The 144179-nt window shown below is 38.0% G+C and overlaps 2 protein-coding genes, 1 long non-coding RNA gene and 3 other non-coding genes across 12 annotated transcripts; 3 read left to right on the top strand and 3 right to left on the bottom strand.

The window, feature by feature from the left end:
• Positions 1-22558: 22558 nt before the first annotated feature.
• LOC112712812 (small nucleolar RNA R71) lies at positions 22559-22666 on the bottom strand. Its single transcript, XR_003157906.1, has one exon. It is a non-coding gene; the product is annotated as a small nucleolar RNA R71 (small nucleolar RNA).
• Positions 22667-30651: 7985 nt separating this feature from the next.
• On the top strand, positions 30652-30759 carry LOC112716433 (small nucleolar RNA R71). The gene has a single exon (XR_003160355.1). It is a non-coding gene; the product is annotated as a small nucleolar RNA R71 (small nucleolar RNA).
• An 18736-nt stretch (positions 30760-49495) lies between these two features.
• Positions 49496-49599, top strand: LOC112714661 (small nucleolar RNA R71). The gene has a single exon (XR_003159319.1). It is a non-coding gene; the product is annotated as a small nucleolar RNA R71 (small nucleolar RNA).
• Positions 49600-52661: 3062 nt separating this feature from the next.
• LOC112695934 (uncharacterized) lies at positions 52662-62750 on the bottom strand. Of its 7 annotated transcripts, XR_011863994.1 has the most exons (6): positions 62022-62748; positions 61513-61581; positions 61189-61239; positions 54323-60492; positions 53548-53610; positions 52662-53315 (listed from the first exon to the last, which is right to left on the bottom strand). It is a non-coding gene; the product is annotated as an uncharacterized lncRNA (long non-coding RNA). The 7 variants fall into 7 exon arrangements; XR_011863992.1 differs by having other exon boundaries at positions 53548-60492; positions 62022-62750; XR_011863988.1 differs by having other exon boundaries at positions 53416-60492; positions 62022-62750.
• Positions 62751-74408: 11658 nt separating this feature from the next.
• Positions 74409-88947, top strand: LOC112695941 (tryptophan aminotransferase-related protein 2). Its single transcript, XM_025748487.3, has 5 exons — positions 74409-75084; positions 86022-86328; positions 87402-87691; positions 88050-88336; positions 88693-88947. Exons 1-5 carry the CDS (start codon positions 74825-74827, stop codon positions 88875-88877), a joined length of 1329 nt encoding a protein of 442 aa, XP_025604272.1. The 5' UTR covers positions 74409-74824; the 3' UTR covers positions 88878-88947.
• Positions 88948-89332: 385 nt separating this feature from the next.
• Positions 89333-90407, bottom strand: LOC112695951 (oleosin H2). Its single transcript, XM_025748498.2, has one exon. The coding sequence runs from the start codon at positions 90149-90151 to the stop codon at positions 89513-89515; it is 639 nt and encodes a 212-aa protein (XP_025604283.1). The 5' UTR covers positions 90152-90407; the 3' UTR covers positions 89333-89512.
• Between the last annotated feature and the right edge of the window lie 53772 nt (positions 90408-144179).

Raw genomic sequence — 144179 nt, forward strand, 5'->3', positions numbered from 1 at the left:
AGCAATGAAGAAACAAGCCAGACAGATGCTTGAGCACGATATCCCCAAAGAGATCGAAGCTCTGAAAGCACAATCTCACAAAAAGGTCCAAACTCAAGCAGAGGTACTGTTCATACATCGGTTCGAGCTGTAACGAACTGGGTTGGCCGACCTCTTAGAAGGTTAGCCCATGACCGACCTCTTGGAAGGTTGGCCCATTACCGAACTCTTCTCAAAGAGGACGGCCAAATCGCCATAGGAGCCCAAAGCAGGCCCAAATAAAGGAGCACAGCCCAAATCTAAAGGTGGTCAGAGCCCAGAAAGATAAGTCGGCTCCCTAAAGGATAAAATGACTTCACTCAAAGATAAGATAAGATAAGATAATTATCTTATCTCCAGAAAGGTCACTCCTCACCATTATAAATACACTGGAGCACCAGGTATAACTCAAACTCTGATTCTACTAAAAACCTGCTTAATACCCTTGCTAACTTAAGCATCGGAGTCCCTTGCAGGTACCACCACCCTCTGGTGACGAAGGATCAGCACCATCATCAAGTCCAGCAAGTCGGACACATCAGCTCCGACCCGTACAAAAGGTCTCATCCGAGATCGACCTACAGTTTCAGGTAACCATCGGAACACATACCATCTCCATACCCTCACCAAGAAGAACCACTTTCCTACTATGAACCCATTTTCCAAAATAATGAACCATCCTATCAACCCCAAGCCCGAATGGATGAATCTCTATCTTTGATACTTCAAGGACAAGCGGATATACAACGGGATACACTAGAGTTTGTAACTAATTTGACCAGGGTAGTGCATACCTTAGCATACCAATGCTTGAACACTCAGGGTACTTCCGTAGCTACATGTGGAAAACCAAAGGAAGAGCAAAGCATAGAGAAGAGATTGGAAAATCCGGTGAGGAAGGAGGACCCAAAGTTTATAGTGGAACAATTGGAGAAACATATGGTTATTGAAGCAAAGGAAGAAGTGGTTGAAGATCTAGGAGATGCGAAACCACCATGTGGATCTCAACAACCTCTGGGCCATATAAAGATTGAGGAATATGAAAAGGTTGATCAAGAGATGGATTCAATCATCAATGAGTTCTTATCACAAATTGAATCCTCTCCCGTGGGTTGTGAAATTGAAGCTAATGAAGACAACTCAACACCAAAAGAAGTTGGTGATCTCATTGAAGAGTTTTCCATTGAAGGCCAAGTTGATAGTGAAGTAGATTTTACACAACCTCCCAAGTTCGATTTGATTGATAACGAGGAGAAAATGGAAGAAGTCAACAAGCAAGAAGAAGTTGAAAGAAGTTGTCAAGAGGTGGAGATACCTAAAGAAGAGCATAATGAAGTCGACCTTGCATTGTCTAAGTGTGGGGAGGTTTCCCTCCCCAAATCGCCATCCAACACAACATTCAAGTGGGTGAAATTCCTATCCTTAAGCTTTACTTTCTCACTTGAATATGTCTTGATTGAAATGGATGGACAACTTAGAGCTCTTTGTAGAACTAAGGGAAAAATGGAGTTGTGTAGCGGTTGGAAGTTTGGTATTAGGCTCGTTAAGGTCAAAGTTCCAAGGCATAGGGACCACGATTGGACAAACACCACTTTGCATGGGTCTTTGAAGAAGACTTGGTGTACTAAAGAGAATTCAAGGTTTCAACCACTTAGAGGGAAAAATCATGAAGATCAACTAGAAGACGGGTGTGAGAATAAGATATGGGATCTCGGATCGAAGCATGATGACCGACTATGGGAACTCATATTTTGGGTGGAACTCCATCCAAACTTGGTGAAGATGGCTGGAACTTCTGTCAACCATTTGAGGAACAAAGATCCTTGGAGGTTCAAGGATGAGGACAAGCATAAGCCACCATGACAAAGAGCTTCCAAAGGTCCAACTTAAGGACTCAAACTAAAAGTGCTAGGTGGGAGACACCCCACCATGGTAAACTCTTTCCACTCTCTTGTAGTTTTGATTAATAAGTGATTTGAGTTACCATTGTAGGTAGTTTTCTCTCCATGTCCTTATTTCAATAAAGTGGTTGTAGGTTTATTGTAGACCATGTTTCTCTTGCTTGAATTTTAAAATTCTTAAAAAAACCAAAATATTTTTGAAAATTCTGTATTTTTGGTCAACTTTGAGTCGTTGGTAGTGTTAGGAGGATTTTGAGCTGTTTTCGTCGGTAGTGTTAGGGACGCGAGAGCACGCTGTACGCGCCCGCGCCCATAGCGAGGATGCAGGCCCATACATTTTTCCAGAGAGTTGGGCCACCCCTGCGCCAACATTAAGCTCCTAGCACAACCTCACTCGCGCAGATGCGCACTACGCGCATGCACGCCGAAGGCATCATACTGCATTGTGCGCGTCCGCACCAATGCCGCATACGCGTAGGTCCGCCGACATAATTTCCATAATCCAACCCGAGAGTTATGCTAACTCTAGGCTCACATCAAGCCCCTGCCCTAACTCACTAGATGCGGACGCACATTATACGCGTCTGAGCCCATGCCTACACCCTTCATCTATGCGAAGGCACACCTGGCGCTTCCGCACACCCTTTTCTGTCGACCAACTGCGCGAACCTGCTCTGTGCGCAGCTGTATAGATTTGAATTCCCTAACACCCCAGGGACGCAATAACCCCTCATTCGTGCACCCTAACTCTTACCCCTTCTAACGTTCTCTCTTCCTCTTTCCCCTTCATAACCATCACTCTCAAGTGCTGCCGGACTACCCACCACCGCCGCCGGTGACGCCATTGCCACCGCCACCATTCTTTTTCCCTACTTCCCTCCTCTCATTTCACTCACTTCTCTCACCACCCCTCTCTCTACTCTCTCTCCGCCGCAACTACCAGCTGTTGCCGGCGAACCCTCTGCTGCCATTTCGTCTTCCCCTTTTCTCACATTCTACCAAATTCTCCTCTTCTCACTCTTTCCTCTGCCCTGTATTCATCCCACTACTCCGCGCTGCCTTACTGCTTCAACGCTGATTTCTACTTTTGCCCGTTGCAAGCTACCGTGAGCTCCACTAGTCACCATCATCTTTGAACTGCGGCAACCCTTCTTTCCCTAGTTCCATTTCTACTTCCATTCTATCTCTGACTCCCAGATTCACCACGCATCTGTCATTGCTCTGTTTGTTTACTGTTTTCATTAATTTTGATTAGTTGGTTTTAAATTAGTTAGTTGGTTAATCCTGCATGTTAGGCTAGATAGAAATAACTGCGGTTAGATAGTTAGGTTGTGGTTAGAGGATTCTAGGCTTGATAAGTGCTCCGTTTGTGCTTACTTTTTTGAGTGTTACATGCTGAATATTAAGTGGTGTACCCTGTTTTATGTGTTCTGTCTCACTACTGCCTTGCTCGATAATGCTGCCCGAGTCCTATGTATTCCTTAATTGCTTTGCCTTTTGATATGTGAACTCATATGACTGTTTATACTGCTAATTGCCATCCGGGAACACCCGATTTACTGCCGGAATGCTGCCCAATTTTCTAGAAATTATTTTGGTTTTAGACATACTACCTATAATTGAACTTGTTGCTTTTAGAATTGAGTATTGACCTGAATACCACAAGTTCAACTCTTAGGTGACCTTGGGTTGGCTTTTCCGTGTTTCTTATGTTCTCGGTGATATGCTTTGAACCCTTGCATGCTTTCACTTTTCAAGTTAATCAAATGCCTTTGAATTGCGCTACATTTACCAATTGATTTAACTTGACAATCTTTTCGAACATGCTTCATTCTTTTAAAAATAATTGTTGCATTTCCATTGTGTAACCCAGTTGCTCCAATTTGATTTTCTAACTTTGGGTCATGTTACACAAAGCGCATATTGTAACACCAATTATTACAATCTTTATGACCATGACATTGATTGATGACGTACTTTCAATTTATTGCTCTTTTCGCAATTTCAAATTTCATCGTCAATGACTGCATTCCCCTCATGAACGTGAGCATGCTTAGGCCAACAATGCCAAGAACCCACTTAACAAAGTCAATAAGGATAATCAACAGCTACCGGCCACTGATACGGCCAAGTTTTCCAATCTATACTGTGAGCTCCGCTTCCCTACCTTTCGAAAGAAGAACCTGAATATTGAGAAGAAATTGGCTCTTCCCGATGACCTGAGGCAGTCTATGGAGGCCCGTATTCAGGGATTGGGCTTAGGCTTTATTGATAGGAATTTGAGATGGATAAACACCTCATGGGTCCAGGAGTTTTATTGCAATTTCTTTCGAGAGGCTCTTGATTCAGTACATTTACGGGGCGAGCAGATCTTGATTACTGAGGGAGACAATGGGGATGTATTGCATTGCCTACCTCGGACTGGTGATACTTGTGCATACCAGCATGCAGAGATAGCAATTAATGCTATGACCATTGATTATGAAGCTCTAAAGAGCGTTATTGCCACCCCGGACGCCCCTTGGGTGATGGATGCTAACAACAAGAGGCCCAAGGGGATGTTATTTGCCTATCTGTGTAGAGAGGCCAGGACTTGGTAGTAGATATTTGCCCACTACGTCATGGATACTACCTATTTTTCTGAGATTCTGATGGATATGCTTCTCCTGATTGGCTGTGTTATGGAGGGAAAGGAGGTATACATCCCCCGGCTGATAAGGAGATGCATGTGGTGAGCACACATCCGTGGCCTACTACCATTTCCCACCTTGGTCACTAGGATTATTGAGTTAGCTGGTGCCCCATGGAGGGATGATGACGCGATACCACCACCCTCAGACGACGACGATAAGGAGGTTACTACTCCGTGGGTACATGGGTGCACGAGAAGCCCCCATCCATGGACCCTCTACTTTAGCAGCAGTACCTTTACCATCACCAGCACCCGAGCTGACCTACCTTCTGGTTCAGTGTTTATTCCGATTCATGGAGCGCAGTGAGCGCCGGATTATGCGACGCTTAGACCGATTGGACCTGGCATTCGCAGCACATGGCGTTGAGCTACCACCTCTTCCTGACTCTTCAGCATCCGATGAGGAGGAGCATGTGGAGGAGCCGGTTTAGTAAGAGATTTGGAATGAAAATGCATAACTTCTTTAGATCAAGCTACCACCATTAAATTGATGCTAACTCATGAGGTTTAAGCTGATTTTAATTGAATTTTAATTGATTTATAAGCCTTGTGAATTTAGTGATACTTTGAGTAGTTGTTTTGGTCTATTATAGGTGAAGAAAAGAAGAAAAGAGGAAGCGTGGCTTAAGGAAGCGTGGCCCAAGGAGAAAAAGGCGTGGCGCATAAAGGAGGAGTGCAAGCATTGCCCTCCACAAGGGCACACTGCCCTCTAGGAGGGCAACATGAGCAAGCAAGCCTTGAGAGGCAACCCTGCCCTGCCCACGACAAGGGCAGAGCACAAATTGGTGCCATGGAACAAGGGAGACAAAAACACTGCCCTGCCCTCCTCAAGGGCAATATCGGGCTCACCAAAGGGAGAAATTCAAAGAAAAAGCTCACTAATGCTTGCCACAAGGATCGAACACGGCACCATGAGGAAACAAGAAACTAGGCCTTAGTTTGGTGCCAGGAAAACCAAGAAAAAAGAATAGCGTGCGCGTCACTCAAGGATCGAACACGGAGCTTCAATTTGGAAACATTGCCCTGCCCTCCGCAAGGGCAGGGCAGCATGTTGTGGTGCACGGCCAGCGCACCATTCTGGCGCACCAAGGCATCACTCGGCAGCACCAGCAGCACGCACAGGCACCATTCTGGCGCACCAAAAGGTTCTGCCCTGCCCTCCGCGAGGGCAGGGCAGCATCCTGCACACACCAACGCACCACACGCATGCACCATGGGCCAGATGCAAAATTTTCTGCCCTGCCCTCCACAAGGGCAGGGCAGCCTCCTGGGAGCTACTTTCTTCATGGGCTAAAATTGGATTAAAAATCCAATAAAATTCATTTCTTCATCAAATCAAAAGCCCATCCAAATTCCAAAATCCAAGAATAGAAAGTGTATAAATAGGAGATAGTTTGATGTAATGAGGACCTTTTTCCTTTACTTTTGAACTTTGAATTTTCCTTTGAACTTTTGCTTTTATTTTGAGCTTTTGAACTTTCTCTTGGGGACTTCACTGAGATTTCAGAGAATTAGGGAGGAGAATTGATCTCTCTTCTTCCTCGTTCTTGTGTGGGCATTTTTATTTTTCTTGTTTGAGTTTTGGGTGTGAAGAATTGAGGAAATTCTGTCTCAATCTCCATTCAAAATCTCTTTAATTCCTCTTCTGCATAATTAAGTTGAATTTCAATTCCTTTACTGCTTCTTCTGCAATTTCTTGTTAATTGCTTTGTAGGCTTGGATCTGGGAAGGTAATTGAGATCTAGACTTTGCTATCTAGTCTCTTGAGTCCTGAGATCCTATTTTCCTTGTTGGTTCTTCTGTGAACCTCTGCTTCAAGTTAATTCCCATTTCTGTTTGAATTCTAGTTGTTTCTAATTCAATTTCTGCTTATTTAATTGTTGCAATTTACTTTCCTTTGCTGAAATTCTGAATTCCCAATCCTCAACTCCCTTTTCCATTCAAGCAATTTATATTTCTTGCACTTTAAGTTACTGCAATTTACATTTCTTGCACTTTAAGTTTCAGTCATTTAATTTCTTGTTCTTTAAGATTCAGCATCTTTTACTTTCCTGTTCTTTTATTTACTCCAATTCTCCCCTCTCCCTTTACATTCCAAGCAATTTAGCTTCTGTTAAAGATAAACCACTCAACCAATATTTGATTCGCTTGACTAAATCAACCACTAAACTAAAATTGCTCAATCCTTCAATCCCTGTGGGATCGACCTCACTCATGTGAGTTATTATTACTTGATGCGACCCGGTACACTTGCCGGTGAGTTTTGTGTCGGATCGTTTTCCGCACATCAAGTTTTTGGCGCCGTTGCCGGGGATTGAAATAGATTGACAATGATTAGGTGAAGTAGAGATCTAGATCAAGCACTTTTTCTTTTCTGTTGTTTTAATTTTGGCTAACACACTAACTGTTTGAATTTTTGCTTAAACTAACTAAAACTTCATTCTAGCTATAGATTGAAGTTTCATTGGTTTTCTGGATCTGTGTGTTTATTGTTGTGTGTTTGTATGTCAGGTACAGGAAGATCTTCCCCTGTCCTCTCTGAAATTGACCAAAGAACTCTTCGAAGAATAAGAAGAGCTGAAAGAGGAAAGAACGTTATTGAAGAGGAAGAATCTGAGGAGGAATTCCAAGAGATGGAAGGAGATCCATCAAATCTAAATAAACCAGGAGGAGGGGCCAACAATAGCCCACAACAAAGAAGAGTCCTGGCTTCATACACATTTGCAAATGTTAGACACTGTGGAAGTAGCATTCTTACTCCTAATGTCAATGCAAACAATTTTGAACTAAAGCCACAACTCATCACTTTGGTTCAAAACAACTGTTCTTTTGGAGGAGGGCCATTGGAGGACCCAAATTAACACTTATCTACCTTCTTGAGGATTTGTGATACTGTGAAAACCAATGGTGTGCCTCCTGACAGCTACAAGTTGTTGCTCTTTCCATTTTCTCTCAGAGACAAAGCCACTCAATGGCTAGAGACATTTCTAAAAGAGAGCATCAACACTTGGGATGACTTGGTGAGCAAGTTCCTTGCCAAATTTTATCCCCCTCAAAGGATCATAAGATTGAAGACTGAGGTGCAGACATTCACTCAAATGGAGGCTGAAAATTTATATGAAGCATGGGAAAAATATAAGGCACTATTGAGGAAATGTCCACCAGAGATGTTTACTGAGTGGGATAAGCTGCAGAACTTCTATGAGGGACTCACTCTGAAGGCTCAAGAGGCACTTGATCATTCAGCTGGAGGCTCATTACAACTCATGAAAACTACAGAGGAAGCTCAAAATCTCATTGATTTGGTGGCTAAAAACCAATATTTCTTTGCTCACCAAAGGCAATGCCAACCATCACAAAGGAGAGGAGTAATGGAGTTGGAAGGAGTGGATTCAATCTTAGCTCAAAACAAAATGATGCAGCAGCAGATTCAGCAACAATTTGAGCAAATGGCCAAAAGGATTGATGGACTGCAAGTTGCATCAGTAAGTGCCACAAGCCAACCATCAACTACTTGGGGTCAGAATGAAGAAATCCAAGAGGAGCAACAGCAAGAGCAAGTCCAATACATGCACAACCAAAATCCTGGAACTAATGAAGTCTATGGAGATACTTACAATCCTTCTTGGAAGAACCATCCCAACCTCAGATGGGGAGACAACCACAATCAAATTCAGCAGCCATGGCAAAGGAATTCAACTCAAAACAATTGGAAAAACACAAACAACAACCAGCCAAACACTAACCAAAACACATACAGAAAACCACAAAACACTTATCCCAACTCTAACCATTATCCACCCAATAACCACCCAACTAACCAAAACACCTATCATCATCCATCAACACCCCAAAACCAACCAATCTCACAAGACTCTCAGAGGATCACTAATCTAGAGATGCTCATGGAGAAGATGATGAAGAACCAAGAATTGACAACAAAGAACCAAGAAGCTTCCATGAAGAACTTAGAGAGGCAGATTGGGCAAATCTCCAAACAAATTTCTGTTGAAAAACCGTCAAGCTCACTACCAAGTGACACCATTCCTAATCCAAAAGAGGAATGCAAGGCAATACAGTTGAGGAGTGGAAAAATACTGCTAAAAGATGAAGAAGCCACCAAGAAGCCCAAGGAAAGTGACAAGAAACAAGTTGAAAAAGAGGCAGCCAATGATGAAGATGCAACAGTAAGTAAGTACTCTCAGAATCAACCTCAAGAGAAAGAAAATAGACCACAAGACGTGAAGAAGGGAAAGCAGATCATGGAAGAACCGATTCCAAGACAACTTCAAGGGGAGAAAAGCTTGACACCTCCATTGCCTTATCCCCAAAGATTCCACAAAGAGACAAATGATCAACATTTCCACATATTCCTTGAGACTTTCAAGAAACTGGAAATCAACATACCTTTGGCTGAGGCATTGGAGCACATGCCTCTGTATGCCAAGTTTTTGAAGGAGCTCATCAATAAGAAAAGGAGTTGGAGTGAGAAGGAGACTGTAATGCTCAGTGAAGAATGCAGTGCATTAATCAGAAAAGGACTTCCTCCCAAGCTTGAAGATCCTGGAGGCTTCTTCCTATCGTGCACTATTGGAAGCCTATTCATCAACAAGGGGATGTGTGACTTAGGAGTAAGTATAAATCTAATTCCATCTTCTTTAGTGAAAAAGCTTGGCATAGGAGAGGTGAAACCAATACAGATGTCCTTGGAATTGGTAGACCAATCAGTGGTATACCCTAAAGGGTTGATTGAAAACCTTTTAGTTAAGGTTGACAAGTTCATCTTTCCAGCAGACTTTGTGATCCTAGAATCAGCAGAAAATGAGAGTGACTCCATAATACTTGGTCGACCATTTTTGGCCACTGCTAGAGCCATTGTAGATATAGAGCAGGGAGAGCTAACTCTCAGGATGCATGAGGAGAGCATCACCTTGAAAGTCTTTCCAGAATCACAAAGTAATGAAGAAGCAAGCAAGACAAATAGCGACTTCCTTCCAAAGCAAGCAACCAACAAGGCAGTAGAACAGAAAAATAAGCAGGTGCAAGAAGAAAAAGAAATTCAAAAAGAAGCTGGGATGATAAACAAGAAGGAAGGTATCACAACCCAAGTCACTATCAAGGAAGAAAGATCAACAAGAAAGAATAAGATGAAGAGCAAGAAGAAGGCTTACAAAGGGTGGAAGAATAAGAAAATCCTAACTGAAGGATTTTCTAAAGGTGATAAGGTGCAACTAGTGTATCAACAGCTGAGAACAGAAGATTATTACACTGTCAACCAAATACTTTCTCTTGAGCATATTGAAATTGAGCATCAAGGCACACATAGAAAGCTTACAGTGAGAGGTGACAAGTTGAGACATCACCAGCATCAACCACTCTAAAGGGAGTTCAATGTCAAGCTAGTGACAATAAAAGAGCGCTTGTTGGGAGGCAACCCAACCTGAGGTAGTTTTCTTTCATAACTTTTTCAATAAAAATGTTGAATAATTGGTATGGATTGCAAGGAGCTAAGTTTGGTGTTGCACACCAAAACAATTTGAGGGAAGAATGAAAGATTCTAAGTTTGGTGTTCCACCAAAAATATTATTTAAAAACACATTCTCACCTCCTGCATGATGCTAGCTCCAAGCAACCAAACACATTATTCAACTGTTTAATTGCTGTCTATATTTAATTTCATTAACCTTTAGCAAGGACACAAGGTTTCACATATGGTTAACTGTTGCATCAGAAGCAGTGGCAAACAATTAAGTTTGGTGTTCCCACACCAAAATAAATCCAGGAACCACACCTGATTTATGCATACTAACCATACAATTAAGGGCTTGAGAAGCAAGCAACTTTGAGAATTATGCAGGACATGAGTCAACAATTGAAGATATTATGCATCTTAACTCAAAGAGAACACAACAGAAGGAAGAATCAAAGGGCTGCAACGTCAAAGGTTGTATCTAGACTTAATCCTGGCTGCTGTGAAGTGTTTTGAATCTGGAAACCATTGTATGTTTTGCTAAAGTGTTTATCTAGTTGCAAGTGAAATTGTTTGTTAAGAATGCTAAATCTGCATAATGCTTGTTATCCATCACTTAGCTAAATTTTGTTTTGTTTCCCACATGCTTAAATAAAAGAGAATTATTTGAATTGAAAAGTAAATATCCAATGTTGCATAAGTAAGAATGGAAGTTAATGGTGGTATATGTGTTTGATTAAATGCATAACTCATGAAATAATTATTGCATAATATCATTTTCATTTAAGTGTGAGTTAGCTTGCTGTTATAAAGATCCTTATCAATAAAGAAAAAGCCCTTGAGAACAAAAACAGAAAGAAAAGGGAGAAGAAAAAGCCAAAGTGGCAAGAAAAACAAAGAATAAAGGTTGGACACCAATAGCTTGGACCCTAGGACATATGCCTGTGGTGTTCTTGTACTAAGATATGCTTGGATAAGTAAATTCTAAGGGGTATTTTAAAACCCGGTCACTTAGATCAACTGATTTGGGATGGCCAATTGAAAATCCACAATAAAGAGCAACTTAGATACAGAACATTTAGTTATCCAAAGAGATGCTGGGCATCAATGATCCTAGGAAGAAATAGTGAGCCATGTGTCTGTGGTGGAAAGATGTTGAGTACAAGAAAAGAAAAAAATAAAGTCAAAGGCTACTACTGCAACATTAGACACCAAACCTCCAAAAGAATAATAAGCTTGTTAAGCATTATAAGAAAGAAAAGTTAGCAAGGGAGTAATTAAAAAGTAAGTCTTATAACAGCAAGTTTAGCAAGCCTTTGAGGAAAGATGTATATTATGTAACAGCAACAATAATTGAGTTATCATTGTCTGCATAAAGACTCCATAAATCAAGTTCTGCTATATGCCTAATAAGGATATGTGTTCTTTTCTTGTTCATTTCATTTTCTCTTAGTTTTGATGCTTGCTTGGGGACAAGCAAGATTTAAGTTTGGTGTTGTGATGACAAGTCATCATATACCCATTTTTCAAGCTAATTTCACTTGTTTTATTAGTCTTTATGCACTTTCTTGCATCATAAGTAAGAGATTTGGAATAAAAATGCATAACTTCTTTAGATCAAGCAACCACCATTAAATTGATGCTAACTCATGAGGTTTAAGCTGATTTTAATTGAATTTTAATTGATTTATAAGCCTTGTGAATTTAGTGATACTTTGAGTAGTTGTTTTGGTCTATTATAGGTGAAGAAAAGAAGAAAAGAGGAAGCGTGGCTTAAGGAAGCGTGGCCCAAGGAGAAAAAGGCGTGGCGCATAAAGGAGGAATGCAAGCATTGCCCTCCACAAGGGCACGCTGTCCTCTAGGAGGGCAACATGAGCAAGCAAGCCTTGAGAGGCAACCCTGCCCTGCCCACGACAAGGGCAGAGCACAAATTGGTGCCATGGAACAAGGGAGACAAAAACACTGCCCTGCCCTCCTCAAGGGCAATATCGGGCTCACCAAAGGGAGAAATTCAAAGAAAAAGCTCACTAATGCTTGCCACAAGGATCGAACACGGCACCATGAGGAAACAAGAAACTAGGCCTTAGTTTGGTGCCAGGAAAACCAAGAAAAAAGAATAGCGAGCGCGTCACTCAAGGATCGAACACGGAGCTTCAATTTGGAAACATTGCCCTGCCCTCTGCAATGGCAGGGTAGCATCTTGTGGTGCACGGCCAGCGCACCATTCTGGCGCACCAAGGCATCACTCGGCAGCACCAGCAGCACGCACAGGCACCATTCTGGCGCACCAAAAAGTTCTGCCCTGCCCTCCGCGAGGGCAGGGCAGCATCCTGCACACACCAACGCACCACACGCATGCACCATGGGCCAGATGCAAAATTTTCTGCTCTGCCCTCCACAAGGGCAGGGCAGCCTCCTGGGAGCTACTTTCTTCATGGGCTAAAATTGGATTAAAAATCCAATAAAATTCATTTCTTCATCAAATCAAAAGCCCATCCAAATTCCAAAATCCAAGAATAGAAAGTGTATAAATAGGAGATAGTTTGATGTAATGAGGACCTTTTTCCTTTACTTTTGAACTTTGAATTTTCCTTTGAACTTTTACTTTTATTTTGAGCTTTTGAACTTTCTCTTGGGGACTTCACTGAGATTTCAGAGAATTAGGGAGGAGAATTGATCTCTCTTCTTCCTCGTTCTTGTGTGGGCATTTTTATTTTTCTTGTTTGAGTTTTGGGTGTGAAGAATTGAGGAAATTCTGTCTCAATCTCCATTCAAAATCTCTTTAATTCCTCTTCTGCATAATTAAGTTGAATTTCAATTCCTTTACTGCTTCTTCTGCAATTTCTTGTTAATTGCTTTGTGGGCTTGGATCTGGGAAGGTAATTGAGATCTAGACTTTGCTATCTAGTCTCTTGAGTCCTGAGATCCCATTTTCCTTGTTGGTTCTTCTGTGAACCTCTGCTTCAAGTTAATTCCCATTTCTGTTTGAATTCTAGTTGTTTCTAATTCAATTTCTGCTTATTTAATTGTTGCAATTTACTTTCCTTTGCTGAAATTCTGAATTCCCAATCCTCAACTCCCTTTTCCATTCAAGCAATTTATATTTCTTGCACTTTAAGTTACTGCAATTTACATTTCTTGCACTTTAAGTTTCAGTCATTTAATTTCTTGTTCTTTAAGATTCAGCATCTTTTACTTTCCTGTTCTTTAATTTACTGCAATTCTCCCCTCTCCCTTTACATTCCAAGCAATTTAGCTTCTGTTAAAGATAAACCACTCAACCAATATTTGATTCGCTTGACTAAATCAACCACTAAACTAAAATTGCTCAATCCTTCAATCCCTGTTGGATCGACCTCACTCATGTGAGTTATTATTACTTGATGCGACCCGGTACACTTGCCGGTGAGTTTTGTGTCGGATAGTTTTCCGCACATCAAGGATCAGCACTACCACCAAGTCCAACAAGTCGGACACAACCGCTCCAACCAGCACAGAAGATCTCGTCCGACATCGACCTCCAGTTTCAGGTAACCCTCGGAACATTGGCGCCGTTGCCGGGGAACCCTGGAAGTCATCCCATCACCATGGCGGACGACCATGACAACGACCACGACTCAGATCTAGAGGATAGAACACCGCACAAAAACACGGACACTACACTAAAGGATACTCCTCAACTTAACAACGAAAAGGATTCTCCAAACGCATGAGCCATAGAGGTGCTTCAAGATCGATTAAAGCAACTCGAGAAAGAAGCCCAACATCAACGCGAAAAAGATGAGGATCTACATCGGGAGATAAGGCGACGTCGGGAATTAGAAGATAGGCTTCTAAAACTCGAGGCCGATCTTAAAACCAAAGCTACTCGATCCACTCCAGAGGATAGCTCTCGCAAGGATCAAGATCCATTCACTAGGGAAATCATGAAGACCAAAATTCCAAAGGACTTCAAACTTCTGGATATGACTCTGTATGACAGCACTTCAGACCCCAACCATCACCTCAGCAATTTCAAAAGTAGAATGTACCTCACTGACGCCTCAGATGCAGTTCGCTGCAAAGCCTTTCCAACAACTCTTACCAAGACAGCCATTAGATGGTTCGACAGCCTACCTCCAAAGTCCATCTCGGGCTTCGATGACCTGGCCAGATTTTCCATACAAAAAGATAAGGCTAAACACGCCCCCAGCCTACTAGGGATCAAGCAAGGAGATCGGGAAAGTTTTCGTAACTACATGGAAAGATTCAACAAAACATGCATTGACATACAAAATCTACCAACAGAAGCTGCCATTATGGGCCTCATAAATGGCCTATGAGAAGGACCTTTTAGCCAATCTATATCTAAGAAATATCCTGCATCCCTGGATGAAGTACAAGAACGGGCGCAGCAGTACATCAACGTGGAGGAGAATTCACGACTTGGGGAAGCCTCGAGGTTCGGTTCCGCCTCCCGAGACAAAGATAAAGAATCCAAGAAAAAGGAAGATTGTTCTGGGGAGAAAATAAAAAAATATCATAACTACACCCCTCTTAGGGTATCCTTGGTAGATATTTACAAAGAAGTCTGCCATACGGAAAAAATACCCCCAGCTCGGCCACTCAAAGGCAAAAGAGGATGATGAAATCGGAACGAATACTGTGAGTATCATCGAGTCCGAGGACATTCCACTAATGAATGCTTCGACTTGAAAAATATCATAGAAAAATTAGTAAGAGAAGGAAAACTAGATCGGTTTTTGGCCAACCGGGATAAAGAGCCAAGAAAAAGAAGAAGGGATGAAGATGTCGGACGGTCTGAGCGATCACCTCACACACCGGAAAGACACGTCCACATGATACACGGCGGATTTACGGGAGGAGGAATCTCCAAATCATCCCGCAAGCGACACCTCAAAGAAGTATACCATGGCGAAGGAAAGAAGGAGGCGCCAGACATACCAGCAATTACGTTTACCAAAGAAGACGCATCTGGAATTATCTCAGGACACGACGATCCCATGGTCATCACTATCATACTGGCAAACGCCAACCTCCATCGTACATTAATTGACCAAGAAAGCTCCGCCGACATCTTATTCAAAACTTCCTTCGACAAGCTCAACTTAGAAGAAAAAGAGCTAAGAGCATACCCAAACAGCCTGTTCGGACTTGGGGATACCCCAGTACAACCACTGGGATATGTATCGCTACACATAACCTTTGGAAAGGGGAACCAATCCAGAACACTCAAGATAGAATACATCGTGGTCAACATAAGCTCAGCCTACAATGCCTTAATAGGTCGGACAACGTTAAACCAACTCGGCGCAATAGTTCAACTCCACATCTATGTATGAAATTCCCAACTGCAGAAGGGATAGATACAATAAATGCAGATCAAAGGATGGCGCATCGCTGTTATAACGAAAGTCTAAACCTCAGAGGCGAAGGAGAAGAGTTCCACACAATCGAACTTGGTGGAGTTCAGAGGCAAGAAGAACTCCGTCTACAGTCTGAAGGTGAAGTAGAGAAAGTTTAGATCGGAGACACCTCGGATAAGACAACTAATATTGGCACAATCCTGAAAGGAGACGTAAAGGAATCACTCATACAGTTCCTACGAGATAATGTTGATCTCTTCGCATGGAAATCCGCCGACATGCCAGGCATAGATCCCGAACTGATGAGCCACAAGTTGGCAGTCTATCCGGGATCCCGGCTGGTACAACAAATACGAAGAAAACTCGGACCAGAACGGTTTCAGGCTGTGGCAGAACAGGTGCAAGAACTGCTAGAGGCATGATTCATAAGAGAAGTTAAGTACCCACTATGGCTAGCAAATGTCGTCTTGGTGAAAAAGTCAAATGGGAAGTGGCAAATGTGCACCGACTACACCGACCTCAACAAAGCCTGTCCAAAAGATCCTTATCCACTCCCAAGCATCGACGCTCTAGTAGACGCCTCATCGGGATATAAGTATCTCTCGTTTATGGACGCATACTCGGGGTACAACCAGATCCCAATGTATCCACCGAATCAAGAAAAAACCTCGTTTCTAACACCCAAAGAAAACTATTGCTACATCGCAATGCCTTTTGGCCTTAAGAACGTGGGAGCTACTTATCAAAGGCTAATGAATAAGGTCTTCTCAGACCACATCGGAAAAAACATGGAGGTCTACGTGGATGACATGTTGATAAAGACACAAAGTAAAGAGACATTACTGACCGACTTGGTTCAAGTGTTCGACACCATACGGAAGCATGGCATGCGACTTAACCCGGCTAAATGCACCTTCGCAGTGGAAGCAGGTAAGTTCTTGGGCTTTATGCTCACACAAAGAGGAATCGAGGCAAATCTAGATAAATGCCAGGCCATAATCAACATGAAGAGCCTAACCTGCGTCAAAGAGGTACAACAACTCAATGGGAGATTGGCGGCTTTGTCCAGATTCCTAGCAGGGTCAGCGATAAGATCCCTCACTTTCTACACTACTTTAAGGAAGGGAAAAAATTTCAAGTGGACAACGGAATGCGAGCAAGCCTTCCGAGACTTCAAAGAATTCTTGGGACGGCCACCTATCCTAACTCGACCACGAGAAGGAGAATCACTCATATTATACCTCACAGTAGGAAGTCGGGCAATAGCCTCAGCACTAATTGAAGAAGACGAGGGTGGGCAACAACTCGTCTACTTCATTAGTAAAGCACTACAGGGTCAGAGCTAAACTACCAGAAAATAGAGAAGTTTGCCTACGCTCTCATACTAACATCCCAACGACTTCGCTCGTACTTCCAAGCTCATACCATTAAGGTTTGGACCAACCAACCCATAAGGGGGATATTGCAGAAAACAGATCTAGTAGGAAGAATCCTACAATGGGCAATCGAATTGTCTGAGTTCAACCTCCAATACGAGGCGCGGAGAGCCATTAAGTCACAATACCTAGCCGACTTCATTGCAGAATTCACAGACACCCCGGAGATCCCCATAGAGTGGAATATATACGTCGACGGTTCCTCGAATAAAACCGGAAGCGGTGCAGGTGTGATAACCGAAAGCAACCAAGAAACCCAACTTGAGCTTTCCCTCAAATTTGGATTCTCGGCCTCAAATAACCAGGCAGAATACGAAGCGTTATTAGCTGGTTTAAAGCTGGCTAGGGAGGTTGGAGCTCAGAAACTCAACATCTACAGCGATTCATAAGTCGTTACCTCACAAATAACAGGGAGCTATCAAGCCGAAGACCCTACCATGAAAACATATTTGGATAAAACTAAGGAACAGCTCAGACAACTCGGGGAATATAGGATCTACCATATACTCCGCGAGCAAAACGCCCGAGCTGACGAACTCTCAAAACTAGCCAGCACCAAACCAGGGGGCAACAATAGAAGCCTCATCTAGGAAATACTGCAGAACCCGTCAATATCAGAAGAAGAAAAAGTCCTAGCCATAATAGGTCGGGATCAAGGATGGATGACTCCCATAATTAACTACCTCAAAACAGAAGCGCTCCCCACAGATGAAAAAGAGGCAAAGAGGTTAAAAAGGGAGGCACAGTACTACACTATCATAAACAACACCCTATACAAAAGAGGGATCTCATACCATTGTTAAAATGCGTACCGACCTCCAATACAAAGGGAATCTTGGAGGAAGTACACAGCGGAATTTGTGGCAATCATCTCGGAACGCAAGCTCTCACAAAAAAGGTACTCCGAGCGGGATTCTATTGGCCAACTCTACGAAAGCAAGCTATAGAATTTGTAAAGACATGTCCACCATGTCAGAAGCATGCCAACTTTCACATCGCCCCGCCGCAAAAGCTCATCAGTGTGACCTCACCCTGGCCATTTGCAAAGTGGGGACTTGATCTTCTCGGACCCTTTCCCCAGGGATCGGGAAAAGTCAAATTCCTCATAGTAGGGGTAGACTATTTCACAAAATGGATCGAGACAGAACCCCTAGCCAACGCCACTGCTCAAAGAAGCCGGAAATTCCTATATAGGAACATCATTACAAGGTTCGGGGTCCCATACTCCATCACCACAGATAATGGCACCCAATTCACAGATGCGGGCTTCAGAAAACTAGTGGCCGACTTGAATATAAAACACCAGTTCACCTCCGTCGAACATCCCCAAGCCAATGGACAAGCCGAAGCAGCCAACAAAGTCATATTGGCCGGGCTGAAACAGAGACTGCAAGAAGCAAAGGGAGCTTGGGCCGAGGAACTTCCAAAAGTCCTATGGGCGTATCGAACAACCCCCCATTCTACTACGAACGAATCACCATTTCGATTAGCATACGGAGTGGAGGCAATGATTCCAATAGAAGTCGAGGAAGGGTCTCCCCGAGTAGTCCACTACAATGAACAAACCAACTCTCAACTTCAAAGAGAAGAGCTCGGCCTACTTCCGGAAATCCAAGAAAGAGCTCGGATCAGAGAAGAAGCACTAAAGCGGCGAATGGCTTCCAGGTATAATCAAAAGGTAGTGCCAAGAAGTTTCCCTGAGAACGATCTCATCTTATTCCGAAATGATATTGGAACAACTCGACCCGGAGAAGGAAAGCTGACAGCCAACTGGAAAGGACCCTACCGAGTCAAAGAAGTACTTAGGAATGTGATGAGCGGATAATTTGTACGCTTTTTGGCATTGTTTTTAGTATGTTTTTAGTATGATCTAGTTAGTTTTTAGTATATTTTTATTAGTTTTTAGTTAAAATTCACTTTTCTGGACTTTACTATGAGTTTGTGTGTTTTTCTGTGATTTCAGGTATTTTCTGGCTGAAATTGAGGGACCTGAGCAAAAATCTGATTCAGAGACTAAAAAGGACTGCAGATGCTGTTGGATTCTGACCTCTCTGCACTCGAAGCGGATTTTCTGGAGCTACAGAAGCCCAATTGGCGCGCTCTCAACGGAGTTGGAAAGTAGACATCCTGAGCTTTTCAGCAATATATGATAGTCCATACGTTGCCCAAGATTTGATGGCCCAAACCGGCGTTCAAAGTCACCCTCAGAATTCCCAGTGTTAAACGCCGGAACTGGCACAAGAATGGGAGTTAAACGCCCAAACTAGTACCAAAGCTGGCGTTTAACTCCAAGAGGAGTCTCTACACGAAAATGCTTCAATGCTCAGCCCAAGCACACACCAAGTGGGCCCGGAAGTGGATTTTTGTGTCATTTACTCATCTCTGTACACCCTAGGCTACTAGTTCTCTATAAGTAGGACCTTTTACTATTGTATTGAGATATCTAGGTAGTTATCCTTGTTTTGATGCTATCTTAGATCATTGGGAGGCTGGCCATTCGGCCATGCCTAGACCTTGTTCTTATGTATTTTCAACGGTGGAGTTTCTACACACCATAGATTAAGGTGTGGAGCTCTGCTGTACCTCGAGTATTAATGCAATTACTATTGTTCTTCTATTCAATTCCGCTTGTTCTTGTTCTAAGATATCACTTGTTCTTCAACTTGATGAATGTGATGATCCGTGACACTCATCATCATTCTCACCTATGAACGTGTGACTGACAACCACCTCTGTTCTACCTTCGATTGGGTGAATATCTCTTGGATTCCTGATACACGATGCATGGTTGATCGCCTGACAACCGAGTGCTCGCCTGACAACCGAGCCAGCCATTCCGTGAGATCAGAGTCTTCGTGGTATAGGCAAGAACTGATGGCGGCATTCAATAGAATCCGGAAGGTCTAACCTTGTCTGTGGTATTCTGAGTAGGATTCAATGATTGAATGACTGTGACGTGCTTCAAACTCCTGAGGGCGTGGCGTTAGTGACAGACGCAAAAGAATCACTGGATTCTATTCCGGCCTGATCGAGAACCGACGGATGGATAGCCGTGCCGTGACAGGGTGCGTTGAACATTTCCACTGAGAGGATGGGAGGTAGCCACTGACAATGGTGAAACCCTTGCTTAAGCTTGCCATGGAAAGGAGTAAGAAGGATTGGATGAAGACAGTAGGAAAGCAGAGAGACGGAAGGGAAGGCATCTTCATACGCTTATCTGAAATTCCTACCAATGAATTACATAAGTATCTCTATCTTTATCTTTATGTTTTATTCGCATATCACCATACCCATTTGAGTTTGCCTGACTAAGATTTACAAGGTGACCATAGCTTGCTTCATACCAACAATCTCTGTGGGATCGACCCTTACTCGCGTAAGGTTTATTACTTGGACGACCCAGTACACTTGCTGGTTAGTTGTGCGAAATTGTGTTTATGCCATGGTGTTGAATACCAAGTTTTTGGATTCATTACCGGGGATTATTTGAGTTGTGAAAAGTATTGATCACAATTTCGTGCACCAAGTTTTTGGCGCCGTTGCCGGGGATTGTTCGAGTATGGACAACTGACGGTTCATCTTGTTGCTTAGATTAGGTATTTTTTTTTCGGAATTCTTGAAGATGAATTCTAGAGTTTCATGATGATTTGTTGAAGTCTGGCTGGCTGTGAAGCCATGTCTAATTTCATTGCAAAAGCTTGTTGATTTCTATCAATCTTGCTTTTGGAGCAGTGATCTGCTAAGGCTTGGCTGGCCATTGGCCATGTCTAGTGTTTTGGACCGAAGCTTTCTTTAAAAGCTTGGCTGGCTGTGAAGCCATGTCTAATTCCTGGACCGGAGTCTTAGACTAAACATTGCATGATTCCTGGAACTCTCATTAAGAATTTTGATATCTTTATTTTCTTTTTCCACTTAATTTTCGAAAATCCAAAAAAATTACAAAATCATAAAATCCAAAAATATTTCTTGTTTGAGTCTAGAGTCTCATATTAAGTTTGGTGTCAATTGCATGCATTCATTCATGTGTCTTAAGGATCTTCAAATAATTCTTGATGATTTCTTACTCTAATCTTTGAATTCTCTTGACTTGAGTATTTATGTGTCTCATATGCATTCCCATTAGTGTCAGTAGTATACAAACTGCTAAGTTTGGTGTCCTGCATGCATTGATATTTGATTTTAGTTGCATTTTGATTTTTCCTTATTATTAAAAATCCAAAAATATTTTTAATTTGTGTCTTCTCAAGTCAATAATACAGAGAATTGAAGATTCAGAACATACAGCAGAGGAATTACAGAAAAAGCTGGGCGTTCAAAACGCCCAGTGAAGAAGTACAGACTGGCGTTTAAACGCCAGCCAGGGTACCTGGTTGGGCGTTTAACGCCCAAAAGGGTATAGTTTTGGGCGTTAAACGCCAGAATGTGCACCATTCTGGGCGTTTAACGCCAGGATGGCACAAGAGGGAAGATTTTGTTTTCAATGCAAATTTTTTTCAAGTTTTCAAAATCTTTTCAAAATCAAATCTTTTTCAAATCATATCTTTTCAATCATATGTTTTAAAAATCAATTTCTTTCTATTTTTAAAAATACTTGCTATCAATTAATGATTTGATTCAACATTTCAAATATGTTGCCTTTTCTGTTGAGAAAGGTTTAATGTTTGAATCATATCTTTTCTTGTTAGCAAAGTTTTTAATTTTCAAAATCAAATCTTTTTAAAATGTTTTTCAAATCATATCTTCTCAATCACATCTTTTTAAAACTAATCATATCTTCTTAACCACATCTTTTTCAAAATAGTTTTCAATCAAATCTTTTTATTTCTAATTTCAAAATCTTTTTCAAAAATCACTTGATTTCTTTTCCACTTTCATTTTCGAAAATCAATTAGTATTTTTCAAAAATGTTTTCAAAATCTTTTACTTAATTTTCGAAAATTACTTCCCTTCTTCTCACATCCTTCTATTTATGGACTAACACTATTCCTTAATGCAAAATTCGAACTCCATCTTCTTTGATAAGTTCGAATTTTCTACTTCTGTCTTCTACTTTTCTTTTCCTCTGACACCTAAAGGAATCTCTATACTGTGACATAGAGGATTCCACATTTTCTTGTTCCCTTCTCTTTCTTATGAGCAGGAGCAAAGACAAAAGCATTCTTGTTGAGGCTGATCCTGAACCTAAAAGGACCTTGAAGAGAAAGCTAAGAGAAGCCAAAGCACAACTCTCTGTAGAGGACCTAACAGAAATCTTCAAGGAAGAAGAACCCATGGCAGCCGAAAACAACAACAATGCCAACAATGCAAGGAAGGTGCTGGGTGACTTTACTGCACCTACTCCCGACTTTTATGGGAGAAGCATCTCTATCCCTGCCATTGGAGCAAACAACTTTGAGCTTAAGCCTCAATTAGTTTCTCTAATGCAACAGAATTGCAAGTTCCATGGACATCCATTGGAAGATCCTCATCAGTTTTTAGCTGAGTTCTTGCAAATCTGTGACACTGTCAAGACTAATGGGGTTGACCCTGAGGTCTACAGACTGATGCTATTCCCTTTTGCTGTAAGAGACAGAGCTAGGACATGGTTGGACTCTCAACCTAAAGAAAGCCTGGACTCTTGGGAAAAGCTAGTCAATGCCTTCTTGGCAAAGTTCTTTCCACCTCAAAAATTGAGTAAGCTTAGAGTGGAAGTCCAAACCTTCAGACAGAAGGAAGGAGAATCCCTCTATGAAGCTTAGGAAAGATACAAACAATTAATCAGAAAGTGTCCTTCTGATATGCTTTCTGAATGGAGCATCATAGGTATTTTCTATGATGGTCTCTCTGAACTATCCAAAATGTCTTTGGATAGCTCTGCTGGAGGCTCTCTTCATCTGAAGAAGACGCCTACAGAAGCTCAAGAGCTGATTGAAATGGTTACAAATAACCAATTCATGTACACTTCTGAAAGAAATCCTGTGAACAATGGGACTAGTCAGAAGAAAGGAGTTCTTGAGATTGACACTCTGAATGCCATATTGGCTCAGAACAAAATATTGACTCAACAAGTCAATATGATTTCTCAAAGTCTGTCTGGAATGCAAAATGCACCAAGCAGTACTAAGGAAGCTTCATCTGAGGAAGAAGCTTATGATTCTGAGAACCCTTCAATGGAAGAGGTGAATTACATGGGAGAACCCTATGGAAACACCTATAATCCTTCATGGAGAAATCATCCAAATTTCTCATGGAAGGATCAACAGAGACCTCAACAAGGTTTCAACAATAATAATGGTGGAAGAAACAGGTTTAGCAATGGCAAGCCTTTTCCATCATCCTCTCAGCAACAGACAGAGAGTTCTAAGCAGAATACCTCTGACTTAGCAACCATGGTCTCTGATCTAATCAAAACCACTCAAAGTTTCATGACTGAGACAAGGTCCTCCATTAGAAACTTGGAGGCACAAGTGGGTCAGCTGAGCAAGAAAATTACTGAACTCCCTCCTAGTACTCTTCCAAGCAACACAGAAGAAAATCCAAAAGGAGAGTGCAAGGCCATCAACATGGCCGAATTTTGGGAGGAAGGAGAGGCAGTGAATGCCACTGAGGAAGACCTCAATGGACGTCCACTGGCCTCCACTGAGTTCCCCAATGAGGAACCATGGGAATCTGAGGCTCAAAATGAGACCATAGAGATTCCATTGGACTTACTTCTGCCATTCATGAGCTCTGATGAGTATTCTTCCTCTGAAGAGGATGAGTATGTCACTGAAGAGCAAGTTGCTAAATACCTTGGAGCAATCATGAAGCTAAATGACAAGTTATTTGGAAATGAGACTTGGGAGGATGAATCCCCTTTGTTCACCAAAGAACTGGATGACTTGTCTAGGCAGAAACTGCCTCAAAAGAGACAGGATCCTGGGAAGTTTTCAATACCTTGTACCATAGGCACCATGACCTTCAAGAAGTCCTTGTGTGACTTAGGGTCAAGTGTAAACCTCATGCCTCTCTCTGTAATGGAGAAATTAAGAATCTTTGAGGTGCAAGCTGCAAAAATCTCACTAGAGATGGCAGACAATTCAAGAAAACAAGCCTCTGGACTTGTAGAGGATGTTCTGGTAAAAGTTGAAGACCATTACATCCCTACTGATTTCATAATCCTAGAGACTGGGAAGTGCATGGATGAATCCATCATCCTTGGCAGACCCTTCCTAGCCACAGCAAAGGCTGTGATTGATGTTGATAGAGGAGAGTTGATCATTCAAGTGAATGAAGAATCCTTTGTGTTTGAGGCTCAAGGATATCCCTCTGTCACCATGGAGAGGAAGCATGAAGAGCTTCTCTCAAAACAGAGCCAAACAGAGCCCCCACAGTCAAACTCTAAGTTTGGTGTTGGGAGGCCACAACCAAACTCTAAGTTTGGTGTTGAACCCCCACATTCAAACTCTAAGTTTGGTGTTGGGAGGTTCCAACATGGCTCTGAGCATTTCTGAGGCTCCATGAGAGTCCTCTGTCAAGCTACTGACATTAAAGAAGCGCTTGTTGGGAGGTGGTGCACGAAATTGCAATCACACTTTTGCAATTCCGCACAACTAACCAGCAAGTGTACTGGGTCGTCCAAGTAATAAACCTTACGCGAGTAAGGGTCGATCCCACAGAGATTGTTGGTATGAAGCAAGCTATGGTCACCTTGTAAATCTTAGTCAGGCAGACTCAAATGGGTATGATGATAAACGCATAAAACATAAAGATAAAGATAGAGATACTTGTGTAATTCATTGGTAGGAATTTCAGATAAGCGTATGAAGATGCCTTCCCTTCCGTCTCTCTGCTTTCCTACTGTCTTTATCCAATCCTTCTTACTCCTTTCCATGGCAAGCTTAAGCAAGGGTTTCACCGTTGTCAGTGGCTACCTCCCATCCTCTCAGTGGAAATGTTCAACACACCCTGTCACGGCACGGCTATCCATCTGTCGGTTCTCAATCAGGCCGGAATAGAATCCAATGATTCTTTTGCGTCTGTCACTAACGCCCCGCCCTCAGGAGTTTGAAGCACGTCACAGTCATTCAATCATTGAATCCTACTCAGAATACCACAGACAAGGTTAGACCTTCCGGATTCTCTTGAATGCCGCCATCAGTTCTAGCCTATACCACGAAGACTCTGATCTCACGGAATGGCTGGCTCGTTTGTCAGGCGAGCACTCGGTTGTCAGGCGATCAACCATGCATCGTGTATCAGGAATCCAAGAGATATTCACCCAATCGAAGGTAGAACGGAGGTGGTTGTCAGTCACACGTTCATAGGTGAGAATGATGATGAGTGTCACGGATCATCACATTCATCAAGTTGAAGAACAAGTGATATCTTAGAACAAGAACAAGCGGAATTGAATAGAAGAACAATAGTAATTGCATTAATACTCGAGGTACAGCAGAGCTCCACACCTTAATCTATGGTGTGTAGAAACTCCACCGTTGAAAATACATAAGACCAAGGTCTAGGCATGGCCGAATGGCCAGCCTCCCAATGATCTAAGAACTAGATGTCCAAAGATGATCCTAAGATCGAAAAATGATCCAAAGATCTCTAAATACAATAGTAAAAGGTCCTACTTATAGAGAACTAGTAGCCTAGGGTGTACAGAGATGAGTAAATGACATAAAAATCCACTTCCGGGCCCACTTGGTGTGTGCTTGGGCTGAGCATTGATGCATTTTCGTGTAGAGACTCTCCTTGGAGTTAAACGCCAGCTTTTATGCCAGTTTGGGCGTTTAACCCCCATTTTGGTGCCAGTTCCGGCGTTTAACGCTGGAAATCTTGAGGGTGACTTTGAACGCAGGTTAGGGCCATCAAATCTTGGACAAAGTATAGACTATCATATATTGCTGGAAAGCCCAGGATGTCTACTTTCCAACGCCGTTGAGAGCGCGCCAATCGGGCTTCTGAAGCTCCAGAAAATCCACTTCGAGTGCAGGGAGGTCAGAATCCAACAGCATCTGCAGTCCTTTTCAGTCTCTGAATCAGATTTTTGCTCAGGTCCCTCAATTTCAGCCAGAAAATACCTGAAATCACAGAAAAACACACAAACTCATAGTAAAGTCCAGAAAAGTGAATTTTAACTAAAAACTAATAAAAATATACTAAAAACTAACTAGATCATACCAAAAACATACTAAAAACAATGCCAAAAAGCGTACAAATTATCCGCTCATCACAACACCAAACTTAAATTGTTGCTTGTCCTCAAGCAACTGAAAATCAAATAAGATAAAAAGAAGAGAATATGCAATGAATTCCAAAAACATCTATGAAGATCAGTATTAATTAGATGAGCGGGGCTTTTAGCTTTTTGCCTCTGAACAGTTTTGGCATCTCACTCTATCCTTTGAAATTCAGAATGGTTGGCTTCTTTAGGAACTCAGAATCCAGATAGTGTTATTGATTCTCCTAGTTAAGTATGATGATTCTTGAACAAAGCTACTTATTGAGTCTTGGCCGTGGCCCAAAGCACTCTGTCTTCCAGTATTACCACCGGATACATACATGCCACAGACACATAATTGGGTGAACCTTTTTCAGATTGTGACTCAACTTTGCTAGAGTCCCCAATTAGAGGTGTCCAGGGTTCTTAAGCACACTCTTTTTGCCTTGGATCACAACTTTATTTCTTTTATTTTTCTTTCTTTTTCGAAAATTGTTTTTTGTATTCTTTGCTTTTTCTTGCTTCAAGAATCATTTTTATGATTTTTCAGATCCTCAGTAACATGTCTCCTTTTTCATCATTCTTTCAAGAGCCAACATTCATGAACCACAAATTCAAAAGACATATGCACTGTTTAAGCATACATTCAGAAGACAAAAGTAATGCCACCACATCAAAATAATTAAACTGTTATAAAATTCAAAATTCATGCAATTCTTCTCTTTTTCAATTAAGAACATTTTTTATTTAAGAGAGGTGATGGATTCATAGGACATTCATAACTTTAAGGCATAGACACTAAGACACTAATGATCACAAGACACAAACATGGACAAACATAAGCATTAATTTTCGAAAAACAGGAAAATAAAGAACAAGGAAATTAAAGAACGGGTCCACCTTAGTGATGGCGGCTCTTTCTTTCTCTTGAAGATCCTATGGAGTGCTTGAGCTCCTCAATATCTCTTCCTTGTCTTTGTTGCTCCTCTCTCATGATTCTTTGATCTTCTCTAATTTCATGGAGGATGATGGAGTGTTCTTGATGCTCCACCCTTAGTTGTCCCATGTTGGAACTCAATTCTCCTAGGGAGGTGTTTAGTTGCTCCCAATAGTTTTGTGGAGGAAAGTGCATCCCTTGAGGTATCTCAGGGATCTCATGATGAGTGGGGTCTCTTGTGTGCTCCATCCTCTTCTTAGTGATGGGCTTGTCCTCATCAATAGGGGTGTCTCCCTCTATGTCAACTCCAACTGAATAATAGAGGTGACAAATGAGATGAGGGAAGGCTAACCTTGCCAAGGTAGAGGGTTTGTCCGCCACCTTATAAAGCTCTTGAGCTATAACCTCATGAACTTCTATTCTTTCTCCAATCATGATGCTATGAATCATGATAGCCCGGTCTATGGTAACTTCGGACCGGTTGCTAGTGGGGATGATTGAGCGTTGGATAAACTCCAACCATCCTCTAGCCACGGGTTTGAGGTCATGCCTTCTCAATTGAACCGGCTTCCCTCTTGAATCTCTCTTCCATTGGGCGCCCTCTTCACATATGACTGGGAGGACTTGGTCCAACCTTTGATCAAAGTTGACCCTTCTAGTGTAAGGGTGTTCATCTCCTTGCATCATGGGCAAATTAAATGCTAACCTTACACTTTCTGGACTAAAATCCAAGTATTTCCCCCGAACCATAGTAAGATAATTCTTTGGATCCGGGTTCATACTTTGATCATGGTTCTTGGTGATCCATGCATTGGCATAGAACTCTTGAACCATCAAGATTCCGACTTGTTGAATGGGGTTAGTAAGAACTTCCCAACCTCTTCTTCGGATCTCATGTTGGATCTCCGGATATTCACTCTTTTTGAGTGAAAAAGGGACCTCGGGGATCACCTTCTTCAAGGCCACAACTTCATAGAAGTGGTCTTGATGCTCCCTTGAGATGAATCTCTCCATCTCCCATGACTCGGAGGTGGAAGCTTTTGCCTTCCCTTTCCTCTTTCTAGAGGTTTCCCCGGCCTTGGATGCCATAAATGGTTATGGAAAAACAAAAAGCAATGCTTTTACCACACCAAACTTAAAAGGTTTGCTCGTCCTCGAGCAAATTAAGAAAGAAGAGAGTAGAAGAAGAAGAAATGAAGGAGATGGAAATGGCTTTTGTTTTCGGCCAAGAAGGGGTGAAGTGGTGTGTATGTTGTGTGAAAATGAAGGAGTGAAGGAGGGTTTATATAGGAGTGGGGGAAGGGTAGGGTTCGGTCATGTATGGGTGGGTTTGGGTGGGAAAGTGGTTTGAATTTGAATGGTGAGGTAGGTGGGGTTTTATGAAGGATGGATGTGAGTGGTGAAGAGAAAGATGGGATTTGATAGGTGAAGGGTTTTTGGGGAAGAGGTGTTGAGGTGATTGGTGAAGAAGAGAGAGGGTGGTGGGGTAGGTGGGGATCCTGTGGGGTCCACAGATCCTGAGGTGTCAAGGAAAAGTCATCCCTGCACCAAATGGCAAGCAAAATTGCGTTTTTAGCCATTTCTGGCGTTAAACGCCGGGCTGGTGCCCATTTCTGGCATTTAACACCAGCCTCTTGCCCTTTTCTGGCGTTTAACACCAGTCTGGTGCCCTTTTCTTGCGTTAAACGCCCAGAATGGTGCCAGACTGGGTGTTAAACGCCCATCTGCTAACCTTACTGGCGTTTAAACGCCAGTAGGTGCGTCCTCCAGGGTGTGCTGTTTTTCTTCCTGTTTTTCATTCTGTTTTTGCTCTTTTCATTGATTTTGTGACTTCTCATGATCATCAACCTAAAAAATATAAAATAACAAAAGAAAATAGTTAATTATAAAACATTGGGTTGCCTCCCAACAAGCGCTTCTTTAATGTCATTAGCTTGACAGTGGGCTCTCATGGAGCCTCAGAAATGCTCAGAGCTATGTTGGAACCTCCTAACACCATACTTAGAGTTTGAATGTGGGGGTTCAACACCAAACTTAGAAGTTGGTTATGGCCTCCCAACACCAAACTTAGAGTTTGACTGTGGGGGCTCTGTTTGGCTCTGTTTTGAGAGAAGCTCTTCATGCTTCCTCTCCATGATGACAGAGGGATGTCCTTGAGCCTTAAACACCAAGGATTCTTCATTTACTTGAATGATCAACTCTCCTCTATCCACATCAATCACAGCCCTTGCTGTGGCTAGGAAAGGTCTGCCAAGGATGATGGATTCATCCATGCACTTCCCAGTTTCTAGGACTATGAAATCAGTAGGGATGTAATGGTCTTTAACTTTAAACAGAACATCCTCTATAAGTCCATAGGCTTGTTTTCTTGAATTGTCTGCCATCTCTAGTGAGATTTTTGCAGCTTGCACCTCAGAGATCCCTAACTTCTCCATTACAGAGAGAGGCATGAGGTTTACACTTGACCCTAAGTCACACAAGGCCTTCTTGAAGGTCATGGTGCCTATGGTACAAGGTATTGAAAACTTCCCAGGATCCTGTCTCTTTTGAGGCAGTTTCTGCCTAGACAAGTCATCCAGTTCTTTGGTGAGCAAAGGAGGTTCATCCTCCCAAGTCTCATTTCCAAATAACTTGTCATTTAGCTTCATGATAGCTCCAAGGTATTTAGCAACTTGCTCTTCAGTGACATACTCATCCTCTTCAGAGGAAGAATACTCATCAGAGCTCATGAATGGCAGAAGTAAGTCCAATGGAATCTCTATGGTCTCGTTTTGAGCCTCAGATTCCCATGGTTCCTCATTGGGGAATTCATTGGAGGCCAGTGGACGTCCATTGAGGTCTTCCTCAGTGGTGTTCACTGCCTTTCCTTCCTCCCAAAATTCGGCCATGTTGATGGCCTTGCACTCTCCTTTTGGATTTTCTTCTGTATTGCTTGGAAGAGTACTAGGAGGGAGTTCAGTAATTTTCTTGCTCAGCTGACCCACTTTTCCCTCCAAATTTCTAATGGAGGACCTTGTTTCAGTCATGAAACTTTGAGTGGTTTTGATTAGATCAGAGACCATGGTTGCTAAGTCAGAGTTATCCTGCTTAGAATTCTCTGTCTGTTGCTGAGAAGATGATGGAAAAGGCTTGCTATTGCTAAACCTGTTTCTTCCACCATTATTGTTGTTGAAACCTTATTGAGGTCTCTGTTGATCCTTCCATGAGAGATTTAGATGATTTCTCCATGAAGGGTTATAGGTGTTTCCATAGGGTTCTCCCATGTAATTCACCTCTTCCATTGAAGGGTTCTCAGGATCATAAGCTTCTTCCTCAGATGAAGCGTCCTTAGTACTGCTTGGTGCATTTTGCATTCCAGACAGACTTTGAGAAATTATATTGACTTGTTGAGTCAATATTTTGTTCTGAGCCAATATGGCATTCAGAGTGTCAATCTCAAGAACTCCCTTCTTCTGACTAGTCCCATTGTTCACAGGATTCCTTTCAGAAGTGTACATGAATTGGTTATTTGCAACCATTTCAATTAGCTCTTGAGCTTCTGTAGGCGTCTTCTTCAGATGAAGAGATCCTCCAGCAGAGCTATCCAAAGACATTTTGGATAGTTCAGAGAGACCATCATAGAAAATACCTATGATGCTCCATTCAGAAAGCATATCAGAAGGACACTTTCTGATTAATTGTTTGTATCTTTCCCAAGCTTCATAGAGGGATTCTCCTTCCTTCTGTCTGAAGGTTTGGACTTCCACTCTAAGCTTACTCAATTTTTGAGGTGGAAAGAACTTTGCCAAGAAGGCATTGACTAGCTTTTCCCAAGAGTCCAGGCTTTCTTTAGGTTGAGAGTCCAACCATGTCCTAACTCTGTCTCTTACAGCAAAAGGGAATAGCATAAGTCTGTAGACCTCAGGGTCAACCCCATTAGTCTTGACAGTGTCACAGATTTGCAAGAATTCAGCTAAAAACTGATGAGGATCTTCCAATGGAAGTCCATGGAACTTGCAATTCTGTTGCATTAGAGAAACTAATTGAGGCTTAAGCTCAAAGTTGTTTGCTCCAATGGCAGGGATAGAGATGCTTCTCCAATAGAAGTCGGGAGTAGGTGCAGTAAAGTCACCCAGCACCTTCCTTGCATTGTTGGCATTGTTGTTTTCGGCTGCCATGAGTTCTTCTTCTTTGAAGAATTCGCTTAGGTCCTCTATAGAGAGTTGTGCCTTAGCTTCTCTCAGTTTTCGCTTCAAGGTCCTTTCAGGTTCAGGATCAGCCTCAACAAGAATGCTTTTGTCTTTGCTCCTGCTCATAAGAAAGAGAAGAGAACAAGAAAATGTGGAATCCTCTATGTCACAGTATAGAGATTCCTTGAGGTGTCAGAAGAAAAAGAAAAATAGAAGGCAGAAGTAGAAAATTCGAACTTATCAAAGAAGATGAAGTTCGAATTTTGCATTAAGGAATAGTATTAGTCCATAAATAGAAGGATGTGAGAAGAGGGGAAGTAATTTTCGAAAATTAAGTAAGAAATTTTGAAAACATTTTGAAAAACACTAATTAATTTTCGAAAATGAAAGTGGGAAAGAAGTAAAGTGATTTTTGAAAAAGATTTTGAAATTAGAAATTAAAAAGATTTGATTGAAAACTATTTTGAAAAAGATGTGGTTAAGAAGATATGATTGGTTTTAAAAAAATGTGATTGAGAAGATATGATTTGAAAAACATTTTAAAAAGATTTGATTTTGAAAATTAAAAACTTGGCTAACAAGGAAAGATATGATTCAAACATTAAACCTTTCTCAACAGAAAAGGCAGCATACTTGAAATGTTGAATCAAATCATTAATTGATAGCAAGTATTTTTAAAAATAGAAAGAAATTGATTTTGAAAACATATGATTGAAAAGATATGATTTGAAAAAGATTTGATTTTGAAAAACTTTGAAAACTTGGAAAAAAATTGATTTGAAAACAGAATCTTCCCTCTTGTGCCATCCTGGCGTTAAACGCCCAGAATGGTGCACATTCTGGTGTTTAACGCCCAAAATACTACCCTTTTGGGCGTTAAACGCCCAACCAGGTACCCTGGCTAGCGTTTAAACGCCAGTCTGTCCTTCTTCACTGGGCGTTTTGAACGCCCAGCTTTTTCTGTGCAATTCCTCTGCAGTATGTTCTGAATCTTCAATTCTCTGTATTATTGACTTGAAAGGACACAAATAAAAATATTTTTGGATTTTTAATAATAAGGAAAAATCAAAATGCAACAAGAATCAAATAACAATGCATGCAAGACACCAAACTTAGCAGTTTGTATACTACTGACACTAATGAAAATGCATATGAGACACACAAAACACTCAAGTCAAGAGAATTTAAAGATTAGAGTAAGAAATCATCAAGAACATCTTGAAGATCATTAAGACACATGAATGAATGCATGCAATTGACACCAAACTTAAAATGAAACACTAGACTCAAACAAGAAATTTTTTTGGATTTTATGACTTTGTAAATTTTTTTTTTTGTGCTTTTTCGAAAATTAAGTAGAAAAAGATATCAAAGTTCTTAATGAGAATTCCAGGAATCAGTGCAATGCTAGGCTAAGACTCCGGTCCAGGAATTAGACATGGCTTCACAGCCAGCCAAGCTTTCAAAGAAAGCTTCGGTCCAAAACACTAGACATGGCCAATGGCCAGCCAAGCCTCAGCAGATCATTGCTCCAATAGCAAGTTTGATAGGAATCAACAAGCTCTTGTGATGATAAGTTGAAACCTCGGTCCAATAAGATTAGACATGGCTTCTCAGCCAGCCAGATTTCAACAGGTCATCATGAAACTCTAGAATTCATTCTTAAGAACTCTGAAAAAAAAATACCTAATCTAAGCAACAAGATGAACCGTCAGTTGTCCAAACTCAACAATCCCCGGCAACGGCGCCAAAAACTTGGTGCACGAAATTGCAATCACACTTTTGCAATTCCGCACAACTAACCAGCAAGTGTACTGGGTCGTCCAAGTAATAAACCTTACGCGAGTAAGGGTCGATCCCACAGAGATTGTTGGTATGAAGCAAGCTATGGTCACCTTGTAAATCTTAGTCAGGCAGACTCAAATGGGTATGATGATAAACGCATAAAACATAAAGATAAAGATAGATATACTTATGTAATTCATTGGTAGGAATTTCAGATAAGCGTATGAAGATGCCTTCCCTTCCGTCTCTCTACTTTCCTACTGTCTTCATCCAATCCTTCTTACTCCTTTCCATGGCAAGCTTAAGCAAGGGTTTCACCGTTGTCAGTGGCTACCTCCCATCCTCTCAGTGGAAATGTTCAACGCACCCTGTCACGGCACGGCTATCCATCTGTCGGTTCTCAATCAGGCCGGAATAGAATCCAGTGATTCTTTTGCGTCTATCACTAACGCCCCGCCCTCAGGAGTTTGAAGCACGTCACAGTCATTCAATCATTGAATCCTACTCAGAATACCACAGACAAGGTTAGACCTTCCGGATTCTCTTGAATGCCGCCATCAGTTCTAGCCTATACCACGAAGACTCTGATCTCACAGAATGGCTGGCTCGTTTGTCAGGCGAGCACTCGGTTGTCAGGCGATCAACCATGCATCGTGTATCAGGAATCCAAGAGATATTCACCCAATCGAAGGTAGAACGGAGGTGGTTGTCAGTCACACGTTCATAGGTGAGAATGATGATGAGTGTCACGGATCATCACATTCATCAAGTTGAAGAACAAGTGATATCTTAGAACAAGAACAAGCGGAATTGAATAGAAGAACAATAGTAATTGCATTAATACTCGAGGTACAGCAGAGCTCCACACCTTAATCTATGGTGTGTAGAAACTCCACCGTTGAAAATACATAAGAACAAGGTCTAGGCATGGCGGAATGGCCAGCCTCCCAATGATCTAAGAACTAGATGTCCAAAGATGATCCTAAGATCGAAAAATGATCCAAAGATCTCTAAATACAATAGTAAAAGGTCCTACTTATAGAGAACTAGTAGCCTAGGGTGTACAGAGATGAGTAAATGACATAAAAATCCACTTTCGGGCCCACTTGGTGTGTGCTTGGGCTGAGCATTAATGCATTTTCGTGTAGAGACTCTTCTTGGAGTTAAACGCCAGCTTTTATGCCAGTTTGGGCGTTTAACTCCCATTTTGGTGCCAGTTCCGGCGTTTAACGCTGGAAATCTTGAGGGTGACTTTGAATGCCGGTTTGGGCCATCAAATCTTGGGCAAAGTATGGACTATCATATATTGCTGGAAAGCCCAGGATGTCTACTTTCCAACGCCGTTGAGAGCGCGCCAATGGGGCTTCTGCAGCTCCAGAAAATCCACTTCGAGTGCAGGGAGGTCAGAATCCAACAGCATCTGCAGTCCTTTTCAGTCTCTGAATCAGATTTTTGCTCAGGTCCCTCAATTTCAGCCAGAAAATACCTGAAATCACAGAAAAACACACAAACTCATAGTAAAGTCCAGAAAAGTGAATTTTAACTAAAAACTAATAAAAATATACTAAAAACTAACTAGATCATACCAAAAACATACTAAAAACAATGCCAAAAAGCGTACAAATTATCCGCTCATCAGGAGGCAACCCAATGTTATATTTTATCAATTTTCTTTTGTTATTTTATATTTTTTGTAGGTTGATGATCATGAGAAGTCACAAAATCAGTGAAAAAAGCAAAAACAGAATGAAAAACAGCACACCCTGGAGGAGAGCGTGCTGGCGTTTAAACGCCAGTGAGGCTAGCTGTTGGGCGTTTAACACCCAAGTCTGGCACCATTCTGGGCGTTTAACGCCAGAAAGGGGCACCATACTGGCGTTAAACGCCAGAAAATGGCAAGAAGCTGGCGTTAAACGCCAGAAATGGGCACCAGCCCGGCGTTTAACGCCAGAATTAGCACAAAACGCAATTTTGCTTGCCATTTGGTGCAGGGATGACTTTTCCTTGACACCTCAGGATCTGTGGACCCCACAGGATCCCCACCTACCCCACCACTCTCTCTCTTCTTCACCTATTCACCAATCTCCTCAACACCTCTTTCCCAAAAACCCTTCACCTATCAAATCCCATCTTTCTCTTCACCACTCACATCCATCCTTCATAAAACCCCACCTACCTCACCATTCAAATTCAAACCACTTTCCCTCCCAAACCCACCCATACATAACTGAACCCTACCCTTCCCCCACTCCTATATAAACCCTCCTTCACTCCTTCATTTCCCACAACATACACACCACTTCTACCCCTTTTTGGCCGAACACAAAGCCATTCCCTTCTTCCTCATTTCTTCTTCTTCTACTCTCTTCTTTCTTCTTTTGCTCGAGGACGAGCAAACCTTTTAAGTTTGGTGTGGTAAAAGCATTGCTTTTTGTTTTTCCATAACCATTTATGGCATCCAAGGGCGGAGAAACCTCTAGAAAGAGGAAAGGGAAGGCAAAAGCTTCCACCTCCGAGTCATGGGAGATGGAAAGATTCATCTCAAGGGTGCATCAAGACCACTTCTATGAAGTTGTGGCCTTGAAGAAGGTGATCCCCGAGGTCCCTTTTTCACTCAAAAAGAGTGAATATCCGGAGATCCGACATGAGATCCGAAGAAGAGGGTGGGAAGTTCTTACCAACCCCATTCAACACGTCGGAATCTTAATGGTTCAAGAGTTCTATGCCAATGCATGGATCACCAAGAACCATGATCAAAGTGTGAACCTGGATCCAAAGAATTATCTTACTATGGTTCGGGGGAAATACTTGGATTTTAGTCCGGAAAATGTAAGGTTGGCATTCAACTTGCCCATGATGCAAGGAGATGAACATCCTTACACTAGAAGGGTCAACTTTGATCAAAGGTTGGACCAAGTCCTCACAGTCATATGTGAAGAGGGCGCCCAATGGAAGAGAGATTCAAGAGGGAAGCCGGTTCAATTGAGAAGGCATGACCTCAAACCCGTGGCTAGAGGATGGTTGGAGTTTATCCAACGCTCAATCATTCCCACTAGCAACCGGTCCGAAGTTACCATAGACCGGGCTATCATGATTCATAGCATCATGATTGGAGAAGAAATAGAAGTTCATGAGGTTATATCTCAAGAACTTTATAAGGTGGCGGACAAGTCTTCTACCTTGGCAAGGTTAGCCTTCCCTCATCTCATTTGTCACCTCTGTTATTCGGTTGGAGTTGACATAGAGGGAGACATCCCTATTGATGAGGACAAGCCCATCACTAAGAAGAGGATGGAGCACACAAGAGACCCCACTCATCATGAGATCCCTGAGATACCTCAAGGGATGCACTTTCCTCCACAAAACTATTGGGAGCAACTAAACACCTCCCTAGGAGAATTGAGTTCCAACATGGGACAACTAAGGGTGGAGCATCAAGAACACTCCATCATCCTCCATGAAATTAGAGAAGATCAAAGAATCATGAGAGAGGAGCAACAAAGACAAGGAAGAGACATTGAGGAGCTCAAGCACTCCATAGGATCTTCAAGAGGAAGAAAGAGCCGCCATCACTAAGGTGGACCCGTTCCTTAATTTCCTTGTTCTTTATTTTCCTGTTTTTCGAATTTTAGTGCTTATGTTTATCTATGTTTGTGTCTTGTGATCATTAGTGTCTTAGTGTCTATGCCTTAAAGTTATGAATGTCCTATGAATCCATCACCTTTCTTGAATGAAAAATGTTCTTAATTGAAAAAGAAAAGAATTGCATGAATTTTGAATTTTATAACAGTTTGATTATTTTGATGTGGTGGCAATACTTTTGTTTTCTGAATGTATGCTTAAACAGTGCATATGTCTTTTGAATTTGTGGTTCATGAATGTTGGCTCTTGAAAGAATGATGAAAAAGGAGACATGTTACTGAGGATCTGAAAAATCATAAAAATGATTCTTGAAGCAAGAAAAAGCAGTGAATACAAAAAAAAACGAAAAAAGAAAGAGAGAAAGAAAAAGAAAAAAAGAAAAAAAAAGAAATAAAGTTGTGATCCAAGGCAAAAAGAGTGTGCCTAAGAACCCTGGACACCTCTAATTGGGGACTCTAGCAAAGCTGAGTCACAATCTGAAAAGGTTCACCCAATTATGTGTCTGTGGCATGTATGTATCCGTTGGTAATACTGGAAGACAGAGTGCTTTGGGCCACGGCCAAGACTCAATAAGTAGCTTTGTTCAAGAATCATCATACTTAACTAGGAGAATCAATGACACTATCTGGATTCTGAGTTCCTAAAGAAGCCAATCATTCTGAATTTCAAAGGATAGAGTGAGATGCCAAAACTGTTCAGAGGCAAAAAGCTAAAAGCCCCGCTCATCTAATTAATACTGATCTTCATAGATGTTTTTGGAATTCATTGCATACTCTCTTCTTTTTATCTTATTTGATTTTCAGTTGCTTGGAGACAAGCAACAATTTAAGTTTGGTGTTGTGATGAGCGGATAATTTGTACGCTTTTTGGCATTGTTTTTAGTATGTTTTTAGTATGATCTAGTTAGTTTTTAGTATATTTTTATTAGTTTTTAGTTAAAATTCACTTTTCTGGACTTTACTATGAGTTTGTGTGTTTTTCTGTGATTTCAGGTATTTTCTGGCTGAAATTGAGGGACCTGAGCAAAAATCTGATTCAGAGACTAAAAAGGACTGCAGATGCTGTTGGATTCTGACCTCCCTGCACTCGAAGCGGATTTTCTGGAGCTATAGAAGCCCAATTGGCGCGCTCTCAATGGCGTTGGAAAGTAGACATCCTGGGCTTTCCAGCAATATATGATAGTCCATACTTTGCCCAGGATTTGATGGCCCAAACCGGCGTTCAAAGTCACCCTCAGAATTCCCAGCGTTAAACGCCGGAACTGGCACAAGAATGGGAGTTAAACGCCCAAACTGGTACCAAAGCTGGCGTTAAACTCCAAGAGGAGTCTCTACACGAAAATGCTTCAATGCTCAGCCCAAACACACACCAAGTGGGCCCGGAAGTGGATTTTTATGTCATTTACTCATCTCTGTACACCATAGGCTACTAGTTCTCTATAAGTAGGACCTTTTACTATTGTATTGAGATATCTGGGTAGTTATCCTTGTTTTGATGCTATCTTAGATCATTGGGAGGCTGGCCATTCGGCCATGCCTAGACCTTGTTCTTATGTATTTTCAACGGTGGAGTTTCTACACACCATAGATTAAGGTGTAGAGCTCTGCTGTACCTCGAGTATTAATGCAATTACTATTGTTCTTCTATTCAATTCCGCTTGTTCTTGTTCTAAGATATCACTTGTTCTTCAACTTGATGAATGTGATGATCCGTGACACTCATCATCATTCTCACCTATGAACGTGTGACTGACAACCACCTCCGTTCTACCTTCGATTGGGTGAATATCTCTTGGATTCCTGATACACGATGCATGGTTGATCGCCTGACAACCGAGTGCTCGCCTGACAACCGAGCCAGCCATTCCGTGAGATCAGAGTCTTCGTGGTATAGGCAAGAACTAATGGCGGCATTCAAGAGAATCCGGAAGGTCTAACCTTGTCTGTGGTATTCTGAGTAGGATTCAATGATTGAATGAATGTGACGTGCTTCAAACTCCTGAGGGCGGGGCGTTAGTGACAGACGCACAAGAATCACTGGATTCTATTCCGACCTGATCGAGAACCGACAGATGGATAGCCGTGCCGTGACAGGGTGCGTTGAACATTTCCACTGAGAGGATGGTAGGTAGCCACTGACAACGGTGAAACCCTTGCTTAAGCTTGCCATGGAAAGGAGTAAGAAGGATTGGATGAAGACAGTAGGAAAGCAGAGAGACCGAAGGGAAGGCATCTTCATACGCTTATCTGAAATTCCTACCAATGAATTACATAAGTATCTCTATCTTTATCTTTATGTTTTATTCGCATATCACCATACCCATTTGAGTTTGCCTGACTAAGATTTACAAGGTGACCATAGCTTGCTTCATACCAACAATCTCTGTGGGATCGACCCTTACTCGCGTAAGGTTTATTACTTGGACGACCCAGTACACTTGCTGGTTAGTTGTGCGAAATTGTGTTTATGCCATGGTGTTGAATACCAAGTTTTTGGATTCATTACCGGGGATTATTTGAGTTGTGAAAAGTATTGATCACAATTTCGTGCACCAGAAGGGCTGCTACAGACTGTCCGAACTCGAGGGACGAGAACTCCCAGATCATGGCACGCCTGTAACCTAAGAAGGTACTATAGCTAGGAAAGGTAAAATATCTCATCACAAGATGCACTCTTTTTCCTGAAAAGATTTTTTAATGAGGCATTAAGACTGAGATTTAATCCGACTTAAGGGTAGGAAAAACTCCCGCATGTATATATTTGCACTTTCTTTGAATAAAATACATTTCAGATATTTTAAAAATTCCCAAGACGCATTAATCTGAAGCATTCATCATCTGATTATAAAGCAACAGATCGACAGAAAGTGAAGAACAGATTCACTGTACGATCTCGATAGGAATGATCATCCGACAAAGGTGAAAACGCGATTCACCTAAAGGACGATCAAACCAGGACAGAAACTACCATCTACAAATCGGCAAAGATGAACACAGAATAATGCAAGAAGTTATCGAAAGTGATCTCAAAAAGAACCTGACGAGGTCTTATGGATTGCTATATAATAACTTAAAAAGACTGGCTGACACTAAAAAATCGGACCAAGTCAACCCAAGTTATCAGCAAATCCCTGGAAAGAGGTCTGGCCAACCCTGTTAAAGAGGAATTGCTATAACTTAGAAGAGATCGACCTAACGAAGTCGGTCTCCTACAAGACAAGTTATAAAAGTAATCCCTGGAAGAGACCTGACAAAGGTCCAAGAAAGAGGATTACAAAAATAACTTAGAAGAGATCGACCTAACGAAGTCGGTCTCCTACAAGACAAGTTACAAAAGTAATCCCTGAAAGAGACCTGACAAAGGTCCAAGAAAGAGGATTATAAAAATAACTTAGAAGAGATCGACCTAACGAAGTCGGTCTCCTACAAGACAAGTTATAAAAGTAATCCCTGAAAGAGACCTAACAAAGGTCCAAGAAAGTGGATTACAAAAATAACTTAGAAGGGATCGACCTAACGAAGTCGGTCTCCTACAAGACAAGTTATAAAAGTAATCCATGAAAGAGACCTGACAAGGTCCAAGAAAGAGGATTACAAAAATAACTTAGAAGAGATCGACCTAACGAAGTCGGTCTCCTACAAGACAAGTTATAAAGGTAATCCTTGAAAGAGACCTAACAAAGGTCCAAGAAAGAGGATTACAAAAATAACTTAGAAGGGATCGACCTAACGAAGTCGGTCTCCTACAAGACAAGTTATAAAAGTAATCCCTGAAAGAGACCTAACAAAGGTCCAAGAAAGAGGATTACAAAAATAACTTAGAAGAGATCGACCTAACGAAGTCGGTCTCCTACAAGACAAGTTATAAAAGTAATCCCTGAAAGAGACCTAACAAAGGTCCAAGAAAGAGGATTACAAAAATAACTTAGAAGAGATCGACCTAACGAATTCGGTCTCCTACAATACAAGTAATAAAAGTAATCCCTGAAAGAGACCTGACAAAAGTCCAAGAAAGAGGATTACAAAAATAACTTAGAAGGGGACCAACACAAAGAAATCGGTTATGGGGCGCTAAAAATACAAGCAAAAGCGAGAAAACCGAGAAACAAGTCGGACCCATACAGTCACGGCCTCAAAGGATCCAAGTTACAAATAATAAGTACAAAAGCAATCCAAAGAAGCCAAGCAACAAGATTCCAACACTCTCAGAAACCAAAAGAGATACCATGTTAAAGCGCAATAAAAGCATAGTATAATAAAGCTTCAAGAGGCCACCAAAATCTACCTCAGAAAGCTACTTTTGTTTTTCAAAGTAAAAGTTGCCAGGCAGGCAACTAAAAAACGTCAGCAGTTAAACAAAATAATAAAACAGTTCAAAAGCCCACAAATCGGGCTATTTACACAAATACTTAAAAAGAAGATCAGCAAAGATCGGGAGCCTTCCCGGCAGCATCAGTACAGGGAGAAGGAGGGCGAGTCTGAATAGGCACAGCATCTACAGTTCCATCATCCCGGTTCAAAATCTGACAATCCGGATCAGACATAACTAGAGGAACCGAGGAGGTCGACACCTTGATAGAAGGCACTAGGGGAGGTTCAACATCATCATCATCCTGGTCATCAGGGACAATCTTACTATCCCTCACAATATTGTCCAGGATGAAGAGAGTAAGATCGGCCTCAGGAGCAATAACCCGAACCTGCTCCTTCAGGTTCTCATAGGCAGTAGTTACACTGCCAACAAGATAACCCTGGAGCTCGGAGTAATCAGCTCGGACGTTCTCCAACTCCTCCTTCAGATGCATTCCCTCCCGATAAGATGTGACATAGCTATCCTTATGCCTCAGTGCCGTGTCTTCAGCCAGCCTCACAGAGGCAGCCAAAGAGAGGGAACTCGCCTTCTCATTCTCCATATCTTTTTCCAACTTGGCCACCTTCACTTCAAGCTCCTTCTTCAAGCCTTTTATCCAATCAAACTCCCGTTTGGCCTCCTCCATAAAAGCTTTGGTGGCATGGAGAGGAAGACTTTGAGCAGTTCGATACAGGGCCGCTCCCATGTGTGCCATCTTGATACTACTTCGAGTTATATAATCAAAATGATGAAGAAGTGACACGTCATCCATAGGGAGGACACCATAAGGACCGATTTGTTAATCTACAAACTCGACCGCATCAAAGTCAGGAGCATCAAGGTTGAAAGGCTCAATTGTTTTTTGCTTCTTACTAGGAGGAGCACCAGAAGCAGTGGCAGAAGTTTGTGGAGGATCAACCAGACGAACCCGAGGAATAGGAATTGCTTTCCTCGGCCTGGGAGAACTCGGCACAGGAGGTTTCACTGGAACCTGAGAAGATCCCTCTCCGGCCATCTTAGCCGAGATATTTTGAGCAGCAGTTGCCTTCTTTGCCTTTTTGAAGGCCTTCATGGAGTCATTGTTTTTTGACGTCTCTGCAAATACAAAATCAGCAATAGTAAAGGGTTACAATCACAAGAAAAGGAAGCAAAACTAAGAAAACAAGTACAGAAACAAGTCAGACAAGTACCCAAAATAGTCCGAACCAAGGACGGGTCATTCAAAAACCTTTTTGTATCAAGATGGGGTGGTTCCCCCCATAAATCCTCAAGAACAACAACAAAAGCACGCTCAACCTCGTCAAGCATCTCCCATGTATACCGAGACACTCTCACATCCTTCTGCCACTCTAGAGGGAAAGAATGCTCATCATTTTCATCAAGAAAAAAGGGGCGGGCCCCCTCAACAGCACGAACTCTAAAGAAGTAATTCTTAAAATCCTTATAGGACTCGTTATACATGGCAAAAACTTTATGGCCCTGGGCAGACCTGAAAGAAACCCAGGAAGCTTTATTTTAGGAAGAACCACCAGGCTTGGCAGAAACAAACAGATAAAGGAAATGAGTCTGAGAAGGTGTTACGCCTAACTCTTGGCAAAGTAGCTGAAAGATCTTGACAAAACCCTAGGAATTCGGGTGAAGCTGAGATGGGGCAATGTTACACGACCACAACAGGTCGGTCTCAAAAGCAGTAAAAGGAAAAGGAATGTCCAACTGACTGAAAAAATATTCATAGGCATAGAAGAAGGGACACTCTCCCTCGATGGAGGTAGGAAAACAAACCCTTTCATCAGAATCAGGAGCGACAAGCTCATAATCCCTCTCCCGGGCACTATTACCATAGATCCTATGATGCTTCCTGGTGGACGAAATTGTGATCACTTGTATGTATTTATAAAAGATGTATACTCTGAGGGCATTGTTTATTTTCTTCACAATCTCGTTCAACTAACCAGCAAGTGTACTGGGTCGTCCAAGTAATAACCTTACGTGAGTAAGGGTCGAATCCACAGAGATTGTTGGTATGAAGCAAGCTATGGTCACCTTGCAAATCTCAGTCAGGCAGAAAAAAGAGGAATTGTAATTATAATAAATAAAAAGGAATAATAAAAGGGATAGAAGACTTATGCAGATTCATTGGTAGGAATTTCAGATAAGCGGATGGAGATGCTGTAGAGCTCTTGGACGCCTGCTCTCCTACTCCTTCTACTCAATCCTTCTTACTCCTTTCCATGGCAAGCTTTGTATAGGGGTTCACCATCAACTGTGGCTACTTTCATTCCTCACGGGGAAATAACCTGTGCGGCTGTCACTCGCACAGCTAACCAGTCTGGAGGCATCACCCGTGGCTGATGGCTACATCCCATCCTCGCAGTGAAAACTATGCAACGCACTCTGTCACAGTACGGCTAATCACCGGTTGGTTCCCGCTCCTACTGGAATAGAATCCCTCTTTTGCGTCTGTCACCAACGCCCAGCAGGTTAAAGTTTGAAGCACGTCACGGTCATTCATGATCGGAATCCTACTCGGAACACCACAGACAAGGTTGGACTTTTCGGACTCCCAGGATCCTACTCGGAACACCACAGACAAGGTTGGACTTTCCGGATCCAGATGAATGCCGCCAACTATCTAACTTATACCACGAAGATTCTGTTGGGGAATCTAAGAGATACGCATTCAAGCTCTGTTGCATGTAGAACGGACATGGTTGTCAATCACGCGCATTCATAAGTGAGAATGATAATGAGGGTAATCTGACTCATCACATTCATCATGTTCTTGGGTACGAATGAATATCTTGGAATAAGAATAAGAGAGAATTGAATAAAAGATAATAGAATTGCATTAATACTTGAGGTACAGCAGAGCTCCACACCCTTAATCTATGGTGTGCAGAAACTCCACCGTTGAAAATACATAAGCAAAGAGTCCAGGCATGGCCGAATGGCCAGCCCTCTCTAACGTGATCACAGGATTCAATTTACAATCCAGGATGTCTAATACAATAGATAAATGTCCTATATATACTAGACTAGCTACTAGGGTTTACATGAGTAAGTAATTGATGCATAAATCCACTTCCGGGGCCCACTTGGTGTGTGCTTGGGCTGAGCTTGATGAATTCACGTGCTAAGGCATATCTTGGCGTTGAACTCTGAGTTATGACGTGTTTTGGGCGTTCAACTCCGGATCATGACGTTTTTCTGTCGTTTAACTCCAGACAGCAGCGTGTACTTGGCGTTCAACGCCAAGTTACGTCGTCATTCTTCGAATAAAGTATGGACTATTATATATTGCTGGAAAGCTCTGGATGTCTACTTTCCAACGCCGTTGAGAGCGCGCCAATTGGAGTTCTGTAGCTCCAGAAAATCCATTTCGAGTGCAGGGAGGTCAGAATCCAACAGCATCAGCAGTCCTTTTGTTAGCCTTCTTCAGAGTTTTGCTCAAATCCCTCAATTTCAGTCAGAATTTACCTGAAATCACAGAAAAACACACAAACTCATAGTAAAGTCCAGAAATGTGAATTTAACATAAAAACTAATGAAAACATCCCTAAAAGTAGCTCAAACTTACTAAAAACTATATGAAAACAATGCCAAAAAGCGTATAAATTATCCGCTCATCACAACACCAAACTTAAATTGTTGCTTGTCCCCAAGCAACTGAAAATCAAATAGGATAAAAAGAAGAGAATATACTATAAAGTCCAAAATATCAATGAATATTAATTTAATTAGATGAGCGGGACTTGTAGCTTTTTGCTTCTGAACAGTTTTGGCATCTCACTTTTTCCTTTGAAGTTTAGAGTGATTGGCTTCTCTAGGAACTTAGAATTTCAGATAGTGTTATTGACTTTCCTAGTTAGGCATGTTGATTCTTGAACACAGCTACTTTATGAGTCTTGGCTGTGGCCCTAAGCACTTTGTCTTCCAGTATTACCACCGGATACACAAATGCCACAGACACATAACTGGGTGAACCTTTTCAGATTGTGACTCAGCTTTGCTAAAGTCCCCAGTTAGTGGTGTCCAGAGCTCTTAAGCACACGCTTTTGCTTTGGATCACGACTTTAACAACTCAGTCTCAAGCTTTTCACTTGGACCTTCATGACACAAGCACATGGTTAGGGACAGCTTGATTTAGCCGCTTAGGCCTGGATTTTATTTCCTTGGGCCCTCCTATCCATTGATGCTCAAAGCCTTGGATCCTTGCTACCCTTGCCTTTTGGTTTTAAGGGCTATTGGCTTTTTCTGCTTGCTTTTTCTTTCTATTTTTTTTTTCGCCACTTTTTTTTTTCACTGCTTTTTCTTGCTTCAAGAATCAATTCATGAATTTTTCAGTTCATCAATAACATTTCTCTTTGTTCATCATTCTTTCAAGAGCCAACAATTTTAACACTCATAAACAACAAGATCAAAAATATGCACTGTTCATTCATTCATTCAGAAAACAAAAATTATTGCCACCACATCAATATAATTAAATCAAATTCACTAATAATTTCGAAAATTATGTACTTCTTGTTCTTTTGAATTAAAACATTTTTCTTTTAAGAGAGGTGAAAGACTAATGGATTTTATTCATAGCTTTAAGGCATGGTTACACACTAATGATCATGAAGTAGAGACACAAAAACATAGATAAACATAACACTTAAAAACCGAAAACAGAAAGAAAATAAAGAACAAGGAATGAATCCACCTCTAGTGGCGTCTTCTTCTTGAAGGACCAATGATGTTCTTCAACTCTTCTATGTCCCTTCCTTGCCTTTGTTGCTCCTCTCTCATAGCTCTTTGATCTTCTCTTATTTCTTGGAGAGTGAGGGCGTGTTCATGGTGTTCCACCTTTAGTTGTTCCACGTTTTGGCTCAAGTCTTCTAAGGAGGTACTGAGTTGCTCCCAATAGTTGTTGGGAGGAAAGTGCATTCCATGAGGCATTTGTTGATGAACTTCCTCATGTTCTCCTTGGGGGCCGTGAAGGACTTCCCTTGTTTGCTCCATCCTTTTCTTGGTGATGGGCTTGTCTTCTTCAATGGAGACATCTCCATCTATGATAACTCCAGCTGAATAACATAGATGGCATATGAGGTGGGGGAAGGCTAGCCGTGCCATGTATGAAGGCTTGTCAGCTATTTTGTAGAGTTCATTGGCTATGACTTCATGAACCTCTACTTCCTCTCCAATCATGATGCTATGAATCATGATTGCCCGATCCACAGTAACTTCAGATCGGTTGCTTTTAGGGATGATGGATCTTTGGATGAACTCCAGCCATCCTCTAGCTACAGGCTTGAGGTCCAGTCTTCTTAGTTGGACTGGTTTGCCTTTGGAGTCTACTCTCCATTGGGCGCCTTCCACACAAATGTCCATTAGGACTTGGTCCAACCTTTGATTGAAGTTGACCCTCCTTGTGTAGGGGCGTTCATCACCTTGCATCATGGGTAGATGAAACGCCAACCTCACATTTTCCGGACTGAAATCTAAGTATTTCCCCCGAACCATTGTGAGATAGTTCTTTGGATTCGGGTTCATACTTTGATCATGGTTCCTAGTGATCCATGCATTAGCATAGAACTCTTGAACCATCAATAATCCGACTTGTTGCATGGGGTTGGTTATGACTTCCCACCCTCTTCTTTGGATCTCATGTCGGATTTCCGGATACTCATTCTTTTTGAGCTTGAAGGGGACCTCAGGGATCACCCTCTTCTTTGCCACAACATCATAGAAGTGGTCTTGGTGGCTCTTGGAGATGAATCTCTCCTTTTCCCATGATTCGGAAGTGGAAGCTTTTACCTTCCCTTTTCCTTTTCTTGAGGAAACTCCGGTCTTGGGTGCCATTGATGGTGAAAAAAAAAATAAAAAGCTAGGCTTTTTACCACACCAAACTTAAAATTTGCTCGTCCTCGAGCAAAAAGAAAAGAAGAGTAGAAGAAGAAGAAGAAGAAAATGTGAGTAGAGAGGGAGAAGGGGGGTTCGGCTATGTAGAGAAGAAGGGGTTATGTTGTGTGAAAATGAAGAAGAAAAGGGAGGTATTTATAGGGAGGGGGAGGGTTAGGTTTCGGCCATTTTGGGTGGGAATGGGTGGGAAATTGAATTTGAATGTAATGGGGGTAGGTGGGGTTTATGGGGAAGAGGAGGTTGATGTGAATGGTGCATGGGGTAATTGGGAAGAGAAATTGATGTGATTGGTGAAGGTTTTTGGGAAGGGTGACATTGAGAATGAGATTTGGATTAGGAGAGTGTGAATAGGATTAAAAGAAAAGGTAGGTGGGGATCCTGTGGGGTCCACAGGTCCTGAGGTGGGGATCCTGTGGGGTCCACAGGTCCTGAGGTGAAAAGAAATACCATTCCTTCACCCTATAGGCGTGTAAATTGCCTTCATGCACCATTCTGGCGTTCAAACGCCCATTGGTGCATGTTCTGGGCGTTAAACGCCCATGTGATGCTTGATTCTGGCGTTGAACGCCAGCTTCAAGCTTGTTTCTGGCGTTCAGCGCCAGATTGTCCTCTGCGTGCGCATCCTGGCGTTAAACGCCAGGATGTTGCTTGTTTTGGGCGTTCAGCGCCAGGAAGATGCTCTGTTCTGGCGTTGAACGCCCGCCAGATGCATCTTCTGGGCGCTGAACGCCGGCCCGTGCGTCCTCCAGGGTGAAAAATTTTTTTCTTCTGTTTTTGACTCTGTTTTTAATTTTTTTGATTTTTTCGTGACTTCTCATGATCATGTACCTAATTAAACACAAAAATAACAAAGAAACAAAATAAAATAAAATTAGATAAATAAAATTGGGTTGCCTCCCAACAAGCGCTTCTTTAATGTCAATAGCTTGACAGTGGCTCTCATGGAGCCACAGAGCAATCAAGTCAATGTTGTCTAGTCCCAACACCAAACTTAGAGTTTGGATATGGGGCTTGAACACCAAACTTAGAGTTTGGTTGTGGCTTCACAACACCAAACTTAGAGTTTGACTGTGTGGGCTCTTCTTGACTTTGAACTGAGAGAAGCTCTTCATGCTTACTCTCTTTTGTCACAGAGGGATTGCCATGTGCTTGAAACACAAGGTATTCTCCATTCAATTGAAGGACTAACTCTCCTCTGTTGACATCTATCACAGCTTCTGCTGTGGCTAGGAAAGGTCTTCCTAGGATGATGCATTCATCATCTTCCTTCCTAGTATCTAGGATTAGGAAATCAGCAGGGATGTAAAAGTCTTCAACTTTTATAAGCACGTCCTCTACTATCCCATGAGCTTGTCTCACTGACTTATCTGCCAATTGCAGTGAGAACAAAGCAGGTTGCACCTCAATGATCCCTAGCTTCTCCATTACAGAGAGTGGCATAAGGTTTATCCCTGACCCAAGATCACATAGAGCTTTCTCAAAGCTCATGGTGCCAATGGTGCAAGGTATCAAGAACTTGCCAGGATCTTGTCTCTTTTGAGGTAGAGTTTCCTGAATCCAAGTATCCAGATCACTAATGAGCAAAGGAGGTTCACTTACCCAAGTCTCATTACCAAATAACTTGGCATTCAGCTTCATGATAGCTCCTAGATATTGAGCAACTTGCTCTCCAGTCACATCTTTATCCTCTTCAGAGGATGAATAATAGTCAGAGATCATGAATGGCAGAAGGAGATTTAGTGGAATCTCTATGGTCTCTGTGTGAGCCTCAGATTCCTCAGGATCCTTATTAGGAAGCTCCTTCTTGCTTGGAGGACGTCCCAGGAGTTCTTTCTCACTAGGATTTTCGTCCTCCTCCTCCTTTGTGCTTTCGGCCATGTTGACTAAGTCAATGGCTTTGCACTCTCCTTTTGGATTCTCTTCTGTATTACTTGGGAGAATACTGGGAGGAGTTTTAATAACTTTCTTACTCAGCTGGCCTACTTGTGCCTCCAAATTTCTAATGGAGGATCTTGTTTCATTCATGAAACTGAAGGTGGCCTTTGACAGATCAGAGACTATATTAGCTAAATTAGAATTATTTTGTTCAGAGTTCTCTGTCTGTTGCTGAGAAGATGATGGATATGGCTTACTATTATTCAGCCTATTGCGTCCACCATTGTTAAAACCTTGTTGAGGTTTTTGTTGATCCTTCCAGGAGAAATTTGGATGATTTCTCCATGATGGGTTATAGGTATTTCCATATGGTTCACCCAGATAATTAACCTCTGCCATGGCAGGGTTCTCAGGATCATAAGCTTCTTCAGAAGCTACCTCTCTAGTACTGTTGGATGCATGTTGCAATCCATTCAGATTTTGAGAGATCATGTTGACCTGTTGAGTCAACACTTTGTTCTGAGCCAGTATGGCATTCAGAGCATCAATTTCAAGAACTCCCTTCTCCTGAGGGACCCCAGTATTCACGGAATTCCTCTCAGAGGTATACATGAACTGGTTGTTTGCAACCATGTCAATGAGTTCTTGAGCCTCTTCAGGCGTTTTCTTCAGGTGAATAGATCCACCTGCAGAATGGTCCAGTGACATTTTCGAAAATTCAGAGAGACCATAATAGAATATATCTAATAGGGTCCATTCTGAAAACATGTCAGATGGACATCTCTTGGTCAGCTGCTTGTATCTTTCCCAAGCTTCATAGAGGGATTCACCATCTTTTTGTTTGAAAGTTTGAACATCCACTCTCAGCTTGCTCAGCTTTTGAGGAGGAAAGAATTTATCTAAGAAGGCAGTAACCAGCTTATCCCAGGAGTCCAGGCTATCCTTAGGTTGTGAATCCAACCATATTCTAGCTCTGTCTCTTACAGCAAAAGGGAAAAGCATGAGTCTGTAGACTTCAGGATTAACTCCATTCGTCTTTACAGTATCACAGACTTGCAAGAATTCAGTTAAAAACTGATAAGGATCTTCAGATGGAAGTCCATAAAACTTGCAGTTTTGTTGCATTAATGCAACTAGTTGAGGCTTAAGCTCAAAGTTATTGGCTCCAATGGCAGGAATGGAGATGCTTCTTCCATCAAACTTGGATGTTGGCTTTGTGAAGTCACCAAGCATTCTCCCTGCATTATTATTATTATTATTTTCGGCTGCCATCTCCTTCTCTTGTTCGAAAATTTCTGAAAGGTTGTTTCTGGATTGTTGTAATTTAGCTTCTCTTAATTTTCTCTTCAGAGTCCTTTCAGGTTCTGGATCAACTTCAACAAGAGTGCCCTTTTCCTTGTTCCTGCTCATAAGAAAGAGAAGAAAACAAGAAAAGAAAGAGGAATACTCTATGTCACAGTATAGAGATTCCTTTATGTTAGTAGAAGAAGAAAGGGGTAGAGTGGAAAAGAAACACAACTGTGAGGATGGCAGAGATGTGAGGATGTGAATGAAGAGAGGTGAAGAGAAGTGTTAGTAATTAAATAATTAAATAGAAGAAGAAAAGAGAAAGGAATTTTCGAAAATAATTTTGAAAAAATGGTTAGTGATTTTCGAAAATTAAAGATGAGATGAGATTAAAATTAGAATTTAAAACAATTAAAAAGAATTTTTGAAAAAGAGGGGGAGAATTTTCGAAAATTTAGAGAGGGAAAAGTAGTTAGGTGGTTTTGAAAAAGATAAGAAACAAACAAGGAGTTAGTTAGTTGATTGAAAAAGATTTGAAATCAAATTTTGAAAAAGATAAGAAGATAGGAGGTTAGATAAGATATTTTGAAATCAAATTTTGAAAAAGATAAAATTTTTGAAAAAGATAAGATAAAAGATAAAAAGATATATTTGAAAAAGATATTTGAAAAAAAAAGATTTAATTTTTAAAAATTACTTAACTAACAAGAAACTACAAGATAAGATTCTAGAATTTAAAGATTGAACCTTTCTTAACAAGAAAGTAACAAACTTCAAATTTTTGAACCAATCACATTAATTGTTAGCTAATTTTCGAAAATTTGATAAAAAGATAAGAAAAAGATTTTGAAAATATTTTGAAAAATATTTTTGAAATTTTCGAAAATGCTAAAAAATGAAAAAGATATGATTTTTGAAAAAGATTTTGAAAAGATAAGATTTTTAAAATTGAAATTTTGACTTGACTTGTAAGAAACAACTAATTTTTAAAAAATTTTTGACCAAGTCAACCCAAAATTTCGAAATTTTAGAGGAAAATAAGGAAAAGATATTTTTGATTTTTAAATATTGAATGAAAAACACAAAAATGACCCAAAACATGAAAATTTTGGATCAAGACACAAGATGCATGCAAGAATGCTATGAATGTCAAGATGAACACCAAGAACACTATGAAGATCATGATGAACATCAAGAACATAATTTTGAAAAATTTTTGATGCAAAGAAAACATGCAAGACACCAAACTTAGAAATCTTTAATGCATGAAAATTATGAATGCAAAAATGCACATGAAAAACAACAAAAGACACAAAACAAGAAATCATCAAGATCAAACAAGAGGACTTGTCAAGAACAACTTGAAGATCATGAAGAACACTATGAATGCATGGATTTTCGAAAACAATGCAAGAAAAATTTTAAAAGCATGCAATTGACACCAAACTTAAAAATTAACACAAGACTCAAACAAGAAACACAAAATATTTTTGATTTTTATGATTTTCTAATTTTTTTGTATTTTTTTAAAAAAAATTTTCGAAAAACATTTTTGGGAAAACGAAAAATAAAAGAAAAATTTTGAAAAAGATTTTTGAAAAGAAAATTACCTAATCTGAGCAACAAGATGAACCGTCAGTTGTCCATACTCGAACAATCCCCGGCAACGGCGCCAAAAACTTGGTGGACGAAATTGTGATCACTTGTATGTATTTATAAAAGATGTATACTCTGAGGGCATTGTTTATTTTCTTCACAATCTCGTTCAACTAACCAGCAAGTGTACTGGGTCGTCCAAGTAATAACCTTACGTGAGTAAGGGTCGAATCCACAGAGATTGTTGGTATGAAGCAAGCTATGGTCACCTTGCAAATCTCAGTCAGGCAGAAAAAAGAGGAATTGTAATTATAATAAATAAAAAGGAATAATAAAAGGGATAGAAGACTTATGCAGATTCATTGGTAGGAATTTCAGATAAGCGGATGGAGATGCTGTAGAGCTCTTGGACGCCTGCTCTCCTACTCCTTCTACTCAATCCTTCTTACTCCTTTCCATGGCAAGCTTTGTATAGGGGTTCACCATCAACTGTGGCTACTTTCATTCCTCACGGGGAAATAACCTGTGCGGCTGTCACTCGCACAGCTAACCAGTCTGGAGGCATCACCCGTGGCTGATGGCTACATCCCATCCTCGCAGTGAAAACTATGCAACGCACTCTGTCACAGTACGGCTAATCACCGGTTGGTTCCCGCTCCTACTGGAATAGAATCCCTCTTTTGCGTCTGTCACCAACGCCCAGCAGGTTAAAGTTTGAAGCACGTCACGGTCATTCATGATCGGAATCCTACTCGGAACACCACAGACAAGGTTGGACTTTTCGGACTCCCAGGATCCTACTCGGAACACCACAGACAAGGTTGGACTTTCCGGATCCAGATGAATGCCGCCAACTATCTAACTTATACCACGAAGATTCTGTTGGGGAATCTAAGAGATACGCATTCAAGCTCTGTTGCATGTAGAACGGACATGGTTGTCAATCACGCGCATTCATAAGTGAGAATGATAATGAGGGTAATCTGACTCATCACATTCATCATGTTCTTGGGTACGAATGAATATCTTGGAATAAGAATAAGAGAGAATTGAATAAAAGATAATAGAATTGCATTAATACTTGAGGTACAGCAGAGCTCCACACCCTTAATCTATGGTGTGCAGAAACTCCACCGTTGAAAATACATAAGCAAAGAGTCCAGGCATGGCCGAATGGCCAGCCCTCTCTAACGTGATCACAGGATTCAATTTACAATCCAGGATGTCTAATACAATAGATAAATGTCCTATATATACTAGACTAGCTACTAGGGTTTACATGAGTAAGTAATTGATGCATAAATCCACTTCCGGGGCCCACTTGGTGTGTGCTTGGGCTGAGCTTGATGAATTCACGTGCTAAGGCATATCTTGGCGTTGAACTCTGAGTTATGACGTGTTTTGGGCGTTCAACTCCGGATCATGACGTTTTTCTGGCGTTTAACTCCAGACAGCAGCGTGTACTTGGCGTTCAACGCCAAGTTACGTCGTCATTCTTCGAATAAAGTATGGACTATTATATATTGCTGGAAAGCTCTGGATGTCTACTTTCCAACGCCGTTGAGAGCGCGCCTATTGGAGTTCTGTAGCTCCAGAAAATCCATTTCGAGTGCAGGGAGGTCAGAATCCAACAGCATCAGCAGTCCTTTTGTTAGCCTTCTTCAGAGTTTTGCTCAAATCCCTCAATTTCAGTCAGAATTTACCTGAAATCACAGAAAAACACACAAACTCATAGTAAAGTCCAGAAATGTGAATTTAACATAAAAACTAATGAAAACATCCCTAAAAGTAGCTCAAACTTACTAAAAACTATATGAAAACAATGCCAAAAAGCGTATAAATTATCCGCTCATCACTTCCTCAGCTCTACACAAAATTCAGCATCCACAACAGAGACACACATCAAGACAAGGGAGTCCAGCCAATCGGACATACCCTCGGAAACTCTGGAAGACATCTCTACAATGTTATTGCGAGAAGACATGAGGCCAACTAATCCTACAATAAGAAAAGAAGATGGGATTACTAAAAACATCTCAGACGAAGGACAAAACAACTCGATTAATACGACACAGGCGAACAAACAAAAAAGGAAAACCCCAAGACTCAAACCAAAGTCCTGGGGCATCCTTTGGAAGCAGTAACAAAGCAAGGTTTTCAGGAAAAATCTACAGCTCGCATCCCAGCATCTCTCAAACAAGAAAAGAAGACTTCAAATAAACAAAGCATTTCGAAAAAGGAAAGTAGAAACACAAAAATCATCAAAGCCACTATCTTTCTATAGTCTACCAGCAAAGAGCATTGTCAACAACACCAAGCAGAAAATCGTCAAAAACACAACCTTTTGCAGACTCAAGCAAAAACCCTAAAAAGTATTAAGAGGAAGTCAAGAAGATGCACTCCAAACAAAAAGCAAACTATAGGTATCATTATCTCCCACAAAGGTACATCAACAAGGATCTTTTGAAATTAAGGAGCAAGAGATAGTTTTTCCAAAAATAACAGCCAGAAGCAACAATGGAACATGCAAACCCCCTGGGAAACCGCAAAGAAGAAACACCAAGAATACACGAAGAAGAAAAAACACATTACAGCGACAAGAAAACACAAGATCATAAGAAAGGTTCAAACTTTTTCGACATTCAAGCAAATATCAACAATTTACCAGAGAATTAAAGACAAAGCAAAAGGAAAAGAAAATGGAACCAACCTGGAAAAAAGCAGGAAGCTTCAGAAAAGTTGGAGATGGAGAGACGGAATCACCGATCACTGAACGACGCCGCAACGCAAGAAAAGCAAAATGTGGGTGAAAGACAGAGAGCGAGAGAACGAAGGGAGAAGTTACTAAAAGGAGCGAAGAAGGGAAACCATTTTCTAATCGCAAATTCAAAATAAAAGGCCACAAGGAAAAACGGGGCAATTAAATACCAATTAATGAAGGTATTAAACCCTCGCACGTTCCCAAAGCGCTGATATAAAAGCACGCGCTTTTAGAGAAAAACGTTCCACATTCAAAAAGCTTCTACAAAGGAATCGACAAAATGCTTGAGTTTGGCTTCACTAGAGAAGGACCGAAGTCAAGAACTCGACCTCAAAAAGAAGACCGAGCTCAAGCAGGGGCACTGTTCATACCCTGGGTCCAGCTGACCGAGCCGGGATGTTCAGTAGCAAAGCGACCAACTTTTTTGGGTCAAGTGGACCGACTTCTTCATAAAGAACTCGGCCAAATTGACAGGAAAGCCCAAAGAAGGGCCCAACTCAAGGAATACGACCCCGATCCAAAGGCAGCCCAAGCCTATAGAGATAAGGGCGGTTCCATGGAAGATAAGCTGACCTCGACAAAAGATAAGATAAGATAAGATAACTAACTTATCTTATCCAAAGAAGGTCACATCTCATCATTATAAATACACTAGAGCACCCAGGTATAACTCATACTCTGATTCTATTCAATACCTGCTTAATACCCTTGCTAACTTAAGCATCGGAGTCCCTTGCAGGTACCCCCCACCCTCTGGGGACGAAGGATCAACACTACCACCAAGTCCAACAAGTCGAACACAACCGCTCCAACCAGCACAGAAGATCTCGTCCGAGATCGACCTCCAGTTTTAGGTAACCCTCAGAACACTTTACTTTTATGCTTTCCAAGTGTTTGATGAAATGCTTGGAAGGATTTTAGAGTAGAGTTTTATGTTCTTGGCTTGGGAAGGTAACTTAGGAATTCTTGAATTACTAATGTCCAAGTGATTGATGATTAATAGCCATTAAGTCTAGTCCTCACTAATTCAATTAGTGAAAAGCTAGGACTTATGAACTTGAATTGATATAGCTCACCTGACTTTCCTTTACTACTAGCTAGAGGATAACTTAGTGGCATTGATCCTTGCAATTATCATGTTGTGGTTGGTAATAAGGATAGAGATCCTTGATCACCAATCCTTGCCAAGACCGTTTTATCATTTGAATTCCGTGTCATTTACTTTTCTTGTTTCTTACTCCAAAACCCCAAAATATACAAATCCATAACCAATAACAAGAACACTACCCTGCAATTCCTTTGAGAGATGACCCGAGGTTTCAATACTTCGGTTTATAGATTTTAGGGGTTTGTACTTGTGACAAACAATTTTTTGTATGAAAGGATTATTGTTAGCTTTGGAAACTATACTTTACAACGAGATTTCATTAGTGAAATTCTAAACCATCAGAAATCCAATAATCAAAATGGCACCGTTGCCAGGGATTTGCAATGGTGTTATGTTATTGGTTATTGTATATATGTGAATATTGTGAATAGGTTTGTCTTTTTGCTTGTTTTCTAGTTTTGTTATTTTATTTTGTTTTTCCACTATGAATTCTCACTTTGGCTATGAGTTTGGCTCAAATTGTGTTGTAGGAAATGTGGACTTTAATGGCAATGATGGTTCCTTTTGTGGCAATCAACCACCACCATATGCCTGTGATGCTTATCCTCAACATGACCATCAACCATGCTCACAAGCCCATTCCTACCAAGTTCCTTTATGTAACCCATATCCAATGTATGACCAATCACCCATACCACATCCTTGTGACCATTATGAGTTAGAACCACCATAATTCCATCATGATTACTATCAAGAACCACCTCAATACATACTGTTCATACATCGGTTCGAGCTGTAATGAACTAGGTGATGCACGGAAAATTTGTCTCGTAACAAATTTCCTTCGGCAAGTGTACCGAGTTGTCGTCAAGTAAAAACTCACTATAGAGTGAGGTCGAATCCCACAGAGATTGATTGATCAAGCAACTTTAATTAGAGGAATGTTCTAGTTGAGCATATCAGAATTTGATTTGAGATTTGCAGAAAATTAAATAGCAGAAAAGTAAATAGCAGAAAAAGTAAATGCTAGAAATAAAGAGCTGAATGTAAATGGCATAAAGTAAATTGCAGAATCTTAAATAGGAATGGGCGAAATGCTCATAAAAGTAAATGGCAGAAATTAAAGAGAATGGATAAGATCAGAAATGGGGAGTTCATTAGGCTTAGGAGATGTTGCATTCTCCGGATCAAATTCATTTTCATCTCTTCCTCAATCAATGCATTCATTGATCTCCTTGGCAATCTTAAGTGATCGAATTCCAATTCCTTGGTAATCCAATCTCTCAAATCTTGATCAATAGCCAATTCCTTGGTCAATTGCTCATGAGAAGAGATGAAGTATGGTCACTGATTATACCACATGCATTCCCAAATCAAGTATTGGTAGGATTATAGTCACATATCCATCCAAACCCAATTTGGTCCAGCATGAGAAAGCATTTCTAGCATGATCTCTTCATTCCTCTTCCAAGGTTCCGAAGAGATCCAAGTATGAATAGCTTCTTTTCCAATATAACTACCCAATTGGATGAAGATTGAAAGCTTTCTAGTAAAATCAAGAGAAAAGATAGAAGAAGAAGAATGAAAACTAATATTGATCCATCAAATTGCAGCAGAGCTCCCTAACCCAATGAAAGGGGTTTAGTTGTTCATAGCTCTGGAAAATGAAAACAAAGATGGAGAATACATCCTGAAAGTAAAACTAGAAGTTGCAGAGAAAGTAAAATATAGAGAGTAGTTCTATGCCCAAGGCTCCTAAAGTTTCCCCAAAAACCCCCTCATCTAATTCAAAGCTACTCCTATATATACTACTCTTCTGATCTTCTAATTGGCTCTTCAAATCTTGGGTGTGGGCCTCTGGATCTTGAGTTTGAAGCAGTTATCCTCTTTATTGGGCTTAGCTTTGCTTTCAGAGAGAAAATGTGAAGTAGGCAGGGACTTTGGCTTAGGACGTTAGTGGTGTCAATGTTAAGTGAAAGTGTGGGTTCGAGAACGTTAGTGACAATCACCTTTTTCACTAACATTCCTAACCCAAATATGATCACGTTGACTTCAACGTTAGTGGCACTAACGTGACCACTAACGTTGCCTCTTGGTCCTTCGCATACGTTATTGGGACTTACCTTTCCCAATAACGTGGTGAGTCACCCCTTCTCCTTACGTTAGAGTCCACGTTAACTAGGTTAACGTGGCTTCTAACGTAGCAATGCCAATCCTTCGAGAACGTTAGTGACACTTACCTTTGTCACTAACGTTCCAATGCGCCCCTACTTCCCACGTTAGAGTCCACGTTAACTAGGTTAATGTGGCTTCTAACGTAGTAATGCTAGCCATCTCCAACGTTAGTGACAAAGGTGAGTGTCACTAACGTTGGCTCATTATCTCTTTATCCACGTTAACTAAGTTAACGTGGGAGTTAATGTTGCTCATGGTGGCTCTTGGTGGTTCACCCTAACGTTAGTGACAAAGGTAAGTGTCACTAATGTTGGCGATCAATTACTCTCTCCACATTAGCTTCCACGTTAACTAAGTTAATGTGGGAGTTAACGTGGCTCATGGAGGCTTGGCCAACGTTAGTGACAAAGGTGAATGTCACTAACGTTGGCTTCTCTTTTGCTCCTTTAACGTTAGAGTCCATGTTAACTAAGTTAACGTGGCAACTAACGTGGCCAATTATGAGCTTGGTCCAACGTTAGTGACAAAAGAGAGTGTCACTAACGTTGGCCTTGTTTCTTCTTCCACGTTAGAGTTCACGTTAACGTGACTCTCAACGTGGGCTATGATGGCTTCGAGGGCGTTATTGGCGATTACCTTTCTCATTAACGTTGCAAGCTAGCTCCCATTCCACGTTAGAGGTCACATTAGTTAGACTAACGTGGCTGCTAACGTGGTTCTTCTTTGCTTCCTTTGTCCTGAAATCAAGCAACAAAGTGCATCAAAGTTCTAGTCCAAGTCATGAGTCATGCATCATCCAATTTGTCATATAATTCATGCAAAATTCTCATGAAATCATGTAAAGTGCACAATGTAAGCTTGAATCAAGATGTAAGTAAATATCCACCCTAAACTAGTTTATTTCTTAAGAAAATGCATGAAACTACCCTAAAAACAGTAAAGAAAGGTCAGTGAAACTGGCCAAAATGCCCTGGCATCACAACACCAAACTTAAAGCTTGCTTGTCCCTAAGCAAGTACTGGAACAAGAGAATGATGAATGGAATTCCAAGAGAAATGAGTCATTCTTGTGGAAGTCATGTCCCTGGTTTTATGGTGATTTCATGCATAGCAACTTAGGTTCATTTCTTCACTAGCTTCCAGACCTTTATCATGTCCTAGAATACTCACTTGATTGCATCTCATGAGACTTTTATTCATTGATCCTTTTGTTGTCATTTCAGGGCTTATTTGTGTTCTTAGGCTAAGTGCTCTGTAAGGGGGCAACTCTTTAGAATAAGCTTTCAGCCAACACTCCCGAACCAGTTGGTTCAAGGTGCTAGGTGTTGAAACACCCCTAAGGACTTACTTCCTCAAGTCTCTCCCCCATACATACACACAACAGGCACATGGTTTGTTTATTTTCTTTCCTTGAGGTCTTGGTGTCCAACACCTCTTTGGGCTACTAAATGTTCTGTAGCAAAGATTGCTCTTGATAGTGGACTTTCAGCTGATAATCCCGGGTTAGTTAACCCAAGTTACCAGGTGATAAAGCACCCCTGAGAGCTTAGTAATCCAAGCAGATCCTTGGTACAAAAACACCACAGACACATCCCTCATGACTCAACCCCTTGGTGCCTAGCCTCTTTTCTTGCTATTTTTCTTTTATTCTTCATTTTCCTTTTTCTTTCCCTTTTTCTTATTAGGATCTTGTTATTTAGTTAGTCTCATGGGGTGTGTTCAAAGCATAGGATTCAGGACAGATAGTTGTCTTCCCACCTTGTTGGTGAACCAACTTAGCTAACTTATGATTACACCACAAACTTAGGAACTTACTCCATAATATGAACTCCACTCTGGTCCTTTATAAAACATTCATTCTCTTTTTATTTGATTAAAAAGGACAAGCATACAATTAAGTAAGGAAAAGATGCAGTGACATTCAGACTAGCAAACATAGACCTAAGCTGTGAGAAACTTAAAAACAGAATTGAAAAGGTTCCAACTAATGAGTAACTATTAATCAAAGGTGCATTTGGACTTCCAATTTTAACATTCTCAGTACATGGAATTAAGTAACAATACAACCTTCGGGTGATGGTTTCTAGTTGTCCTCCTCTTTGTCATCATCCATAGTCTTTTCTACTTCACTTCCTTGGATGAAGGTGCACCATTTCCTCATAAGGTTCCTGCAAAGTTATTAGAAGTTGCTTGTTCCCGAAACACTTGAGAAATAGTTAGCTTGCATGTATGCTTGTGAACTTCTGAACTGAATTTGGTGTGTGAACACCAAACTTAGTTCCTTGCCCAGTACAAAAGTTTGCATACATGCAGAGAACCTCATATCATGTTGTTAATAAAACCATTATTAACTAAAGACTAAACTACGCTAATTGGTTCCCCAGATTGGTTGGAGCTAGCAATGTGTTTTGGGGGTGTAGTGTGATTCTAACTAATATCTTTGGTGGAACACCAAACTTAGAATTACACTTTCACTCTTGGATTGTTTTGGTGTGGAACACCAAACTTAGCTCCTCACAATACTAGGGAAATAACTTGTGATCTTTATTGAAATGAAAATGAAAACGAAACTACCTCAGGTTGGGTTGCCTCCCAACAGAGCGCTCTTTTAGCATTGCTAGCTCGACGATTCCTCCATTACTTGAGATGATACTATATATATATATATATATATATATATATATATATATATATATATATATATATATATATATAATTAATAAGATTAAGACTGGTGCTCTTGGAGCTAGTTCTGGACTATATTCACATTGCTCAGAACCACCATAACCATTAACTCTTATTTCATTGCTCAATGCCAGCAGCAACACCAATGCCATCTAAAACAGTATATCAATTACAGATTCATTGAATTTCTCCTAGATTAAGAATTTTCTCTAATATGAAAACAACAAAATCAATTTTTAACCATATCACCAAATCAAATGTGTTGCATTAGCATCAATTTTTAACCATAGATAAGAAATTGAAATTAGATGAAAAGAAATTCTCAATGAAGATAACATCCAAAGGAAATATCATAATAAGGCTTCCTATAATTGTGTGCTTCGCAAGTTTAGGAGAACTATCAATTTTGATTACCCTTTATCAAGAATCTAAAATAGTTTTCTTTCATTTTCTAGAAAGCATTATGCTTCACCTAAAAATATATACTCAAGTTTAGGGGAGCTATTGAGCTTACCTTGGTAGCAAGAACTAAATAGTTTTTCTTCTTTTTACGAATAAAGATTCTGTCTAAAAACTTTTAAGGCTAGCAAATGGTTAAAATAACAGGTCATTTGATATCTCATTTTATTATTAACTTTAAAAATCATGGTCTGATGTTCATGATAATCTCAATGATTTTTTTGTTTTGGGATTAAAGAGAAAATTAGATACCAGAGGAGGAATACAAAGGACAACAGATTCTCTTTACAAAAATGAGCAATCAGAAAAAAGGGTCATCTAAGAAATAAACAGCAAAGAGCAAAAATCAAAATTGAACAAGTGAACATCAGATCTAGAAAAGCAAGGACCTTTTTAAGTCTTCCAACTTCTTCAAGGGTCTGTGAATTCACAATGGGAGCCTGCACACAACACAAAAGCAGTATATTCATAATGTTTATAATTTATTTTTAAGCAGTATATTCACAATGTTTATTACACAGTGAATAGAATGGGCCCTTCAATGTGGTTGTTGCTAAGATCACTACACAAGAAACAGAAAGTTTAATTTCTAGTTCAAATAATTACACAATTGGTGCTTAAGAGGTACTAAATTCTATTGATTAATCAAACAAAACAATGTTTAACATGTCACTCATCAGTAAACACAATAATGAAATTGAAATAACACTTACATTTCTAAGATGGATGGAAAATTCAAATTCCTACCAAGCTCTCCACCCAAATTCAGGCCATCAAGTCTTCTGTCAACCCAAATTACAAGTTTTATGTAGCCTTATTGCACTTAATTAAGCTCTATCAATCAAACAACTAATGAAATATTGAAAATAATAACATTATCATTTCCAACCAATTATATAGAGCATGCAAACAATAACTCAATATTAACCAAAAATAGTTTAAGAAGAGGAGAACTTATCGGTATCATTTGATAATTGATACCATACAATCACCCGAAATATTAAATATCCAACTTCAGATAAGGATGAATCTACAATTTTACCATTTCAAAGCATTTTATATTCAATAACCATCTATAGTTTAGGAGCATTATTTTCCTTTAACTATTTTCTCAATTAAATTGCTGCTCGTCACTTTTAAAAGTTTCTTCCGAACCCTAAAAGTTGAAATCGGACAAAACGTCCAAATTATGTATTGCGATACAGTAAGAGGAGGAACGAACCTCTACACTGGTTTTGGCTTGGAAGTTGACAAAGGAATTCCTCTCCTGTGAAACGCAATCCCTAGCGGCGGATCTGAATGGTAAGGAAGGAAAGGAGAGACTCATCAAAAAGGAAGGAAAGGAGAAGAAAGGAAGGAAAGAAAGCTAACCTGGATCGTCGTAGAGGAAGGCATTGACGATTTTGGTAGAGAAGACACAGAGGACAACAAGGAGAGAGCTGGAGGAGACGTCACCGAAGAAAATCGCCGCTGTAGGAGATGTCATCGATGGAGATCGATGTCGGAGGAGATTTCACCGGAGAAGATCGTCGAAGAACGCAAGAGGATCGGAGATCGACGCAGAGGCCATCTAAGAGAACAACGTCATGGTGTAGTGTTTCAACGAAGTAAGGGTTTCTGAAATTAGGGATTGATAATTCTTGTTTTATACTTAGGGGATAATGGCGGTTCAAAATTGCCCTAATTATAAAAACCGCCACAAATCCAAAAATAAATTATGACATCAATGAAAAATGCCGGAATATCCAAATATTATGGCGGTTCTTCAAAATCGCCATAATATAAATGCCATAAGACAACGTGGTAAGGTACTCAAATGGTGAAGCAGATCAGAAAAGTGGGTTAGCGGCGCCGACTAAGAGGACAAAACACTGGAAATCACAATGCAAAAGACGATGTGGTAAGATACTCAAACTGTAATATACGATAAGGAAGGGTGAGATGCTTTAAAGGACCCTAAAAAAATGGTGGGAGACTATTTTAAAAATAAGACAGAGATATGATTTTTTTCAATTAATAAAAATATTTAAGTAATTTTATTTAATTTTTAAATTTATTTTAAATTAAATAAAATATTAAAATATAATTTATTCTAAATATTTAACATAATATAAAATTTAATTTAATTTATGTCTCTCGCTAATTTTTATTTTATAGTCTTTGTCTTTCAGTTTTTTTTTTTTTTTTTCAAACGCAGCCTTATAGTTAGGCCTAATCAGTTAGAAGATAGTTTGAAGTATTAAAAGATGCCAAGAGCACTGCTGGCATCAAAATTCAAAGTCAATGAGACAAATATAGAGTCCTAATTAATAAGGCCCCAATCACACCTAGATACGAGTACATTGAAATGTTGACTCATTGGTCTTTTATTAGTTGCTATATGCTACTTCTATGCCCTATCTATTAGGGCGTCTTAACGCATTCCTAATATAACTACTTATTAGTGTTCATGCGTATACAGCTGTCATGCTTACCATAAAATACGGGTATATTAGGTTACGACGACTATATACATGAACAACGTCAGGTAAATTAAATAGTTTTTCTAACTTTGTATTGATTATTGCAATTAATCTTAACACCTAGCTAGACATTATTGAATTAAAGCCTACTAACATAACATTATTGTTGTTAGTGGATACAGAAATTAAAGACCCCGATTATTGCAGTTGTACTATGGTGTCTCAACATAAACGTAACCACTAACACAAACACCTAATTAAGTGGATGGACACACATTTGGTTTTCAATTTTAATCAAAATCATGTAATGTGTATGCATGTGTGCATGTTATTATTGGGAAATATATATGGTCCATTCAAAGGCTATCTGGGAATTGAATTTGGATCGCTGATTGCCGCAACATGTCATCTGTTTTTACATTGATATCATGGGGTCCACAATTAGGCACTTGTAAATTCCAAGTGATATCAGCTACTATCTGCTATTTGCCGGTGGAAATGACCCACACACATGATTATTTTGATTTATTATGCCTAGAATGTGGTTTCTATCGAAATCGCCACTTAATATATAATTACTATATTTTGTAATACCTGCACGCACAGAGACACACATAAAACGCGACATGACATGAGATATACGAATATATAAATTTTAAATTTTTATAAAATATAAAAATACGATATATATATATATATATATAATATTTTTAAATAAATTATAATAATATTTATTAATATTAAAATATAAATTAATTTTTTATTATTTTTTAATTTTTTAATTATATAAAATATTTAAAATATTTTTTATTTTAATAAATAATAATACATATTATTTTTAAATTTATTTTAAAAATATATATTAAAAAAAACTTGATATGTTAATACGTAATAGTATTTAGATGTGTTTAAATAAAAAAATAATTTTATTAAGATACATTTGAACACAAAATGTACATATTGGACGAATGTATGTCGATGCATATTGTATTCAAAATATATCTGATATACAAACACACTAACTCAACAAAATATTCATACTTTATAAGATAGTACTCATCACCTATTCATTATGGTTGTCCTTTTCATCCAAATATATAATCTCTAACTTTTGTTTTTAATTATGATTTATAATATAATTAAAAAAAATATTATTTTATTTTTTAATATATTTAAAAAAATAATTTTTTTATTTTTAATATATTTTATTCATTCTATTTTAATTCTCTAGTTAATATTAATTTTTTGAAAAACAATACTCTTTTTTCATTATCATAATCTTCTAAGTAAGGACAATAATTGTAATTGGGGTGGGTATAATGATAATAATAGTTATTTGAAGAAAAATTAATAAAAGATTAAAATAGATAAAAATAGTAGTAATAGAATAAATATATATTTTAAAAAAATAATTTTGATTAAAAAATTAAAATAAAATAAAATATTTCAAATATTTAAAATAAAATTGAGACCTAACGTAAATATTAAAAACTAAACAATACTTTATCGTAATAATAAATACTATAACTTTGGCAGTGGGACTTTAATTTAATTTACATTTTAGATTTAGAATAATCTTGTAGGGAAAATAAGAAAATAAAAGTGTAATATCAAAGTCTCTTTGAAACTTGAATATACTTTATTTTCGGATTGGCCGCTTTCTTTCAAGTTTCAACCTGGCATAGTAGCTTATCTTTTTTTTTCTGAGACAAATGATGAACTAAAAGATTTTGAAGTACGAACATTTTGCTGAGTTATTGTGTTCGCGTGTCGGATATATTTTGGACACGATATTTACCGACGCGTTCGACACTCACGTCTGCTGTGTCCAACCGTGTCTTAATACAAAATAAAAAATTTTTCTCCCGACACACCTAAACACACCTAAAAACCATCACGCAAGGTTCTGAGAACCGGACCGATCATCAAACTGCTCTAATCATTGGTTCACTAGTTTATTGGTTCAACCAGTCTAACCGATGGTTCAACCGGAAAAACTGTTTTAGGATAGAATAATAAATAAATTATAAATAAACATCCTAAAATATAATTATAGTGTAATAAACATCCTAAAATATAATTATAGTGTAATATAAATTTTAAAATATCTTCAAAATTTAAAACAATGCATAAAATATCATCAACCATATCCATATCTTATCAAATACAAACTCAAAAGTTAAATAGTAAAAAAATATATCTAAATATTAAATCCTACCATCTTGATTTATCAATCATCAAAATCTGCAAGAGCTTGTTGTAAATTTGCTTCGGCCTACAGCATTTCGCAACAAACAAACCAAAACATTAACCAATAATCACAAAATACTAAACCTTCATCCAACAGTTACAAACAAAGCCAGCAATTACAAACATTAGCACATTATAAAACATTTCAAAACACTAAACCTTCACCCAGCAAAACCAGCAATTACAAAACAAAGCCATCAGTAAATTTGAACAAAAAAATTAAGAGCCATAAGCAACTAGTAATTGCAAAACAGAGCCATTAATAAATTTGGACAAAAATTTCAGACTAAATCAATAAATTTAAAACAAAAGAGTTGAAAGAAGATGCTGATAAAATAAGTCAGCAAAGTGGTCAGCTTAGAATCATGTTTCCTCATAGTTAGCTCTTGTAGTGAGATGAAAAGCACAAACTGATGAACTTAATGCTCTTATTAAAGTTCTTGAATGTGATAACAGTAAAACAAGTTAATGCTCTTATTAAAGTTTTCAAAAAAAATTTCAGCCTAAATCCAACAATTACAAATCAGTAAAACACTAAATCAGACTATCAGAGCTAGCCATCCGTAAATTTGAAAAAAAAATTTACAGCCATCACCAACTAGAAAATACAAGACAAATCCATCAGCAACAGGCAGTTACAGAAGATTATAAGAAAAATGGAACCACCATAATTGAACAACAATTTCAGAACTTCAAAAGAAGAAGCCGAGGCCACTAACCTTCGACGGACGGCAACCAGCAACAAACAAAGCCAGCAAAACCAGCAACATTCAGCAACAAACAAAGCCAGCAAAACTAGCAATAATTAGGAGCCAACAAGTACAAATCAAAGCAAAACCAACAACTACAATCAAAGCCATTAGCAAATGTGAACAAAAAAATTAGGAGCCATCAACAACTAGTAAACCAGTAAAAGTGTAAAACACTAGCCAAAGAGCAATTAGAAAACACTAAACAGAGTAACAATAAATTTGAAAACAGAGAAAACACTAAAACACTAACCTGGGTAATTAGTTAATTACAGATCCATCAACAAATACATTCAGCAACAAACTTCAAGCCAAGACCCAAGAAGAAGAATTGAAGAAAAAGGAAACAAAAATTGAAGAAGAAGGCCGAAGAAGAAGATCGAAGAACAACAACTTCAGAGCTTCAAAGTTCAAACCAAGAACAAGAGTAAACATTCAGTGAAGAACTGAAGATGAAGATGAAAAGCCACTAACCTGGGTTCCGTACCAAGAAGCCAGCGAAGATGAAGACGACGTGCCGATCTACTGGGTTCCGAACACAGAGAAGACGAAGAAGCGGTGGTGCTGAGAATCTGGGAATGGCGATGGCGATGAAGGGCTCGAATGTTGGGGGAATAAGAGAGGGTTTGGATCTCGAATGCATTATTTCATTTGCTTCTGTTTTCCTTTTTTTGTCAAATAAAAAACAGCGTCGTGTTATCCGAACCGGCCGGTTACCGATCCGGTCCTATCGTCCGGTTCTCAGCCAGTTCACCGGTTTTTGAGAGATTTTTCTTCCAGCGATTTTGGGTAGTAAACCGGATCGTTTTTGTTGCCGGTTCACGATTGAAATGGTCGGTCCGGTCCGGCTTTCAGAACCATGCCATCACGTGTCAGCGCGTCCAGTTTTATTCTTAACATATATTCTTAAAATAAATTTAGATATAGTATATATTATTATTTATTAAAACAAAAAATATTTTAAATACCTAATATAATTAAAATAAGACACTAAAAATAGTTAAAAATTTTAATTTATATTTTAATATCAATAAAATATCAAAATATCATTACAATTTATCTAAAAAATACTTTATATTTTATATGTATACGTGTCCGCGTGTCATGTAAAATTTTAAAATTCGCGTGTCTGCGTGTCCCGTGTCGTGTCGTATCCTGTGTCCGTGTTAGTGTCCGTGTATCATAGACTAAAAGTAATACCGTTTCGAGGATTTGATAGAAACTATATTGCAAAGAGATTTCATTTGTGAATTTTAGACCGTCAAAAATCTCTTCATCACTAGCGCAAGATACAAGCGACGCATATGCGTGGGACGACGCGTACGCGTGACAAAATTTTTTATTCAGTGACATGTACGCGTGACAAGCGTCACGTGCTGCAGATATCAGAAAATGTTGGGGGCAATTTCTGGGCTGATTTTGGCCCAGTTTCAAGCCCAAAAATACAAATTAGAGGCTGCAAAGTGGGAGAATCATGGAGACACTTCTCATCCACACAATTTTAGGTTTTAGATGTAGTTTTCTAGAGAGAGAGAGGCTCTCTCCTCTCTCTAGATTTTAGGGTTTAGTTTTAGTTATTCTCAAATTCAGATTTCTACATTGCTTTAATTTAGTTTCTCTTCTACATTCTATTCTTCTAGTATCTTAGTTTATTTTCTCTTATTGATGTCTTTATTTTTCCAATTTAGTTTATGAACTCTCCATGTTAGATTCAATTTCCTATTTAATGCAATTTGAGGTATTTCATGTTTATTGCTTCTCTCTTCATTTATGTTATTGATTCCATGCAATTGTTGATTTTAGATTTTATCATCTCTTATTAATTCTCTATGCTTTTATTTTGTGCCTTCCAAGTGTTTGATAAAATGCTTGGTTGTGTTTTAATTTAGATTTTCATGCTCTTGTCTTGGATTGATCATTTAGAGACTCTTGAGTTATCAAAAGTCTTTTGTTGATTGGTAATTGAGACTTGCTAGTTGGCTTAGACTTCACTAAATCTAGTCTTTGATTAGGACTTGCGAACTTAAGTTGATTTTACTCACTTGGCTTTCCTTCATTATTAGAGGTTAACTAAGTGAGAGCAAAAGGCAATTACCATCACAATTGATTATGATAATTAGCATAGGACTTCTAATTCTCTTTCCTTGTTAAGAGCTTTATCATTTATTAGTTTATCTTCTTGCCATTTTTACTTTCTTGTTTCCCATTACAAAACCCAAAAAGATACAATCTCATAACCAATAATAAACTACACTTCCCTGTAATTCCTTGAGAGACGATCCGAGGTTTAAATACTTTGGTTAATTTTATTGGGTTTGCTTAAGTGAAAAACAAATTAAATTGATAGTGGAATTATCGTCGGTTAAGAACTGTACTTGCAACGCTACTTTTACCAGAAAATCTTAACCAGCATTTTTCCGCGCATCACTTCCTCAGCCTTCAAGCAAACACTTTAGTAATCACCTTGCAAGACACGATGCATAGGCTAATGGGCCTCATTTGCTTTAGATTGGTTGCATACTCCACTTTTGGAATGAGGGCTTGGAGGATATCATTAATATATTTGACAACAGTTAGGTTTTCATAGATTTTTTTCACCAAATAGCAAATTCCATTTGCTTTGATAAAAAGTGGCTTACAAACCATCTTTTCCTGGTGCTTTTAAGCAGACCCATGCTAAAGAGAGATTCATTGCTCTCTAAATTTGATATATCTATACCAATAAAATTCAAATCGTTTATGTCAAGAGGAGGAAAGACCTTATTCAGAATAAAGGGAGTGTTTGGTAACTCATTAATGTCCAACTTAGAATAAAACTTAGTGGCCATCTTTTCTAAATCAGCTTGGGAGGACACCCAATTTCCATCATCATCCTATAGGGACTCAGTCTTTTTTTCCTTCTATTAACAATAATGGACCTATGAAAGTACTTGGTATTGTGGTTTCTGTATTCAATCCAATTCATACGCAACTTTTAGAACCAAAGGAGCTCCTCTTGGGCCAAAATCTTCCTATACTCTTTTCATAGATTCCCTTACAGCTCTTCAAGAAAATAGTTCCCACTTTGACTGAGGCTATTATTGATGCCTTGATGTCTCTAAAGGATCTACGGTTTCATTTCTGAATGTTGCCAAAAATATTATAGTTTCAATACTTTACTGAAATCTGAAAATCATGAACAACATTATTCTATAAATTTTAATGGTTCCAACTATTGTTCAACAGATTTGTCGAAGTTTGGGTGACTCATCCGTCGCCAAAACGCGAAAAGGCCGCCTTTTTCTATTTGGAGATACAACAATTGATGGGCGGAGATATAAAGGGGAATGATCAGACTTATACATAGGAGATTTTAGACAACTCACTTAGGAAAAGCAATTTGCCAATCAATATTTCCAAGTTCTTTGTCTAGCCTCTTCACTAAGTTATCTCTTCTCCAAGTGAAGGGCCACATAGAGTAGCCTAAGTCTGTCAAACAACAATCAGAGACACAAGCCATGAACTTTCGGCAGGCAGTTGTACTCTGTGAACCAGTACCCCTCTTCTCTTAAAATTATGGATAAGCGCATTAAAATCCCTAATAACACACCAAAGGAAAGTGGTATTTGATTTAGGTCTCTGAGACTATCCTAAAGCATCTTACTCAAAGTTTTTATAGACTCCCATACATAGCTGTAAGTAATCAATTTGCAGACTCCATCCCAACAATCCTCATATGGATGAATCGATAGTCATGTTGCAGACTCCATAGCACTTATGTGAGTCTCGAGAAGAATAAGGAAACCGACATCATAATTTTTCTTCAAGTCTCTAATAAAAGTAGAGAAACATTTTCCTGCAATTTCACGATAGTTTCAAGCAACTAAATTCATGGTAACTTAAACAAGAAAAAGATGTCATACCAGACAAAATCATAGGCAGAACCTGACCTCCATTGGACCAACAAAATCTAGAAGCTCCTCTTTGAGGCTCCCTTCAAACTTAATACACTTTCATTTCTCAACTTGGCAGGGACTCCTTGATAGACCTTAGAGAAGTGGCACAAATCTTCAAGCTTGCATGTGTACTCTGTAATTGACATAGTTTCCTATCTTAGTTGCAGCAGCTTAAGCTCTTTCGCAGTACGAGTTGATTGAAAAAAATACTTCTTATAGAATTTTGTCATAAAGTTGGCCTAGGTAATCTCAGCATTCTCCTGCCTGTACCTTGTCACCAATACTGCGTGTCACCTTTCAGCATGTATGTTGCAAACTCCACATATTGCCCTTTGGGATCTTGTAATGCTCACAAGGACCTCTTTATTACTACTTTCATTGTCGTTATCATTCACATTCTGTCGTTCCAGACGCTCTACTTCCCGATTTATTGTGGCTACCAAGTCATGCATGGCCGCAGCCATAGTGTTCTTAGTTTCTAGCAAAGGTGTCGTGTCTTGCACTGACTCGTTATTTGGATTAGCTTTCTGCATGTTAAGTTTATTGTAGTCATTAGGGTCCTATTAACACCAAACAATCAACATTAAGATTTAAGAGTTGAGAGATGAAAAACTGTAACTTAGGACTATATTTTGGCCTTTTAGAAAATTAGGATTGAGAGATGAGAGACTGGGGAATGGAAAAATCAGGGAATGGCTCGATGGAGAATGAGCAAGTGAGAAGGAGAATTTTTGTCCTAAACATAAAATGATGACGTTTTAAGAGAATTGGCCGATTTTTGGCTGGTTCAACATTTTATAAGCAGTTTCGAGTTGAATGGTTTTTAACATTAAACTGAACTGTATTGACATCCAATTTACGATTAGACCGGTTCGATCGACCAGTACGGTCTAATTTTTAGAATTACGATAATAACAGAAAAAAGTATATACAAAAATTTATGCAAAACTTAAAAAAATCTCTTGTGTGAAGATATATATTAGATATATAATTATTTGTCTCTATTCATATCAATATAATTTTTTGGAAGTAGTGATTTAAGACAAGTTTTTGTTGTTTTTGGAATGCATTATTTAAAAACTTTTATAGACTCAATATATTAAGAAATTATTGAAACACTATTTTCATTCCTAAAATAAAGTTTTCAGGCCTCCATAGAGTGGAAGAAGTAACATTAACGGCATGCTGGATTCCAACGCGAACATGGGATCTGAAAAGGCTTAATGAAGGCATGTGCAACTTGAGAAAGGACCATACCGTATGATCAAAAGCTTAAAAAGAAAGAAAAAAAGGAGAGGAAAAAGAAAAGGGGGGGGGGGGACTAATAAATCAAAGCACTTCTAAATTATTATATTTAAATCTAAGTTTGTTTCTATCGTCTGAGATACAATAATTAATGGAGCAGTTAGATGGTGATGTACTAATGTGGATCGAAGATAATGTATACATATACTTTAGGTTTTTTATTTTTTTATTTCTTAATATACATTATCTATCAGAAACTAAGGATTAATTTCAAACTTTACCAAAATTCATCTTTCCGTAATTGGAAGACTGACTACAAAATTAAATCTACTATATATATGCTTTATAAAGATTGAATTCAGAAGATGACGTTCAAACAAATTAATTCAATTATTGATAGTAAAATAAAATAGAAATAAATAAAGATGGTGACGCGTGTTAAATGCAGCAAATTAAAGGTGAGGCTCAAATTAATCAATCAAGGTTGGAATTAACAAGAACGGGATGTGTTAGCTTGAAATTAAAACCGAAACTTTGTCCGAAAGAGATTAGCATGATGGATAATAAAAAGAGTTGGTCCCGGGAAGGTGAGTATGAGGGTTCAATGCAATGGAGATTTGGTGGACCCTAAATCTGGAAGAGGTCCAGGCCCTTTGTTCTCTAGGAATGTACCTGTCTTATCTCTTTCATCATAATTCCATTTGAGAGTGAAAGAAAGAATGCATGGAATTTAAAGTTGTGGATCCATTACACACCAACAAAAGCATCAACCTTAATTTCATTTCCTACCCAAACCTGCTATTTGGGAGTGGGACCTCACTACTATTCTCTATGGGCCAACACTATATTTCCTCACAACTTTTCTCAACATTCTAAATTTTCATTTCTCTCTTAGTAAAATAATAATATTGTATTAAATAATAATAAGGTTATGGTTACAAAGGAAAAAGAAATTTTATCATTTTCATTTTTTTATTTCTTAGTCAATATCTTTGTAGAGTATTAACTAACAAAATCCAATAATAATAATAATAATAATAATAATAATAATAATAATAATAATAATAATAATAATAATAATAGTAGAAGTAGTAGTAGTAGTAGTAGTAGTAGTAGTAGTAGTGACATAGGTCTTTCTATTTTATAATGTTATATGTATCGTTTCTCATTAGTGTTTATATAGATAGATCTATAAATAATTAGACATTATAATTTGAGTATTTGCAATGGATGTCTATATATCTGTCTATATTTAGAGGTGAAGTCTATGTCTATGATTTTTTTAATTAAAAATTATTGTTAAATAATGTTACTTTAATTTTAATAACATTTTTTAAAGTCTTGTAGCCACCAAAGCATTTACTATATTTAAATTAGGTTTGACACATTAATTAATGGGAGGGGAAGAAAGTGAGACTACAAAAGCATTAATTCTAGGAGCCTTCTTCGAACATGTAAGAAGAATTAAAGGATTAAAACTAATTGATCCTAATATAATTACAATAAAATAGTGAGAAATTAAAGGAAGGAAGAATCTCAATGGTTATTAAAGTAGATAATTAATACTACAGAGAATGCAGTGTTTGAAGGAATGGAATATAATGGAACTAATGACGTAGTCTCGAATATGCAACATGATGCTGACCAAACCATATATAGCTACCGTCCCAGAGGAGATGAATGCAGAAAATTATTGTTACATATTAAATTGCTTAGTTACCTCTCTTGTATCACAAATTAAATCACTCAAGGCAAGGATTTCAAACTTCAGCATGCATGATTACAACATAATCAATTTTATTTTTTGGAAGTATGATAACCAATTTTTGTCGAAACTATAATAAAATCTTTAGAAATGTAAAACTTTTTAGATAAAAAATGAATTTTATGAGTTTCATCACAAATTATGTTAGATATAGAAATAATCATATATATATATATATATATATATATATATATATATATATTGCTAAATTTATTTTGGGGTTTAAATAATGAACAATACTAAGGTCAGTAATTTTTGTGATTGGAAGAGTTATGGAATTAAAATTGCAATTTCTTGAGATTTGGTACAAATCTTTGATTTCTAAAATGACAAACTTCTGTTTTCATGTGAATTGAATTTTTCTTATTTAAATATGAATCATATAACAAGTTGAGAAATTTGTACTAGAAGTAAGGGGAAAAAAAATTTGTTGTCTATGCTAAAAGAAATGGCAAATTACGTTGTGGTCCTAGTGCGATGCTAATATTATTCAGCAGTACGGAGAGTTGAAGACTTTGCTAAGTTGTTGTGTTTGTTTTATCGAGATATTTAATAAAAATCTTTTTTAAATATATTTAAATACATTTAATTATTATTATGTATTAGTGTATTTAACTTTATTTTTTATTTATATTTTTAAAATAAATTTAAAAATAATATATTCTTATTTATTAAAATAAAAAATTATTTTATATACTTTATATTGTAATTACAAATAATTAAAATTCATACTTCTACATATTTTATAGTATCAATGTCTATATATTTTTGATAGCTACATACTAGAGGATAAATTTATTTTTGGTTATGAAGTATATAAAGACTATTTTGTCTTTATATTTAAAATTTTATTTGAGACAGAAAATGAGACACATAGGTAAGAGAAAAAAATTTATTAATAATATCTCAAAGAAGAAAATATATCAATATTAATTTCATGTCTTTAACTATATTTTTAATATATCTATTTATAATAAATTAATAACTAATATAACTTTTTCCTATCTTAATTAAAAATAGGACTTATTTTCTACTCATATAACATATTATAATAAGATTAATTTTATAGTATCTATAAATTTTTGCTTAAATTTTATCTAACTTAAATTTTAATTTTTTAAAAATTATTTATTCTCGTATCTTTTAAATTAAATAATAACTTTTAATATTTTTTAATAAATAGACACTACTCTTTAGTACTATAGCATTTATTTAATAATAAATTGAAAAGTTGGAAACATGGAATAAAACAAACATTTCTGTCGCCTAGATGGGCGAGTGAAGCAGTGGTAGTAGTTAAGCGTGATTGAGAGAATGTAAGCACTGAGCAGAGATCAGAGCAGCTTTTTGAAGGAAACGAGAAAAAAAAAAAAAAGAATAGGAAGGCTTTATTGCGCTGATGAGCTTCATTGATAACTGCAGCCTTAGTTTACCGTTTTCAAGATCTATCTTCTATCTATTTCTCTAGCATCGAAAATTATTTGAATACCCTTTGCAAATCTAAGTGGCCATTTTTTTTGTGTGTTAGATGGAATAATCAGCTACCTACTCTTTTATTTATCTACTTCTTCTTCTTTACCAAAGCTGTGTGTGTGTGTGTTTGTTAATAGTGGCCGTACATGGCAAGTGGCAATCAGAGAATGAAGAAGAAGATGGAAAATCCACCAAGAAGCATGTTGAGGCATGTTCTTGTGGTTTCTCTGGCTTTGAATGTCAGCTTCATACTCAGAATAATGCTTTACCAAACTCAACAAACTCACCACAAATCTCCTTTTTCTATCTCTTCATCATCATCAACAGCAGCAAGAAGAAGGTCATTGGTTAATTCAACTCGTTCGGATCGTCCCCCAGACAAAGAGAGACTCATTAATCTCGACCAGTAAGTCTAAATTAAAGCTTTTTCTTCTTTTTTAATTAATATATATATGCTGTGATGATGTCAAAATAAATGCTATCTTCATGCTTTACAATTTTATTTTTAAATGTATGTGTGGCTTCAGAAGCCATCAGGTAGGGGCGACTTCATTCAATTAATATTTCCCGCTAACTAGTAACAAAAACGCACACTAACAATATCAGAAAACTATTCAACTATCTTCGTGTTGTTCCTGCAAAATATTATAATCGGTTTTACTTGTAAAACAATCACATGAATTCCTTCTTACTATTTTGCTAGTTTTTTTAGGGAATCTATTTTTGAGGGTCAATTATTCGAACTCTTGCCAGCTAATAGTAAAAACTAACACCAAAACATAAAATTTAAAAAAGAATTGCAGAAATCTAAGGTAAAGGTAACGACTCAGTTGAAAAAAAAGAACTTGGAGCTTAAAAGTTAAAATATTATTTTGACAGTTTTGACCTTTATTTATTGCCTTTTAGATGACCAACCATACATATTTATTTTTAAATGAGTGCATGATTTGCGTTTATTATTTTTAATAAAGAAATACTAGAGAGTTAGTTATTAGAAATTATTTTTAATATAGAAGTAGAGATAATGTTTTGTTTGAACATTAATATTTAAAGTGTATTATAATATTATAAAAATATTCAATACATTTTTTAAGTGTTTTCACATGTCCCACGTGTAGTTAAGATATGACTGTATTCAACACGTCTCTATATGTTGTAACACGCTATTTACGTGTTGACTTTTCACCTTCAAAATTCACTCATTTAAAATTACATCAAATAATTTTATTTTTAACAAAAATAATATAAATTAAATTAACCGAAAATTATTATAATTTATTTTTTATCATTAATTAATTATTTATATTTAAAGTATAAAATAAAATATGTTATTAAATTAATAACTAAATAATAAAAAAAATAAATTCTTATAGTCTATAAAAATTTTTTTTGGAAAAGTCTAAGGGACCAGTAATTTTATTGATTTTTGGCCAATATGTAACCAGCAGAAAAAAGTGAGCCATTAGATGAAATCTCACACCAATTTCACACCATTAAATTAACATTGATGGCTATTTGATGACTACCAATCACAAAAATTGCTAGCTCCTAGCATTGCTATTTTTTTTTGACATGACTCCGCCTCATGTTTCAGTTTGACTGTATCTGTGTATGGGTGTGTAGAAATCGTTTGACATTTTGTATTTGGTGATATTATATGGGTAAGTTATTTTGCTAAGTTTAATTTAGTATAATAGTTTATTGGTATAATAAAAAATTAACTAAAAAAAGCATAAAAATAACAAAAAAAGTTTAATTAAATTTAATTATAAAAGTAACTTATTCATTTAACATTTTTCTATTAAATTGTTATTTTTAATGAAATCATTATTCACCATTTCAATCTTTAAAATTTAGTAAAATTAAATTATATTAATCGTTACTCATAATTTGTTTTGTTTTAAGTTTTAAAATTGAGGTAAATGAAACTGCCATCAACAATTTTTTTTATTTAAAAGAAATTTACAAATTGTTACTCACATTTTAATTTTTTTGTAACCGCTCTCATATTAACAAAATTTAACAAGAAGCCGCTATATTTTAACAAAACACATATTAACCCATCATTTGATTAAGAATTTATAGAATTAGCTTTTTAAAAGTTGTAAACTTGTAATATTTATTTTTAGTAAATTAAAAATAATTTTAAATAAACACAAATAACCATAGTCATCAAAATTTTGGATTATCTAGTTTGAATCTAAATCCTCTTTGTTGTTATATACTCCATTTGCTACTATGTTACGATGTTCGTTGCTTCTTTATATACTAATTATTAATTATATAACAAAAACGTATAATAATTTTGTTAGATATTATTTTAATTTTATATTTACTTATATTTAAATTAATTATATTTTTTATTATACATAATTATTAATATAAATATTATTAAATATGTATAAATAAAAATATTAAAATTTTATATAATTATTTAATAATAATTAAATTATAACTTGTTAATTATAATTTGTTGAGTTTTTATTATTTTTAAAATATTAATGAATATATGTATTTTAAATTTTAATTTTAAAATTTTTATTATTAGTAAAATATTTTTTATTTATTAAATATAAAATAAAAAACTTGTGCTTTTGAAAAACATAAAAACTCTTCAAAAAATTTTTCTAAACAAACCTTATTGAAAAAAATTAGTTACTAATAACTTTTTTATATTTTGCAAAACTAATTAGAACAACTTTTTTTTGAAAATTATATATTGATGATGAACGACTTATAAAATTTAAGTAATACTATATTTAATATTTGAATAATACATATTTAAATTTTTTTATTAATCAAGTTCAATATGTAGTATTACTTTTAATATTTTTATATTTAAAAAAATAGTTATAATTAACTTTATTCCAAGTTTTATTACTTAATTTAATTAGACTTGATTTATAAAAAAATTTGAATGTATAATATTATTTCTAATAATTTTATATTTCAAAAAAAAAATTCCTCAAATCTTCTGGGAAGAACTGAAAGTAGTCAAAGAATTTTATTTTATTTTTGGTGCTTTTGTGTTTGTTTCTGATAAGAGACCTAGGGCTTACGTCTTTCATAACGTGCTTTGCTTCCTGCTCTTGTTCCTGGGAAGACAGAGACAACTCGTCTTCTATAACGTGATTTTATGGCAAGAATATATATACAACACACACACTTATTCTATTATTACTGTATTGTTATTAGTGATGCTAACATTTTGAAATTCTTGTTTTGACTTTTATCTTTAAATTGAATTAGAAGTTGATAGGCAGGGTAATTTTAGTTGTCAAAATAGTATACCTTTTTCTATTTTTTGAAAAAATGACAGAGATAGTAATATAAGAGAAGAAAAAGCGTGTTTGTAATTTTCTTTTAAATGTATGCATGATTGATGAGTTTATGGGTTAAATGCGTTGATTTTACAATTTTTTAGGGTTCAAATATAGTTTGTTAAAACCAGTATATTTTCCCTTTTTTTTAATAAAAGACGAATATTGAAAATGAGATTGTTGCTTATTATATATATATATATATATATAGCTGTCATTTGAACATTTTGAAATTGATTTAATACTATTATTATCTGGTCACATTTTTTAATCGTAAAACATTTAAACTAATGACAACTAGTTATGTTAAATACGATGCACATATTTTAAAATTAAAACTTTGTTACCGGAAATGAAAATAGCAAACGTGTTGTGGTAGTATTAGCATTGCATGTTGATAAGTTTATTCCAATATATGTAAAAAGAAATATTGCATATTGGGACTTGGTCATTTGTGAAAATTGATGAGATAATTGCAACTTTGGCGCACTATTACGCATATGTTGTGTCTATTGTGATGATATTTTGTGTGCAGTTGACATCATATCAAACAATCATTTATTTCAAAGTATAAACTATACGCTAGATAAAAATATTAAATAATTATACATATAACTAGTAAGTTTTTGCCAATTAAAATTATTCGATATCCCACTAACATTGCCGGGCCACGGACACGGCCGGAACTGGCGTATGGTCTTGACGAATCCTAACTAATTATTCGAATTTAAATATTTTTATATTTTAATTTATAAAATAAAAAAATAACAGTACAAATTATATAAATTGAGTCAAAGATTTTCTTTAATACAATACATATTTTTAATTCTGTTTATCTCATAAATTCATTTTGACTTAAGTATCAGAATGTCTTTGTAAGTATCACTCTTTTTTTTCATTCTAAAAATTCAGCCTCCTCACTGTCTCGACTAGTAAATCTCTGATCCATCTCACAACTCGTACTAGTGACTTCGCATATATTAGCGCTGTTTGTGGGGATTCGCCCAGTCCTGGTGGCATGATGGAGAATATTAAAGAGCAATTTTCAAGCCACCACCATGAGTTAGACCCAAACAACCCAACGTCCGAACCACGGAACAACGTCCCCTTGACCCTCAGGAGGATAACCAGTGTCGTGCACTGCCAGCCAACCCCTGACAGGCAATATCCAAAAGAAGACGTTCACCACCTCAATAATGCTCGAAGGCTTGATGGGCTATGAGAGAAAGCAATCTAGATAATCCAAAAACTCTACCAAAGAGCACAAATCCTTGAAGGTCGGGTCGCGACCAAAGAGCGATATTAGCCAGAAAACGCAAGCTAGGCAACTTCAAGGAGCTGATCACGATGAGAAACCAAGAACAAAAGGTCACCCGAATGGCGGCACGGGAAACGACGAGACCGCAACATCTTCTGAGACCCAGAGTGTCAACGCAACGACGATGACAGAAGACACCGGCGGGATTCCAAGCGAACAAGAAGGAAGCACGTGATAATGGGAGCCACCTTGTTCATTGAAAGAATCCTGAAGGCCAAGCTACCAAAGGGTTTCGACAAGCCGACTAACATGAAGTACGACGGGACAAAGGACTCGCAAGAACATCTCACGGCCTTCGAGGCCAGGATGAACTTAGAAGTAGTAGTCGATGTGGTTCGATGCAGGGCCTTCCCAGTAATCCTAGCCGGCCCCCCAATTAAGTGGTTCAACACCCTCCCCAATGGCTCGATAGCCAATTTCGACGACGTCTCCAGAAATTTTGTCACAGTTCACTACCAAAATCACAAAAGTGAAGCACCCGATTAATATGCTCGAAATCACACAAAAGCAAGATGAACCCACAAAAAAATATCACGACAGGTTCAACGATTAGTGCCTAACGATTGACGAGCTGATGGACTCAGTAGCCAGCCTCTGTCTCACCAATAGTCTCATGAGTGAAGATTTTCGAAAGCACCTCACCACTAAACCAGTCTAGACCATGCGTGAAATCCAAAACATTGCAAGGGAGTACATAAATGACGAAGAGGTAAGCTAAGTCGTAGCATCCATAAATGGCAGCATGACAGCTCGAAATAATCCACCACCCAAAGGTGCACTACAAGTCCACCGCCCTTAGCAGACCACCTAGGATAGAGAAATTCATGAACTACACCCCCTACCGGCTCGATCATGGAGATCTACTACTAGATAGCAGAACAGGACATTCTCCCAAAGGACCGACAACTGAAAGAATAGACAGACGACAATAAAAGCTTGTACTACGACTATTACCAATGATACGAACATAAGACTCAATATTGCTTTGACTTAAAAGATGCTCTCGAACAAGTCGTTCGAGACAGCAAACTCTCTGAGTTTGCCAAAATCATTCGAGAACCCAGAAAAACCGAAAGGGAGAGATCTTAGGAACGAGAAGGATGCAATCCCAGGATGTTAAGGCAGGCCCAGCAAGAGAGTCCGAAAATAGACCTGACAATCATAGTGAACGTCATCACTGGAAAAGATGCACCAGAAAAATCCAAGTCAGCACTATAGAAGGACTTCCGGGTACTAACATTGAAAGATGAAAAAAGAACCCCTCCCCTCCCTACGACGATAACATTCTCCCCCGATGACTGCTAGGGTTGGAACTGGTCTGGTTAAGCGGATACTCGTGGACACCGAAGCTGACTCCAAAATCTTTTTTCGAGGAGCTTTTGACAATCTAGGCCTCCGAAGCGAAAACTTACAAAGCCAAAAGGGATGACAACCCTCGAGGGGACGAACTTTGAAATGCTCCGATTTAAAACCATGAAATGAATATTCGAATAAGTCGAAGAGTCGGCGGTTCGTCCGAGCTCAGAAAGAGATGTATCCTTTCTTATGCTTTTCTCCTTATGTAGAATGGTCAACAAGAAAAAAAGACAAGAAGACTTCGACCCGAGCTGGTAACTCTAAAAAGTCATAAACCAGCTCAAAGATCCAAATAGCCACCTAGCTGTTTGAATGCAGTTGAGATGGCACTGCAGAAACCGGTTCAGGAGAGAAATTTGAAATTCAAAAAAGGGTATCCGAACCTTTAACTTAGTAAACAGAAGTTCATGCACCCAAATTCAGTTTGGGACACGAGGGAAATGCAAGTTGAGATTACAAACCCTCTCATTTTCGTCAACAAACACCAACTCATGCTGCCCGCCACCTCACCACCCAACATGGCCCCTTCATCATGGAGCCTCTGAAGGTCCCCTTCATTCAAACGAGATGGCATCCCGAAACGTCAGACGTTATCCAATGGTAACGATTTGGCATACCCCCGCTAGGAAGATAGGACTCAACTTCCGGTGAACTCCCCTCCGTTACCATACCTATATCCAAATAAGATTTTTCAGTCTCAGCCTACTACCTAGAAACACAAACATATAAAGAATTCCTAAACCATGCTAAAGACCATAATCGAAACATCCTACCCAAAATCCCTAAAACTACACCAAAACCAATACCCAAATCAAATATTTCCCCATTGATAAACACAAAAGCATGCAAAAACACGAATAATGGACAAAAAAATGGGCAGAAGTAAAATAAAACGATCAGAGTGACAGAATGTACCAACTTAGTTCTAAAAAAAAGCGAAGAAAGGAAACGAAGCAGCAATGAGCAAAGAAGCGCCACACCTAAAAACACCACCGAACGTTCGGACGGAGCATAACACCAAAGAAGTTGCAGAGAGCGTTTTCTAGAAAGTGAAAGAACGAGGAAGAAGAAGAAGCAGTTTCGAATGAAAATAAATAAAAACCCCCTATATTCCAAAAAAAAAGGTGGGGGGCAAAAAGAGGAAAACAAAGAAACTTCTCTCCCCCTACTAGGCATCGTTATGACGCTTTAGGAACCGCAATGGACGAAAATCCCTTAGAAGAAACGTAAAGACCGAGCCACTCGGACATGCACAAATCCCTGATCTTATCCACGGACCCACTCCGTTTGTGATAGACACAAACAACTGTTCCGGACCAGAAGAGCGGTCCTTAAAGCAGTTAAAAACTCGGCCCGATTCCCCGAACTCGGCCAGATATAACTTGGATGGCACTCCATGCTAGGCTCACGACAAGACGAGTCCTTCCAAGCAACGAGAATGAGTAAGCACACTTTCTCACTTTAGGGGGCAACTGTTCTGGACTTGACCTTCTGGTCCTAAATCGGAGCCGTTACAATTCAGGTATATGAGCCAGACTACCGACAAGGCCCGAATCTGTCTAGTGACCACGAATCTCTAACTAAACATTCGAATTCAAATACTTCCTTATCTTAATCTACAAGAAAAAAGATAAGATAACAGTATAAATTATGTAAATGGAGACAAAAGCTCTCTCAGGCATGTCACTTATTCCTAACCCTCTCTATTTCTTAGATCCATTTTAATTTAAATGTCAGAGTGTTTTTACAGTATCATTTCTACTGTTTCAAAAATCAAGCCTCGTAACTATCTCAACTGATGAATATCCAATATATCTCACAACCCGTTCTAGCAATTTTGCGTATATCCACTAATGTGCATAGTACCGAAATCGTGTTGATATTGATATTTTATTATAGGAAAAGTATATGAAACCAACTCCAAATGAGCTAAGAATGGAACAACTTAATTAATTATAAATATAATAATTAGTTTTATTTATTTATGATTTAAAATATTGGTTATTAAATGTTTCACCACATTCAAATTAGGAGGAGATACGTTCAGTATCATTTCAACGTGAATCACGAAAACTGATTCAATTAGCTTCCGTTTCTTCATTCTCATTCTCTCTCCAAATGCCTAAAATATGATAAATCAAAAGATTCAGAATTGTCTAATTTAAAAAAAAAAAGAAATATCCTAATATCTAATATAAACATTATTCACATAAAAATTTTGAATTCATCCAATGATATTTTGGCTGATTTTTAGCTGGACCATATTGGTTCCAACATTATTGTTTATTATATTATTAGTAGCACCGAGGGTGGTTCTTATTATTCACATAGACTAATAGGGTACTCGTTGACCACAGTCTTTATTTGCTAAAGACTTATTATATATATGGAGGAGGTACGGTTCTTGAGACCAGAGGGCAAGGCATAGCAGAGCATATAAAAGTTGATATTTAATATAGATTTTATAATTATTTTTGTGTAATTTTATTTTATTATTGGATATTGAATTAAAAGATTAGATTTTGATATATTATAAAAATATTTTTTTATTTAAAGTGTACTCAAATAAATAAATTATATTTTTATACAAAATATTTTTATAAAAAATATTTTTAACATTTTTATTTGAATAATTTTCTAATATAAAAGGTGATAATGTGATATAGCTAGTGCATATTTTTTTTTTTTGTAATGCATGAGATAGTAGTGATTTGGTACTTAATAAGATTATGAAATAGATTATGAAAATCACTTAAATAAAGATGTCAAAAATATCTTTTTTAAAATTATGAAAATCACTTAAATAAAGATGTCAAAATATCTTTTTTAAGATATTTTTTAAAAATTAAAATTTAATATATATAATTAATTAAATTATATTATTTTTTATTAAAATTAGATTGGACAAATTAGTTTAACAAAAAAAAATTAATAAATTAAATTTTGAAAGGATATAAATTAATATTTTTTATAAAAAATACTACAATATCCTTATTAATATTCTTTATATATATAAATATATGAAGAAGGTATCTGATAACATTTATAAAGAAATTATTTTTTTTCTATATTTTTATTACAAATCTTTTCTGTAAACTAAAGTTTTATTGTTACAACTTAGAAGTAGCAGTGAGAACTGTTAATACGTTGGTCAGCCCAGATCGTAGTCCCGGTTGTAAGTCCTAGTAAGGCAGTGAATTCGTTGGTTAACGAGGGTGGTCCCGTAACTCACAAAGTTCTAACCATAAAATGACTAGTTTATTAAGAACGATGAGTAGTTTAAATTTAGGAAAAAATAATTCTTTAGTGATAAAAACAGATAATTTTGAAGCATCCACTTCTGAAACTAAAAATGAATTAGAAATAGCTAAATTAGAAGAAAATTTTCATAATTGGAATATACCTATAATAGATAAAGATAAAGTATATAAAAAGAGGAACTTCTGGGAAGGAAGAAATTATGAAATTCATATGTTAGAATATTGTAAACTGGGAACGAGTAATAATAAGATTATTACCATCTTAGAAGAGGATAAATTGAAAGAACATAGCAGTAAATGATATAACTTCATCCATATAGGATTAATACAAGTAGCCATAAAATCTAATTTTAGAATAGGAATTAATCTTCCTATATTATTAACCTTAAGAGATACCAAATTCCAAAATTTTAGTGACTCATTAATAGGAATATTAGAAAGTAACTATTATGATGGACCAGTTTTTTTTAATTGTTACCCAAATTATGCTATGAATTTAAAAAAATGAATACACATGGCAAGCCTTAAAATTGCAAATAAGATCTGATGAGACAATTATAAATAAAAAATATGATCCATTCGAAATAATCTATAGAATATATTATAAAATTACTAAGGTTAATTATGACTTTAAAGCATTAAGACAATCCTCAAAAGAAGAAACGATTACAAACACCTAGAAGATTAAGACATGAAGAATTAAAAAGTAGAATGCCTGAAGAATGGATAATACCTGATGGTATTGAAGAACCACAAATATAAAATACTAGAATAAAATGAATAATAAGAGAATGACCTGATATTATAATTAAGATGAATAGATCTCAATCATTAAGAATTTCTGATAATATTGAAACTATTAGTCATAGAAATTCTATAGATAACTCATCAATAGGAAATATGGATAATATTGTAGGAATTGACAACAGAAGGCCAAATATAGCTACTGCTGTATATAAATCACCTTTAGAATTTGATCCAATAGAATCACAAGTTTTATCAGTAATTATAAAGGAAGAACCATTTGAAATTGATAAAGAATGGATAAAATAAGATTTTAATGCTGATTATAATAAACTACTAAGAGATTGGTATTTTACCAACCACTCAGAAAACGAAGTTATTAGACTAAGAGAACTATTCTATGATTTTATGAAAGAAAATAGAATTAGTTTATACTTCTTTGATTGGTACGTTAATTATTACTCTAAATCTGATAAGAAATTAAGATTAGAATTTAAGATTCTCAAAATTAATATATATAATAAGAGTATTTTAGTCATTTTATATAATAGGGGTATTATAATCATTTAAAAAATATATAATATTAATTTAGACCGATTCAAAATTTGATTCACTATTTTTTGGCAAATTAATTTGTCTGACTTAATTTTGATAAAAATAACACAATTTAAGTGATTATATATGTTAAATTTTAATTATTAAAAAATATCTTTAAAAAAAGACGTTTTATGCGCCTTTATGGGAGCATCTCCCATAGATTATAGGTAGAACCAATTACAAAAAATTGAGGGAAAATAATAACCCACATACATGCATAACCTTTTTGGATTGGTGTATGTGTTTAACTATCATTTTATGAAAAATTTCATTTGCAATAATGATTTATAAAAATTTAATTTGAATGCATTGACAGTGTAAAAAAATTTTACACAAATATTTAATTACGTATTATTATATCAGTAAAAATAACCATTTTTAATAATTAATACATGAATAATCAATACATGAGCAATCATCTAAATGAATAGACCTAATTGAACACGGTGTAATATTCTATATCAAAATTATACTGAGTTATAATATATGTAACATCTAAGATGATTTGTACGAAGAAATTAATCACCCTTAGTGAAAACATGATAGATACATTTGTTGCAAACAAGAATATCCCGTTACATGTGAAAAAGAATATCCAATTGATATTACAATGAAAAATTGAAAAAGAATATCACAGTTTCACTTTACCCTGTTCCATGACGTTATTATTTCATACTTTTCATGTTTCTAGCATGTGTAATTATGATTGTTAATTAAGTAATTTGAAAGTAATGATGATGGAATGCAGTGGAGATCCTAGAATGTATGAAAGATATTGGAGAAAGAGAGGTGAGAAAACAAGTATCACAATTGCAGGGTGGGAGTCAATGAGCTATTTCTCGCAAGGAGAAAACATTTGTTGGTTCATGGAACCCGAGCTTGCTGAAGAGGTTGTGAGACTTCACAATTTGGTTGGAAATGCAGTGACACAAGGGCGCCATATTGTTGTTGGCACAGGCTCCTCTCAGCTCTTTCTTGCTGCTCTCTATGCTTTGTCTCCCACTCATCATTCTCATCAACCCATTACTATTGTCTCAGCACTACCCTATTACTCGGTTAGTCATATCTTTTTTAAATGGCAAATACTCACGTACACATTAATAATATACATAGAATACAGTGTCGACCTGTTTGGTGGTGCGACTATATTTTATTTACACAAAAAATGAAAGACCGACAGACCGTCATAACTTGCCATTTACTCTTACTCTTTTGTACTCTGCATCAGAGTAGGCACTTTTTTAAATTGGTAGCAGAGTTTTGTGTAGGTGTAATAATAGTAAAGTCGGTTGGTTCATTGCATATAACATAGGGACGAACACACTCGTATACTTGGGTGACAATTGCTCACACTAAAATTTGGAAATGTCTTGAGCAGAAAAAAAAATTATGTATAATTATTTTTATTATATTATTAAATTTGATTTCATTACTTAGGTACATATCCATGCTATAATTTGTGCGGATAAATGCTCCACTAATATTTTGAAAAACTATATATATATATATATATGCGCGCGCGTGTTCCGTCCTATTAAAAAATTATATTTATTTTTATATTAAAAAAGTAAATAATTATTTTTGGGGTTCACCAAGATCAAACTCTTGACCTTTCGGATTTAGAACTCTAATACCATGTCATGAATCTACTCATCCCAAAAGCATAATCTGATAGGATAATGTAACACTAATAGTCATATCTCTAATACTGCCTAAACCTCTATTGTACACATTGTACGCTTAGACCATTGACTCCCTATATTTTCCCTTATTTTTAATCACAAAAAATTTAACCGTTGACAAATTTATTCATAAAAAAAACAACACTGTAAATATGTAATCATAAATATATTTAATTTATTTATTTTTATATATTTAATTTATAAAAAAGTGAATTAATAACTACAGTGTAATTTATTAGTATAATAAAAAATATTTAATATTTAATATTTTTATATATTTTGATGTTTATAAGATTGTGTTTGTTATATTTATATACTACATGTTTTGCCCTCACTGCCTAAAATTTTGGATTTGTCACTGCCACTACTCGAACTTTTTCATTTTGTTTCATGTTATGCATAATTTGCTCTGGTTATCAAAATTTTCTGATCCGCCGTTGCGGCAGTCGTACCCATCAATGACAGATTACCAGAAATCGGGGCTATACAAATGGGGTGGAGATGCAGAGACTTATGATGATGAGAAAGATGGTCCCTACATAGAGCTGGTAACTTCACCAAATAACCCTGATGGATACACAAGGGAATCAGTGGTCAAGAACAAGAGGCAGGGATTGTTTATTCATGACCTTGCTTATTATTGGCCTCAGTACACTCCCATTTCATACCCTTCAGATCATGACCTCACCCTTTTCACTCTCTCAAAAGCCACTGGTCATTCTGGCACTCGCATAGGGTAACTAACTTCCAACTACTCTCACTTTTATTTCTTATCAGGCACAAGTCCGCTTTAGTTCACTTTTTTCATAACAGTCTATTTCACAGTTAATTGGATGAGACATAAAGAGAGATAAAAAAAATTATATCATTTATGTACTTTGTCTTTATATCTTACCAGTAATCGTAACAATGATTTTCACATCATTTTTATGAATGTAGTATCTAATATCTAAATAAAGATTCGAGTTTTCCATTAGCTTTATTTCTTAGATAATTAACCATATAAGGTTCACAATTTACTACACATGTATGCAGATAGAATAGTTTTAGGCAATCATTCAATGATAAATTAAATAATTGTAGTTACATTGTAGATGGGCGCTGGTTAAAGACTCTGTGGTGGCGAAGAAGATGACGAAATTTATAGAGCTAAATACAATAGGTGTGTCTAAGGATTCTCAACTGAGAGCTGCTAAGATTTTGGAGGCAGTGTCTGACAGCTGTGAAGAAGAAGAATCATTCTTCAAGTATAGCTATGAAATCATGGCTCATAGATGGAGGAAATTGAGAGCAGCAGTTGAGGGTAATGCCTTATTCACTCTGCCTAACTTTTCTCCTGCTTTCTGCAACTTCTTCAATCACTACACTCAACCTCAACCAGGTAACTCTCTTTTCAAATTTCTACAAAGACATCTTAATGTAAAGATAGTATTGTAAATTGTTAGATAATTCAGTCAAATATATTTATTAAAATATATCAATTCATTTAAGGGTTAATAGTATCATCTTTATGTGAAGAAGTCTTTGTAGGAGTAATCACTGTTCAACTCATACAATTTATTATGCATTTTAAGACGAGACACAAAAAGGACTAAAATGCTTATTCAAAATATGAAATGTTTTTACATGATAATCCATATTAAATTAATTTGATAATGAAATCGATAAATTTGAGTAGCTAGGAACTCATTTGAAACTATTGATGAGGTGATCGTTGTACCTGTGATATGGTTGCAGCTTTTTTGTGGTTGAAGTGCGAGGGGTTAATAGAGGATTGCGCAAGCTTCCTTAGACAACACAAGATCTTATCAAGAAGTGGGGAGCGTTTTGGGGTTAGCCCAAAATACGTTAGAATTAGCATGCTTGATACAGATGAAAATTTCATGGAGTTTATAGAAAGGTTATCTTCTATACATCTGTAAGAATTATGCAAAATTCCTTCCTCATCGTGTTAAATATAAAATACAAATGCATTGACAACTTTTCAAAGCACTTGGAAATTGACTTTCACTTTATGGGAGGGAGACACAGAACTAAAATTTCTATTCTGTGTAGTGCATACCCTTCTCAGACATCTATTGACCAGAATCTACCTTTTCAAAACTCAAAAGCAGTGTAGGGTCTCTTTTTGTCGTTCGGAGAGTTATAATGAATTAATGATTGTAGTGAAACAGATATTTTAACTCTGTTTAGTTAGTTAATTCAGTTAATATAGATGAGTTAGTCTATCAGGTAGTTTTAGTTTCCTTCTGGAATTGGTCACTTAGTATCCGTATTGATTAATTAATAGCCTAATCTAGTCGTTTTCTAAAGCATGCTATATGAATACTAATTTATGCAGTAAAAATAAATTATTTAAAATGTGGACATGTACTCGTGTATGAAATGAAATAAAATTATTTAAGCAAGATAAGCATACAGTAGAATTTAAACTCTAGGAGACGAACAAAAACACAGGCTTCTGAATTCAACAACAGCAGCGATAATGAAATACAGGTGGAACTAAATATATCCATAACGCATAATATATAATATAAAATATAAAATATAAAATAGCTCAGGACGATGTTTTCTTTCGATCTTTGCTCTTTCCCCCTCCTCCTCCCTCATCCTTAGTCTCGGTGGTAGAGGCGGTGTCTCTCGTTTGGGTCCCACCCCCACTCCCACTTCCACTCCCACTCTGTGTATCACTCGTCTGGGACTCAGACGGGGTCACGGATACGGTACTGTCGGTGTCAGTCGGTGCATCGTGGGCTTGTTGGGCCGTGTCTTGGGCCTCACTAACGACAGTGGCACCAGCCTCTTTGGCTCGTTGGGCCATGTTGGACATAATCTGCTGAGCCCGGTCCTTGGCATGCAGCAGACTTTCTTGAAGGCGAGATCGGCGGAGATAACTGGCCATCCACGCGAACGAAGAGACTGAGGTTACGCCGAAGGCACCCGATGTCAAGAATCCCGAGACGGAGAAGGCGATGACGAGAGCTGCGGGGATCAAGATTGGGCTGAAGATTATAAAGAGGGGGGTTGCGAGGGCGACGCCGATGAGGGTGGCGAGGAGAGTGACTCCGGCGAGGAAGAGGAGTGAGGCACCGAAAGGAAGGAGGGTGGCGAGGGCAAGGATGTGGGAAGAAGAGCGTTCCTTGGTGGCTGAGACATCTTGGTGGTCTTGCTGGTAGTACTGTTGAATGTCAGCCATAATGAAGGTGGGTGTATGTGTTGCAGAGAAAGATAGATTGATAGATAAAGAGAGTTAATTTAAGGAGTGGAGAGTGACGACACGTGGAATGGTGGAATACAGATGGTTAGGGGTTGCATGGGATGGGTGTATATGTCGGGTTACGGTGCGGGGAAAGTGTTGGCGTTACAGTGGTCACTTGCTTGCCTTCTCACTCTCCATCGGTGCTCATTCAGAGTTTTGTCGTATTTCTTGGAGGGAATTCCAAGATTTACATTTAATTGATATTTAAATTATTTTATTAATATTTAAATGAATAAAAAATAATATATATATATCATTTCTCTGAAGATATAAAAATTAAAAATAATTATTTAAAAATTTAAAAAATAAGTTAATATTTTTTTATTTATTTTCAAAAATGTTATTTTTAAATTAAAATTAACCACTAAAATTAGTCATCAAATATATTTATGTATAAATATATAATATAATTTAATTTATTTTTAATATATTTTTATATTTTAATATATTGGTGACTATTTTTTTTTTTTTCAGTATACTGGTGGTTGGCTGATTTTAGTATACACATAGTATTACATTTTTTTTTTAACCTTTGGGATAATTGGATGTGTCTTAGAAACTGTGGATAGACATTTGGATTTGGATAGAGATGGTGCAGGTAGAGGCCGATTTTGCTTTATCCATCTTGCCGACTGGGCTTCGTTTTTGTGTCCTTCTTCTACTTTTCTTCTCATTTATATGGGCCACGCCCCGTCTTCTTTGTGGCAAAGATTTTGTAACGATGGTCTATTTGTTAGTCTCGCGTAGTCATATCCCAAGTTCGATTTTCAGCTACAGTTGGAGGTGATAAAATCTGTATTTTGTGTGTAAATGTGGTGTACATGAATGAGTAATGTCCAAAATTAAAAGCTGTCTAATTTATCAACAAAAAAATAAAACGAGATAAACTAGTTTATTTTTACAAAAATAATAGGTGAATGTTATGGTGATGATGCTATTTTTTGTTCTCATGTGATGAAGTAAGTTGGCATATAAGAAATGGCTACACATTATGTTTTTTTTTTTTCCTTCGAACTCTTCTATTCTTATAAAGGATGAGTCACGTTTGAGTTCAGGTAAGACTTCCATCTCACCCGCAAGTAATTGATACCAATCACTCAATCTGTATAATTAGGACTTTTCTAAATTTTTTTTTACCACACATTCATTATGGGCTATCAAAACTCTTTTTCGTTAAATTTTTATGATATTAGTTTAGGTTTTAAGCAATAATCGGAGATTAATACCCAAAAGACAAAATTAACCCAAAAGAAGATAATAATAATAATAATAATAATAATAATAATAATAATAATAATAATAATAATAATAATGATGATGATGAGTCAACTTAACTTTTTATATATAAATGTAATACATGTTTTATTTATCAAATGCCACTAAAGTGTCATCTTCGAGGGATCAACTTTTAAAGCCAAACTTGGCGTTTGAAGGGCCAATCCAGGATGAAGTTTATGAAGCGTTGGAGTTATCAAGCGCCGTCGAATGTAACATTCAAGTTTGTCATGCAAACCGTGCTACAAAGTGAGCCACGTTTCTCAAGGAACACACTTTCTTATTCATGCATTCTGGCTCTAAATTGATTTTGGAGCCCAAGTCAACAAGCCCACAAGAAGTCTGGTGCACGAAATTGTGATTCACAATGGCGCCAACAACTTGGTACGCACAATTGTAATCTCAACTCTTGTTCACAAATTCGCACAACTAACCAGCAAGTGCACTGGGTCGTCCAAGTAATAAACCTTACGTGAGTAAGGGTTGATCCCACGGAGATTGTCAGCTTGAAGCAAGCTATGGTCATCTTGTAAATCTTAGTCAGGCGGATTCAAATGGTTATGGAGTTTTAATAATTAAAAGATAAATAAACAGAAAATAAAGATAGAGATAATTTTGTAAATCATTGGTGGGAATTTCAGATTAGCGTATGGAGAAGCTTCATCCCTCTTGAATCTCTGCTTTCCTACTGCATTCATCCAATCCTTCATACTCCTTTCCATGGAAAGCTGTATGTTGGGGGATCACCGTTGTCAATGGCTATCGTCCGTCCTCTCAGTGAAAATGGTGCAAATGCGCTGTCATCGCACGGCTAATCATCTGTCAGTTCTCACTCATGTTGGAATAGGATCCATTGAACCTTTTGCGTCTGTCACTACGCCCAACACTTACGAGTTTGAAACTCGTCACAGTCATCCCATCCCAGATCCTACTCGGAAAACCACAGACAAGGTTTAGACTTTTCGGATCTCAAGAATGCTGCCAATTAATTCTAGCTTATACCACGAAGACTCTGATCGTGAACCAGAAGGCTAAGAGATATGTATTCAAGCTTGTTTGCATGTAGAACGGGAGTATTTGTCAGGCACGCGTTCATAAGTGAGAATGGTGATGAGCGTCACATAATCATCACATTCATCATGTTCTTGTGTGCGAATGGATATCTTAGAACAGGAATAAGTATGAATTGAATAGAAAATAGTAGTAATTGCATTAATACTCGAGGAACAGCAGAGCTCCACACCTTAATCTATGGTGTGTAGAAACTCCACCGTTGAAAATACATAAGTGATAAAGGTCCAGGCATGGCCGAGAGGCCAGCCCCCAATGTCTAAGATCGCCTAAACTGATCAAAGATAGATGCCAGGATGAAAATACAATAGTAAAAAGTTCTATTTATACTAAACTAGTTACTAGGGTTTACAGAAATAAGTAAGTGATGCAGAAATCCACTTTCGAGCCCACTTGGTGTGTGCTTGGGCTGAGCATTGAAGCTTTCACGTGTAGAGGTCTTCCTTGGAGTCAAACACCAGCTTTGGTACCAGTTTGGGCGTTTAACTCCAACTTTTATGCCAGTTCTAGTGTTTTGACGCCAGAAAAGGGCAGAGAGCTGGCATTTTGACGCCATTTTACGTTGTCAAAACTCGGGCAAAGTATGGACTATTATATATTGCTGGAAAGCCCTAGATGTCTACTTTCCAACGCAATTAAGATCTTGCCATTTGGAGGTCTGTAGCTCTAGAAAATCTACTTTGAATGCAGGGAGGTCAAAATCCAGCAACATCTGCAGTCCTTTGTCAGCCTCTGAATCAAATTTTTGCTCAGGTCCCTCAATTTCAGCCAGAAAATACCTAAAATCACAGAAAAACACACAAACTCATAGTAAAGTCCAGAAATGTGAATTTTGCTTAAAAACTAGTAGAAATATATTAAAAACTAACTAAATCTTACTAAAAACTATATAAAAACAATGCCAAAAAGCGTATAAATTATCCGCTCATCACAACACCAAACTTAAATTATTGCTTGTCCCCAAGAAACTGAAAACAAAATAGGATAAAAAGAAGAGAATATACAATGAATCCCACAATATCAATGAAACTTAGTTCTAATTAGATGAGCAGGGCTTGTAGCCTTTTGCTTCTGAACAGTTTTGGCATCTGACTTTTTCTTTTGAAATTCAGAATGATTGGCATCTATAGGAACTTATAATTTTAGATAGTGTTATTGATTCTCTAGTTCAATATGTTGATTATTGAACATAGCTCCTTTATGAGTCTTGGCCGTGACCCTAAGCACTTTGTTTTCCAGTATTACCACCGGATACATAAATGCCACAGACACATAACTGGGTGAACCTTTTCAGATTGTGACTCAGCTTTGCTAAAGTCCCCAGTTAGAGGTGTCCAGGGTTCTTAAGCACACTCTTTTGCTTTGGATCATGACTTTAACCATTCAATCTCAAGCTTTTCACTTGGACCTGCATGCCACAAGCAGATGGTTAGGGACAGCTTGATTTAGCCGCTTAGGCCTGGATTTTATTTCCTTGGGCTCTCCTATCCATTAATGCTCAAAGCCTTGGATCCTTTTTACCCTTGCCTTTTGGTTTAAAGGGCTATTGGCTTTTTCTGCTTGCTTTTTCTTTTTCTTTTCTTTTTTTTTCACCATATATTTTTTTGCCCCCCTTTTTTTCACTACTTTTTCTTGTTTCAAGAATCAATTTCATGATTTTTCAAATTATCAATAACATTTCTCTCTGTTCATCATTCTTTCAAGAGCCAACAACTTTAACATTCATAGACCACAAGATAAAAAAATATGCACTGTTCAAGCATTCATTCAGAGAACAAAAAGTATTGCCACCACATCAAAATAATTAAACTAGTTTCAAGATAAAATTTGAAATCCAAGTACTTCTTGTTCTTTTGTAATTATGCACATTTTTCATTTAAGAAAGGTGAATGATTCATGGAGTTATTCATAGCTTTATGACATAGACACTAAACACTAATGATCATGTAGTGAAGACACAAACATAGATAGAACCTACAGCATAAAGCCGAAAAATAGAAAAATAAATAGACAAGGAGATTAAGGAATGAGTCCACCTTAGTGAGGGTGGCGTCTTCCTCCTCTTGAAGAACCAATGGTGCTCTCTAGCTCCTCTATGTCTCTTTTTTGCATTTGTTGCTCCTCCCTCATAGCTCTTTGATCTTCTCTAATCTCATGGAGAATGATGGATTGCTCTTGGTGTTCCATCCTTAATTGGTCCATGTTGTAACTCAAGCTTTCCAAAGAAGTTTTGAGTTGCTCCCAATAATTGTGTGGAGGAAATTGCATCCCTTGAGGCATCTCAGGGATTTCTTAATGAGGGACTTCCTCATGCTCTTATTGAGTGCCATGAATGGGCTCTCTAGTTTGCTCCATCCTCTTCTTAGTGATGGGCTTGTCCTCTTCAATGAGGATGTCTCCCTCTATGACAATCCCAGCTGAATAGCAAAGGTGACATATGAGATGAGAAAAGGCTAATCTTGCCAAAGGTGAGGACTTGTTAGCCACCTTGTAGAGTTCTAGAGGTATGATTTCATGAACTTCTACTTCCTCTCCAATCATGATACTATGGATCATGATGGCCCAATCCATAGTTATCTCAGATCGGTTGCTAGTGGAAATGATAGAGCGTTGGATAAACTCTAACCATTCTCTAGCCACAGACTTAAGATCCGGTCTTCTCAATTGAATCGTGTTGCCTCTTGAGTCTCTTTTCTATTGAGCTCGTTCTACACATATGTCGATGGGAACTTGGTCCAACCTTTGATCAAAGTTGACCCTTCTAGTGTAGGGGCGTGCGTTTTCTTCCATCATTGGCAAGTTGAATGCTAGCCTCACATTTTCCGGACTGAAATCTAAGTATTTCCCCCGAACCATTGTAAGCCAATTCTTTGGGTTTGGGTTCATACTATCATGGTTCCTAGTGATCCATGCATTTGCATAGAACTCTTGAACTATTAAGATTCTGACTTGTTGAATGGGGTTGGCAAAAACTTCCCAACCTCTTCTTTGGATCTCTTGTCGGATCTCTAGATATTCGCCCTTTTTGAGCCTAAAAGGGACCTCAGGGATCACCTTCTTCTTGTCCATAACTTCATAGAAGTGGTCTTGATGGACCTTTGAGATGAATCTTTTCATCTCCCATGACTCAAAGGTGGAGGCAGTTGCCTTCCCTTTCCTTTTTCTAGAGGCTTCTCTGGTCTTAGGTACCATAAATGGTTATGAAAAACAAATAGCAATGCTTTTACCACACCAAACTTTAAATATTTGCTCGTCCCCGAGCAAAAGAAGAAAGGAAGAAGAAGAAAATGGAGGAGATGGAAGGTGTATGTGTTTCGGCCAAGGGGAAGGGAATGTGTGTATGATGTGCGAAAATGAAGGAGTGGAGAGGGGTATTTATAGGAAAAGGGAAGGAGAGTGGCCGAAAGGTTTGGTTGGGTTTGGGAGGGAAATGGTTTTGAATTTTGAAGGTGGGTGGGGGTTTTTGGGGAAGAGTTAAGGAAGTGATTGGTGAATGGTATTTAGGGAAGAGATATGGAGGTGATTGGTGAAGGGTATTTGGGGAAGAGTGTTGTAGAAAAGTGTGAAGAGGAAAGAGAGTGAATTGAGGTTGGTGGGGATTCTGTGGGGTCCACAGATCCTGAGGGGTCAAGGAATTCTCATTCGTGCTCCAATTGGGCGTTCAAAATGCCTTAGAGTGCAATTCTGACGTTTAAACACCAGTTTGCTGCCCTTTTCTGGCATTTAAACGCCAGCTTTCCTTCCTGTTCTGGCGTCTAAATGCTAGTTTATTATCTTATTTTGGCATTTAAACGCTAGTCTGGTGCCCTATTCTGGCGTTTAAACGCCCAGAAAGGTGCCAGATTGGGCGTTTAAACGCCCATTTTGCTACACTTACTGGCGTTTAAACGCCAGTAAGTCCTTCCTCCAGGGTGTGCTATTTTCAATGCTGTTTTTGATTTTTTTTCTTTATTTTTGTAATTGTCTTTGTGACTTCACATGATCATCAACCTAAAAGGAAACAAAATAACATAGATAAAATTAAAATAAAATTGGGTTGCCTCCCAATAAGCGCTTCTTTAATGTCAATAGCTTGACAGTGAGCTCTCTTGGAGCCTCACAAATGATCAGAGTATGGTTGAGATCTCTCAACACCAAACTTAGAGTTTGGCTGTGGCCTCCCCACACCAAACTTAGAGTTTAAATGTGGGAGCTCTGTTTGACTCTGTATAGGGAGAAGCTCTTTATGCTTACTCTCCATGGTTACAGATGGAGAACCTTGAGTCTTTACTACAAGGCATTCTTCATTCACATGAAGGATCAACTCTCCTCTGTCAACATCAATCACAACTCTTGCTGTGGCTAGGAAGGGTCTTCCAAGGATGATGGATTCATCCTTATCCCTCCTAGTGTCTAGGATTATGAAATCAGCAGGGAAGTAAAGGCCTTCAACCTTCACTAGCACATCCTCTACTAATCCATAAGCCTTTTTTATAGATTTATCTGCCATCTCCAATGAGAATTTGGCAGCCTGTACCTCATAGATTCTCAGTCTTTCCATTATAGAGAAGGGCATCATGTTTATCCCTGACCCCAGGTCACACAGAGCATTTTCAAAGGTCATGGTGCCTATGGTACAGGGTATTAAGAATTTACCAGGATCCTATTTCTTTTGAGGTAAATTTTGCTGAACCAATGTATTCAGTTCATTGGTGAGCAAGGGAGGCTCTTCCTCCCAAGTCTCATTACCAAACAGCTTGGCATTCAGCTTCATGATTGCTCCTAAATATTGGGCAACTTGCCCTTCAACAATGTCTTCATCCTCTTCAGAAGATGAATAGTTATCAGAGCTTATGAATGGTAAAAGGAGGTCCAAGGGAATCTCTATGGTCTCTGTATGAGCTTCAGATTCCTTCGGTTCCTCATTAGGGTATTCCGTACTGACCATTGGACGTCCCCTGAGGTTTTCCTCATTGGGATTCAAGTCCTCCTCCTCCTCTAAGGTTTCGACCATGTTGATTATATCAATGGCCTTGCACTCTCCTTTGGGAATATCTTCTGTATTGCTTGGGAGAGTGTTAGGAGGAGTTTCAGTAACCCTTTTACTCAGCTGGCTCCCTTGTGCCTCCAAATTTCTAATGGAGGATCTTGTTTCAGTCATGAAACTAAGAGTGGCCTTAGATAGATCAGAGACTATGTTTGCTAAGCTAGAAGGATTCTGCTCAGAATGCTCTGTCTGTTGCTGAGATGATGATGGGAAAGGTTTGCTATTGCTAAACCTGTTTCTTCCACCATTGTTATTATCGAAGCCTTGCTTCTGTTGATCCTTCCATGAAAAATTTGGATGATTTTTCCATGTAGGATTATAGGTGTTGCCAAAGGCTTCACCCATGTAATTCGCCTCTGCCATTGCAGGGTTCTCAAGATCATAAGCTTTTTCTTCAGAAGATGCTTCTTTAGTACTGTTGGATGCATTTTGCAATCCATTCAGACTATGAGAGATCATATTGACTTGTTGGGTCTATATTTTGTTCTGAGCCCATATGGCATTCAGAGCATCAATTTCAAGAACTCCTCTCTTTTGAGGTGTCTCATTACTCACAGGATTCCTCTCAGAGGTATACATGAACTGGTTATTTGCAACCATTTCAATAAGTTCCTGAGCTTCTACAGGCGTTTTCTTTAGGTGAATGGATCCACTTGCAGAGTGGTCCAATGACATCTTGGAAAATTCAGACAGAGCATCATAGAATATATCTAATGTGGTCGATTCTGAAAGCATGTCAGAAGGACACTTTTTGGTCAGCTGCTTGTATCTTTCCCAAGCTTCATAGAGGGACTCACCATCTTTTTGTCTGAAGGTCTGAACATCCACTCTAAGCTTGCTCAGCTTTTGAGGAGGAATGAACTTGGCTAAGAAAGCCGTGACCAGCTTATCCCAAGAGTCCAGGCTATCTCTAGGTTGTGAGTCCAACCATGTTCTAGCTCTGTCTCTTACAGCAAAAGGGAAAAGCATAAGCTTGTAGACTTCAGGATCAACTCCATTGGTCTTAACAGTATCACAGATCTGCAAGAACTTAGTTAAGAACTAATAAGGGTCTTCTGATGGAAGTCCATGAAACTTGCAGTTTTGTTATAGTAGAGAAACTAATTGAGGCTTTAGCTCAAAATTGTTTGCTCCTATGGCAGGGATTGAGATGCTTCTTCCATAAAAGTTGGAAGTTGGTGTAGTAAAATCACCAAGCATCTTCCTTGCATTGTTGTTTGCTTCGGCCATAATTGTTTCTTTTGTTGCTTCCTTTTCGAAAATTTCAGTGAGGTTCTCTTCAGAGTTTTGTGCTTTAGCTGCTCTTAGCTTCCTCTTCAGAGTCCTCTCAGGTTCAGGATAAGCTTCAACAAGTATGCCTTTGTCTTTGTTCCTGCTTATATGAAAGCGAAGAAAACAAAGAAAATATGGAATCCTCTATGTCACAGTATAGAGATTCCTTGAGGTGTCAGGGGAAAACAAGAATGGAAGGATGAGGTAGGTAAGGAAGAATTCAAACACACAAAGAGAGATGGAGTTCGAATTGACAATGGAGGAGGAATGTTAGTGTTTAAATAGAAAAAGATAAGAGAGGGGGGAGAATTTTCGAAAATAAAAAGAATAAAATTTAAAATAAAATTTTGAAAGATTGGTTGTGGTTTTGAAAAAGATAAGAAATAAAGTTGAAAAAGATAAGAAGTTATAAAAAGATTTTGAAATTAGAATTAAAAAAAATGTGATTTGAAAAAGATATGATTTAAAAAGATATAGTTGAAAAGATAAAATTAACAAGATTTGACTTTTAAAAAGTTAATGACTTGATTAACAAGAAACTAAAAGATATGATTCTAAATTTTAAATATTGAATGTCTCTTAACAAGAAAGTAACAAACTTGAAATTTTTGAATCAAGATTTTTGAAAATATGAGGAAAAGATTTGATTTTTGAAAAAGATATGTTTGAAAAGATATGATTTTGAAAAAGATATGACTGAAAATATTTGATTTGATAAAGATTTAATTTTGAAAAAATATGAAGATTTGAAAAAGATTTGATTTGAAAACAAAATTCCTCTCCTTGTGTCATCCTGGCGTTAAACGCCCAAGAGCTGCATGTTTTGGGCATTTAACGCCCAATTGCTGCATGGTTTGGACGTTTAAACACCCAGCGAGGTATCCTGGCTAGCGTTTAAACGCTAGGTTTCCTTCTTCACTGGGCGTTTTGAACGCCCAGCTTTTTCTCTGTAATTCCTCTGCTTTATGTTCTTGGATCTTCATTTTGCTAAATCCTTTATTCAAGAAGATATGTTTTCAATTTTGAAAACCAACAAAATGAGTCAAAACATATAATTCTTGGATCAAAACACAAGATATATGCAAGAATATTATGAACGTCAAGATGAACACCAAGAACAATCTTGAAGATCAAGATGAACATCAAGAACTCAGTTTTCTTAATGAAAGAAAACATGGAGGACACCAAACTTAGAACTTTCTCATGTTTGGTCCATATGAATGCAAGAATGCATATGTAGAACATCATGCAGTGCAAATCAATAAATCATGAAGATCAAACAAGGCAATTCGTCAAGAACGACTTGAAGATCATCAAGAACACAATGCATGTGTTTCGAAAATTACAAGACAATTAAAATCATGCAATTGACACCAAACTTAAAATTTGGCCCTAGATTCAAACAAGAACCATGAAATATTTTTGAGTTTTTATGATTTTATGAATTTTTTTGGGTTTTTCGAAAACAATTTTTAGAAAAACGAAAAAGAAGAAAAAATTTTTTTGAAAACTTTTTGAAAAGAAAATAAAAATTACCTAATCTGAGCAACAAGATGAACCATCAGTTGTCCAAATCGAACAATCCCCGGCAACGGCGCCAAAAACTTGGTGCACGAAATTGTGATACACAATGGCACCAACAACTTGGTACGCACAATTGTAATATCAACTCTTTTTCACAACTTCGCACAACTAACCAGCAAGTGCCCTGGGTCGTCCAAGTAATAAACCTTACATGAGTAAGGGTCGATCTCATAGAGATTGTCGGCTTGAAGCAAGCTATGGTCATCTTCTAAATCTCAGTCAGGCGGATTCAAATGGTTATGGAGTTTTAATAATTAAAAGATAAATAAACAAAAAATAAAGATAGAGATACTTATGTAAATCATTGGTGGGAATTTTAGATTAGCGTATGGAGATGCTTCATCCCTCTTGAATCTCTGCTTTCCTACTGCATTCATCCAATCCTTCATACTCCTTTCCATGGCAAGCTGTTTGTTGGGGGATCACTGTTGTCAATGGCTACCTTCCGTCCTCTCAGTGAAAATGGTCCAACTGCGCTGTCACCGCACGACTAATCATCTGTCGGTTCTCAAGAATGCTGCCAATTAATTCTAGCTTATACCATGAAGACTCTGATCGTGAACCAGAAGGCGAAGAGATATGCATTCAAGCTTGTTTGCATGTAGAACGGGAGTGTTTGTTAGGCACGCGTTCATCAGTGAGAATGGTGATAAGCGTCACATAATCATCACATTCATTATGTTCTTGTGTGTGAATGGATATCTTAGAACAGGAATAAGCATGAATTGAATAGAAAATAGTAGTAATTGCATTAATATTCGAAGAATAGCAGAGCTCCACACCATAATCTATGGTGTGTAGAAACTCCACCGTTGAAAATACATGTGATAAAGGTCCAGGCATGGCCGAGAGGCCAGCCCCCAATGTCTAAGATCGCATAAACTGATCAAAGATAGATGCCAAGATGAAAATACAATAGTAAAAAGTTCTATTTATACTAAATAGTTACTAGGGTTTACAGAAATAAGTAAGTGATGCAGAAATCCACTTCTGGGCCCACTTGGTGTGTGCTTGGGCTGAGCATTGAATCTTTCACATGTAGAGGTCTTCCTTGGAGTCAAACACCAGCTTTGGTGCCAATTTGGGCGTTTAACTCAACTTTTATGCCAGTTCTGGCATTTTAACGCCAGAAAAGGGCAGAGAGCTGGCATTTTGACACCATTTTACATTGTGAAAACTCGCATAAAGTATGGACTATTATAAATTTCTGGAAAGCCCTGGATGTCTACTTTCCAACGCAATTGAGATCACACTATTTGGATTTCTGTAGCTCCAGAAAATCCACTTCGAATGCAGGGAGGTCAGAATCCAACAGCATCTGCAGTTCTTTGTCAGCCTCTGAATCAGATTTTTGTTCAGGTCCCTCAATTTCAGCCAAAAAATACCTGAAATCATAGAAAAACATACAAACTCATAGTAAAGTCCAGAAATATAAATTTTGCTTAAAAACTAATAAAAATATACTAAAAACTAACTAAATCATACTAAAAGGAGTGAATTGTAAACTTAATTAAAGGGAGTGAATGCTATAAAAAGGTGTCTGCGTAGCTAGTTAAAACGGGTTGGACACTTGAGATTACACACTTACTTGTCCTTTTCCTACTTTCCTTCCTTTTTGTAATTCAAAGAGCAATGAGTCACTGAACCACTATTCATTAGGAAAGGGGAGCTCTGTTTGAATCCAATGAATTGATGTTATTACTCTTCTTCTCAATTCAAGTCTTGTTCATCTAAGAGCTAGAGAGTCTTTGTTCTTCAAAGACCTAATTCTATCGAGAGAGGGATTAGATCTATTCGAATTCTATGATGAGCTTAAGAAAGGATTTATAGAATTTAGTTTAAGACTCTACTCTCACAATTCTCTTGGTTGATAATTCAGAGCTTGATATGTGACATGTAATCACTTTGAATTAAGATCTTGAGGATTGTGTGGCTTGGGATTAGCAATTGTTCTTTACCTCTTCTCATGAGTAATATATCAAGAGATTGGCAATTGACAATTGATGAGTCTATATTTGATGAGATATTTTGACTTGATTTGGATGTATTTCATCACATAAACTCACATATAAGCACCAAAATAGCATACTTTTGTGTTAGATCCCTAAATTGTGCCTAAATATGAAAACATGCAATTTTGTGCTTGAAATGAGCAATTTAATTCCACTTTTATTCCATTCGATGTCGTGATATATTTGTTGAGTGATTTCAGGCCTTAGAGGTAAGAAGGGATGGCGAAAAATGGAAGAAAGCATGTACAAGGGAGAACACATGAAGAAAACAAGGAAAAGCACACACGGCAATGTGTGCGTGCGCACAAGTACCTGTGCGTCCGCACAAGTCCTTGCACTTGATTTTATTAATGAAACATGTGCTTCGTGATTTCTGAGGCCTTTTGGCCCATTTTGGAAGGCTTGAAGGCTGAATTGGAGTGCTATATCAAGGGAAATGCAACGCTTAACAAGAGAGCTCACTTGTAGGGTAAAAATACATAGTAGGAGTAGGAGTAGTGTAGATTAGAAAATTCTCTCTTAGAGTTCTTAATTAGGGTTTTGTAAGGTTTTATACTTCAAGTCTTGCTTTTGGATTTTGCAATTTATATTGTAAGTATTTCTTTAATTGTCTCTTTTTATTATATTACTTTGCCTTTGTTAATTTACATAGTCTTGCAATTTTGGAATTCTAGTTGTTGAATTTGATGATTGATGCTTATTTTATGTTTGTTTGAGTTGCTTTTATGGATTTTGATCATTTGTAGTTCATAGTTTTCATCATTTTCCCAATTTTGCTATGTTTTATGTTTATGCCCACTATGTGTTCGATAAAATGCCAATCTTAGTTATGGGGTAGATTTCCACCCCTTGACTTGGGGAAAATGAGTTTATGGATTACTAGAGCCATAATGTCCAACATTTAGTGATAATTCTTGGGTTGTTAATTGTTATTGTTTCCACTAACGCTAGCTTTTTACCAATTAATTTGGTAAGTTAACTAGGATTTGGGGATTAATAACAATTATACTCACTTGACTTATTCTTCGATGTTAAGGGTTGACTTAGTGAGATTAATCCATCACAATTATCATAGTTGTGGTTATGGCAAGGAAGGTATTCTATAACTCATCCCAAGTCAAGGGTTCATTTATGTTTTAAGCCACATTTCAATTACTTTATAGCATTACTTGTTTATATTACATACATAGTTCTTTTGTTCTTTTATTAGTTTATTAATTGCAATTTTGTCTTGTTCTTTTATCTCTTTATTTGTTTATTTCAATCATTGAGAACCCTCTTGCTTCCTCACAACCAAAATTTGCACGCTCATTATCGCTAGTTCCTAGGGAAGACGACCCGGGAGTCTAAATACTATCGATTAAATTTAGTTTGAATTGTGACATTATCTTGAATTGGATTTTTGATTGAGAGGATCCATTGCCAGTTTGGACTATACTCACAACGGAATTATTTTATCTAGTTTTTCGAATTGGCATAAATTCTCTCTTATAAAAAGTTGGCACCGTTGCCGGGGAGCTAGCGTCATGAGTGCTATATTTTTTGTTGTTGTAAATATGTCCATAATGTGAATAGATACTTTTTGGGTTGTTTGGGATTTTTGCTTCTTTTGTTAATTGATGTCTTTAGCTTTTATTTTCTATTTTCTCTATGAGTTATCACCCTCTTGGTTTGGAGTTTGGTTGTGATCATTTTGTAGGGCTTGATAACCTCAATTTTGGATTGCATCATGGGTTTCGAGCACCAATTTTGGAAGGAGCAACCTCCTCCATATTACAATGAACCATACCGTCCCCAATATGCATACCCAAACCAAGGATATGGTGGATTCCACTATGACTATACACCTCCACCACCATATACCTATGACCCCTACCTTCAACACAACTTTCAATCACCATATTTTCAAACAACACACCAATACTAACATCCACCTTCTTACATACCACCTCTAAACACTTGCCAACATGGACCACCTCCTACATGTACAATCTTCTTCCTAGCCAATGAACCTCAATTTCCACCCCAAGGTGAAACTTTCCCACCCTTGGCCCAAGAACCACATGACCTTCAAGTCTTTCTCCAAGAGGAAGAAGGATTCCGATGGACACAAGGGCAATTTATGGCAACCATAGCCGAAGCGGTGAACCGCTTAGTCCTCTTATGCTCATCCGATCAAGACACTTCTCTTAAAGAATGTGAAGGATCAACTAAAGAATATGGTGAAGAGGAGAGCATGGAGCCACAAGGGAAGGAAGAAGAGTTAGATCATGACATGCAACAAGCGGGAGAGAGGGAAGTATGCGAACCGGAGGAGAAAAAGGGAGAATTGAGGGAGATCGATCAAGATGAGGATTTCATCATTAATGATTTTTTGTCCTCTTTGGTCAATCCCCTCAATGAGCCTCATGAGCCTCTTCCCCTTGAGTTGGAGAGAGACATGGAGGTAGATTTCTCACAACCTCCTTGTTATGATTTGAGTGATGGGGAAGAGGAAGTTGGTGAGGAAGCAGTTCCGTTCCAAGAACATATTGAGTGGGTGGCAATTTCACCTTTGAGCTTCATTGGCCCCCATCAATATGCTATCTTGGAGACAGATTACCAACTCAATGTCCTTCTTGGGTTGGTACATGGTAGAGAAAGGTGTATTGGTTGTCAAAAGAGTCCAAGGTTCTTCAAGAAAATCAATTCAAGACTTGGGGTTCAAGTGGTGTGTAGAGCACAATTAGGTGATTTTCGGAGAATGTGGGGTACTTCAAGGGTAGAATGAGAGCTTGTTCATCCGGTTTGGAGCATAGAAATCAACAAGAAGGAGAACGGGAAACTAGAATATGGGATCCCGAAGGAGAGTCAGAGACCAAGCATGGATAGAGGTTCAAAAAGGAGTGGAAACACAAGCCACCCTAGCTAGAGTCTCTTCAATAAGTCCAACTTGAGGACTATAAACCAAAGTGCTAGGTGGGAGACACCCCACCATGGTAACATCTTTCTTACCCATTCTCTTTGCTTGTAGTCATAGTTTCTTGCATGTTTGCTTGTCTTAGCTTAGGATTAGTTAATTTTGCATTTAGTAGGTTAATTTTCATATGGATCATGATTTTGTGATGTTTTGAATGTTTTGGGGTTGAAATGTTGATTGAGCTAAGGCATAACACCTTAGAAATGAAAGAAAATTTTTTTGCAAAACAGAGCATCTGTGTGTACGCATGCTGCTGTGCGTGTGCACACAACTGTGAGTTCTGCGACCTGTGCGAGCGCACAAGCCTGTGCGCCCGCACACTCTTTGCAGCGCCCTCTGGTGGGAGCGCTGGCTCAGCCTGTGCGCACGCACACATGATCCTAAAAAAAAGTAACCTATGCGTACACCCCCTTCTGTCCAGAGCGTTTGCATGACTTGGGCGAGCGCATACCTTCCATTTTTCGCCTGGTGTGCATACGCACAAGTTCTGTTTTGGGAAAAATTTTTATTGTACTTTTCTTTGAGCCTTAACACATTTCCACCCCTCCACCCCTCCCCTACCTTACTTTTTTCATGTTTTTCTACTTTCTTTGCATTTCATTTTTTATCTTAGTAATTAAATAAATTGCAAGTTTTTGATGATTGATTGGGTTGTTTCTTGATTGAATTACACTAATGCACTTTTACTATGCTTCAAGTTACGAGTGTCTAGTGGGTTTGAATGCCCATGCTTTGATTGTACCACTAGGACAAATTATGTAAGTGCATTGAATTAGTGAATTGAGTTAAAATTACTTGTTCATCATGATTTTTCATGTTAAATTCATCACATGACCGATACTTGTTCCTTGTTAATGCTTTGTATTTGTTTGAGTGACTTAACTTGATCCTTATCAAATGTGTGATAAACCCTGTTTTTAGGGTTTATCTTGTGTTGAATTTAGAGCATTTTGATAACCTTTCCTTACATTTATTCATGAAATAGCATGATTTTGTGATTGTCTCCTTATTTGTGCTTAGATGTGAAAACAAGCTTTTTAGGCCTTTAACTTGATGATTTTAATCTCTCTTTGATTCCACTAGATGCCTTGATGTGTTTGTTAGTGATTTCAGATTGAAAGGGCTAGGAATGGATCAAAGGAGTGAAGAGAAAAGCATACAAAGTAGAGAAATAATGAAAAGCCAAAGATTTGGAAAATGCCCATGGACGCGCGCGGGCACTGGACGCCTCCGCGTAGATTGCGAAATGCTCCATGGATGCGTACGCGCACTGTGCGCATACGCGCCGAGAGCCGCACGTGACCCTTTTAGTAAAACTCATGCCTGGCGATTTTGGAGGGTTTCTAACCCCATTTGGAGCTGACTTTTTGGCGGGAAAAGGTAAAAGAGCCAAGGATTAGAGGGGAAGGCATCTTGGATAATTAGATCTAGTTTTAGTTCAGTTTTTAGGGAGAGAAGCTCTCACTTCTCTCTAAAATTAGGATTTGGATTATGTTTAATTCCACCCTAGATCTAGGCTTAATTCTTACTTTGATTTACTTCTTCTTTATCAATTCTTGCTCCTCTACTCTTCCTCTATCTAGTCTTGTGCTTTAATTCTTGTAATTCTCATACTTTGTTGTGGATTTACTTTTGTTCTTTTATTTTTCTTTTAATTCAATTTGAGGTAATTCATGTCAATTGTGATTTCCTTGATTGTTGTTGTTAATTCCTTGCATTCAATTGTTGTTAGAATTCATTCTTGTTGTTGAATTACTATGCTTTTCTTTTGTACCTTCAAAGTGTTTGATGAAATGCTTGGAAGGATTTTAGAGTAGAATTTTATGCTCTTGTCTTGGAAAGGTAACTTAGGAATTCTTGAGTTACTAATGTCCAAATGATTGATGATTGATAGCCATTAACTCTAGTTCTCACTAATTCAATTAGTAGAAAGCTAGGACTTATGGACTTGGATTGATATAGCTCACTTGACTTTCCTCTACCACTAGTAGGGGATGATTTAGTGGGATTGATCCTTACAATTACCATGTTATGGTTAGTAATAAGGATAGAGACCCTTGATCACCATCCCTTGCCAAGATCGCTTTGATATTAGAATTTCATTGTCATTTACTTTCCTTGTTTCTCACCTCAAAACCCCATAATATACAAATTCATAACCAATAACAAGAACACTACCCTGTAATTCCTTTGAGAGATGACCCGAGGTTTAAATACTTCGGTTTATAGATTTTAGGGGTTTGTACTTGTGACAAACATATTTTTGTATGAAAGGATTATTGTTGGTTTGGAAACTATACTTTACAACGAGATTTCATTAGTGAAATTCTAAACCGTAAAAAATCTTCTCAACAAAATGGCACTGTTGCCGGGGAATTGCAATGGTGTTATGTTATTAGTTATTGTACATATGTGAATAGTGTGAATAGGCTTGTCTTTTGCTTGTTTTCTAATTTTTGTTAGTTTTATTTTGTTTTTTTCCACTATGAATTCTCACTTTGGCTATGAGTTTGGTTCAAATTGTGTTATAGGAAATGTGGACTTTAATGACAACATGTATCAAGGATGGAACCATCAGAGATGGGAGGAGCCTCAAGGAATTGACCACTCCTATTGGCAACAACCCCCGGACAATTATAGGTATAATTCACATCCTAATGCATGTCAACTCAATAGCTATGGTGATTCTCGTTGTGACAATCAACCACCACCACATGCTTATGAATTTTACCCTCATCATGACCATCAACCATGCTCACAAGCCCATTCTTATCAAGCACCTTCATGTGACCCATATCCATTGTATGACCAATCACCAATACCACATCCTTGTGACCATTATGGGCAAGAACCTTTAGAGCCACCACAATTCCATTATGATTATCACCAAGAACCACTTCAATACATACCATCTCCATGCCCTTACAAAGAAGAACCACCTTCCAACTATGAACTTTTTCTCCAAAATAATGAACCTTCCTATTCACCCCAAGCCCCAGTAGATGACTCTCTAGTTTTGATACTTCAAGGACAAACGGATATGCAACGGGATAAACTAGAGTTTGTAACTAATTTGACTAAGGTAGTGCATACCTTAGCTTACCAATGCTTGAACACTCAAGGTACTTCCGTAGCTACATGTGGAGAACTAAAGGAAGAGCAAAGCATAGAGAAGAGATTGGAAAATCCGGTGAGGAAGGAGGAATCAAAGTTTGTAGTGGAACAATTGGAGAAACCTATGATTATTGAAGCAAAGGAAGAAGTGGTTGAAGATTTAGGAGATGCGGAACCATCATGTGGATCTCAACAACCTCCGGAGCATATCAAGATTGAAGAATATGAAAATGTTGATCAAGAGATGGACTCAATCATCAATGATTTCTTATCACAAATTGAATCCCCTCCCATGGGTTATGAAATTGAAGCTAGTGAAGACAACTCAACACCAAAAGAAGTTGGTGATCTCATTGAAGACTCCTCCGTTGAATGTGGAGTTGATATTGAAGTAGATTTCACACAACCTCCCAAGTTTGATTTGATTGATGATGAGGAGGAATTGGAAGAAGTCAACAAGCAAGAAGAAGTTGAAAGAAGCTATCAAGAGGTGGAGATACCCAAAGAAGAGCATAAGGAGATTGACCTTGCATTGTCTAAGTGTGGGGAGGCTTCCCCCCCAAGTCACCATCCAACACAACATTCAAGTGGCTAAAAGGCCTATCCTTAAACTTTACTTTCTCACTTGAATACGGCTTGATTGAAATGGATGGACAATTTAGAGCTCTTTGTAGAATTAAGGGTAAAAAGGAGTGTTGTAGTGGTTGGAAGTTTGGAATTAGGTTCATTGCAGTCAAGTTCTCAGGGTGCAGGAACTATGATTGGAAGAATGCTACTTTACATGGGTCTAGGAAGAAGACTTGGTGTGCTAAAGAGAATTCAAATTGTCAACCGCACGGTAAAAAAAATCATGAAGATCAATTTGAAGACGGGTGTGAAAATAAGATATGGGATCCTGGATCGAAGCATGAAGACCAACTATGGGAGCTCATATCTTGGGTGGAACTCCATCCAAACTTGGTGAAGATGGTTGGAATTTCTGTCAACCGTTTGAGGAACAAAGATTCTTGGAGATTCAAGGATGAGTACAAGCATAAGCCACTATGACAAAGAGCTTCCCTAAGGTCCAACTTAAGGACTTAAACCAAAAGTGCTAGGTGGGAGACACCCCACCATGGTAAACTCTTTCCACTCTCTTGTAGCTTTGATTAATAAGTGAATTGAGTTACCATTGTAGGTAGTTTTCTTTTCATATACTTGTTTTAAGAAATAGGTTGTAGGTTGCTTGTGGAGCAAGTATTCTTTGCTTGTATTTGAAAATTCTCAAAAAGCCAAAAGATTTTTGCTAATTCGGTATTTTTGGTTAATTTTGAGCCGTAGGTAGTGTTAGGAGGGTTCTGAGCTGTTTTTGTCATTTCTAAAAAAAAAACAAAAGGGGTAGGGACGCGAGCGCACACAGTACGCGCACGCGTCCATTCGCGGATGCAGGCCCATACATCTTCTAGAGAGTTAGGCCACCCCTGTGCCAAAATTAAGCTCCTTGCACAACCTTACTCGCGCGGGTGCGCACTGCGCGCATGCGCGCCGACGGCATAATCCGCAATGTGTGCGGATCCGCTGACGCAATTTCCAGGCCAATAACCCGAGTGTTACGCTAACTCTGGGCTAGCGTTAAGCCTCAGGCCCAACTCACTAGACGCGGACGCGCACTATGCGCAAGCGCGCTCATGTCTGCACCTCCACCTACGTGAAGGCGCACCTAGCGCTCCCGCGCAAATCGCTCTTATCGCCCATCCACGTGGACGCGCATGGTGCACGAATGCATGGATTCGAAAAATTATAACCCTAATCACGCGAGGAACCCAGCGCAGTCGTGCACCCTCCATCCCCAACGTCTCTCCTTCTTCTCCTTCCACCTCCATAATCACCACCCTCAAGGCTCACCACCACCGCGACCACTGTTCGGCACCAGACTCGTCATCGCCGGTCGCCCAGTACTCCCCTTGCTCTTTTCCTTTCTCCATTTCTCTTTTTCTCACCCCCTCTCTCACCACCGTCTCTCTGCGACCAAGCGACGCCGCGGCCACTAGCTACCGCCGGCAAGCATTTTCACCTCACTCTCCCCTTTTCTTCTCCCTCTTCGTCTCTCTCTCCTTGCCACTCACACCCACTACTCTGCCACTGACCTGCATCTCTGCCCTTCTGTCTCCTGTGCCGCTGCTGCAAGTCATCACTGCCACCAGTCCTGGGTAGTGATACGTGTGTTCATTTTCCCCTTTCCATTCCCCTTTTTGTTCTGCTACATTCCAGGTTTACCATACCTTTTCCCTGTTTCCCTAATGTTCATTTAGTTTTGTTAATTCATTTTAGTTAGTTAGTTGATTACTTTTGATTGCTAGGATAGATAGAAATAACTGCGGTTAGATAGTTAAGTTGTAGTTAGAGGATTCTAGGCCTGATAAGTGCTCCGTTTGCGTTTATTTGTTTGAGTGTTACATGCTGAATATTGAGTGATGTGCTCTGTTTCATATGTTCTCTTTCACCGCTGCCTTGCTTGATTGATGCTGCCCGAGTCGTATGCTTTCCTTAATTATTTTGCCTATTGATATGTGAACTCATATGATAGATTTTGCTGCTATTTGCTATCCGGAAACATTTTATTTACTGCCGGAATGCTGCCTGAATTTCTGAAAATTCCCGTTCTTCAACTTGTACTTAGGATTGAACTTGGTACCTTTCAAAGTGAGACTTGATTGAGTTCACCAAGTTCAACCCTTAGGATGCTTCGGCTAGCATTTCCATATCTATTTGTTCCTCGTGACATGCATTGAACCTATTTCTGTCCTCACTTTTTGAGTTAGGTCCAATGCGCTATGACTTCTTGGTCAAAACTTATTTGACTTCAACTTGCTCTTTCATGAATGTGGTTCATCCATTTGTGATAATTGGTGCATTTCACTTGTGTAACTCCTCTTTTAATCAAATTGGTTTTCGACTTAATTTAGTTACACCAAGTGTATTTCAATGTTTTCACCACCAATTGCCATGAACCTAGTGACCATGACATTGATTGATGACTTACTTTCAATTAATTGCTCTTTTTGCAATTTCATATTTCATCGTCAATGACTGCATTTTCCTCATGAATGTGAGCATGCTTGTTTTCTATACTTCGTGAACTTCTCTTGATTGAGACAATGACCATCATACCCCTAACCTTTGCACTAGATTTTGTAACTTCTGACTTACTTACCTTACTAACCTTTCTTTTGGTTTTAAGCTAACCCATTGACTATTCTTTTAGTTATAATGCTCATTGAGCTTAATAAACATGCATGATGTGATTGTTGTCTGCATTCTTGGTTTGTGACTTTATTTTCTTCTCCATCTTGTGATTACTTGCATTCCAAGCATTGTCTTTTCTTACCTCACTTCATGAACATGCCTTACCTTGCTTGCTATTCCTCTACTTGGCTAATTGCTTATATCATATCATATATGCTTTTCAGGATGTCAGATAAAGGCAAAGCCAAGGGGACTACCTCTAGAAAGAGGAAGGCACCTCAAGCCCCTACCCTCTCTCCTTATGCTAACTATGCTAGGAACCCACTAAATGAAGTGGATAAGGAGAATCAGCAGCTACCGCCCACTGACACAAACAAGTTTCCCTACCTATTAATAAATGAATCTAAATATTGAGAAGAAGTTGGCCCTTCCAGATGACCTGAGAGGCCCCATTGAGGCCCGTATTCAGGGATTGGGCCTAGGATTTCTTGATAGGGATGTGCGAAGGATAAACACCTCATAGGTCAAGGAGTTTTACTGCAACTTCTTTCGAGCGATTCTTGATTCAATTTTCCTATGAGGCAGGCAGATTTTAGTTACTGAGACTGCCATTAAGGATGCATTGCACTGTCTACCTAAGACTGGTGACACATGTGCCTATCAGTAGGCAGAGATAGTGATTAATGCTATAACTTTTGACTATGAGGCGCTGGAGTACGTTATTGCCACCCCGGACGTCCCTTGGGTGATGGATTCTAACAACAAGAGGCCCAAGGGGATGTTATTTGCTTATCTGTCTAAAGAGGCTAAGACTTGGCAACAGATATTTGCCCATTATGTCATGCCCACTACCCACTTTTCTGAGATTTTGATGGATATACTTCTCCTGATCGACTGTGTCATGGAGGGAAAGGAGGTCTACTTCCCTCGCTTGATCAGGAGATGCATATGGAGAGCACATATCAGGGGCCTACTACCATTTCCCACCTTGGTCACTCAGATGATTGAGTTAGCAGGAGCCCTATGGAAGGACGATGATGTGTTACCACCACCCACAGACAAGGACGATAAGGAGGATACTATTCCGTTGGGTATGTGGGTGCACGAGAAACCCCCATCCAGGCGCCGCTCTCGAGCTAGAGCAGCAGTAAAGGCAGCTAGACCTCCTTCTACAGTAGCCGCCGCAGGACCCTCTTCTTCAGCAGTGGCAGTAGCACCTTTACCACTACTACCACCACCAGCACCCGAGCCGACCTATCTTCTGATTCAGCATCTATTTCGTTTCATGGAGCGCAGTGAGCGTCGTATTATGCGATGCTTGGTCTGAGTGGACCAGGCATTCGCAGCATAGGGCATTAGATAGCCACCTCTTCCCGACTCTTCCACATCCGATGAGGAGGAATCGGCTTAGTAGGAAGCACCCTTACAGACACTGGCTACCCAAGAGACACAGCAGCCTCCCGAGGAGCCAGTGACCCAGCATGAGCCCCAGCCGCAGCCAGATGCGACCGTTGACCCCCATTCCGAGCCTGAGCACTAGCATCGAGGACGATGCTTGATCTTAAGTGTGGGGTGGTCACCATCATCACCATCGGTGGATTTGGTGAACATTTCCGGACACTATCACTTAGTTATCTTATTTTGCACTCTTCGGGATTATTATATATATTTGCTATTGTGGATACTTTCATACTTTAATCTTAGTTGTTGCACTCTTTTACTTTAGTTATCGCATTTTGCACCTTAGATTGGATACATTGCATATTTCAGTTGGATTTTCTCGATATAGTTGTTTTAGCTTGTTTGAGCTTGTGGTTGTGATTAGAAAAATATTTTGGATTTTTGAGACCTAGTTAACCCTTTTTGCACAAGAAATTGGCTTTGATTGAAAAAAAGGTGATAAATTAGGAAATTTGTAGAATTTCTCAATCACAACATTGCATTAATAAGCTTAGTCAAAATGATGAAATTTCCCAAGGAATTTATCTATAGGGCACCACCCCAATTGGTTGGAAAAATTCTTTATGGAACTTGCTTGAATTTATACTTTGTGAAGCATGTTTTGAGCTAAGAACACAAGCAAGTGAGATTTGAGCCTATTGATGTGGTTACATCTTACAACCACTTATTTCCCTTCTTGTGTGTTATTGTTCTCTTCCTATGATTGTGATCCTTGATTTGCCTAATTCTATATGTCCACTTATTCCTTGTATTCATGCATTTATATGATTGAGGCCATTATTTCATTAGCTCACTTACCCAAATAGCCTACCTTTTACTCTCCTTTGTTAACCAATTTTGAGCCTATGCTTAACCCAATTGTTCTCTATTTTAGCACATTACAAGCCTCAAGCGGAAAACAATAAAAGTCCTTTGTTTGGATCTTTGATTAGCTTAAGCTAGTGAGAGTGTTTATTATTCAAGTTTGGGGAGATTTGGGACATCAGTTGGGATAAAAGGAGTGTTTTTGTTTTTGTTGTAAATATTGAGAATTTGGTACATACTCGTGTATTAATCAAACGTTAAACCTTATGCATTGATGTTCTTGTATATTGCTTGAAGGAAAGAAAGAAATATGAGAAAAACAAAAGAAAAAGTGAAAAAGGAAAAGAAAATAAAAAATATAGAAAAAGAAAGAAAAAAATAAAAGGGGACAAAATGCTCCAAAGTGAAGCTCAATAAGAGATCAATGCGTAAGTGTTGTAAAATGGAATGAAAGTGCATGAGTATGTGAAAAGTGAAAGATGGGTAGTTAGGTTAGCTTTGAATTTGTATAGGTCATTATATAGGTTAGGTGGGAAAGTCTAGGTTAATCAAAGATTCAAATTTTAGTCCACTTAACCATATGTGATCCTACCTTGACCCTAGCCCCATTACAACCTTTGAGAAAGACCTCATGATATTTGTATGCATGCATTAAATGATTGTTGATTGTTAGATGAAGATCAAATTTTGGAAAGTATGATTAGGGGAGAATTGAGTGAATCAACCCCCAAACACTTGAGCGAATAGAGCGGATACACTTTCGGTGAGGGTTCGATTGCTCAATTACATGTATTTACCATAGTCATTCTTATTCATGCAAGTTTTTAAACCTTTTTGATAGTCTAATACAATTGTGGGTTGGATTTGATTCCTATTGCTCTAAGCCCTTGTACTAGCATATGCTCCCTTGGAAGTTGATTTGTTTTGCCCAAGCATTTGCATTCATATAGATAGTTGCATTTAGATAGGTTGAATTTAGTTTAGTTCCGTTGAATAAATGCCATACCCTTACTTCATTCTTGGTTTAGCATGAGGACATGGTAAGGTTTAAGTGTGGAGAGGTTGATTGCTTACTTTTTTGTGTGGATGCCACGTTAGTCGGCTGCTGTGTGTATTCCATACCCAAATTTGATGTTAGGTGTTTATCGTCGATCTAGGTTTTCACAAAGTAGAATTTCATTCATTGAAAGTATAGTCTAGACCAACAATTAACTCCCAAATCAAATAATCCAATTTAAATCAAAATAAACCAAAATCGAGAGTACCTCAATCTCGGGTCATTCTCCCTAGGAATTAATGCCAACGAGTGCACAATCTTTTGGTTGTGAGAAGGAAGGGGTGTTTTCAATGATTGAGAGCAACCAAAATAAAGGAATTAAAGAACAAGCCAAAATTGCAATTAATAAGGCAATAAAGGAATAAGAGAACTATGTATGTAATATAGACAAGTAATGCTATAAAATAATGAAAATGTGGTTTAAAACATGAATGAAACCTTGACTTGGGATGAGATATGGAGTCCCTTCATAGCCATAACCACAACTATGATAATTACCATGAGTTAATCTCGCTTAGTTAACCCCTAACATCGAGGAGTAAGTCAAGCAAGCATAATTGACATTAATCCATAAGTTCTAACCAACTTACCAAACTAGTTGGTAAAAGGCTAGCTTTAATGGAAACAAGAATCAACTAACTCCCCAAGAATTACCACTAAATGTTGGACATTAAGGCTCTAGTAATCCATAGACTCATTTTCCCTAAGCCAAGGGGTGGAAATTTACCCCATAGCTAGGGTTGACATTTCATCAAACACCTAGCATGCATATTCACAAAATATGGCAAAATTGGTAAATTAATGAAAGCTATGAACCATAAATGATCAAAATCAATAAAGGCAACTCAAACAAACATAAAACAAGCATCAAACATCAAATTCATCAACAAGAACATCAAAATTGCAAAACCAAGCATATATTGATAAAGGAAATTAAAAATAGAAATAAGTGTAGAACAAGTATGGTAATTGAAAGAGACAATTAATGAAATACTTATAATGTAAATTATAAAATCCAAAAGCAAGGATTGAATCATAAAATTCTACAAAACCCTAATTAAACCCTAAGAGAGAAAAACCTAAAACTACACTACACTACTCCTAATGTGCTTTTCCTAATCTAAAGTGAGCTCTCTCTTACGAAGTGTTGAATCCCCTTTATATAGCACTCCAAATTCAGCTCCAAGCCTTCAAAATTTAGGCCAAAAGCCCTCAGAAAACGCATAGCACGCGTCTCATTAACAAAATCACGTGCAGGGACCTGTACGAACGCACAGACACGGCTGAAATTTGACCTGTGCGTATGCACGCAGGGCTGTGCGTATGCACACTTCGCTGTGGGTGCTTTTCCTTGTTTTCTTTATGTTTTCTCCCTGGTACATGCTTTCTTCCACTTTGGGCCACCCATTCTTGTCTTCAAGGCCTGGAATCACTCACAAACCATATCACGACATCGAATGACATAAAAGTGGAATTAATTTGCTCTACCAAAGCACAAAATTGCATGTTTTCACATTTAGGTTCAAATTAGGGATCAACCACAAAAGTATGCTAGTTGAGTGCTTAAGTGTGAGTTCATGTGCTAGAATCCATCCAAATCAAGGCAAAATATATCAGAAAACATGGACTCATCATTGATAAACCCCATTTTTAAGGTTTATCTTGTGTTGAAATTAGAGCATTTTGATAACCTTTCCTCACATTTATTCAATGAAATAGCATGATTTTGTAATTGTCCCCTTATTTATGCTTAGATGTGAAAACATGCTTTCTAGGCCTTTAACTTGATGATTTTCATCTCTCTTTGATTCCACTAGTTGCCTTGATGTGTTTGTTAGTGATTTCAGATTGAAAGGGCTGGGAATGGATCAAAGGAGTGAAGAGAAAAGCATACAAAGTGGAGAAATCATAAAAAGCCAAAGATTTGGAAAATGCCCATGGACGCGCGTGCGCATTGGACGCCTCTGCGTGGATTGTGAAATGCTCCATGGATGCGTACGCGCACTGTGCACATACGCGCCAAAAGCCGCACGTGACCCTTTTAGTAAAACTCGTGCCTGGTGATTTTGGAGGGTTTCTAACCCCATTTGGAGCTTAGTTTTCGGTGGGAAAAGATAAAAGAGCCAAGGATTGGAGGGGAAGGCATCTTGGATCATTAGATATAATTTTAGTTTAGTTTTTACAGAGAGAAGCTCTCACTTCTCTCTAGAATTAGGATTAGGATTAGGTTTAATTCCTCCCTAGATCTAGGCTTAATTCTTGCTTTGATTTACTTCTTCTTTATCAATTCTTGCTCCTCTACTTTTCTTCTATCTAGTCTTGTGCTTTAATTCTTGTAATTCTCATACTTTGTTGTGGATCTACTTTTGTTCTTTTATTTTTCTTTTAATGCAATTTGAGGTAATTCATGTCAATTATGATTTCCTTGATTGTTGTTGTTAATTCCTTGCATTCAATTGTTGTTAGAATTCATTCTTGTTGTTGAATTACTATGCTTTTCTTTTGTGCCTTCCAAGTGTTTGATGAAATGCTTGGAAGGATTTTAGAGTAGAATTTTATGCTCTTAGGTTGGAAAGGTAACTTAGGAATTCATGAGTTACTAATGTCCAAGTGATTGATGATTGATAGCCATTAACTCTTGTTCTCACTAATTCAATTAGTGGAAAGCTAGGACTTATGGACTTGGATTGATATAGCTCACTTGACTTTCCTCTACGACTAGTAGGGGATGATTTAGTGGGTTTGATCCTTGCAATTATCATGTTGTGGTTAGTAACAAGGATAGAGACCCTTAATCACCATCCCTTGCCAAGATCGCTTTGATATTAGAATTTCATTGTCATTTACTTTCCTTGTTTCTCACCTCAAAACCCTAAAATATATAAACTCATAACCAATAACAAGAATACTACCCTGAAAAATCCTTTGAGAGACGACCCGAGGTTTAAATACTTCAGTTTATAGATTTTAGGGGTTTGTACTTGTGACAAACAAATTTTTGTATGAAAGGATTATTGTTGGTTTGGAAACTATACTTTACAACGAGATTTCGTTAGTGAAATTCTGAACCGTCAAAAATTTTCTCATCAGTGTGCCACTTTTTGTAACAAGTATCTTACCATGTAACCCTTTCTTTATGTTTTATGATTAATAATGAGTTTTTGGTTCATTATTAAATTGGTTATTATTAATTGTGCTATCTTCTATCAATTTTTCACTTTCACATGCACAACTTTAATATCCAATCATTCCTAAACTCAATTCACTCTTATGGTAATTGCCAAATTATGCTTGTCCTTAATTGATATTCATCTATTGCTTGCAACTTAGGCCATTTAATTGAGGAACTCATGTTTACCTTTTTGATCGTGTGGATGGCGTTTTAACTGGCCGTTGTGTGTCTTCCAACCGCGCGCATAATTGGAATGCACACATGGGTCATTTTTTTATCATACCACACCTCTATGAAAGCTTCCTCAATTAGTTGCTTATTTACTTACCCCTTTACCCTTTTGTGCTACTTGCCCTATGATTCCTAATTATACCTTATTCACTCTTTTTCAGGATAGGACATAATAGCAAGGAGCCAGGAGAGGAGAAGGACACCAAGGATGGAGATGCCATGCCCGCATTGGACTTGGAGATTTCGCCACAACCCGAGCCCCCGCATCCACCAGTTGAAGGTGGAGGACCGTAGAGCCATTCTCCCTGGATTGTGTTCGTGCACGGAGGATCGTGCAAAGCTTAAGTGTGGGGAGGATTCGCCATTTTGGGGAGTAAACTTTCTTTTCTCAAACACTTTGCACTTTCATTTTTTGTTTTCTTTTATTATGTTTCTTGTAGATATTTGTTAGTATTCTTGATTATTGCATCTTTACTCTAGTTAATATATATATATATATATATATATATATATATATATATATATATATATATGTATATTGCATTTTCATGGTATATATATTATAGATATTGGTTTTGATTGGATGTTGTGAATAGCATGTGCCTAGTTCAATTTTGTCCTAATTGTTCATGTTAATTTTTGCTTGTTGAAAATTAGGAATAGAACTAGGAAAGATTTTGAAGTTGTATCCATCACATCATACATACATACATATATAGGAAATAACTTTGGTGAAATTTTTTTTTCAAGAATTTTGTTTCAAGGGCATTATGTTGAATTGATTTGGAAAAGTATTTTTAAAACTTGCTTGAATGATTTTTATGGAACATAGAAAAGAGATAGAACAAAGCAACCTTGTGAGTTGTTAAGCCTGAATGAGTGGTTACACATTATAACCACAAATTTTGTTCATTGTGTGCTATGCTCCTTCTATGATTGTAATCCTGGTTTTGCTTGACTCTTTATTTCTGATGTTTGATATTTTGAATGCATTTAGCATGATTGAGGCCATTTTGAATTAAACTCACTCACCCATATGGACCAACCCTTGCATCTACCTTTGTTAATCTCTTTTGAGCTTTTTAATCCCCTTTGTTCTAGTTGTTAGTACATCACAACCTTAAGCAAAAAACCATTAATAATCTTGAATTGCTTCTTTGATTAGCTTAGGTTGAGGAGTGTGTGTCATTTAAGTATGGGGAAATTTTGGGAAGACTTGGTAGAAGAAATATTTTATTTTGGGTAATTATTGAAAAATTGGAAAAAATGGGTGCACATTCATGTTTCAATTTGCTTTAACCATATGCATTTGTCATAGAAAAAAAAAAAGAGAAGTAGAAAAAAAATGAAATGAAAAAAATAATAATAATATAGTAATAAGATGGGACAAAAGTTATCCCAAAGAAAAAGAAAAAAATGAATAAAAAATGCATATGTGTTTTGAATAGAAACTAAGGCATGAATGTGGGTGAAAAGAAGTAATGGGGGGTCAAAATGCATTTTTGTGATTTGGTTGATATAGGTTGAGTGAGGTACTTGGGCTAATCAAAGATCCAATTCTTTTGTCCACTTAGCCATATCTATCCTACCTTAACCCTAGCCCCATTACAACCCTAATAAGTCCTCATGATAATTGCATTCATTCATCATACGTTTGTTGATTGTTAGATGAAAAGCAAATCCTTGAAAGTATGATTAGGAGGAGACTTGAGTGATTAAACCTAAAACACCGAGCATTGAGAGTGTATATACACATAGTGAGGGTTCGATCACTCAACTCTATGTTTCCATACTTCTTATTATGTATTCTTGCAAGTTGCTTCATTTTGATGAGTAAATTAATTCTTTAGATTTTGAGTGCATTGGATTTTTTCCTTGCTTAGCCCTATGTGTCTATATACTTGCTTGGGAATTTGATTGTTTGTTTTCACCAATTCAAGAAGATACTATAGTATATATAGTTATTTAGAATAGATACATACTTGCATGCATATAGATAGTTGCATTCAATAAGTTATTTCCCTTTGATCATTCTCCTTGTTTGGTATAGCATGAGGACATGCTATTTTTTAAGTGTGGGGGAATTGATGAGTCCATATTTAATGAGATATTTTGACTTGATTTGGATGGATTTTATCACATAAACTCACATTTAAGCACCAAAATAGCATACTTTTGTGTTAGATCCCTAAATTGTGCCTAAATGTGAAAACATGCAATTTTGTGCTTGAAATGAGCAATTTAATTCCACTTTTATTCCATTCGATGCCATGATATGTTTGTCTAGTGATTTCAGGCCTTAGAGGCAAGAATGGATGGTCAAAAGTGGAAGAAAGCATGTACAAGAGAGAACACATGAAGAAAACAAGGAAAAGCACACACAGCGACATGTGCGTGCGCATAAGTACCTGTGCGTACGCACAGGAGGATTTTCATCCAAGTGTGCGGACGAACACATCTGTGTGTCCGCACAGGTCCCTGCACGTGATTTTATTAATGAAACACGTGCTTCGCGATTTCTGAGGTCTCTTTGCCCAGTTTGAAAGGCTTGAAGGCTGAATTGGAGTGCTATATCAAGGGGAATTCAAACAAGAGAGCTCACTTGTAGGGTAAAAAACGCATAGTAGGAGTATGAGTAGTGTAAATTAGGAAATTCTCTCTTAGGGTTTTGTAAGGTTTTATACTTCAAGTCTTGCTTTTGGATTTTGCAATTTACATTGTAAGTATTTCTTTAATTGTCTCTTTTTATTATATTACTTTGCCTATACTTTCCGATATTTTAGCTTCCTTAGTTAATTTACACAGTCTTGCAATTTTGGAAATCTAGTTGTTGAATTTGATGATTGATGCTTATTTTATGTTTGTTTGAGTTGCTTTTATGAATTTTGATCATTTGTAGTTCATAGTTTTCATCATTTTCCCAATTTGGCTATGTTTTATGTTTATGCCCACTATGTGTTTGATAAAATGCCAATCTTAGTTATGGGGTAGATTTTCACCCCTTGGCTTGGGAAAAATGAGTTTATGGATTACTAGAGCCATAATGTCCAACTTTTAGTGATAATTCTTGGGTTGTTAATTGTTATTGTTTCTACTAACGCTACCTTTTTACCAATTAATTTGGTAAGTTAACTAGGATTTGTGGATTAATAACAATTATGCTCACTTGACTTATTCTTCGATGTTAAGGGTTGACTTAGTGAGATTAATCCATCACAATTATCATAGTTGTGGTTATGGCAAGGAATGGATTCCATAACTTATCCCAAGTCAAGGTTTCATTTATGTTTTAAACCACATTTCAATTACTTTATATCATTACTTGTTTATATTACATACATAGTTCTTTTGTTCTTTTATTAGTTTATTAATTGCAATTTTGTCTTATTCTTTTATCTCTTTATTTGTTTATTTCAATCATTGAGAACCCCCTTGCTTCCTCGCAACCAAAATTTGCGCACTCATTGTCGCTAGTTCCTAGGGAAGACGACCCGGGAGCCTAAATACTCTGGGTTAAATTTGGTTTGAATTGTGACATTATCTTGAATTGAATTTTTGATTGAGAGGATCCATTGCCGGTTTGGACTATACTCACAATGAAATTATTTTATCTAGTTTTCCGAATTGGCATAATTCTCTCTTATCAACTATGTTAAAAGAAATTGAATTACTAAGAGATTGGAATTCAACTACTTAAGATCTGCCATGAATCTACCTTACATGATTGAGAAGAAGTTGAGAATCATTGATTTAGGAAGAATCAACATATCCAATCCCTAATGATTTCACCCCGTATCATTTCTTCACTACTTTTAATTTATCATTCTATTTACTTGCTTCAATTTTCCTTTCGAATCACTAGCTTCTCTTTAATGCTCTTTGTCTCTAATTTCCTTTACATTTTAGCAATTTAATTTTCTTGCCATTTATTCTTCTGCATTTACATTATTGTAATTTGAGTTTATGCACTTTCAATTTCCAGTTATTTACATTCCCGCTCTTTACTTTTAGTCATTTATTTTCTTGCTCTTTACTTTTTAGCAATTTACTTCATTATGAAGTTATCCAAGATTTGAAAAAACCTCATCAATTTGCTAGTTTAACTAGAATAGCCGATTAATTAGAATTGCTTAATCTATCAATCCTCGTGGGATTGACCTCATTCATAGTGATTTATTACTTGATTACAACCTGGTGCATTTGCCGGTGGATATTGATCTTCAAATTTGTATCAAGTTTTTGGCACTATTGCCAGGGATTGATTAATATTGACAATGAATAAGTTAGTTGGCTACCTAGATTAAACGTTTTTCTTTTATTTTTGTTACTTAGCCTAATTTTGGTTTACTTATTTTACTCTTACATTTGATGCCATTCACCTGTTCATTGTATATATTCATTTTAATTTTAGCATACTAACATTTTGATACTTTGCATCACTTAACTCTAACTACACTATGTGATAGGGTGATCTTTTCTAACTTGTTCTTTTGGTTGATTGAGTATATGCGAGGTTGTAGAGGTGAGTCAACATCCTACAATCCAGCCTTTGAGAAAACTCTTCGAAGATTGAGAAAAGAAGCAAGAGATAAAGCAGTCCTTGAGGAATTTGAAGGAGAAGATTTAGGACATAGCATGGCTGAGGAGTTTAATCAGGATCATAATTTTGAAGTTGGCAACAATAATGCTAATGCCCCCCCAATTATGAGGACATTGGGATCATACACCAATCCTAATCCTGGTAATTATGGGAATAGCATTCTAACTCCCAATGTACATGCCAAAAATTTTGAGCTCAAGCCTCAACTGGTTACTCTAATGCAACAAAACTGTCAATTCAGAAGAGGTGCTTAAGAAGATCCTTGGTATGTGGAAAATGATCCAACACAAAACTCATCGGCAAGTGTACCGGGTCGCATCAAGTACTAATAACTCACTTGAGTGAGGTCGATCCCACAGGGATTGAAGAATTGAGCAATTTCAGTTTAGTGGTTGATTTAGTCAAGCAAACAAGAGTTGAGTTGAGTGATTTGTATCTGACAGAAGTTAAATTCCATGAAATGTAAAGGGAGAGGGAAGAATTGTAGTAAATTAAAGAGAACAGAAAGTAAAAGTGCTGAATCTTAAAGAACAAATAAAGTAAATGACTGAAACTTAGAGTGCAAGAAATGTAAATTGCAGAAACTTAAAGTGCAAGAAATGTAAAGTGCTTGAATGATAAAGGGCTCAGGGAGCTGGGATTGCAGAATTTAAACAAGAAAGAGTAAATTGCAACAAGTAGAAGAGTAGAAGATGAATTAAACTGAAGTAGTTCTCAAACAGAAAAGTAAATTAGCTTGAAGAAGCATTCAGCAGATGAATTAAAATGGAAATGCAGATCTCAGGGGTCAAGAGACTAGAAAACCAAGTCTAGATCTCATTGCCTTCCTTAATCCAACTCAAATAACAATTGCAAACGAATTAAAGATCAAAACAGTAAAGAAACTTGAATTCAAATCACCAAATCTTGAATTATGCAGAGAAAGGAACAAAGAGATATCAAGGTGAGATTGAGACAGAATTTTCTCAATTCTCAACACCCAAGACTCAAACTAAGTGTGCAGAAAAGGAAAATAAGAAAACCCAGAGGAAGAGAACTCAATTCTACTTCCCAATTCAAAAAGTCTAAAAATGATCAAAAGAAATGTAAAGTAAAAGTAAAAAAATTCAAAAGGTCCTTTCTAAATCTAACTGACATCTATTTATACACTTCCAAATTTGGATCTAAGAATTTGGGTGGGCTCTAAAATTTGAGGAAGAAATGAATTAATTAGGATTCTTGATGGATTTTTGGCCCATGGAATGCTCCCAGGGCAAAGCTTGGGGGTTACCAAGAGCCGAGCCTTGGTTCTCTTCCTTCCAAAGTGTTGCGCGCGTTTCTCATTGTGACAAGGAAGTAAAGCTCTTTGCAAGAGCTCTAAGCTCTTGGCAAGAGCTTTGCTTGCCTCTTGTCCTTAGTGAAGGTCACGTTTTTGACACCCAGGGAGAGCAATTGCTGGTCATTTTCCTTGGCAACAAAGTGGCGCCTAATGCCTTGCTCCTTGGGTGCTCTTTGTTCAATCCTTGATGAATGAAAACAAGCCATTTTTGGCTTGTTTCTCTTGCAAAGTAGCGTTGCAACCTTCCCTCATGCCTTGGGTTCGAATCTCCTGGAGTACATTGGCAAGCTTTTCTTCCTTGATTTTCCTAGAGGAAGCCCGAAAAAGCTCTTGGCAAACCTCTTGGCAAGAGCTGAGCTTTGAAGTTTGCCTTGCTTCCTTCTTCCTTGTAGCGCTCGGTTAAGCTCTTGGCAAGAGCTCTAAGCACTTGGCAAGAGCTTTTCGCTCTTGCTCCTTGTCTTGTGCCCCTTTGTTGCGCCATGCTTCTCCTTTCCTTTGGCTACACTTTTTTTTGTTTCCTTTGAGCACGTTCCTTAGGCCACGCTTTTCTTATTTTTTTTCTTCACCTACAAGTAATCAAAACAACCAATCAAAGTATCACAAAATTCACAAAGCTTAAAATTCATTTAAAAAACAATTAATTTTAGGTTAAACCTCATGATTTTGTGTCAATTAAAGGGTGGTTGATTGATTCAAAGAAATCATGCAATTCCACTCCAAATTACTAACTTACAATGCAAGAAAGTGCATAAAAACTAATGAAACAAGTGAAAATGCTTGCAAAACTAGCATATAATGACTTGTCATCACAACACCAAACTTAAATCTTGCTTGTCCCCAAGCAAGCATCAAACATAAGAGGGAATGAAATGAAATAGAGAAGTGTGCATATCCTTATTGAGAATATAGTTGAACTTGGTTCATGGGGTTTTTACACAGACAATGGTGGCTCATTTATTGTTTGCTATTACATAAGAGATGCTTCCTCAAAGATTCACTAAGTTTACGGCTATAAGGCTTTACTTTTGATTGTTCCCTTGCTAACTTTTCCTTCCTTGTTTTGCTAGAGAGCTTATTATTCTTTGAAGGTTTGGTGGCAATTGTTGCAGCAGCCTTTGGCTTAATTTTGCTCAACATTCCTTCACCACAGACACATGGCTCACCCTTTTCTTCCTAGGATCATTGATGCCCAGCATCTCTTTGGACTACTAAGTGTTTTGTAGCTAGGTTGCTCTTTATTGTGGACTTTTAGTTGGCAATCCCAAATCAGTTGATCTAAGTGGCCAAGTTTTGAAATACTCCTCAGAACTTACTTGTCCAAGCATATCCTTACACAAAAATACCACAGGCATGTGTCCTAGGGTCCAAGCTATTGGTACCTAGCCTTATTGTTTGTTTTCTTTGCCACTTTTGGCTTTTTCCCTTTCTTTTTCTTTCTGTTTTATTTCATTCTCAAGGGATCTTTAATGATACAAGCCTTTATAACAGTAAACTAGTCTATTCTTCAAAGAACATATCATTATGCAGCATTTATTTCATAAGCCGTGCATTAAATTAACAAATACCACCACTAACTTTCATTCTAACTTATGCAACATTGGATATTTACTTTCTAATTCAAACATTTCTCTTTTATTCAAGCATATGGGAAACAAAACAAAATTCAAAGTAATGAAGGTTGATAATTATTATACAGATTACTTATTCTAGCTAACCACTAAGCAAAAATATGCAAAAGAAAAAAATAATTGGAGGCATATCATGTTTAAGACATACGTCTTCCTTATTGAAATTATGAAAGAACTTCACCACCTTCTAGTTGTTGCGCTCCTGGATTTTGCTTGATTCTCCCTTCTTCTTTCTTTTCCCGAGCTTGGAATAGTCTCGAGCTTCTTCACCAGGGCACCTTCTATCCCAGATAGGATCTATGAGACCTGAGAGCGCAGCTGCCTCCAATCTTTAATACATCACTTCTATATAATGCTGGGTTTTTGCTTTCTGTCGGTCTCTTAATTCTTGGCACTACTCAAATGGTTTGATTTGTGGATTTAGTGCTGGTATACTGTGAGTCAAATAATCCAAATTTGCTTGTGTATTTTCATCATGCTCCATTCGTTGTACTTGTCTCGTCTCTCCAATGGTATGATGAATGTTTTTCCACTGATACAAGTTGTGAGTATATTCCCCATATTTGGCCTGGCTCAGGTACAATTTATCATATGATTCTCAGAATTTTGTTGATTATTCCTTTTGCTTTTCAAGAATTCTTGCTTGGAACTCTTGTTGTTGAGCTATCATTTGTTGATGCCAGCTCTCTTGTCTCTCCTCCATTCGATGCTACCAAGCTTCATCTTGCTCTCTACCCTTCAAATATTGCCCTTGGTGCTCTAGATATTGCTCTTGCTGCACCTGCATGAGTTGTCTAGTCATTTCTTCAATTGTTCTTCTCATTTCGCTCAACTCTAATGCATCAAGAGCTTGTTCTTCCCTTCTTTGTGGTCTTCTCTGTTTGGGAGCTATTACCTCCTCTCGGTCATCTTCTTCATTCATCCCTTCCATACTTCTCTTTGTGATTCCTTTCCCTACTTTCACTTTCTCTGTGTCTTCATCCTCAAAAAGTAACCCAGCTCTGTTGCATATCCTCAGAATGGTGCTTGGATGACCTAGCCTGCTTGATTTATTTGTGTTTTTTGCCATCTCTTGAATACTATTAGTTATGATTTGTGAAACATTAATTTCTCCTCCATGTAGGATACAGTATACCAAGAGTGCACGCTTGATTATGACTGCTGAGGTGTTTCCAGTAGGAAGTATGGATCTCTTGACTATCTCATACCACCCCTTGGCCTCAGGAGTGAGGTCCAATCTTTTCAAGTGGCTTGGGTTTCCTTTTGAGTCCCTTTCCCAATCTGAGCCTGCCAAACATATTTCCTGCAGTATCTCATCAGGATCATTCTGTCCCTGCATTCTAGCATCAAAGCTAGGCTCTTCATAAGTTACTCTCCTTAGCTGCAGAACACTCATGACTGTGGCTGAGCTAAAGTCCACTTCAACACCTCTAACAAAACTCTTGTAGGGAGGGCTGTTATTACTTTTCTTCACTATATTTGCATAAAATTCTCGTATCATGACAGCACTAATGTCAGGGAGAGGTTCACATAAAAGTTCCCATCTCCTCTCCTTGGTAATTTGCCTCATGATGGGGTACTCCCCTCCTTCAAGTTGAGGCCCATCTCATGAATGACAAGTTTTGTTTTCATGAGCCTATTATACCTTGTCTCATGGAATTGGGAGCTAAACTTCTTGGTATCATAGGTGGGAGGTTCGGCCACTATTGGTTCCTTGCCCTTTCTTCTCCTTGAACTTGATAAGGCCATGGATTCAAATAAAAGGAAAAAGTGAGGGTGAGCTTTGATGAGGTAAGATTCGGTCTTGTTGTGGAAGGAAAGGTTAGAAAGGGAATGTTAACACTGGGTAAAAGAAAGGGACATGTTTTTGGCTAAGTGAAAGGTGAGACAATGGCTTGTAAATGTAAGGAAAGCTCATATGAATATGTAGCTCATGAAGTCTCAACCCATTTATAGGCAGGACATTAAAGCTTTGGACAAAATTACACTTTGGGGATAGGAGTTCGGTCATGAGTTATGGAGGGTGAAGATTGAGCTAAATATGCTGGGAAGCTCGTGAGATGAACGGCTTGCATGCTTTGTTGAAGATTGACAAGGATTCTCTCCCCATTGGTTGCATGAGGCTCGGTTTCCAAGGGTGCTGGCATGCAGATTTTGTTTCCCAAGGGGCATACTTTTCTAGGCACATGTGATCCTTCTCTCTTGGTTTGTCATAGCCGTGCCCCCCTCCTTGTCTCCATCTCAATCTTCTTTGTCCTAATTAAATCAAAACGGTAAGCTTCAGGACACAAATATAGTATGGTGATGTAGTGGTGAGTGCTTAGATTATTTATTATATTTCTTATTCATAAGGACTCAATTGTGTCCCTTAATTAGTGAACCAAGGTTTGGTGAACACAAAACTTGTTTCTTGCTAAGGGACTAATGTAAAATGCAAGCAGTTCATCACAATTGATACCTTCATCATAAGATGTAATTCATTTTCTATCATAAATTCCTAAAATGAAGTAATGCATGATCCATCTATGCATGACTTTGATTCTTATGAACAAAAAAATGTGACTCTTCTGAAAATCAATACCTGTGCAGACACCAAATTTAATATTTTGTCATATTCTTCGTCAAAATGACTAAGCATATAGTCTAAGAATGCTTGAAAAGCTAAATTGGTGTGCTTTCAGGCACACCAAACTTAGAAGTCTGGCATATGTTTCAAAATAGTGCATGCATCTGTCAAGTATGTTCATTAAAACTCAAAATCATGCTAGGATGATCATAGATTATTGAACTTAAAACAAACATGAATCTTAAATCATGGGTTGCCTCCCATGGAGCGCTCTTTTATTGTCACTAGCTTGACATTGGGCCCTCATTAGGGTGGTTGATGACTGTAGTGTCTCAGTTTGTCTCCCCTTACTGTGATCTTCCTTTTAGTGCCTTGGTGTTCAATTTCAGCATGCTCCAGTGAGAGTATTTTTCTGACAGTGTGTAGTCATCGACTTGTTGGCTTGTTCCCAACTGTTGGTAGATTAACTATACTTTATCACCTTTTGAAAACCTCTCAGTTGGAATCTTCTTGTTCTTCCACCCCTTTTGAGCCTTTTTTCTTACTTCTTTTTTTTTGTTGATCTTTCTCCTTTGACAGAGGATTGAACTTTCAGAATGTCCTTTTCAGCAGCTAACACTTCAATCTTTTCTTGATTTCCCTCATCACTCCGCTCAGTCTCTTTCTCTTTTTGTTTTGCCTTCTTACTTGTGTCTTGTTTTGGAAGGTAGTCAATGATTGGATTGTTGGTCCCTTCCTTCCACTGTAAATCTTCTTTGTTAATTCTCATGCAGTTTGTCTTCTCATCAATGTGCTGTGTTTCTGGAAATACATTCAGAGTGATGCTTTCATTATGTATTCTGAGGGTCAGCTCTCCTTGCTCCACATCTATAATGGCCCTAGCTGTGGCCAAGAATGGTTTTCCAAGTATAATGGAATCACCTTCATCCTTATATGAGTCTAAGACCACAAAGTCTGCAGGGAATATGAATTTGTCCATCTTAGCTAGAAGGTTTTCAATCACACCCCTGGGACATATCACTGACTTGTCCACCAATTCTAGAGACATTTGTATTGGCTTCACTTCCTCTATGCACAGCTTTCTCACCAGAGAAGAGGGCATCAGATTGATGCTAGCCCTTAAGTCACACATTGCCTTGTTGATGACCATACTGCCGATGGTACAAGGTAGAAAGAAACTTCCAGGATCTTCAAGTTTGGCTGGAAGCCCTCTTTGAATTAATGCCCTGCATTCTTCAGTGAGCAGCACTGTTTCCTTCTCTTGCCAACTCATTTTTTTTGTTGATGAGCTCTTTCAAGAATTTCGCATATAGAGGCATCTGCTCTAATGCCTCAGCCAGGTGTTGATCTCCAACTTCTTGAAGACTTCAAGAAATTTAGGGAAGTGTTGGTCCTTTGTCTCTTTGTTGAACCTTTGGGGATATGGCAGTGGAGGTGTGAAGTTCACTCCCTGCCTGTGATCTTTGGTTGGTTCTTCCATTGCTTCCTTCCCTTTTCTTGAGATTTGTGGTTGGTCTTCCTTTTCTTGAGCTTGCTTGCCTGTTGTCACATCCTTATTAGCTTCCTCTTTCTCTGTTGGCCCTTTGTTACTACCCATAGCTCTCTTGGTTGTATCTTTATTGTCCACCAATTTCTTTCCACTCCTTAGCTGTATGGCTTTGCATTCTTCTTTTGGATAAGGAATGGTGTCGCTTAGTAATGATCTTGATGGTCTCTCAATGGCAATTTGCTTGGAAAGCTGTCCAATCTGCCTCTCCATATTTTTCATGGAAGCTTCTTGATTTTTGGTTGTAAGCTCTTGGTTCTTCCTCATCTTCTCCATCAAGAGCTCCAAATTGGTGATCCTCTGAAAGTATTGTGAGATTGGTTGGTTGTGAGATATTGAGGGTTGATGGTAAGTGTTTTGATTGGTGGCTTGGTTATTGGATGGATGATGGTTGGAGGTGGGGTAATTATTGTGGGGTTTTCTGTAGGAGTTTTGGTTCGTGTTCTGCTGGTTCTTTGTTGGGTAGTTTTGGTTTGAATTTCTTTGCCATGGTTGTTGGTTCTGATTATGGCTATCTCCCCATCTAAGGTTTGGGTGATTCTTCCAGGATGGGTTATAAGTGTCTCCATAAAACTTCACTTGATCCAGAACCTTGATTGTGCACATATTGAATTTGTTCTTGCTGTTGATCCTCTTGATTCTCTTCATTTTGCCCCCAAAGGGTTGATGGTTGGCTTGTGACATTCACCGATGCAACTTGTAAGCTATCAATCCTCTTAGCCATTTGTTCAAATTGTTGCTGAATTTGCTGCTGCATCACTTTGTGTTGAGCCAAGATTGTGTCCACTCCTTCCAACTCTAGCACTCCCTTCCTCTGTGACGGTTGGCGTTGCCTTTGGTGAGCAAAGAAATATTGATTGTTCGCCACCATATCAATGAGATTTTGGGCCTCCTCTGCAGTCTGCATGAGTTGTAAAGAGCCTCCAGCTGAGTGATCCAGTGCTTCTTGAGCCTTCAAAGTGAGTCCTTCATAGAAGTTTTGAAGCTTGTCCCATTTAGTAAACATGTCTGGTGGACATTTCCTTAGCAGAGCCTTGTATCTTTCCCTTGCCTCATATAAAGATTCAGTATCCAATTGTGTGAATGTTTGCACTTCAGTCTTCAATCTAATAATCCTCTGAGGTGGGTAAAATTTGGCAAGGAACTTGCTCACTAGATCTTCCCAAGTGTTGATGCTCTCTCTTAGAAATGTCTCCAACCATTGAGTAGCTTTGTTTTTGAGGGAGAATGGGAATAGCAACAGCTTGTAGATGTCAGGATGCACACCATTGCTTTTCACAATATCACAAATCCTCAGGAAAGTGGATAAGTGTTGGTTTGGATCTTCAAGTGGCCCTCCTCCAAAAGAGCAGTTGTTTCGGACCAATGTGATGAGTTGTGGCTTGAATTCAAAGTTATTTGCATTGACATTTGGGGTAAAGATGCTACTCCCACAATATCTAGGATTTGCAAATGTATAAGAGGCCAATATTCTCCTTGGTGGTTGACCAATGTTGTTGTCCACTCCTACTGGTGGATTTGTTGGATTTGTTGAGTGTTCCTCCATCTTTTGGAATTCTTCTTCTGAATCCTCTTCTCCAACAATGCCTTTCCCTCTTTCTTCTCTTCTTAACCTCCGAAGGGTTCTTTTGTCAGTTTCAGAGAAAGTAGGGATAACTCTCCTTGTACCTAACATACAAACAAAGCATAAGAAACACACAAAACTAGAAAACCAGTAGTACTTCAATCTATTGCTAGAGTGAAGTTTTGGTTAGCTTAGGCAAAAATTCAAAAAGTTAATGTGTTGGTCAAAAGAAAATAAAAAATGCTTAATCTAGATCACCACCTCACTTAATCATTGTCAATCTATTTCAATCCCCGGCAACGGCGCCAAAAACTTGGTGTGTGAAAAATGATCCAACACAAAACTCACCGGCAAGTGTACCGGGTTGCATAAAGTACTAATAACTCGCATGAGTGACATCGATCCCACAGGGATTGAAGGATTGAGCAATTTTAGTTTAGTGGTTGATTTAGTCAAGCAAACAAGAGTTGAGTTGAGTGATTTGTATCTGATAGAAGTTAAATTGCAAGAAATGTAAAGGGAGAGGGAAGAATTGTAGTAAATTAAAGAGAACAGAAAGTAAAAGTGGTGAATCTTAAAGAACAAGTAAAGTAAATGACAAAAACTTAGAGTGCAAGAAATGTAAATTACAGAAACTTAAAGTGAAAGAAATGTAAAGTGATTGAATGATAAAGGTCTCAGGGAGTTGGGATTGCAGAATTTAAACAAGGAAGAGTAAATTGCAACAAGTAGAAGAGTAGAAGATGAATTGAACTGAAGTAGTTCTCAAACAGAAAAGTAAATTAGCTTGAAGAAGCATTCAGTAGATGAATTAAAATGGAGATGCAGATCTCAGGGGTCAAGAGACTAGAAAACCAAGTCTAGATCTCACTGTCTTCCTTGATCCAACTCAAAGAACAATTGAAAACAAATTAAAGATCAAAACAGTAAAGAAACTTGAATTCAAATCACCAATTCTTGAATTATGAAGAGAAAGGAACAAAGAGATCTCAAGGTGAGATTGAGACAGAATTTCCTCAATTCTCAACACCCAAGACTCAAGCTAAGTGTGCAGAAAAGGAAAATAAGAAAACCCAGAGGAAGAGAATTCAATTCTACTTCCCATTTCAAAAAGTCTAAAAATGATCAAAAGAAAAGTAAAGTGAAAGTAAAAAAAGTCAAAAGGTAATTTCTAAATCTAACTGACATCTATTTATACACCTCCTAATTTGGATCTAAGAATTTGGGTGGGCTCTAAAATTTGGTGAAGAAATGAATTAATTTTGATTCTTGATGGATTTTTGGCCCATGGAATGCTCCAGGGCAAAGCTCGGGTGTTACTAAGAGCCGAGCCTTGGTTCTCTTCCTTCCAAAGTGTTACGCGCATTTCTCATTGTGACAAGGAAGTAAAGCTCTTTGCAAGAGCTCTAAGGTCTTGGCAAGAGCTTTGCTTGCCTCTTGTCCTTAGTGAGGGTCAAGGTTTTGACACCCAGGGAGAGCAATTGCTGGTCATTTTCCTTGGCAACAAAGTGGCGCCTAATGCCTTGCTCCTTGGGTGCTCTTGGTTCAATCCTTGATGAATGAAAACAAGCCATTTTTGGCTTGTTTCTCTTGCAAAGTAGCGTTGCAACCTTCCCTCATGCCTTGGGTTCGAATCTCCTGGAGTACATTGGCAAGCTTTTCTTCCTTGATTTTCCTAGAGGAAGCCCGAAAAAGCTCTTGGCAAACCTCTTGGCAAAGCTCTTTGCAAGAGCTGAGCATTGAAGTTTGCCTTGCTTCCTTCTTCCTTGTAGTGCTCAGTTAAGCTTTTGGAAAGAGCTCTAAGATCTTGGCAAGAGCTTTGTGCTCTTGCTCCTTGTCTTGTGCCCCTTTGTTGTGCCATGCTTCTCCTTTCCTTTGGCTACACTTCTTTTGTTTCCTTTGAGCACGTTCCTTAGGCCACGCTTTTCTTATTTTTTTCTTCACCTACAAGTAATCAAAACAACCAATCAAAGTATCACAAAACTCACAAAGCTTAAAATTCATTTAAAAACCAATTAATTTTAGCTTAAACTTCATGATTTTGTGTCAATTAAAGGGTGGTTGATTGATTCAAAGAAACCATGTAATTCCACTCCAAATTACTAACTTACAATGTAAGAAAGTGCATAAAAACTAATGAAACAAGTGAAAAATGCTTGCAAAATTAGCATATGATGACTTGTCATCAATCCTAATCAATATTTGTCCATATTTCTCAAAATCTGTGACACAATTAAGACAAATGGAGTACTACAAGATGATTACAGACTACTCTTATTTCCATTCTCCCTTAGAGATAGAGCATCTCAATGGCTAGAGACTTTCCTCCAGGAGAGCATTGGAACTTGGGAGAATTTAGTCACTATGTTCTTGACTAAGTTCTTTCCCTCTTAAAGGATCATCAAGCTTAGAACTAAGGTTCAAACATTTAAGCATTTGGAGGGAGAATTACTTTTATAGGATTGTTAAGGAAATGCCTACCAAACATGTTCACAGATTGGTTTCAACTCTAAATCTTCTATGAAGGCATCACTCAATCATCAAGGAATTCACTAGAGAACTTATCAGGGAGCTCAGTCCACATGAAGACTCCTGAGGAAGCAATGGATCGTATAAATATTATGGCCAACAATTAATACTTCAACTCATTGAAGAGAAATATGAACATAAAGAGAGGAGTGATGGAGCTTGACACCCTGGATGCTATCATGGCACAAAACAAGCTCATGACCCAACAAATATGACTCAACTCTAAGCAATTGAAAACATTAACTAGACAAAAAAGAGGGATGCAAGGGTCAGTTCTAACAACTCTAATTTTTGTACTAACGCGTGTTTTTCTTAAAATAATATTTTAAAGCGATTAGTTTTATTTTAAAAAGTCGACTTCAAACCCAGAAGTAAAATAAATAGTAATATAATTTTATTATTATGTTATTTATTTATTTTACTTGCTCTAATTTTAATAGAACCTAGATAAAAATATTGTTATTATTATTATCAAGTTTGACTTTTTCCGATATAAGTAATTATTGGTATTTCTTGATGAGCTTAGAGTTGCTAATGCTTCATCAAATATCTTTCATCCTCAAGTTACTAATGTTATTTATATTAGTAACTTGTATATATTTAACCATATATATATATATATATATATATATATATTATTTCAGTTGGTATATATTATTTCTTATGTTTTAATATATTCAGTTTTCATAAATACGCATTTGAAATATTTATAACTTGAAACGATGAATCAACATCTCCGAAACATGACACCCAACCCATGATTAACTAAGCCAGGACACCTGATGACTACGCATCATGTTATGTTTTTCTATGCTTTTTCATATCAAAATTTAATTAATCATGCTTAATTATTGATTTTTTTGTGTTTAAGTCATATATTACTTTCATCTCTTTGATGTGATTTATTTTATAGAAAATGATGGAAAAAGAAAGTAAAAAGCACAAAACAAGCATGATAAATGATATGGGTAATTTGGCTATGAAAGTGGTGCTTGTGTTGGAGCTCAAATTGAAGAATGGAACTGCCTTGAAGGCTTCAGTGTTCACTCCCATGCTCTCTGGCAAGCTCTTGTGCCAAGAGCTCCAGTACCCAAATCAGCATGACCCTACCTTCTGCAATGAAGAATAACTTGAGTTGTAGAGCTCTGATTGATGCGCTTCTAATTGCATTGAAAAGTAGTTATTCAAAGCTTTTCAACGATATATAATAGTATAGGGTGCACATCCAATTTGAGATTCCAAAAACACCCAGCATGAAGCAACAAAGCAAGCACCTACCAGCCCTCATTCCACGCTCTCCATGGGCACTTGCTCTCAAGCTTGCCCAAGAGCGCCACAACCTTGTCAAGCACCACCCCTTGTCATCAAACCACAGCACACACCTACCTTGACACCATCTAAATCTCAACACCACCACCTCACCCTTGTCACAAGCATCAACCATGTCAAGACCCTCGCTCTCCCCAGCGCTCTCCAGCAAGCTTGCTAGAGAGCGCCACTGGTGCACGAAATTGCAATCACACTTTTTGCAATCTGCACAACTAACCAGCAAGTACACTGGGTCGTCCAAGTAATACCTTACGTGAGTAAGGGTCGATCCCACGGAGATTATTGGTTTGAAGCAATCTATGTTTATTTTATTAATCTTAGTCAGGATGTCAATAAGGTTATTTGAATTTAATTGTAACAAGTAAAAGTGTTTGGGATAAGTAATTGTTACTTTATTAATGAAGAATATGTTGGGGTTTTGGAGATGCTTTATCCTTTGAACTTCAACTCTTCCTTGAAATCCTTTTCCACACGCAAGGCTCCTTCCATGGCAAGCTGTATGTAGGGTGTCACCATTGTCAGTGGCTACCTCCCATCCTCTCAGTGAAAATGGTCCAGATGCTCTGTCACAGCACGGCTAATCAGCTGTTGGTTCTCGATCATGTTGCACCACTTCCTTCATGGCTGGATTCAGCCACCTTTGTGGTTGGACCACTGGCTTGGCGTCACCCTCCAATAGGATCTTGTGCATGCATCTGGCTGGGCTAATGCCCTTAAGATCACTGATGGACCACCCAAGAGCTGTCTTGTGTGTCCTTAGCACTTGAATTAGTGCTTCCTCTTCCTGTGGCTCTAAGGTAGAGCTTAGGATTACAGGAAAGGTATCACCTTCTCCCAGAAATGCATATTTTAGGGATGGTGGTAATGGTTTGAGCTCGGGTTTGGGAGGTTTCTCCTCTTCCTGAGGGATTTTCAGAGGTTCTATTATTTTCTCTGATTCCTCCAGATCAGGCTGAACATCTTTAAAGATGTCCTCTAGCTCTGATTCGAGACTCTCAGCCATATTGACCTCTCTTACCAGAGAGTCAATGATATCAACACTCATGCAGTCATTTGGGGTGTCTGGATGTTGCATGGCTTTGACAACATTCAACTTGAACTCCTCCTTATTGACTCTCAAGGTTACTTCCCCTTTTTGGACGTCAATGAGGGTTCGGCCAGTAGCTAGGAAAGGTCTTCCTAGAATGAGAGTTGCACTCTTGTGCTCCTCTATTTCCAGCACCACAAAGTCAGTAGGAAAGGCAAATGGCCCAACCTTGACAATCATGTCTTCAATCACGCCTGATGGGTATTTAATGGAGCCATCAGCAAGTTGAAGACATATCCGGGTTGGTTTGATTTCTTTAGTCAAACCAAGCTTTCTGATAGTAGATGCAGGTATTAGGTTGATACTTGCCCCAAGATCACATAAAGCTTGCTTGGTGCAATTACCCTCTAATGTGCATGGTATCATAAAGCTCCTGGGATCCTTAAGCTTCTCAGGTAAGCTTTTCAGAATGACTGCACTGCATTCTTCAGTGAGGTAAACTTTTTCAATTTCCCTCCAATCCTTCTTATGACTTAAGATCTCTTTCATGAACTTAGCATAAGAGGGTATTTGCTCAAGTGCTTCTGCAAACGGAATCTTTATTTCAAGAGTCCTGAGATAGTCTGCAAAGCGAGCAAATTGCTTATCCTGTTCCGCTTGGCAGAGTTTTTGAGGATAAGGCATTTTGGCTTTATATTCCTCAACCTTAGTTGCTGCAGGTTTATTACCTACAGAAGTGGGTTGGGAAGCCTTTTTAGAATGGTTGTTATCAGCACTTGTATGTGACTGATCCCCCACTGGCATTTGAATGCCAGGGGTGGAAGCTGGAGTGGCGTTAGGCGCCATCTCCTTATCTGTCACTGGCGTCTGAACGCCAGAAATATGCTTCCCTTGGGTGTTCAACACCGGATTCATGCTTGTTTCTGGCGTTGAACGCCAGAAATGAGCATGGTCTGGGCGTTCAGCGCCAGACTTATTCCTCTCTGGGCTCTGATTGTTCTCAGAGGGATTTTGAGTAGCCATTTGTTCATTTCTTGGCTTTTTGCTGCTTTGAAGTGAGGTATTTAATGTTTTCCCACTTCTTAATTGAACTGCTTGGCATTCTTCTGCTATTTGTTTTGACAGTTGCCTTTCTGTTTGCCTTAACTGTACTTCCATATTCCTGTTAGCCATTCTTGTTTCCTGTAGTATTTCCTTGAATTCGGCTAACTGCTGGGTTAGAAAGTCTAATTGCTGATTGAATTCATTAGCCTGATCCACAGGATTGAGTTCAGCAGTTACTGCTTTAGCTTCTTCTTTCATGGAAGGTTCACTGCTTAGGTACATATGCTGATTTCTGGCAATTGTATCAATAAGCTCTTGAGCTTCTTCAATTGTTTTTCTCATATGTATAGATCCACCAGCTGAGTGGTCTAGAGAAATCTGAGCTTTTTCTGTAAGCCCATAGTAGAAGATGTCTAATTGCACCCACTCTGAAAATATTTCAGAGGGGCATTTTCTTAGCATCTCTCTGTATCTCTCCCAGGCATCATAAAGGGATTCATTATCTCCTTGTTTGAAGCCTTGGATGCTTAGCCTTAGCTGTGTCATCCATTTTGGAGGGAAATAGTGATTCAGGAATTTTTCGGACAGCTGTTTCCATGTTTTTATGCTGTTCTTAGGCTGGTTATTTAACCACCTCTTAGCTTTATCTTTTACAGCAAATGGAAACAGTAATAATCTGTAGACATCCTGATCTACTTCCTTATCATGTACTGTGTCAGCAATTTGTAAAAATTGTGCCAGAAATTCTGTAGGTTCTTCCTGTGGAAGACCGGAATACTGGCAGCTTTGCTGCACCATGATAATGAGCTGAGGATTCAACTCAAAGCTACTAACTCCAATGGAGGGTATACAGATACTACTCCCATATGAAGCAGTAGTGGGGTTAGCATATGACCCCAGAGTCCTCCTGGACTGTTCATTTCCACTTAGTTCCATGATGGAATAAAGGAGATGATATGTATGTTGATATTATTTATTTTATAAAAATTTATTTTATAAAATAAAATAAAAACAAAATAAATAAAAGAAATTGAAATCTGAATTTTTATATAAAATTTTTGAAAATGTAGTTCAAAATTAGTTAGAAAAGATATTTTTTTGAATTTTGAATTTTATGATGAAAGAGAAAAACACACAAAAGACACAAGACTTAAAATTTTTAGAACCAATGCTCCTTATTTTCGAAAATTTTGGAGGGAAAACACCAAGGAACACCAAACTTAAAAATTTTAAGATCAAAACACAAGAAAGACTCAAGAACACCTTGAAGATTCACAAGAACACCAATAACAAAAGAAAGAACACCAAACTTAAAATTTTTAGAAAACCAAGACAAATTTTCGAAAATTAAATAAAAATTAACAAGGAAACACCAAACTTAGAGTTTGGCACAAGATTCAAACAAAGAAAAATTATTTTTGAAAAAGATTTTTAAAAGAAGATGCCCAATTGCCAAGAACATAAGCCAACGCTATAACCAACTGAGCTGAAAATGTAATGTATTTTAAGGATATATTATTTTTGTGGATAAAAGTATAATTTTTGAAAGTTAATGTTTTGAAAAAGCACAAGAAAAACAAGAAAAGACACAAAACAAGAAAAACTCAAGATCAAACAAGAAAAATAAACAAGAACAACTTGAAGATCAAGGAAGAACAAAGAACACTAATATGAAAATTTTAAAGAAAAATATAAAATATGCAATTGACACCAAACTCATAACAAGACACTAGACTCAAAGAAAAATAAAAAAATAAAGAAAAATAATATTTTTGAAAAGAAAATAAAAGATTCTGACCCAATTGCCAAAATCTTCCTAATCTAAGAAATAAAATAAACCTTTAGTTGTTCAAACTCGAACAATCTCCGGCAACGGCGCCAAAAACTTGGTGCACGAAATTGCAATCACACTTTTTGCAATCCGCACAACTAACCAGCAAGTGCACTGGGTCGTCCAAGTAATACCTTACGTGAGTAAGGGTCGATCCCACGGAGATTATTGGTTTGAAGCAATCTATGTTTATTTTATTAATCTTAGTCAGGATGTCAATAAGGTTATTTGAATTTAATTGTAAGAAGTAAAAGTGTTTGGGATAAGTAATTGTTACCTTATTAATGAAGAATATGTTGGGGTTTTGGAGATGCTTTATCCTTTGAACTTCAACTCTTCCTTGAAATCCTTTTCCACACGCAAGGCTCCTTCCATGGCAAGCTGTATGTAGGGTGTCACTATTGTCAGTGGCTACCTCCCATCCTCTCAGTGAAAATGGTCCAGATGCTCTGTCACAGCACGGCTAATCAGCTGTTGGTTCTCGATCATGTTGGAATAGGATCCATTGATCCTTTTGCGTTTGTCATCACGCCCAGCAATCGCGAGTTTGAAGCTCGTCACAGCCATTCAATCCTTGAATCCTACTCGGAATACCACATACAAGGTTTAGACTTTCCAGATCCTCAAGAGTGGCCGCCATCAATTCTAGCTTATACCACGAAGATTCTGATTAAGGAATCTAAGAGAAGATCATTCAATCTGATGTAGAACGGATGTGGTTGTCAGGCACACGTTCATGGATCTGAGGAAGGTAATGAGTGTCACGGATCATCACCTTCTTCATGTTTAAGCGCGAATGAACATCTTGGATAGGAACAAGCGTGTTTAAATGGAAAACAAAGGTGATTGTATTAATTCATCGAGACGCTGCAGAGCTCCTCACCCCCAACAATGGAGTTTAGAGACTCATGCCGTCAAAAAGTATGTGTTTCAGATCTGAGAATGTCATGAGGTACAAGATAAGTCTCTAAAAGTTGTTTAAATAGTAAACTAGTAACCTAGGTTTACAGAATATGAGTAAACTAAGATAATTGGTGCAGAAATCCACTTCTGGGCCCACTTGGTGTGTGCTGGGGCTGAGACTAAAGCTATCCACGTGCTGAGGCTTTTCTTGGAGTTGAACTCCAAGTTATAACGTGTTTTGGGCGTTCAACTCCGGATCATGACGTGTTTCTGGCGTTTAACTCTAGACAGCAGCATGTACTTGGCGTTCAACGCCAAGTTACGTCGTCTATCTTCACGCAAAGTATGAACTATTATATATTTCTGGAAAGCCCTGGATGTTTACTTTCCAACGCCGTTAAGAGCGCGTCAATTGGACTCCTGTAGCTCCAAAAAATCCATTTCGAGTGTAGGGAGGTCAGAATCCAACAGCATCAGCAGTCCTTTTTCAGCCTAACTCAGATGTTTGCTCAGCTCCCTCAATTTTAGCCAGAAAATACCTGAAATCACAGAAAAATACACAAAATCATAGTAAAGTCCAGAAATATGATTTTTGCCTAAAGACTAATAATATTTAACTAAAAACTAATTAAAACGTGCTAAAATCTACATGAAATTACCCCCAAAAAGCGTATAAAATATCCGCTCATCACAACACCAAACTTAAACTGTTGCTTGTCCCCAAGCAACTAGATGAACAAAAATAGGATAAAAAGAATTTAAGGAGTAATAAAATCTCCGAGTTTTAAGTGAAGCTCAGATTCTAATTTAGATGAGCGGGGCTAGTAGCTTTTTGTTTCTGAACAGTTTTGGCATCTCCCTTTATCCTTTGAAATTCAGAATGATTGGCATCCATAGGAACTCAGAATTCAGATAGTATTATTGATTCTCCTAGTGTAGTATGTTGATTCTTGAACACAGTTACTTTATGAGTCTTGGCCGTGGCCCTAAGCACTTTGTTTTCCAGTATTACCACCGGATACATAAATGCCACAGACACATGACTGGGTGAACCTTTTCAGATTGTGACTCAGCTTTGCTAAAGTCCCCAGTTAGAGATGTCCAGAGCTCTTAAGCACACTCTTTTTGCTTTGGATCACGACTTTAACCACTCAGTCTCAAGCTTTTCACTTGGACCTGCATGCCACAAGCACATGGTTAGGGACAGCTTGATTTAGCCGCTTAGGCCTGGAATTACTTCCTTGGGCCCTCCTATCCACTGATGCTCAAAGCCTTGGATCCTTTTCACCCTTGCCTTTTGGGTTTAAGGGCTATTGGCTTTTTCTTTTTCTTGATCCAATGATTTCTTGTAAAAGTTTTGTTTTTTTTTTCCACTGCTTTTTCTTGCTTCAAGAATCAAATTCATGATTTTTCAGATCATCAATAAAATTTCTCTTTTTCATCATTCTTTTAAGAGCCAACAATTTTAACATTCATAAACAACAAGATAAAAAATCTGCACTGTTCAAGCATTCATTCACAAGACAAAAAGTATTGCCACCACATATAAATAATTAGAATTTTTCTTATTAAGAACTCGAAAAATTATTGCCTCTTTATTCTAAAAATCTACTATTTTATTCATGTTTGATGATGATGAGAAAAATAAATTATAACTTAATTGAAAATAAAATCAAAATAGATATGCTAATTACTACTACTCCTATATAACGTCTAAGGTAAAATCCTATAATAATACTATCACAGAGTTAAAGCTAGAATTAGAACTTAACAACCTGTATTTTGGGAAGTGGATGTTCGTCTAGTCTGTGGGATGCTTGGTCCTTCAAGAATTAATTTCTGACGCTTCAGTTCATTCAGTTCACATCCTTGCTCTTCCTGTTCCCTTAGGTGCCATGATCTTAATGAGTTTCAGCTCAGTGATCATGGCAAATCACACCAAACTTAGAGGTTTGCTTGTCCTCAAGCGAAAGAAAGGATAGGAGAGAAATAGAGGGAGAGGCAATTTCGAAATCCAAAAGATATGATGAGTTGAAAAAGATTTGAAAAAGATTTGGATTGGAAAAAGATTTGTGTTTATGAATTAAGATACATTTGATATTTTTAAAAAAGGGATTTTAAAAATTAGGGTTTTTAGAAATTAGGATTAAAATTTTTGGAATTGAAGGATGATATTTTGAAACATGTTTATGCAAGAAATCATGAATTGAAACATCAAAATTAGAAATTTTGTGAAGAAAAACGAATTTTACCTCCTCCCCACCATTCTGGCGTTAAACGCCCAAATGCTGCTTGTTTTGGGCGTTTAACGCCCAATTGCTGCTTCTCCTGGGCATTCAAGGCCCAGCTGTTGCTTCTTTCTGGCGTTGAATGCCCGGAAGTCCTTTGTCACTGGGCGTTTTTCTAAACGCCCAGGATGCTGTACTTCTGGCGTTAAATGCCCAGAAGGTGCTTCTTTCTGGCGTTCAACGCCCAGAAGATGCTCCTTTCTGGCGTTTAACGCCCAGATGGCTACCCTTACTGGCGTTGAACGCCCAGTGGGTGCTTCTTTTGGGCGTTCAACGACCAAAACGTTTCTTACTGGCTTTTTCACGCCAGTGAGCTTCCAAATTTTCATGTAACTCTGTGAATTCAATCAATTGCTATTTTACCTTTTGGAGATACTTTGACATATACCTGTAAAGATCAATTAATTAGCAAAAACAAATAAAATTAAATTTTGTGAATGGCTGGGTTGCCTCCCAGCAAGCGCTTCTTTAATGTCATTAGCTGGACTATTACTGAGCTTTTAATCAAGTCTCAGTTTTGAGCATTCTTGCTCAAAATTGCTTTCAAGATAATGTTTAACTCTCTGTCCATTAACGATGAACTTTTTGTTAGATTCATTATCCTGAAGCTCTACGTATCCATATGGTGATACACTTGTAATCACATATGGACCTCTCCACCGGGATTTTAATTTCCCGGGGAATAATTTGAGCCTAGAATTAAATAGCAGAACTTTCTGCCCCGGCTCAAAGACTCTGGATGACAATTTCTTATCATGCCATCTTTTCGCTTTCTCTTTGTAAATTTTTGCATTTTCGAAAGCATTGAGTCTAAATTCCTCTAGCTCATTTAACTGGAGCAATCGTTTTTCTCCAGCTAACTTGGCATCAAGGTTTAGGAATCTGGTTGCCCAGTAGGCCTTGTGTTCCAGTTCCACTGGCAAGTGACATGCCTTTCCATACACAAGCTGGTATGGGGAGGTCCCTATAGGGGTCTTGAATGCTGTTCTGTACGCCCACAGAGCATCATCCAAGCTTCTTGCCCAATCCCTTCTACGGTTAATTACAGTCCGTTCCAGGATTCTTTTGAGTTCTCTATTTGAGACTTCAGCTTGCCCATTAGTCTGTGGGTGATATGGAGTAGCTACCCTGTGGCTAACTCCATAACGAACCAAAGCAGAGTAAAGCTGTTTATTGCAGAAATGAGTGCCCCCATCACTAATTAATACTCTAGGGGTACCAAATCTGCTGAAGATATGTTTCTGGAGGAATTTTAACACTGTTTTAATGTCATTAGTGGGTGTTGCAATAGCCTCCACCCATTTGGATACATAATCCACTGCCACTAGAATATAAGTGTTTGAGTATGATGGTGGGAAAGGTCCCATGAAGTCAATACCCCATACATCAAACAACTCAATCTCCAAGATCCCTTGTTGAGGCATGGCATAACTGTGAGGCAGATTGCCAGATCTTTGGCAACTGTCACAATTAAGTACAAACACTCGGGAATCTTTATAGAGAGTAGGCCAGTAGAAGCCACATTGGAG

This window comes from Arachis hypogaea, chromosome 1 (genome assembly GCF_003086295.3).
Source record: "Arachis hypogaea cultivar Tifrunner chromosome 1, arahy.Tifrunner.gnm2.J5K5, whole genome shotgun sequence".
NCBI lineage: Eukaryota > Viridiplantae > Streptophyta > Magnoliopsida > Fabales > Fabaceae > Arachis > Arachis hypogaea.

Excerpts from the sequence above, each read along its gene's own strand:
- LOC112695951 (XM_025748498.2), bottom strand. The coding sequence starts at position 90,151 with ATGGCTGACATTCAACAGTACTACCAGCAAGACCACCAAGATGTCTCA.
- LOC112695941 (XM_025748487.3), top strand. The coding sequence starts at position 74,825 with ATGGCAAGTGGCAATCAGAGAATGAAGAAGAAGATGGAAAATCCACCA. Across the intron at positions 75,085-86,021 it reads AGACTCATTAATCTCGACCA|TGGAGATCCTAGAATGTATG; the intron begins GTAAGTCTAAAT and ends GATGGAATGCAG. Across the intron at positions 88,337-88,692 it reads CTACACTCAACCTCAACCAG|CTTTTTTGTGGTTGAAGTGC; the intron begins GTAACTCTCTTT and ends ATATGGTTGCAG.